The sequence below is a fragment of the Cupressus sempervirens genome, chromosome 8 (genome assembly GCF_028749045.1).
Source record: "Cupressus sempervirens isolate cs-2001-9-10 chromosome 8, ASM2874904v1, whole genome shotgun sequence".
Classification (NCBI taxonomy): domain Eukaryota; kingdom Viridiplantae; phylum Streptophyta; class Pinopsida; order Cupressales; family Cupressaceae; genus Cupressus; species Cupressus sempervirens.
In genome coordinates, this window is record NC_143125.1 from 376581215 (window position 1) to 376725393 (window position 144179).

At 35.0% G+C, this 144179-nt stretch overlaps 1 protein-coding gene across 5 annotated transcripts; it reads right to left on the reverse strand.

Moving 5' to 3' along the window:
* Positions 1–43252: 43252 nt before the first annotated feature.
* LOC149542880 (S-adenosyl-L-methionine-dependent methyltransferases superfamily protein) lies at positions 43253–111795 on the reverse strand. 5 transcript variants are annotated; one of them, XR_016355547.1, is made up of 10 exons: positions 111468–111795; positions 110769–110882; positions 110573–110641; positions 110312–110331; positions 110153–110205; positions 109971–110001; positions 109789–109870; positions 108529–108604; positions 108224–108377; positions 107713–108014 (listed from the first exon to the last, which is right to left on the reverse strand). XR_016355547.1 is itself a non-coding variant. In XM_089797794.1 (9 exons), exons 1-9 carry the CDS (start codon positions 111670–111672, stop codon positions 43459–43461), a joined length of 726 nt encoding a protein of 241 aa, XP_089653920.1. In that variant the 5' UTR covers positions 111673–111795; the 3' UTR covers positions 43253–43458. The 5 variants fall into 5 exon arrangements, 3 of the variants coding, with proteins under 3 accessions (XP_089653920.1, XP_089653919.1, XP_089653921.1); XM_089797794.1 differs by lacking the exons at positions 107713–108014; positions 108224–108377; positions 108529–108604 and adding exons at positions 43253–43560; positions 45214–45263; XR_016355546.1 differs by having other exon boundaries at positions 107713–108377.
* Between the last annotated feature and the right edge of the window lie 32384 nt (positions 111796–144179).

Here is a 144179-nt window from a genome sequence, read left to right on the forward strand (position 1 = left end):
AGTTGGTTTATTGTGGAACACAAGATCAGCTGGTAGATGTGATGACAAAGCCCCTCACATTGGATGCATTTCAAAGGTCTTGAAGTCAGTTGGGAGTTTTCCAAGTTCATGATTTAAACTAGTTGCAATTGGGAACTAGTTTAAGGGAGGGAATGAAGAGAAAGTTTAGGTTTCTGTTAGGAGTTCTATTTAGGTATCTGATAGGTAAAAACTTTGGACATGGGTGCAAACTTTTGTGACAACAAGTACCTTAAGCATTCTTTCTTAGCATTTTCCTCATGATCCTAATCCCACAAGTACTCACACTAAGCAAAGACAAGAACTATGCCTACCAAGTTTTTGTGTCCTTGATAGCCTTGAGTTTATAGTGGGTCAGAATAGTTGGGATCACTTGTCCCCACTTGGGTCATTCCTCTTGATTGCTCAAGAGCAGGCCCTCTAAAAGATTCTAGACTATGACAGATTGGATCCACTCTTGACGGTCAAGATTTATGATTCATGACAAGGGTGAAGAGCATACTCTCCTACCCCAATTGCTTCCCCCAAACATGCCAAACAAGTTTAATTAACCCTCTTTATTTTGAAATTTAAAGGCGAGTTAAGATTTCTGATTTACCACAAGGGTGAAGAGCATATTTTCCTACCACCAAGAGACAATAGTCACAAGTCTTATGTGCCTATGAAAGATAAATAATTAGTAATATTTGTGCACACAAAATAAAGGAAATACAAGCACTTGTTTGGTTTTTATGCTTTTAGGCAGCCCTGTAAACAATTGTTAGTAGCCTTTTTACTTTTGAAGCTTTTAAATGCATTCTTTTAAGGCAATTTTTCAAGCATTTAGGGAAATCCTACAAGCACAAATGTTAGTCCAACAAAGGTCCTAAAAATAAGGTAAAACCTACAACAGACCTTTGTCATATACTAATGAATCTTAAAAACCCAAAAAGTAGACTGCTAAAGACCAAAAACTTATTAAAGAATCCAAACAGCAATAAGTTTCAAGTTTAGGGATAGTTTTCTGTTAATAGGATATTGTATGATACTTTTTAGTATACAGGTATGATACTTATTCTCTGTATGATACTTCTCATTATACCTGAGCAATAGATTCTAGTACATTAGTATGATAGAACTTTGTATGGGTGTGCGATACTTTTACTGGAAAAGTATCACGCAAAAGTATTGAGAACTATCATAAGATACTGAGATGTATGATACTAAGATGTATGATACTAAAAAAGTATTGCACGATAATCATGACTGCAAAAAAAAAGATAGAATCAGCAAGTGAAAAATGCAAGAAAAAGTTCACATTAGGAGGCAAAACCATAATGTTCTACCCCACAGTGTGTTGGAATTACAATAGGAAAGGTAAACTTTTGAGGGGGGGCTAAATCAGTAATTTAAACTTTGACCTATAAAACATTCACCACACATCCATCTCATACATTTAATAAGTAAACTGAAATACCATGTAAAGCATGTACATTTAAATCGTGTAAATAAGTAAGCATTCACACATATATGACACTAGATATGATTACCCAAAAACCCTCCAATGAGAAGGTAAAATTGGGGTGGGGATGACACCCATAAATCTTCATTATTACAGTAATAAAGTGTATCCAATGAAGGTTACAATGTTTGATCATGAAACATGATCTACCCTATGAAAGGTCTACCCTATTAAAAGCTTACAAAGACTATTAAGTTTTACCCTGTTAAAGAATTTCAACACCTCGTTAGAAGTGTGCCTTGTTAAAGGACTTTAACTCACAATTACGTAAGCACTTGTTAAAGGACTTCAATATAGCCTATTAGGACTACTCTATTAAGAGTGTTGGTGTAAACAAGTATTTACTATTTACACTTACTTAATTTTAATTAGGCTAATGCATATTTTTTATTATTTATTTATTAGCCACCTAGGAGTATGCGTACTCTTGTGAATTTTTATGTTGACAATATAGGAGTTTGCACCTCTTTTATGCACATGGTGACTACAACACAGGAGTTAGCACACTAATTAAGCACATGGTATCTACAACCTTATCATTCTTGTCCACTTATTTAGAATGATGGATAAGGCATGTGCTTAGTTGTTATGATGCTTATCTTATCTCTTGGTTCTTTCTAGAGACATTCTAGGTGCTTCTTGAGAGGCCTTTATATACAAGCACTCCTAGTGTGTACATACATCATATATTGAATAGAGCAATGTATTAGGACATACTCTAATTAATTGATCATATCCATTTTTGGTCTATAGTTGTGCTTGTGTTTGAGTTCTTAGTTCCTGGGTGAATTTTTCTCTAAGGCAAATTCTTACATGGTATCAGAGCTTGGAGATTTTCTCATCACATAGTCATTCGAGACCATTGTTGCTTCAACACCTTAGCCTAAATCTGGAGTACTGCAAAAATTAGAAGCATCTAGAGCTAGATCTAACCTCACCATTGTGTCTAGAACATTGATTCAGTGAAGATCAACTATAAACTCAACTACTTTGGCCCAAAGTCAACCGTGAGGCAAAAAAATTTTGTAAATTGGAACCTGGAGGCCCTGTTTTGCAATTTGGGTATGGTCATTTGAAGATCTATTTGATTTATTTTTTTAGATCTACATTTTTTATTTCTCTACAATTATTTTTGTTAGTATTTCTAGAAAAAAAAAATTGCCCTCCGGGCAGCTAGAAGAGAAATTTTTTTTGCAAAACAAGGCTGTTAAATCCCAGCCCTATGCAGAGAATATTACCCATTCTCTAGAATATTCCATCCTTTACAATTTTTGTGGGCAACTTCCATTTTTGTTTGGCACCATACCATAAATCTAGCCAGCCTTTATTCACACTAGCAGTCACTTCAACCAAGTCTTGGCGGTTTGCCTTTGGTTAAGTTTGGGCAACCTTTTTTCATTTAAACAGCGCCAATGGCACACCCACTACCAATGTGGGATTAAAAAGTTGGACCCTCGCCCACATTTGAACATTCTGGCCCATGTTTCAACATTATCCAGTGTTTGAAACAATTTGGCGCTCAGCAAACACCAGTCTCCGATCTCGTTTTCTATCACGCAGTTCCATTTCTGGCAAGTAGTCGCAGGCATGTTTTTCGGTCATGAAGTTGCCTTTTCTAACACCCCACACATTTTTTGGCATGCGCATTAGAAAAAGTGCCATCAGCATGGTTTTATCGATGTTGTTTATATATTTCCAGCCAATTGTATTACCCTAATGACCAAACAATATACTAGCACATGACTACAGTTTCTTTGATAATCACCCTTTGTAGGTTCTGACAGCACAGAGGCATATACCAGTGCATTTTTAAACTTCTTGGTTTGCTACTACTATGACACGCAGTACACTAATACACCACCATGTGGCAAGATCACTGCCATGCAGGCCACGAAGATGCCAGCTCAGTTGGCTAGACCTCCCAAATGGCTACACATGGCAACCTAGCACCGTTGTGACAATGTCAGAACCTATATACAATCATTAACACACAAGTCGCCATACACCACATCATCATCTATATGTCAACATGTTAGATTTTGCACTACCACGTCACCCAAACAGGTGTTTTTCAATGATGTCATCCAAGCACGAGGTTAAATTTGACAACTGTTTGACCATCAAAACTAGTCATTTTACAATTGCTACTATGATTATTTGACCATCAAATTTAAGCATGCAATTTTCCTTCTAGAGCCCTCTCCAGATTGCTTTTAGATTTGGTAGCCTAAATTTGCGAGCCCATAATTTGGACATCCACACTCTGATTCAAGTGCAATTTTTTTGAAATTAGGTAAAATTTCTTGAACTTTCCAATGGTGGTGTTATTTTTTAGTTTTGGTGCAAGGATTTTTTAGAAATTGCATTTTTTGGTGACTATACCTAAATAATCCTGCATTTTGCAACTTGAAAAGCTCCATACGAGCTCATCTGGACTCAAATACAAGTTCTATTTTTTTTGAAAGTGCGTATTTTTTCATCTACTTTCAAAATTTGCAGTCATATTCTAGCGTTGTGTGGACAGAAATCTCACTTTTAGAACTAGGGTCTTTTTTGCATTGTATTGCTTTCTTTTCTTTTCAGAATTGTTGTATCTTTGAGCTATAGTGCTGAGTTCTAGATTTAGGCCTCAAAAGGTAGTTGCAATAGGCAAAATAAAAAAGTCCACTTTGTTCATTTTGGCAAGTGGCCCATTGTACATGCACTCCTTATAAAGTGCTAAAGCATCTTTTTTGGGGGGGTTCTTTGATTCTTTGGAGGTTACATTGATTGGTCCATCATGGAAGAGTTAAATTTGATTTATTTGACCCCAAACAACTATCAGGAATGGAGTCAACTTGTTATCAAATTTCTCAGTCAGCACAATGCACTACCATATGCGAGAGACATTCAATATGATATTGACCAGATCGACATCATTTGGCATACTCTCTTTCTATTTATGGATGATGACATTCTAGAAACAATATCTAACATTAAGTCATCTAATCCATATGATAATTGGATGTATCTTTGGGAGACATATGGAGATCCAAACATCCCTCCATTCCCAAAACATTGCATACCTCTAGTTGCAGCTGACTCCTCTTTAGATGAGATCACACCTCTAGCTCTTGTTGCTCCTACTAATCATGTTCCAGCCATAGATGCTTCGAATTTAGTGTAGCAGGACCCTTTATGTCTTCCTACTCTACCTTCATGCGATGACTTCCTTTTTGCCCTTGCAGGCCTATTCATGGAGTCTCACATTGAAGATGTGGGAGACATTATTGATGATATTCATCTTCTCTTTGAGGAAAATAATTCATTCATTGCCACAATGATAAATTCATGTAATTCAGCACAGCAGGGTACACATGGTCTTTCAGCCTCAGGTGATGACTTCTCACCAGACATTTCAGCTCTATTCTTGGAGTCACACAAAGTGGATTTGGAAGACTTCTTTGATGATCTACCGCTCCTCTTTGCTGAGGATGATCCTTCTACAGTTGTTGTGAGGGCCCACTCTGAACCTCATGTCCATTATCTACATGATCAGTCTTTCTGAGCTGATGTGATTGTGGATACTTATGTACAGCATCTACAGGAGGTCTCTTTGTCATTTGAGAAGACTGTTGATTTTTTGAATCAAGTTCTACATCACTCCTTGTTTGATCTACACTTCTTCTCAACAGTTTTGGAGGAAGTCACCATTGATATAGACACAGGGACACTTGAATAGGTATTAGAGACACCATTCATCATAGAGATTCCTTCTCCATACAGGGGATGCCTCTCCTCTATACCCTTGCATTTTTTTCTTCCAAAAGGGAGGAACATCATTCAGAGGTCATGGATCAGCTTCTTCATCGAAGCATTTCTCACTAATCGGCACACTACTTTTGGGGGGGGGACTACCTCGTCTCCTTCTTCTCCTTTTCTGGGAAAGACTTTTTCCTCTTAGGGGGTTTTGTCCTTCTCCATTTTTCTTTTGTATATACTAGATGTATGTCATAATGAGGGGGTCTTGATTACTCCATCCATCCATGCATCCCTATTTCATCTATCTTTTTGGGGGAGGGTTTTTCCCATGAGGTTTTCCCTCTTTCTCCACTTTATGAGAGATTTGCATCTTCATTATGTACATGGGTACCTAACATGGCCTAGTAGTCAGGACCCATTTTGCATTTCATCCTAGTTTCGTAAGCTTAAGGGCATTCTACTAAGTTGCACTTAAGAAGGGTGTTGGTGTAAATAAGTATTTACTATTTACACATACTTAAGTTTACTTAGGTTGATGCATATTTTTATTATTTATTTATTAGCCACCTAGGAGTATGTGTACTCTTGTGAGTTGTCATGTTGACAACACAGGAGTCTGCACCACTTTTATGCACATGGTGTCTACAACACAGGAGTTAGCACACTAATTAAGCACATGCTGTCTACAACCTTGTCATTCTTATCCACTCATCTAGAATGATGGATAAGGCACGTGCTTAGTTGTTATAATGCTTATCTTATCTCCTGGTTCTTTCTAGAGACATTCTAGGTGCTTCCTAAGAGGCATTTATATACAGGCATTCCTAGTTTGTACATGCATCATATACTAAATAGAGCAATGTATTAGGACATACCCTGATTAATTGATCATATACATTTTTGGTCTACAATTGTGCTTCTGTTTGAGTTCTTAGTTCCTAGGTTAATTTTTCCCTAAGGCAAATTTTTACAAAGAGATTTAACTAATTCACCTATTAGAATGACTCAGCATTGATCCTACAATTAGTACTTTGTTGCTTGATGACAGATCACCTCTAAACTGATGTATTCTTGATCCTTCTTGATCAGATGTCTCTCTGTTGTATGATATTCCCTTCCTCTATTCTCCTTTAATTGATTCTACAATGCAATTTCACTTCACAATACCTTAGCCACCATGAATGCTCTATCTTTGCATGCAAAAATTCTCTCTTCACTTCTTCCACATACATATAAAGTTTAGGGTTTGTTCTCCTTTAAAAGACTTAGGTGACTTAGGGTTAGGTATGAATCAATGGCTATGATTCATCCATTTTTCTGCTCAAACCTTCCTTTTTTTGATTGGATGCATGTAATTCATAGGGATTCCAACTTAAGATACATTCTTATCTCTAAAATATCATAATTCAATCTTTAAGTCGACTCAAAAATGGTTTAATAGTATTTTGTGCCATTACAAATAACTATGACAAAATTGTCTTAATTGGCATTTGAAGTCTTTAATGCTCGGCATATACTATTTTCTATACTGTGGCTCAGCATCTAAATGACTCAACATCCACTACTTACTTTGTTCCTAAATCACTTCGCATATACTATTTGCTTAGCACTTGAGTGACTTGGCACTCACTATGGACTCGACATGCTCTATCTTATACATATTGTGTTGGGCATGTACTACTTGTTCGACATGAACTAAGTAAATGACTTAAGTGTATAGACAATCATTTGTAAAAACCAATCTAGGATCAACAATTTCCCCCTTTGACATGAGTATCAAAAACACTTGGTCATGCATTAATATCCTTATACTTACAAGCATAACATATCTTTTATTTGGCTTATGTACAAAACTTCAAAGTTTCAAAATATTGTAACAACTTAACCTCAAAATTTGATAACTCCCCTTAAGTTGATAGATCTTATTCTGTACTCAAAATTATGTACTCCTGCTACATAAATGTGTCTCAATTGATACTCTTTGACTTGCTTGTAATTCTTTGCTTAGCTCTGCTTTCATTCTCCCCATTTTTCTCTATCTCCACCTTTTTGACATTGATGTCAGTGGGTTATACATTGATAGTGTGTTTGTCCAAGAAAGATTTATGGACCTCAAGAATAATCTTAAGAGTTGCATCCAGATTTTCACAAGCTACATCCAAAGACTTAATTTGGATAGAAAGCTCGATAGCAAGGTGAACTAGGCCATCTAGTATTGAAAGATTGGGGTCTTTCTTCCTAAGAGTTTTTGCATAACCTAATTCCTTGTGCAAAATCTCCATGTTTGGGGTCAATGTGGTTTGGATGTTGATTAGTTTGGCCCTTATGTTGGCTTCTTCTGTAGATAATGCTACTAATTGACTCTCGGTTTGCTATAAAGCTCTAAAATGCTTCTCACCTTGAGCTAGATTCATAGGCATTTTTGCACCTAATGAATTAACTCGAATTTCCAAGCTCAAAAAGTGGCTCCTTGTTTCTTGTGTGAAGACTATTGGGTTGTAGAGTTTGGTGTAGAGTGAGAAAATGTTCTCAAGTACCTTCTTAACACTCTCTAACTTAGTTGCCAATGCAACTTTTGTAAGTGCTATGTCACCTGATATTTTCTCATTCACTTTACTTTGAAATTTCTTTTTAGATCATTCCAATAATTTTGAATGTGTATCAAGGTGTTCATCACTTACCTTTTCCACTATATTTATCAATTATTTAATAATTGGCTTGGTTTCATCTAGAGTAGACAAGCTGAATTCATCTAGAAAGATGTCTTTAATATCAAGCAGTGTTTGCTTCTACCTATGCTCCCTTTTGAGTAGTTCCTGATGCTTCTTTCTAGCCAAGACTTCTTGTAGTATTCCCATCTACTCTATTGTCATTGTGGCATAATCATATTTTTGTAAAATAATTTCTTCATCAAGGCTTACATTTCCTATTGTATTACCTCTTCTGCCTTTGATGAGCTTGGACTCAGCACTGAGAATTGCAAGGGTGTTGCATCTATGCTCGGCTTTTGAAGAGTGTGACTGGAAGCAATGGTAGATTATAATAAAGTTACTAAGGCTTTAATTTCTACTTGCTCCCTCACCTTGGGTGTTAACTCATTCTCTTTAGGCTTTTCCTTCTCTACCACAATGCCTTGAATTGCACCTTGAACTTGTGTTGGAGGTGTAGATAAGTCTATTTGACCTATTTGACTCTGTGTATCAGTAGTGGCTTAGGTTTCTACTGTATCTTTTCCAATTGTATCAACATTTTTTGGTGTATCTTTTGGTACTTTATCTAAAGGTTGTACATGAGTGACTTGAGGGGTGATGGTAGGTGGTTCTTTTGTTTTCACCTCTTCCCTTGTAGTGTTAGTCATTGATTTTTGGATTTCATCTACACTTACTAATACAAGATTATCACATAGTTTAGCCTGTAGTGTAAGTTGATCAAGTATCTTTTTCAAATCTTCCTCTATTAAGGTTGATGTTTTGAGAAATGAGATTAGAAACATCCTTCATTTTGATGGTTCCAATGTTTACAATTGGTACTTATTGAGGATTGGCATTAGGAAATTGTGTTTCTTGTACACTCTATTCTTCTTGCTGCTCTACCTCAGTTGTTACCTATTTATCTACATTCATTTTTGTACCTCCCTTAACTGTGTTTTCATTGTTTTCATCTTCTTCATCATCTTTAACCTTAATAGGCTACTATTCTCCTTCTTTTACTATAGCTAGCCCATATGTAATTTTCCACATTTGTGTTGTCTTCTTTAGATCTTCAATATTATTCTACAATATGTTGAAGGCTCTATATTTGGAATTAAATCTAATAGCATATTTCTTTACTACTTTAGAAATTTGTGTCTTGCTAAATTCAAGCATAACTTAAGCAAGTGATGTCTCCCTAATCTATCTTTTTAGGTTCAAACAATAATGCCATTTCTTCTCCACTCTTCCATATAAACTTTTAGGCATAGAGTTTGCAAGCTCTAGAGGGGCTTTCTTGAAATTTTTCATCATGGCATATATTGCCTCCTCCACTTGATTCTTTTCAACTTTTCCACAATTATCAAAATCAATGTGAGAAAATCCTATTAAATCTACACTATTCTTAACATTTTCACATAGGTTTTTGAAATCTTAGGATGGGTTGTGACTCACCACTTTGAATTGGCTATTATCATCAAATTTTGTTCTTTCCTCATCAAATTTAGCTTGAGCAATGTACTTTCTCCTTGGTCTTTTCAATGTTCCTCCTTCCTACTCTATAGATTTGGCTTTTTCCTTAGCCTTTTGTGTTGCAACACGTACACTAGCCCTTGTGGTAGGAGCAATAGGTTTGGGTTGGCTTGGTTTAACAGTCTTCTTGGATCTTTTCATTGGTTAATTCTTAGCCTTTCTCTTCTTCTTATCACTAGGGGTAGTTGCTTCCTTGACTTCTTTGACACCTTCTATAATTTTTGTCTCTTCCTCTTGATGATCTTCTCCCATTCCTTGTGTTAATGCATGTGGTGCTTGGATTTGACTATCTTCTTCCTCTTCATCCTCTTCCTACTCAGTGTCTTCACCAAATTTAGCTTTCAGTTTCTTTACCAACTTCTCCTTCTTCTTTATGATAGAGGCAATCTTTAATTCCATGGTAATCTTAGATTTAGCCATCTCATAATACCAAACGCTTTGACATCTTTGTCTATATCTTCTACAAGTAATGTAGTTATTGCTATAGAGGCCTCATCTACATTAATTTCATATCCTAATGGCCTTAGCCATCTTACTCTTGGAGTTTTTGCTTGAACAAATGTAAAATCAACATCAACAAAAAAACAAATATCATCATAATTTTTTTTCACTTATGATATTGGAATCCTCAATCTATTTTTGATAGATTGCTTAAAGTCCTCAAAGTAACTAGCCACTATTGACTCAAAACTCTAACCTAGTTATTCAATGAACTCTTCTATTTGTACTGCCACAGACCTATTTGACTTCCATGCCATAGTGTCAAATGTAGGAAATATGTTCTGAACATTGAAGAAGACACATATCAAGATAGATCTAAATTTTCACTAAGCACTCTTTGTTCTCCTCATTACTCCTAGGTTTTCAATCAATTGTTGTAGTTGTAGCTCGGTGAGATCATATGTGTGATCCTTCTTCACTATCTTGTAACCCATATCCACTACAATACAAGGCATGTTGTTCAATCTACTTGATTGGTAAAACTTGTGTGCAATTATCCTTACTACAAATTCTATCAATGGATTTGTGATGGTTTAAATTGTCATTCCCCTCTTATTCTACATAGCTCTTTTATTCTTTTCAATAACCTCTTTTGATTTGTTCCTCAAAGTCTTAGGCCAATCTAGGGTTGGATACCCTATTACCCTATGGATTATTATTTTGGTGATTTTGATAGGCTCATTGTCTAACCAAAGTGAACTATCATGAATCCTGCTCAATACAATCTTGAACCATTTGGTTTTGAAAATATTCAGGAAATATAGGGCATGAGTTAACCCTTTCTTCTCTACAATTTTAAGTTCTTCCCTTAATACATCATTTTCACATAGTCTATCATATGCTTGTCTGATCTCCATGTCTTCAATACTCCCAATTTTATAGTTGTAACATTTTCTAACATCTTTAACGATTAAAACTTTTGGTGGTATCATGGATAATGCACCACAAGGATCTTGTTTATATGCAATGTCTGGTATGGCTTAGAAAATCGGTTGTTTGACCTCATTGCTAAACAATTGAACATTCAAAACCTCTTTGCCCTCTACAACCTTTCAACTAGATGTCATTTTGTGAAACTAGGGTTTATTAGAATAGAAATAGCATAGCTTGGCACATGATAAATACCTTGCAAACTCTATTGAAATGGTGTTGAATCATTGTTCAAATCTTCTGTAATTGCGTTAGATGAATTTCCAGATCACCTCTTGCTCTTATTTCTCTTTCTTGATTTTGACATGATGTAAAATGAGTTGAAATTGATCAAATAACCCTTTGAAGTACTACAATTAATGTTGAGTGCTTACATAGCTATAAGCTCAGCATTAACCAATTTTAGGCTAACTCGGCATCCATTAGCATTTTCATTCATTTGGAAATCATTGTGAGGTTGTTATCAACTAGTCAGTCTGTTAGCTTGGCATCCTCTAGCATTTCACTCGGCACTTATAGGAAACTTTTCATGTTTGGTGGTAACATGAAAATCTTTAAGATTTCCTTTGATTCCTAATAACATTTTGCATCTTTGTTCATGCTTAGGTAAACATTTCAGTACTAAATCCTTTGGAACTAATGTATGATATAACTTTTGAATATTAGTCTCACATACCTCTTGATTGCTTAGTTTGATGAGGTGTCATCACCTAACCCATTGGGTGAAGTGATCCCTTCTCCACTTCATGTGTTGCAATCCTCTTTTTTCTTCCATGTCTTGTTCATTTCATTTGTAACATTTTCAATAGTTGCCTTGCATTTTCCTTTTTCTTTATTGAACTCGCAACTTAGTGCCTTTGACCTTGTTGGACAATATCGACTAATGTGACCAATCTTCAAATAGCTAAAACATGTGGTTTGACTCAACCACCTTTTGTAGTCACTTGTAAAGTGTGTCCTAATGTAATTCTCAGAAATATTTCCATACTCTTGACAATAATGATAGCTATATCTTGTATTAGAATCCTAGTTATAAGAGTTTCCATTGTTCTTGGCCTTTTCTTGCCTATTTGATGACCACGTGGGTTTGGATCTGTAGACAAAAGCTTTATGTCCATACTTCTAATAGTTATAACAAAATCCTTTAAATATTTTAGTGTGCATGGTCTTAGTTCTGCATTCATGTGTTTGATGACTTTGTTTGTTGCACTTATGATAGTGAATCATGCTCTTATGCTTGACATTTTGATTTACAGTCTTGCTTCTGAACACCTTAGTAGTATGTCCTTTCTTATCACAATTATGATAAGTAGGTTTGGAATTCTTACCTTTGTTTCTCCTTTCTTCAACACTTTTGGATGACTCTCATTCTTCAGTACTTGTGCATCCCAGTCTAGATGTATCATTATTGGATCTAAGGGATCTCAATAATTGTTCAAAGTATTTGATGGCTTCACTTGGTTTATTGAAACTTTTAGCAAATTCCTTTTCCTTTTTTAGGTCATTATGCAATTGCTCATTCTGCAACTTCAATGTTGTTATCTCAATGTCCTTGACATTTAGCTCATAGTTGGCATTTGTCATTTGACTCAAAGTATCTAATTGCATGTTAGAAATCTTAGTTAGCTCTAATGTTTTCTCTTCTAGTCTATTAGTGAAAACTCTTTTGTTATCTTCAATCATGGTTTTGTCTTATATAGCTTTCTTCTTTTGTTCAGTCATCTCACATAGTAGTATGGCTTGTGATTCTTGCTCTAACTTGAGATTTTTTATGTCTTCAACTTGGGCTATTTTCTTTTCCATTAGATTTGCAATTGTTGCATCAAATTCATTGGAGTCTCCATTAGAAAATAGATTAGTAGTTTCTATTTTTCTATATTATGTGTCATTCTCCTCAATAGCAATTTCCTTCCTTCTCTTCAAAGATTTCTTTAAATCTTCTCTTGCTTCATTCAATTGATGTAGAATGAGTTGTATTTCAATTCCCTGATTCTCAATAATCTTGTCCAACTTGTAGACTTCCATTTCAAAGATCTTTCCTCAAAGCTATAAAGCTTCTTTTTCAGATAACTAGACTCTGATACCAATTGTTGGAATAACAATAGGAAGGGTAAATCTCTTGGGGGGAGGGGGTGAATTAGTAGTTTAAACTTTGACCCATAAAACATTCACCACACATCCATCTCATACATTTAATAAGTAAATTGAAATACCATTTAAAGCATGTATATCTAAATTATGTAAATAAGTAAGCATTCACACATATATGGCACCAAATATGATTACCCAAAAACCCTCCAATAAGAAGGTAAAATTAGGGTAGGGATGACACCCACAAATCTTCACTACTGCAGTAATAAAATGTATCCAATGAAGGTTACAATGTTTGATCATGAAACATGATCTACTCTGTAAAAGGCCTACCCTTTTAAAAGCTTACAAAGATTGTTAGGTCTTACCCTATTAAAGGATTTCAACACCTTGTTAGAAGTGTGCCTTGTTAAAGGAATTTAACACACAATTAAGTAAGCACCCTATTAAAGGATTTCAATATAGCCTGTTAGGACTACTTGATTAAGATATTTAATTGATTCACTTGTTAAAATGACTCAGCATTGATCCTCTAGTTAGCACTTCATTGCTTGATGACAAATCAACTCTAAACTGATGTATTCTTGATCCTTCATGATCAAATGTCTCTCTGTTTTATGTTATTCCCTTCCTTTGTTCTCCTTTAACTAATTCTGCAATGCAATTTCACCTCACAATACCTTAGCCACCATGAATTCTCTATTTGCACATGCAAAACTTCTCTCTTCACTCCTTCCACATGCATATAAAGTTTAGGGTTTTTCCTTCTTAAAAAGACTTAGGTGACTTAGGGTTAGGTATGAATCAACGGTTGTGATTCATCCATTTTTTCGCTTAAACCTTCTTCTTTTTTATTCAATGCATGTAATTCATAGGGATTCCAACTTAAGATTCGTCCTTATCTCCAAAGTATCATAATTCAATCTTTAAGTTAGCTCAAAAATGGTTTACATAGTAGTTTGTTCCATTACAAATAACTATGACAAAACTGTCTTACTCAACATCTAAAGTCTCTGATTCGGCATATACTATTTTCTGTACTATGACTCAACATTTGAATGACTCGGCATCCACTGCTTACTAAGCTTCTGAATCACTCAGCATACATTGTGTGCTCGGCACTTGAGTGACTCATCACTCACTATGGACTTGGCATGCTCTATCTTATACATGTTGTGCTCAACATGTACTACTTGTACACTCATTTGTCAAAACCAATCTGGGATCAACACGGTGAGTGTCAAAAATGTACACTAAGAAACTGCACTCCTCTAAACCCTTCTATCCAAGATATCCCATGAATTGGAACACTCAAATGTTGGATTAGTGCTCCCTATCCATGGAGTGCAAGGGGCATAAAACAAGTATGAAATAAGCTCTCAAATGAGCCTTAGAGATGCAGCCCTTCTTAGTAAACCATGCAATGGGAGGTTCCTTAGACAAGAACAAGAATGTAAGTGTCCAAACCAAAGGATTTCTCAAGCATGTAATGCAAGAAATTATCTAAGCTAGAATGAAATGCACAATACAACTATGCTAACAATATGATAGTGTTACCAAACCATACTAATTAACTAGGTGATCTAAGCTATTGTAAAAGAAAGATAAACTACTTGCAAATGAATCCACGCTAATTTGAGAATGGTGATCAGACAATTTAGACAAAAATTAGGTATTTCTCAAAAAAAATCTCAAGAAAACCTGTTAAGAAACCTACAGCATAACAATACTCAAAAATAGGATCCTTTGAGAAGGAGAGAGCTCTCTCTTTTAAAGGTAGATGGACGATTGAGATCAACATCAAGAAGTGGATAATCAAGGGTGGGGGTTGACTTTTGGCATTATCCATGTGTAAGAGAAAGTAAACCATTGAAAAGGAGTTGACCTTTCATGCGAGACAAAAGCCTTTTCTTTTTATTTGTAAATAGAAAAAGGACTTTATGTGTGCACATTGAGTGGGTTAGAAGAATGGGGTATTTTATTTATTTATAAGGGGGCCATGTTTTTTAATCAAATGTGGAATTAGGATAATATAGTCAAACTATAGGTTTAAATTACATTAATTAATTTTTAGCAATTTGGCCTAGGTAAATGATTAAATAATTTTGCCAAAATGCTTAGAAGGGGGCTAATAGTCTAGATGACCATTCTTAGGTGATTACAGTATCCATCTGAAAGGTATTGTCATCTTTCTATTCTATTATTACTAAATGTGGAAACATGTGTAACACATGTATCCAATCTTCGAGTGATTTTATCTTTCCATTCTCATCAACAATTGAAGGAATACATGAATTCTCAACAACAGAGATTGCATTTTTCTTCTCTCTAAGTTTCTATTTTTCTTGATTCATATCAACTAGATTTTTTGCTATCATGTCAAGGAAATAAATAGTATTCCCAATTTGAACAGGTGCATCATGGTCCCTTTTAGTAACTTCAAACAACTTATTTAATTTAAACCTTGATGGACCCTATTTTTTGTCTAGTTCTAATAATATTTACATTCCTTTCATGAAGAAATTGACAATTCTTGAAATATTATTGTATCCCTCAATAACTTCTTTACATTTTCTAGAATAACATTTTCTCTATACACAAGCACTTCTTTTCATGTATTGAAAATACAATCATGATGATCAATCAATCTTGTGCTAGGACTTTCCTCTTCAGCAATAACAAGAGCTTTCTGATAACCTACTACACTAGAAACCTCACTGGAACCCTTTTAACTGAATTCCTTTCCAATCTTCAAATCTTTACATGTATTCTATTAATAATAGAATTCATATCAATTTATCTTTGTTCTAAATCCTTGATCATTACTTTCATATGCCTATTCTAGTTAAACATTGATTCATGAGTGAATTTGGCAGCAGTAAGTTCTAGATTTGTATTTTCCACAGTTTGGATTAGGGTCATTCCTTCATCACCTTGTGAAATATCAATAAGCTTTAGATTGTTTCCTTTGAATGTTATCTAGGTGGCCAATGTCTTTGTTCTTGGATCATAACCTATTCCTTCCACCTTATCTAGTGACTCAAATTTTGACACCAAGGTAGAATCCTCTTGCTTCCTTATCTAGTCAATTAAGAACAACTTCTTGAGAGTCAAACCTGGCAAAATTAGGATATCACTTTTCTTAACTATCTCTCTAGCTTCATCCTCTATTTAAGTGATATTATCTAGATCCAATTCACCCATCATGTGTTGTATAATTGCAAAATGTTGTGACTCATCCACTCCTTCAACTCTCTTGACCTTTTTCTCCTCAAAATCCTTCATTTTGTACTTAATAAAGAAATCTTTGAATTCTTGTGATTAGATTAAATTTTCCTATTCAATAAAACATAAATAAATGGCTTCTCTCTCATCTTCAATATCTATTGTTGTATCATGTTCTATTGTTTGAGCATGATATCCATGTTTTTCTTCTACATTTTTGAGAGAAAGCCCTAAGAACCCAAGCCCTTTATCATCCTTCAAACTCTCAAGAACTTGAGAAATCTCTACATATGCTTCATCATCATAATAATCATATAAAACTAATGATTTAGAGGCTCTTTCCTCCTATTGTGGTAAGCAGGTCAAAGTGCTAGAGCTCGGCTCAATTGTATGCACTTTTCTCCTTTTAGCTTGATGTGGACCTGATGTTTCCTTAATAGTTGTAGCCTTTTCTTGACTCACATAGTCTTGGTATAATTCATCAAATTTTTGAATGCATTTTTCTATTCTCATCACTTCTAAGTCCATATTTGAGTAAAATTGGTGTAGACCCTTAACATTTTTTCCTCAATTTTGGACAAGACATGTCATTTCTTTAGTCTCAGATAAACTTGGGTCACATCACCATAATTTATGATAGTAGCATCTTCTAGGTCTAGTTGATGGGTGTATCTAGCCTTAATACTTCTGATGTTCCCTTCAAGGTCATATTCCATACTCTTTTCACTCTCCAACCAGTAATAATTATTAATATACTCCTGCACCTCCAAAATCATGTTATACCCAATAATAAAATCATCAAATAAAATAAAATGTGGAATCATATTACCCCTTCTTTCTTGGTTGGGCTACATCCTTTTCTACCCACATCATCTACCAAATGAATTCCAAAAAACCTAATCTCTCTAGAACAAATAATGGGAATTTGTGAGGAGGTTGCCTACATCCATATATTCTCAGTAATGTATACTTGGGTTTCACAATCCAATCTCCCAAATTGAAAAGAAAACCTTTACCAGGCTAATAATCTTTAGGCCTCAGCATATTCTTTATTGCTTGAGGAATCCTCATTATGGGTCCAATCATCCTAATTATCCATTACACAAATACATCTATGAAATTAGTAAATTCCCCATCTCTAGCATGAGTGTCCCAAAGTGGGCACCACCTTTGAATGGGTATAGAACTATCATCATTCTCATTAGTTACTAACTTCATAGAATTTATGAATTGGTCAATATTCTGGTACAATATCAAGTCACACAACAATGAAGAATTTTTGAATGACCTTGAAGTTTTCCATTTGACTAATTGATTGGGCAAACTTTTTTCAATCTCACTGGAAAAGACAAATTTTAGGTAGGTACATGGATTATGAATCTTCATCATCATGTACATGTAGTCCAAGATAATTTTTTTTTTTTTCATTTTCTCTCAAAATTTAAAGCCATGCATAGAAGGTATTCCTTAAAAAGTTCATAAATAAATCAACTGAATGAGTGCCCTTATTTTCTAGATACATGAATTTTTTGTTATGACCCCTACACATGAAATGAGTAATTTCTCTATATTTTCCAAACTTTATGATTTTTTGATATTCATTCTTGAAATGTTCTCTTTCAATCTTGGTGAGGACTTGGGTGCTCAATCCAAAACATTGTTTAATACATGACTTGGTAATTACTAACAAGGGCATGCCATCCAATTTTCTCACTATTCTAGTGGTAGGTTCATAATGTTTTTCTAGTACCTTTATAAGCTCAACAGATATAAGAATATTAGGAACAACTATGTTTCCTAGGTCAAGTCTCCAATGATTGTTTCTAAGTTCCTTCTTGATTCAATTTGCATAAAATTACTAGAACAAGGATATACCATGAAGAGCAATTTTGCATCCCTACATTCTTTGAATTCATCTTGAAATATAGACATTTGACCACCTAAAGATGACCCAAGAAAAATCTCTAATAGTATTTTCTAAATCAATTTTTCCACTTGTTCATCTTTTTGTTCCTTGCTAACATCTTTCTTTATAGGAATTTTGATAAAATTGTAGCTAGACAAGAGGAAATTATAACTCACTATTTTGAAAGCTAATTACTTGCCGAAGTGAACTCTAAATTCATCGTCTTCTTTGCTCCACCTTTTTTGGTTTGTGAAAAATAACTCATTCTTGATGATTTATTAGCTTCAAGACATTTCTCATTTAATGCTCATAACTTTTCATGCATTTTAGACGTCATGATTTCCTCCATATATCACATCACTGAGTACTCGACCTTTTGTTTCAAGTGTGGTCATTAATATTTTGATCTTTCAATATCTTTTAATATCAATTTCACCCTTATAGAATCAGCTTTCAAATTCTCCTTCAAAATTGAAGAATTTTGGAACTTCAAACTCATAATTTAAATGTCCACGTGAAATCAAAAAATTGCATCATCCTTCTCTTCAAGGGAATTTGTTCTTCTGAAATGGAGAAATTGGAAAGTGATCCTAAACTAGAAATCAAAATCCTGAAATTTGAGGTTGGTGCTTTCTTTCATCCCATTTTTGGCGAGATTAAGGAAATTTCACGTTTATGAACAAAATTTCAAATAATTCCATCAATGGCTCTTTTTGGGGACACATGGCTTATCTTTAGACATGATGAGGTCCTAGTTATCTCATGGATGAGAAGACCATAATCTATCTTCCCCTGTCAAACACTATAAAATGTTTCTACAAAAGCACACATTTTTGGGATCAAATATTTGCTCGCTTTATATATCTCATTAGTATAATATGGTCTTTTAATCAATCCTTGTTCATACAAGACTGGTCTATCAAGCAAGCCTTACACCTTTTGAGAGTTTTCAAAATGGTAAGATCTCCATTTGATAGTATATTTTTTATGCATATATCCTCCTTATCACAGATAACCCTTAAAAAAGAAATGTACTCCAACTATTGTTTACATAAAACTGTATCACTTTAATTATCATGATGAAGCCCCTTATTATCACCATCTATTCTTATCTTCAAAGGGGGAGATCATCTTCTTTATATACAACATGGCATGATTTCTATCTTATAATCCATTATTTCATTCAAGAAAAAATATTGTGGCTGATTTTAATCTTTAACTTCTTCAGTAGATGAAGTATCATCGTAACATGGGCTTTATTTTAATAGAAAATCATCACCATTCATAGCCTCATTAAAAATTATTTATTCCAATCCAGGAAAATCATTCTATAAAGGGATTTTTTTTCTTCTACCATGTTACTTTGATATTGATTGTCTAATAATCTACAAATCTCATCTTCAGTAAGTACATGATCTTCATGTTATTCTAGATTTTGTATATTTGTACTAGAAGCTTGGAATGCATGAAGAAAACATTCTTCTAATTGGGACCATGATGAAACACTTCCTAATGTTAGTGATTTGTACTTATTTTGTGTATCTCCCTTAAGAGATTTTGCAAAAACCACCATTACATTATCCTCTTCACAAATATGGTTATCAGTTACATAATCATAGAATGCATCCAAGTGATCAAATATTGATCCTTCCTACACCCCATAAAATCTTGGTATATTTTTTTATCAAAGTTAAACATAATTTTTTTGGTTTGTATACAAATATCCTCAGGTTTAATGACCTGAGGTCATCTAGTATTAATGATTTTCTTTGAGGTAAAAACATAGTCTACATTATAGAGTCACCACTTTTCTTTAAAATAAAAGAAATAATTATTTATTTCATTCTTTCTTAGAAAAATCACACTTTGATAAAAATGTTCCAATTGTTCTCTACTTCTGATCTATGGAATTGAAAGCTTATGGGTAACTACACATTATAAATTGTGAGCAACTCTCCCCAACGAAGTCACCAATCTATTGGTGCACAAAATTGTTGGTTGTCTTCCTATGAGCTTGCATAATTGATGTTGGGAAAATCAACACAACTTTGGTCAACAAAGAAGGTTGAATCTTTTCTTGTTCAACTTCCACACTTCAAGCTCTACAACACCTAGGTGGTTGTACCTATGCTAGAGGTGGCTAATAGTTGTAAGTGCAGACTTAATGATACTCTTGAGTTGGAAAATGTTCTCAAGGAAAAATTTGGGTGCTTTGAAAGACTTTAAAGAAAAAGAAAGTATTATGAAGGAATTTGTGCAATACCGATGGATTGAACCTGACTAGCCTACAGCCATACATATACACTTACAAGAAAAATACAATGACCAGTCCTTAGTCTTTTTGGGAAAATAGAGACAATTCTTACATAATCTTACTATTTGAACCCTTAGAGACAGTGTGCACCCTATCAACCACCAGATAAAAGAAGAGATAAATGCAATCCCACACCTAGATGAATTTAACCCCAACTTTAGGAGACCATGATAGAACAAGTTCATGCGCTATTTCCATTCATTGTCATAGTAGTGTTAATCTAAGACAATGATGAAGAACATGAGACATTTAAGACACCATAAGCCAAAAGAGATTTAAAGGAATTATCATTATTTCTATTTCTTTATAAGGAAATACAGAAGAAAATTTTATATTAAAGAGCCATCCAATAAATACATAGAGATAAAAATATTAGTTTATACTAAAAAATTACAAAGAGTTCTCTCCAATATTTTTCTTCTTCTTTTTTGAAGTTTCAAAATTCTACTCTAATAAATATAGGTCTTGGTACGTTTTCCTTACAAAATGAAAAGGTTTGAACAAGCTTCAAACCTCTACATATCAATAACTAATCACTTAATCATTGAAAAAACAAAACCAAAAAATGTATAACCATTATCAAGCTTCTTCGGCCTCTTCTTCTACAACAACAGTCACATCCTCGACCTCCTCAGACACCTTCATATACACTTCAATCCATTTGACTATCTGGCCATGAGTGGGCCATGTGAAATTAGAAACCATAGGGGTGAAATACCATAGATCACTCCACCTCTTTCCTCAGGCTATTTTGACCATGTTGATAAATTTGACAAACTTATTCTCCATGGCAATCAACTTGTTAAGTAATTTACGAAATGTATCCATCTAAAAGCTCTTGTCATCTTTGTATCGTGTTATTACTGACTGTGGAAACATGTGTAATTCGTGTATCCAATCTTTAAGTGATATAATATTTCCGTTCTCATCAACAATTGAAGGAATACATGAATTCTCAGTAATAGAGATTGCCTTTTGCTTCTCTCTGAGTTTCTATTTTTCTTGATTCATATAAACTAGATTTTTTTCTATCATGTCAAGCAAATCAATAGTATTCCTAATTTGAACATGTGCATCAGGGTCCATTTTAGTAACTTCAAACAACTTATTTCATTCAAACTTTAATGGACCCCATTTTCTGTCCAGATCTAATAACCTTTTTATTCCTTTCACAAAGAAATCTGGCATGCTTGAAATATTATTGTATCCCTCAATAACTTCTATACATTTTTCTAGAATAACGTTCACTTTGTACAAAAGCACTTCTTTCAGTGTATTGAAAATGTAATCATGATGATCAATCAATCATATGCTAAGACTTTCCTCTTCAGTAATAACAGGAGCTTTCCAATAAACCATTGCACTGGAACACTTTTCACTTAATTCCTTTTCTAATCTTCAAATATTTACATGTATTCTATTAATAATAAGATTCATATTCATTTCTCTTTGTTGCAACTCCTTTATCATTTCTTTCATATGCCTAATTTGAGCCTAGTTGAACATTGACTCATGAGTGAGTCTGCCAGCAATAAGTTTTGATCTTTATTTTCCACAATCTAGATTAGGGTCATTCCTTCTTCACCTTTTGAAATTTCAATCAGCTTTTCTTTGTTTCCTTTGAATGTTACCCAGGTGGCCAATGTCTTTGTTCTTGGATCATAACCCATTCCTTCCACCTTATCCAGTGACTCGAATTCTAGCACCAAGGTATAATCCTTTTGCTTCCTTATCAAGTCAATTAAGAACAACTCCTTGAGAGTGAAACCTAGTAGAATCAGGATATCACTTTTCTTAACTATCTCTCTAGCTTCATCCTCTATGCAAGTGATATTATCCATATCCAATTCACTCATCATATATTGTATAATTGTAACATGTTGTGACTCATCCACTCCTTGAAGTCTCTTGACCTTTATCTCCTAAAAATCCTCCATTTTGTACTTAATAAAGAAATCCTTGAATTCATGTGATTGGATTAAATTTTCATGTTCAATAAAACATAAAGAAATGGCTTCTCTCTCATCTCCAATATCTATTATTGTATCATTCTCTATTGTTACTTGAGAGAAGACCTTGAGAGCCCAGGCCCTTTATCATCCTTCATACTCTCAAGAACTTGAGATATCTCTGCATATTATTCATCATCATAATCATCATATGAAACTAATGATATAGTGGCTCCCTCCTCCTATTGTGGTAAGGATGTTGAAGTGCTAGAGCTAGGCTCAATTGTATCCACTTTTCTCCTTTTATCTTGATGGGGAACAAATGTTTCCTTAATATTTGTAGCCTTTTCTTACTTTACATACCCTTGGTATAATTCATCAAAGTTTTGAATGCATTTTTCTATTCTCATCACTACTAAGTCAATATTTGAGTAAAATCGAGGTAGGCCCTTAACCATTTTTCCTCAATTTTAGACAAGACATGTCATTTCTTTAATCTCTGATAAACTTGGGTCAAATCATCACAATTTATGATAGCACCATCATCTAAGTTTAGTTGATGGGTGTATTTGGCCTTAATACTTTTGATGTCCCCTTCAGGGTCATTTTCCCTACTCTTTTCACTCTCCAACCAATAACTATTATTAATATACTCGTACACCTCCAAAATCATGTTATACCCAATTATAAAACCATCAAAATGAATAAAATTACCCTTCCTTCTTGGTTAGGCTATATTATTTTCTACCCATGTCATCTACCAAATGAATTCCAAGAAAACTAATCTCTCTGGAACAAATAATGTCAATTTGTGAGGAGGTTACCTACATCCATATATTCTGCGCAATTTATACTTGGGTTTCATAGTCCAATCTCCCAAATTGAAAAGAAAACCTTCCATTAGGCTAACAATATTTAGGCCTCAATATATTCTTTATTGCTTGAGGAATCCTCATTATGGGTTCTCCAATCATCATGATTATCCATTGCACAAATGCATCTCTAAAAATAGTAAAGTCCCCATCTCTAGTATGAGTGTCCCAAATTGGGCACGACCTTTGAACGTGCATAGGACTACCATCATCGTCAGTAGTTACTAACTTCATAGAATTTATGAACTAATCAATATTCTGGTACAGTATCAAGTGGCACAACAGTGAATAATTTTTGAATGACCTTGAAGTTTTCCATTTGACTAATTTATTGTGCCAACTTTTCTCAATCTCATTGGCAAAGTCAAATTCCAGGTAGGTATGTTGATAATGAATTTTCATACACATGTACATGTAGTCCAAGGAAATCTTTTGTTTTTCATCTTCTCTGAATAGTTGAAGCCATGCATAGAAGGTATTCCTTAAAAAGCTCATAAATGAATCATTTGAATTAGGGCCCATATTGTCTACATACATCAATTAATTGTTATGACCCCTACACATAAAATGATCAATTTCCCTATATTTCCCAAACTTCATGATTTTGTGATATTCATTCTTGAAATGTTTTATGTCAATCTTGGTGAGGGCTTGGGTGCTCAATCCAAAACATTGTTCAATACATGGCTTGATAATTACTATCGAGGGCATGCCATCTAGTTTTCTCACTATTTTGGTGGTAGGTTCATAATGTTTTGCTAGTACATCTATAAGCTCAACATCCACAAAAACACTACGAACAACTATTTTTCCTAGGTCAAGTCTCCAAGGACTATTTTTGGGTTCCTTCTCGATTCTATTTGCATAAAAAATACCAAAACAAAGATCTACCATGCAAAGGAAATTTTGCATCCCTAGACTCTTTGAATTCATCTTGAAATATAGACATTTGACCACCTAAAGATGATTCAAGAAAAACCTTTAATAGCATTTTTTGAATCAATTTTTCCACTTGTTCCTGTTTCTATTCTTTACAAACATATTTCTTTACTGGCATTTTGACAAAATTGTAGCTAGATAAGAGGAAATTATAACTTATTGTTTTAAAGTTAACTACACATCAAAGTGAACTATAAAGTCATCGTCTTCTTTGTTCCACCTTTTTTGGTTTGTGCATAATAACTCATTCTTGATTATCTATTAGCTTCAAGACATTCCTCATTTAATGCTTATAACTTTTCGTACATTTCAGAATTCATGCTTTGCTCCATATGACCATCACCAAGTACTCGACCTTTTGTTTCAAGTGTGGTCATTAATATTTTGATCTTTCAATATCTTTTAATATCAATTTCGCCCTTACGGAATCAGCTTTCAAATTCTCCTTCAAAATTACAAAATTTTAAAACTTTAGACTCAGTTTAAATGTCCACACAAAATTAAGTCATCCTTCTCTTGAAGGGAGTTTGTTCTTTCGAAATTGCAAAATCGAAGTGTGATTTTGAACTGAAAATCAAAATTGGGAAATTGGAGGTTGGTGCTTTCTTTCATCACGATTTGGCAAGATTAAGGAAATTTCATGTTTATGAACAAAATTTCAAATATGGTCCATCACATCCCACACCATTCCTAGGTTCTATACCATACTAGAGTACTCAAACATTATAGTGGGGTCTCATAGCTCGATAAACCTAAACCCAAGAGTGAAACACGTACCCTTCTTGCCTTAGGGATCAGCCCTACCATCTTACCTACCTAGTCCTTCTTCCATTCATTTGAGTCTAATTTATCTTTTATTGTTTGTCTTAAACATAATCAATAATTAATAAATCAACAAATAATTATATTGGTTTAATGCGGCTTATGTTTGTTACATAATTTTATTATGTCTTTGCCTCAAATTAATATTTATATTTCCCTTTTATATTATTTTTCTCACTAATTTATTAATTATATTAAATGAGACTTACATTTCTTACCTTGACCTGTCGATGGTACCTTTATTCTCTGTATCAAGTTGAGAATGAGTGCCCTTCATTATTCACCCATTGTCCTTGGTTTAATCATGTGCGAGTTGTATTGCATAAGATAGAAAAATATATGTACACTATAGTGTCCCCTCCACAATCCTTTAGGGGTTGGGACCGATTTCTTTAAGTTCAATTGAAAGACTTCTTCTATTGAGTCTTATACTCAAAAGAATTTGGATGACAACAATGTTCAATGCTATGCAAATATCAACTTCCTTGCTATGCAAATATCAACTTCCTTGCTTATATTGCAATGATAATAAAATGATGGAAATGATCTTTTCAATAATGTCAATATTCTTTCCACAATGGCATACACTTTCCTTCGCATATTTGTCTATATAATTCTTTTCAAGACCTATCATAATGTGCCTGATCCTTTTCTTCTATATTTGTAGTTCTTTTTCTTTGTGTGTAATCTTCTCTTCTATCACTAAATTGATTTATTTTATACCTAAGATAAAAATTTCTTCTATATATGCAATATATTTTTCTTTACATCTAGCTCAATTTCTTCATGAACCTTCTTGTACCAAAATGATATAACTTGTTGTCTTACACAAAATACTCCTCGCGTGAATATTTTAGATTTATATCAATCAACAAATTTCTTCATTACAATTTAGGTTTTTACTTCCCTCTTGAATTACTACTTATTTCCCTTATTTATTCAGTATATTATGGCATATATGTTATGTGTCAACTCCATTTGTTGTATTTTCATCTTATATATTCGTGTTGCCTTATTCTTTGTATGGTTAGCTTATTCTATAACTTATTTTTATCCTCTATCTCCAATTATTGATAGAAACTTCTATTAAAAAAATTCCCTCTTTATTGTTTTCTTAAGCAAGGGTCCCATGGGAGGAGCTTGGGCTCTATTTTTGTGGAGCAAGTGGCTCCATTATAATTTTTTAAGGGGGGCTGAAGGTTTATTTGGAACCTTTTCCTATAAGATAGAGCTCTAACTTTTAGTCCTCTTAATTTAAGTGGGTGAAAATTGGGTGGGGTTGGAAATAGCCCTACCAACTTAGGAAGAATTTTGTCATTTGTCAACCACTTATTCTTAATTTTCCCAATATGAAATAATTCCAACAAACAAATATGAAGAAATATAATTTTAATTTTTAAAATTCATGAGACATCTAGCTTCCTTGAACTTAGGAGCTAATTTTTATAGTGGATTCACATATAAATCTGTGGGACCGCTTCCCTTTTTAAATATTCCTAAACAATCTCAACAATGCCCGCTCTATTTTTAAAGAAGTGGGTGCCCATAGGAGCCAAGCTTTACTCACTCCTCAAACTACCATTTTATCTCCCTTAATAGCTATTTTATTTATTTGTTTATTATATCACTTTATAAATTGGGTGATCATCTTATCGGCTCCCTTTAACCTCCTCCCTGTTGTTGGTTTTTTTTTTTTTTTTTTTTTGCCCCTCTATCTGCATAGCTCCCTATTCCATCTTCCTTTATTCCCCAATACTCCTCTTTTTGTCTATTTTTCTATTGTTTTCATCCTTACAAGCTTTGTCACCTTACCCTCTTATCATGCTTCCCCCGAATACCTTTATTGTTGCCTTTTGACTTCTTGCAAGTTTGACTATGATTTTATACCCTTGATTGTGATTTGACTAACTTCTCTTTATTGTTGCAATGATGGTATTCAATATTTGAACAATATATTAAGTACATCTATACTATATACATGTTCTAAAGTATTGATATGTAGTTGTGAAAGGATAGAATGTGAAAAATAAAATAGCAAATAAACAAACGAATAGACAAGACAAAAATACAACACAAGATTTATCCTAGTTCACCACAAATGTGGCTACGTTCAAACTGAGCAAAGTGTTGTATTATTATATAAAAAGATAAATATAAATGATGCAAGAGTGGCATATACAAAGGCTCCAGTTACATTACATATTGAAGAGTCCTATAAAACCAAGAGACAAATAATTAGAGGGAAAAATATATAATGGTTGCTGGCCCTCACACAATAACAATCTTCCACCTAATGGACAACCAATGCTGCAACTAATCACCCAATACCCTGCTTAATGGTAGCTTTACCTTTTCTTCACAAGCTAGAGAGAAGTCTTCGCACATTTGAACTTCTCTTTAGCTATAATCTTTTTGAAAATATCTGCCAAATTGATCTTTGTGTAATCTTACAACTTTCAGCTTGCCTTCTTCAATTGCATGACGAACACAGTGAGCATGCATGTCAATGTGCTTAGAGCGACATTGTGATGAATGATTATGAGCCATAAAAATGGTGTTGTGACTATCACAAAATAAAGTATAATTGTTTTGTTGAAACTTCAAATCACCAAGCAATTGCTGAAGTCAAATCATTTCCCTTGCACCTTTGGAAAGAGTCAAATACTCGGCCTTAGCTAAAGAAAGAGCAATAGAATGTTGCGACCTCGAAGCCCAACTAATAGCAGCTCCAACAAGCATGAAGGTATTACAAGTAGTAGACCTTCGTTTATCCAAATCTTTGGAAAGATCAAAATCAATGAAGCCTTGCAGTTGAACTTTATTACTGCCAAAACATAACACATAATCTAAAGTGCCTTTTAGATCTCTTATTATCTATTTAACAGCTTCCCAATGAGCCTTTCTAGCATTGCTTATGAACCTTCTCACAACTCCCACTGCATGCGCAATGTCGGGCCGAGTAGAAACCATGGCATACATAATGCTACCAACTACATATTTATAAGGAATTTTATCCATGAATTCATTCTCTTCTTGTGTTTTTTGGCAAAATTCAGAGCTTCAACAGAAATGGCCAGCAAGAAGAAGAGGAGTAACTTTTGCATCAACTATGCCAAACCTTTCAATAACTTTATCAATATATTGTTTTTGAGAAAGCATGATTTCCCTCTCTTTTCTATCTCTTGTGATTGTCATGCCAAGAATCTTTTTAGCTGCCCCTAAGTCTTCCATATCAAACTTTCATGCCAATTTCTCATTTAATTCATGAACTATTATTTTACTTGTGCCAGCTACTAACATGTCGTCAACATAAAGGAGAATGACGAATTCACCATTAGGAAGTTTGTTGAAGTAGACACATAGATCTAATTTGCATCTTGTGAACTTTTGTCCAGGCATGAAGCGATCGAATTTCAAGTACCATTGTCTTGGGGCTTGCTTGAGGCCATACAAGCTCTTATTTAATTTGTAATAAAGATACTCTTGTCCCTTCTTGATGAATCCTTGAGGTTGCTCCATATACAATTCCTCTTCTACATCACCATGTAGGAATGCGGTCTTGAATCAAGCTGCTTCAATTCAAGATCCCAAGTTGTTGCTAATTCCAAAACTGTTTGAATAGTTTTCATTTTAACAACCGGTGAGAAGATCTCATTGAAGTCAATCCCTTTTTCTTAATCAAACCCCTTTACCACTAACTTGGCCTTGAATCATTTTCTACCTTCCTCTTCTTTCAATTGGTATACCCACTTTTTTTTTCAAGTGGTCTTCGATAAGGTGGAAGAGTAACCAAATCCCAAGTTTAATTCTTGATCAAAGAATCTAACCCCTCATGCATTGCAACTTCTCATTTATCATTGTTTGAATCCTTGAGAGCAACTTTATATGTTGTCAGTTTTGAAAATTTTGTAACCAATAATGAAGGCCCTACCTCTTATGCAAAAAGAAGCTCATAATCAGAATATTTTGTAGGCATTTGTCTCTCTCTGGTAGATCTTCTTAATTGAGGCTCCACATTTGTTGTTTCAATATTAGCAAAATCATTGTTTTGTTTACCTCTACGGGAGTTTTCTTCCTATACTACCTCGTGGGAGCTTCCTTTCCAAGTTGGAGTGTTGTTACACACATTTCCATGTGTGAAGTCTGTCTTGGAACACAAACCAATTTCATTGGCTTCTTGAGCCTCATTGCAGCTCCTTGTTGAGTTCCTTGCATAGTTTGAATTTGAGGATTCTATTTCCTTCTCACATGTATGAGGGCCAGCATGGTTATTGTACAAATCTTGTAACGCCCTACCAGGGAACCCAAAAGAAATTAACCTAAAGTTTCACTAAGTTTGTCAAACATTTTTTTTTGATATAATAACTAACAACAGATATAAATATAACGGAAGTAATAACATACACATAAGCACATACCATAAAATAGATATTCTTAAGAAACGAAGAGCAGTACTTCCAACATGAGGGTTTCAAAATTTAAATCACAGACAATTTCAATAATAGAAACTGATTTTATCAAACAAGGGTTTCAAATTCTAAACTCATATACAAATAATCTCAAAACGAAGAACTAATAAAATTAGATACAAGGGTTTCAAATTCAATTGAATTTTGAAAAACGGGTTCATAAACACAGAGAAGACAGAGAAATCAAGAATGAGCAACTACTGCACAAACCCACAAGATCCTACCTAGATCTGATGCTAAACAATCAAATGCACAAAACTCCCAAGCAATTTCCTTCCTTTCGAAAACCTCTTTCTAGAAAATTGCTCCTCCAAATTCCCCGATCCCTGCAAAATGAGCTCTAGATTTATGATAAAGAGTTCTCCCCTAATTTTGGGGCTCTGATTATGCAAACATGTGAGAGAACTTGCTAATCAATTTATTTTCATATTTTATTATATTTTACATTTTCATGCACATGTTTTGCAATTAATTAAAATATATTTATTAAATAATTTTCTTTCTCTCTTTAATTAATTTATTATATTTTAATTTCATGCATAAGTTGTATGCAATTTAATTAAAATAAATTTTATTAAATTATTGTTTTCTCTCTCTTATTAATTACGAGACATTTTAATATAATATTTATTAATTTAATTAATAATTTTATTTAGAGTTTATTATTAAAATAAAACTCTTAAATAAATTATTATTAAATTAAATAACTATAAAACATCAAAATTAGAACTTTAATAAAAATCTTTAAATTTAATTCTTTTATTTAATTAATTTTTTAATTATATAAATATAATTAAATATTGAATTTTCTTTATAAATTTTCTATTAAATTAAATCAATAAATATCTTTTAATTTGATTTAATTAAAATAGAAAATCATCACAGACCCACAAGATAAAATACGAAAATATATCATAAAGAACATAATACCAAAATAAACTCTAGGGTCAAAATCATGAGTTCACGTCACTTAACAAATTTGAAAAGGTGAAATTAACTTAGATACTTGTCCTATTTTCTAGGACAATTGGCTTAGGTTAGGATTTGGACTCAAGAGTTATCTCCCCACTTATACTAGTGAAATATTGTGATAAGGTACTCTCATCCTAGCAATTCAACGAAGTCGATACCTAGTACCTACAATTTGCATAAAATCCACACATGTACAAACGCATATATTTTAAACTAAACAAGGAATGGCAGGGAGTGGTGCATCGTGTAGATCTCGACTAGCAAGTGACTACAACTCCCTTACTCAACCACATCGGAAACATCATACATAAAGTAAAACAGACAGGTACACCATATACATGCAAGTATGGGGTAAGTAACCATAGAAACTGCATATAAATCATTTATATAACTAACATCATGAAATAAAGTCATTAGATGAACATATATATCATCATCGAAATAATCCTAAAATAACTAAAATAACTTAGTAACTCATCACATATATAAATTGAGTATGTAATACATTTGATCTAATCCCGTAACCAAGTACTGATAATCATAAACATAATAAGAAAACTAGCCTAAACGAATCCTGCAATAGAACAGAAAAGTCAAGTAGTGGTAGGCATTACATCCACTCCCCCTAGACTTCGGCTTACTCCTAGAAGCCTACAAGAAAGATAAAACTAAACTAGGGGTAGGCATAACATCCACTCCCCCTAGACTTAGGCTTACTCATGTAAGCCTACTACAATGACTAGGGTAAGTCAAAGTCAAAGAGTACTATTTACAATGTCAAACAAAAGATTCATTTAAGTAACTAATACAAATAAGTTAACTATGTATACACTCTCAGTCACTTAGAGCAATATGAATCTGGTTTAATAATAAACCGAAAACCATATTGATCCAACATTCATCTTTTTAACAATTATTGAAATAGGTCCCCTAAAACACTCCAAACAAAAGATCAACATCTCTAAATCCATCAAAAAACATAAAAGTTATAATGTTTAGACATAAATCGAAAGTCAAGAACAACAAAAATGCTCACAAAATCAATCAAAGGCATGCCACCTTAAAGCACAATCATAAGAAAACATGTCTAAAATCCAACTCAAGAGTTATACAAGTTTTTCCTTTTTCTATGTTTCAAGTATCAAGTCTAAAGTTTCAAGTTTCAAGTGTTCAAGTTTGAAATTTTTAGGTGTTCAAGTTGCAAAAGATATTTAACGTTGTTTAAGTTTTGTTTTAGTTTAACTAGTTCAAGTGTTCAAGTTTGAAATAGATACATATAACAGTTCAAGTTTTGTTTTAGTTCAACTAGTTAACAACTAGTGGCGTTCTGATATACTTAGAGCTCCCAATGTAGAAACTCGAGCTCTGATACCAGATGTAATGCCCCACCAAGGAACCCAAAAGAAATTAACCTAAAGTTTCACTAAGTTTGTCAAACAATTTTTTTTTTAAAGATAATAACTAACAACAGATATAAATATAGCGGAAGCAATAACATACACATAAGCACATACTATAAAACAGATATTCTCAAGAAACGAAGAGCGGTACTTCCAACACGAGGGTTTCAAAATTTAAATCATAGACAACTTCAATAACAGAAACCAATTTTATCAAACAAGGGATTCAAATTCTACTAATAAAATTACATACAAGGACCTTTCAAATTCAATTGAATTCTAAAAACTAGGTTCATAAACACAGAGAAGACAAGGAAATCAAGAATGAGTAACTATTGCACAAACCCACAAGATCCTACCTAGATCTGAAGCTAAACAATTGACTGCACAAAACTTGCAAGCAATTTCCTTCCTTTCGAAAGCCTCTTTCCGAAAAATTGCTCCTCCAAATTTCCTGGTCCCTGCAAAATGAGCTCTAGATCTCTAATAAAAAGTTCTCCCCTAATTTTGGGGATCTCATTATGCAATCATGCAAGGGAACTCACTGATCAAATTTTTTTCATATTTTGTCATCTTTTACATTTTCATGCACACTTTTTGCAATTAATTAAAATATCTTTTCTAAATAATTTTATTTCTCTCTTTAATTAATTTAATATATTTTAATTTCATGCATAAGCTTTATGCAATTTAATTAAAATAAACTTTATTAAAAATTTTGCTTTCTCTCTTATTAATTACAAGACATTTTAATATAATATTTATTAATTTAACTTATAATGTTATTTAGAATTTAATGTTAAAATAAAACTCCTGAATAAATTATTATTAAATTAAATAAATATAAAACATCAAAATTAAAACTTCAATAAAATCTTTAAATTTAATTCTTTTATTTAATTAATTTCTCAATTAATTAAATATAATTAAATATTAAATTTTCTTTATAAAATTTTCATTAAATTAATTCATTAAATATCTTTTAATTTGATTTAATTAAAATAGAAAATCATCACGGACTCACAAGACAAAATACGAAAGCCCATCATAAAGAACATAATACCAAAACAAACTCTAGGGTCAAAATCACAAATTCATGTCACTTAACAAATTCAGAAAGGTGAAACTAGCTCAGATACGTGTCCTATTTTCAAGACAATTGGCTTAGGTTAGGATTTGAACTCAAGAGTTATCTCCCCACTTATACCATTGAAATACTGTGATAGGGTACGCTCATCTAGCAATTCAGGGAAGTCGATACTCGGTACTTGCAATCTGCATAAAATCCACGCATGTCCAAATGCATATATTCTAAACTAAACAAGTCATGGCAGGAAGTGGTACATCAAGTAAATCCCGACTAGCAGGTGACTATGACTGCCTTCCTCAACCACATCAGAAACGTCATACATAAACTAAAATAGACAGGTACACCACATGCAAGTATGGGGTAACCGTAGAAACTACATATAAATCATTCCTCTAACTAACATCATGAAATAACTGAAATTCATTAAATAAACATTTATATCATCATCAAAATAATCCTAAAATAACTTAGTAACTCATCACATATATAAACTGAGTATGAAATACATTTGATCTAATCTAGTAGCTAGGTACTGATAATCATAAAATATAATAAGAAAACTAGCCTAAAAGATATGGCAATAGAACAGAAAAGTCAAGTAGGGGTAAGCATTACAAATCTACAGTGGTGCCTATGTATCTAACATCAGACAACAAGGTATTGTGTGTTGCCAACAGAGAGTTCCTTCATATTCAGACACCAAGGTATTGTGTGTTGCCAATAGAGAGTTCCTTTCACCAAGGTCATTGTCGTTCTGCATAGTGTTGGTTGATTGAGGGCCCACACTTTTCATTAACTTATTCCCATGGCTACCAACAATGGCATGTAAAGTCTAATCATGCCCTTCAGATTATATGGAATCACCGTGACTAATTCCCCTATTATCGAGCTTTCATGCTCCATCATTGCCTTGGCCATGGTATTCTAAGGACCTATGGGAGCTATCAAATCCACTGTCTGCAGGATGTGTGAGGTAAAGATCTCATGCGTGTGTTCTGCCAATAATATGGCATAAATTTTCATTGTTAAGCTCTCATTGACAACCTTGTTCAGTGGTTTCAAGGCTCGATTGAATACTGTCATCATGCCTTGACTTTTGGCAAGCATAGGAAACGACGGTTTGGACATTAGCATCGTTGGTGAGATGCTCTTCAAGAGTTGTTTAAGACGAATTACACACTCCATCGAAATTGCCATGTGTTGGTTAGGTCTAGTCTATACAGAACCCATCATGGATGTCATAGGACTCATATGTAATGTCATAGTCTGCAAAGGTAGTGATATCATGTGCTCCATCAATGGCAAATGTCGAGTCTTCCTCGTCAAATAATGATTCTCTATGAGGCTCACGATGTATGTTGTTTCCATTTCGGGTTGTGGAGGTAAAAGAGGAAGATGACATAAAGGGAATTGGGGCTAGAACAAAGGTGGGTGAGGAGGGAATAGTTTGAGAATTTGCAGCAATATTGCCTTGGGAGAGGGAGGGAAAACTATCATCAAACAGAGGGACATATTCTTTGATAGTAGTCTCTTCTTATGTTTGCAAAGCTGGAAATGTTTTCTCATTGAAAACAATGTCTCCACTTCGAATAACCTCCTCCTCCACTAGATCCCAAATTTTGAACCCAAATTGGTCCTCTCCATAACCAATGAAAATTCCCTTTTGTGATTTAAAATCTAGCTCAGTTATCTTTTCTTTGGGCACATATACATAAATTTCACACCCAAAGACCCGAAAATGTGAGTATGAAACTCTTCTTGTCATTCCTCTTCCAGAATTCTGAAATTCAATCATGATGAAGGACTACAATTTATTAAATATATTGTTGTATTACATGCTTCAGACCAAAACTCTTTTCCCAAACTAGCATTTGAAAGCATAGACCGAGCTTTCTCAAGTATAGTTTTGTTAAGCCTTTTCGCTGCCCCATTTTCTTGAGGGTTATAGGGAACAACTTTCACCCTTCAAATACTATTATTTGCACAATAGTTATCAAACTCCAGTGAATCAAATTCACCTCCATTATCCATTTTCAAACATTTAATCTTGTGACCTCTTTGGTTTTCAACAAGTGCTTTGAAAACTTTGAATTTAGAAAACACTTCAAATTTGCTAGCCATTATTAATATCCAAACTTTCTTAGTACAATCATTAAGGAAAGTAACAAAATATTGTGTATCTCCTAAAGAACTTACCTCGATAGGACCAAAGACATCCAAGTGCACAAGTTCCAATGCTTTTGCCTTCATGCCATACCCATCTTTCAAGAAGCTGCCCCACTTTTGCTTGTCATAAAGACAATGTTCACAAAAATCCAAGTTTCTTGATTGGATGCCCAGTAGTTAATCCCTTTTGAGCATTACCTCAAGTCATTTCTTGCTCATGTGACCTAATCTTTGATGCCAAAGTGCCACATCATTGCCCACTACAGTCATAGAAGCACCTACTTCGGTAAGTCTTTCAAAGAGATATAAACTACCAACTTTCTTGTCCTTGGAAATAATCATGGATCCTTTAGTCACTTTCCAAGAATCCAAATGAAAAATGGATGATATCCTTGTGCAAAAAGTCGACTAACAGAAATCAAATTTTGCCTCAACTTTGGAACATGGCGAGCATCCTTTAGCAACCATTGGCCTTCTCCTTCTAGTTGTAGCCTAATGTCACCTTTACCAATTATCTCACAAGACTTATTGTCTCCAAGAAATACTTCTCCAAATTGCACTTCATGATAGTTTTTTAAACAATCTGTACAAGAAGTGGCATGAAAAAAGGCTCAAGAATCTATCACCCAAGAATCTAATTTGGTGTCACTTGTTGAAAGAACTAAAATAATTTCATCCTTCTGATAGGTTATATTTGTTTCAATATTTCTCACCTTCTCTTGTGCCTTCTTGTAAGCCAAGCAATTTCTCTTTGAGTGGCCAAGCTTACCACAAAACCAACAATCCTCATTCCTACCTCCTGACTTTGATCTATTGGGTGATTTAGATTTCCTTCGATTGTAAGTGTTACTTCTTTGATGGCTTCTTCCCCTTGTCTAGGTGTTGACCATGGTAAGAACATCACCAAATGAGGAGTCTTTGGCACTTCTTCACTAAGTAAAGTGGTCACAACTTCATCATAGACCGACTTGCTCTTTCCAGAATTTGAAGTGCTAACTAATGTAACTACAGCATCCTAGCTATCAGGTAAGGAACACAATAAGATGATAGCTTTAGATACATCATCTTGAGTCATACCAAACAAGGTCACTTGACATAATAAAGTGTTCAAATCATTTATATGATTTGGCATCACAATGCCTTCATTTTCACTTTGTGGAGGTTCTTCATAATAAAGATTTTATTTGTAGTCGATGACCTCTAATACATGCTTTCAAGTTTATCCCAAACTTCCTTTGTTCTCCTTTCGTTCAATACATTGAACAAGACGTTTTGAGATAGTGAAAGAAAAATTGATGCATTCGCCTTCTCATCAATCTTTTTCCAATCTTCATTCATCATTGCAGTCGGTTTCTTGGTTTTCCTTCAATTGCAAATTGACAAGTCTTGTTTAACTAGCAAAGAATGCATCTATACTTTCCATAGGCTAAAGTTCTTCCTTGCGAATTTATGTACTTTCGCATCCTCCATCTTCCTGGAAATTCAACACCGACTTCCAATTTGCACAACCTATGCTCTGATACCAATTGAAAGGATAGAATGCGAAAAAGAAACAATAGGTGAACAAATGAATAGACAAGAGAAATACAAAATGATATTTATCTGGGTTCACCATAAATGTGGCTATGTCTAGACTAAGCAAAGTATTGTATTATTATGTAAAAAATAGATTAAAATGATGTAGAGAAATACAAAACGATATTTATCTGGGTTCACCACAAATGTGGCTATGTCTAGACTAAGCAAAGTATTGTATATTATATATATATATATATATATATATAAAGGCTCCAATAACATTACATATTGAAAAGAGTCTTGTAAAACCAAGAGACACATAAGTGGAGGGAAAAATATATTATGATTGTTGGCCTTCACACAATAAGAGGTTGGATCCTTTATAATATTAATGTTGCTACTCATTAATATTGAATCATCCATTAAATTTTCAATGTTTTTTTTCTTATTATATTGTTGAATTCTCACACTTTTCCTTCTATCTTTAATATGTCGATGACTCATTCCTCTATCGTTGCATCTCTATCTAAAGTCGATATCGTACAAGACTCCCAATAGTGTTGATTCAAAAAGAAATTGTTATCTCTATCAATCCTGTCTCAAATACTCTTCTTGAATTTGCACTTAATATTTGTTATAATCTATATGGAGCTAAATTCCCATGATAATTGAAAGCTTATTATATCTTAAGGTTTATGCAACTTGTATTGATCCACTGAATTCCCCATAATAGCATTTAATGTTGATAATCCTTATTTTCTCCCAAATTTTGTCTTTTGAAGGGGGGTGAATTCTCTGAATTGAAGATGTTTTTCCCATTGATATTTACCACTAACTATATCAAATAGTCTACAAATTGGAACTCATTCAATTTCTATTTTCTTGAGATTAGCAAGAATATGACTCTGATACCACTGTAATGTCCCTAATGCTCTTAAAGTCATATAGCACTCTTAGCCTAAAAGAATGGAAAAAGTAATAGGAATGCTCTACTATGAACCAAGTTTTTATTTAGAAACTCGATAAACAAATATGTGATGAGAAGCCAAAAGCCTAGAAATAGAAGAAACACAAGACCCTAAAAATAGAAGTAAACCCATTTGTAGGTGGTTGACATTAAGGATTAAGACTATTCAATTAAACTCTTGTAAACATGGAAACTACTTGCTATGTTGCATCTTCTTAATTATTTGTGTTTTGTGATTTCCTCCATTGATATGAGGAGACCCTTAGGTGTACCCATTGTTTTCGTGGCTTGACCGATCAAACTTACGTGCATATAACAAAATGGAATTGCTAGAAGGGAATCTCTTCATACCTAAGATCGAGCATTATACATGCCCAACTCCCATATGTGCCCTGCCTATAATAAGTCATCTCATAATCGCAATAGAGTTTTTCTCTCCCATTATATGCTTGTGAGGTAATGAAATCATTTGAAAAATATTTTAATATTTCTTCTCCTCCGCAAGTCCTTCCCTTACAACCCCAAGTTGTAAAATGAAGCCATGTTGATGACCATTGAATGTAATACAAAACATAAGTTATGTTTTAAATGTTTCTCTAGTGGTTAGGTTTTCAATAAATATGGCTTCTTCATTTCCTTGTTTTGTTGAAATATTTCCAAAGTTTCAAAATAAAATATAAACCTCCATGCAACCACAATGTTGGGGATCTTAGTCAAAAATTATATTACACCTCACTTTGGTACAAATGATTGAAAAGTGTGAATGCATAAATGGGTGTTGCCTTTTTCTTGTGAAGCCTTATTTCACTTTCTTCTATGTATTGGCGCATACTTTTGGATTGGAAAGGCTACAAATATTGGAATATTTGGTATGATTTTATCTTTATTTATAGGTGGCTTCCTTATAACTGTTCATGTGCCTTGCTTGTGCTTCTACCTTTGTATTCACATAGGGACATAGTTTTTTATTAAGAAAAACAAGTTTTAAAGGGTGCTTGAAACCCTTTACAAATCAAACAATTTTCAATGAAGCCCAAACAAAAAATGCAACATTCCTAAGGTGAAATAAGTCACCCGCCAAAAACAAGGTGACCAAGGCAGCCTCACAGATAACACAGTGCACTACTGCCACTTAAACAAGTTTTGAATGGGATCCTAAAACCGCATGGTTGCAAAAAAAGACATTTAGTCCTAAACCATGTCAATCTACAAAGAAACAACAGGCCAAAAGGGCCAGGAGAACCAAACAAAAAGGGACAGCCTCAAAAAGAACAAGCAAGCCACAAGTTAAGAAAACTGAGCCTCAAAATTTACATTTTGGTCTCGTCTTTTGAGAACGTAAAGACATATCAAATAATGGATTGGAGGGCTTGACCTTTTTCCTTTTTACTGTTGTCCATCCATCCTCCACCTTCCCAGCATCCTTCTACCACACAAAGTCATCCACACCACAAACAGCCCTTAAAACCCTTGTAATAGGAGAAGAAATACCACCACCACATGAAATCTAGACCACAACAGTAGGAGGGACAACAGCTTCATCCTGAGACAAAGCCGCAAGAGGGGCAACAATCGAATGAACAATTGCAACATCCAAAGGAGGGACATTTGTGTTGGTCACCGTCATAAGGGTAACATTTAAATCATTAGAAACAACAACAGAATCTACCACTAAAGAATCTTGAGAAGTATCAACCAACCCATCCCCACCAAAGGGAGCTTTTTGAACCATGCAGTGATCATCTGAAACCCCCATCCACCAAGAAGGTGACTTCTTCGATCTAACATTTTCAAAAGAGCAACGTGGAGCGAGGTGGCCGATCTTCTAGCATTTCTTGCATCTGAAAGGAATACCCTCATAATCAAGAAGCTGAATAAGAGCCATTAAGAGAGGCCAACTTAATCATTTCTGGGAGCCCCTTGGAGACGTCTATCTCCACAAGAGTGCAAGCTTATGTCATCTGAAACACATTAGAAGACGCGGAGTCGACCAACAAAAAATCCTTGAAGGCCTCCCCTATAGCCTCCAAGACAGAATCCAAATCCACATACCAAAGTTTGGCCATCAAGGGGAACCTCTCCTCCCAAGAAAAGCCACGACGCAGGATGACATTTCTATCTTTAGTAATAACAAATTTCTTAATGAAAAAGCCCCTTGCTATAGGCACAAATAGTTGTAACCTCCTCCTGCCCTTTTCTATTGGCCTCATCTTCTTCACTTGTTACAAACATCTTTCAACTTAGCTATTTGTAGTATGAATCCGCTTCAGTTGCTTATCCACTTTATCTCAAGTTACAGTAGCAACAGTCATTTTATGGGCAACTTAAATTTCAATTTTCAGTGAAACGGTAACCCATTTGGGCATTATTGTTAACACCTACCTATGATTTGATTTAGCATGGTATATTCCAATATTAGAATTCGTCCATATTCCAATATTAAAATCCGTCCAATATCTTATTGACCATTTAGATTCTAGAGTTAGTTCCTCTCTCTTGCTATTAGTGATATTCAAATTTTTGAAATTGAAATCCAATCGTGTGGATGGATTCTAAATATTGCCACTTTTACATTGCAGCGTTGATACTAACAAACATTGAGCTTCTTGTAATGTTACATCTGCTGAAAGTGTCTTTGTTTGGAATTGGACTAAATAATTACGTTACTGAATTTTGTTCTTATTTCGTTACAGTGACAAACAATCTAACAAATAAAAACTATGATACAATATTTGTAATAGTGCTAGATACTGGTCTTTAAATCTGTTATTAAACCAAATGTTATCTCCATTTTGAAATTGTCTTCCTTACTTTGATTTCGTCAAATTTTTCGAATGCAAGGTCAGGGTAAGGTTGAAGAGGATTAAGAAAATAGGGGAATATATAAAAACCTTCTAGATCCTGACCAGAAGCTCCAACAGGTGTGACCCTGAAGGAATTTTTAAAAATGTTTTTCCACTATTAAATTTATTTAATTTAGCCTTCAAGTCATTGTTAAATTTGCAAATGGAATCAAAAATTGTATTTCGTCCCTATTTAATTTGTAAATGTAAGGGTGGTCGAATCGAAAAATGTTCTAACAATATTAAATGTATTTAGTTCAACCTTCTGATTGTTGTTAATTTAGTAATTGTAAGGCTGATAGAATAGAAAAATGTCTTCTGATTTAGAACTTTTTCCTTTCAGAAGAGTTACACATTGAAGTAGCAAAAGCATTAACCTATAATCTCTGAAATCTTTTCAATATTGCACTTTAACACAAACACCCATCAAGAGTTAGAACTTAACTACAAATCGTTCAAGTACACCAGATGCCTTAATTTTAAAGAAACAAAAATGTGAGTAGCCAGTTCCTTTTTAGTGGAAAGAGGAAACGTGGATTACAGGCAGCAAGGGCCATGGGCATAATTGTTAATGTCGTGTCTTACATATTGGTTGATTGTGCCAAAAAAGCTAAAGTTAGATTTAGCTAGGATTCAATACAGAATGTATGTTATTTGTGTGGGCCCTCACTTAAACAGCTAATTATAATGTACTATCAAATTTGGTTGTGCTGATACAAACAAAGCGAAGTAACCAAATAAACATATTTGCAGGGAGAAACTTTACTGCTTCTGCATCTTTCATTGTTTAAAAAAACAATCAGAGCTGTTTTACCCATATAAATCTTTTGCAAGTAGATCAAATTACTCTCAAATATCATTTATTAATATATAATATATCAATAAACACCAAGAGATACACCCTTAAAGGCAATAACAGCACATCTTCCCCTGTAATATTGCGTCAAAATTACCTTGTTACTCCAAGCTTAGCCAGCTCTACTCTGACCGCCATAAATGAGGCATCTTGCAATCGGCCTCTTCAATGGTTTATAATGTTTTCTACAGAAACCTCATAAACTTCGTTCTCCATAGGTTGATTTGTGAAGTAGTATTTGAACACTGCATATGCTATTAAAATCATAATACACTCAGACTGGCGCTTTATATTGAATGGTTTTCCTGGTTTCCATTCAAAGGTTGGATATTTCAGACATAATGAGCAGACTTGTTGAGGATTCATAAGCAAATTCAGTTCAGATTTTATGAGCAGATAATTTTCAGACTTAGAGTAAACTTGAGAACAGTTCTGTTCCAGACCCTTTTTAGCAGAACTTTTTAAGAGTATAAGATTATTGCAGGCCTTCAGGTTGAATCCATGCAGACCTTTGAGCACAGCTTCTTGAACATATTATGCAGATTTAAGAAGCAATTTTTAGCAAAATGGTAAAGGATATCAGATCTGATTAAAGAATGTAATCAATCATTGATCATTTTATTCATTTTGAGGTTGGTGCCTAATTGTAAAACAGATTGGTGTATCTTGCCAAGTTGGTGATCAATTGTGGGGATCGGAGTTTCTGGCAGGTTGGTGCCTATGAAATCATCTAAATAGGATTGGTGTCTCTCGTGAATTGGAGCTTAAAATGTTTTCAATACATAAGCCAAATTTTGTTGTGGTTTTCTTCTGCATGGGTTACCATAAAATTGTGTGTTTTGCGTTCTTGCTATATTTTAATTGGAGTAATGCTATGACATCTAATCAAGTTTTGAAAAGTAAAAGCATAATAGTGTGCTCTTCATTTTCCCTAGCACGATCATTACATCTTTGGCACATGCTGAGGCTGACACTTTCTTAAAAATGCCAAACATGCACAAAAAGTAAGAATATATGCGAAAGAGGAAGCATTCAGACAATCAAAATCAGCACTGCACATTTCGAACATGCGCAATGCTAGAAATAGGAAGCAGTCAGAATCCAGTTAACAATGTCAACACTACCCAAAAGAAAACCCATAAATTTTGACACCTCACCCAACGTTAGATAATACCATAAGGCTTTGACAGTATACCAAGTTGTAACTTCTAAAGGTTCTGCTTTGAAAACCATTATACAATGTCTCTCTCCAAACCACAACACTTGTCTTAAGCCTCTAAAAGAAAGAGCCCTTGCTGAGTAGCATTTTGTTAAAGTTGACACAGATGAATTTACAGACTGAAGCCATTAATTAATGCTAGAACATCATATGATAACCATATTTGATCCTCTCCATGAAAAGTGGCATAAAAAGATACAATGTAATTTCCTTTAGGATAACCTTCACTGAGCTTAGCTTTATACTCATTTGTGTCTAATGTGGCCAAATTAGATGATACATTGGCTGATGGCAAGTCAATTCAAATGTAGACCTTCCAGAAGAGTTCTCAATCTCTTGTCTGACATTATTGCTGCCAGACACATTATACATGAGTGAATTTACCTACCTACTGGAACCACCTTAACTAAAGTTCTTTCCTGGGCCCACAAAAACCAAAGAATCAATATAATTTATTCAGGGTAGAAACAGAATGTCATGATATTCTGTACCATAAATCCAGGAAAAAACTATATTGTGTTTGTAATCATAGGAATAAATCAAAATCATTCAAGCGATTATTAAATCTTCAGTATGTAAGACATATTTATGCATTCATGGAACTCCACAATATAAAGAGAGCCCCTAGAGAAAAGAAAGATAAAGAGACAATACATAAACAGCATACTAGTAGTTTCAATCAGAATGAGATCCCCTGTGCCACCCGTAAGACAGATAACCTTGTTAAGAGTGGTTCAGTGTTTTTATGAAATAAAACATTTTTGTACAACTATGTTGTTAAGATTAGCTGAAGGTGACAACCCAAACATAGTTCAATAAGTACATGTACAACTTTATCATAAAGAATTACCTTTCATTATATTAGTTGAAGATCCCATCTTTGGATTGTTTTTTACAAATATAAATATAATGAGAATCGGGATCTTCTAGTACAAAGTTTGATGGAAGCATACCATCCTCAGTGAGAGGAACAGGTTCCATATGTGACTCTGATGAACTTCCCTTCGGTGTATCAAATCCTGGTCTAGCTGCAGCAACAAAAGCTATTTTAGAGACAGAAAGAAAATAGTTTCACATAGGAATTTAATATATTATTTGTCTAAAAAGTAATCCAATTCATCTATGGCATGCATCCATTGTCTACACAAGTATTCACTCAAGTTGGTTGTTACATCCCAATTTTTGACCTAATTTAAAATATAGCCATTGAGGTTCACATGAAGTTAGTTGGCAATTTAATTTGTTATAATTTTGTGAAATGGTAAGATGGTTAGTCGTTATAATTTCAAATGAAGATAACATGCTAGTTGATCATTTATCACGAATTCATGAAAATGAGATGATAGTTACCGTTATGATTGATTATGATTAAATAATTTATTATGATAATATAATTTAACTGTGGAGAATTACCTTGCAAGAAACACGTCGAGGGGTGGAAGCATTGTCAAAAAAAGAATTAGGCTATGGAGCATCACCATCACTGGGCAGATGGGTTGAGAACCTAGCCACTTGAAACAAGATACATCTGTGGGACCCACATGAGCTATTTAAATAAAATTGAGAAACATAAAATAATTGAGTTAAAATATAAAACATGCCTCTAAGGATTTAAAATGATCTTTCACCTTATTATTATAATAGATATATCTATATACATACATATAGATATAAAAATGAGATGGCACCATTCTATTATAATAATCTAATAAAGTGATGTCACCCCATTAATATTTACATGTACATATATATATATAAAATTATAATAATAACATTTGAATTATTATAATATTCGAATTATAATCTTCCAACTCGATTCTTTCAATTTTAATATCCTTGGTTTTAACCGATTAACACTTGGCATGATAAATCGATTTAATTCTTGAAAATTCGAATTGACAATAATCTTTCCAACTTTATCTTCCAACCTTGTATTTATTTTTCCCTCTTTTTGTTTTAATCGAATTAAACACTTGGGAATTTGAATGGCTTATAATCTTTGGAAAACGGAGGGAGCCAAGAAGTCACGACCATTCTTCTTATTTATGCTGTGTGTAGTAGGCAGATAATATATATATTCACACCCGACTTCCTGTCTGCTGCGACATATATATCTTCCAATATCTTTTCTTCCGCTCTTACATAGACCCATTTTCTTATCTATTCTTGTGATGATTTCCTGCAATATATTTTGCTTTAAGCTTTGATCAAGCAGCCCTTTTCATATACTCTGTCGTACAAGTAATTTTGCTGTGGAGATGTCATCAAGCAATTGGAGAGAAACTGATTTCAAATCAATTTGCAAAGTTCTTAGATAAGCTTTAAATTCTTATCAGATGAGTTATCATTGCAGATTTTGTTTTTCAATGTTTTATTTTCAATTTCTCCTATTGCCGGCTAGGCATAGAAATTCAATATTAAGACTGAGATTATCACATGTAGCTTTGCTAATGGCCTCCTGTGAATTTCTCAGAGTTTTCTTTATTTTTCTTTTTTCTTTTTTCTTTTTTATATAATATCATTGTATCTTGAACCACCATTAAGAAGTCGAGTAGTAACTCTAGGAGTCTTATAATGTTGTATGAACCATCACAAAAATTATGGATATCAATAGCAATAATTACGTAGTCTTAATCCATGACAAAAATATAAAGAGTAGGTTGCTCAGAATCCCCAAACACCTGGGATTCACCGGTTGATAGCCATGAAATGGTGAAGAGGTGGAATGAATCTGCAAGAACACAGAAGAGAAATCAGATATGGTTAAATTAATTAATTAAATAATAAAATCTGCAAGCTTTAAAAATATCTTTTTCAAATCACATATTGTGATACGCTATAACATGTATGTTATTCATGTATTTGTTGGGAATCATTGAATACAGCCGATTGCTCTGAGATCCGAACACCTATGATTCACCGGCTGTATAGCCATGGAAAGGGTGAAGAGGTGAGTTGAAGTCTACAATGACTTAGAAAATAAAAGTTAGATTTGATACATTAAATCTAGAATAATATCATGCATGATCCTGTTAATTGTATCCTCCTATTGTCAAGTCGAATGGTGTGTTTAAATACCAGGATGCTCAGTAGATGAGAGATGTTCCAAGTCCAATTCCGAGTAGGGAGGGCATTTATCGTTAGAGATTGTGTGGGGAATAAGTTAAGGTCCGAGGTTGGGTGGTTAAGCTCCTGACAATGTTTCACCTCTTCCAAAGTTGTCGGACGTACAACAGACAAAGATAAGTTATACATTCAATTGGTTACCAAAAACAAGTATTTTACTTTTATGATGTATATGCAAGACTAAGGTAAGGTTAATTCAGTTTTATCATTATTACAGTTACTTTACACTTAGTTATTGCCTAAGTTAAGAAATCAGAAGGAAAGGAATGATACAGTGGTATCTGAAGCCCTAATTGAATCAGTGGTATCTGGAGCCCTAAACGATACAGTGGTATCTAAAGCCGTAATTGAATTTCGTAGTATCCGAAGCCCTAATTGATATAGTTGTATCTGATGCCCTAAATGATCCAGTGGTAATTGAAGCCCTAAGTGATACAATGGTATCTGAAGCCCTAAATAATCCAATGGTAATCGATGCCCTAATTGATATGGTGGTTGGCGATGCCTTAATTTTATATAGTGGTATTTAATAATAATCGTCATTTGATTTTGATATAGCGGTATTAAATGGTAGTCGTTATATGATTTTGTTATAGTGGTATTTGTGGATTACTTTGGGTGATTGCAGAAGCCATCTTACAATGATTTATCGGTTCAAATTTCACAGTATGTGGATTTTAATTTCTATGATAAATTTAGTAATGGTGTTTTAAGTTCTTAGTTAAGAAATTTTGTCTAACTGATTTTAACAGTAAGTCTCATTCACATGAACATGACTGATATAATTGTCTTCCCATGAAATTGAAGTAATAACTATACTTCTATGAGTATGTTAGTTGTTAATTAAGAACCAGGATAACTGATTGTTACACTAGTAATGACCATAGAGAGTTAAATGGGATAAAATGAATTTAAATCAGCATAATGTCAATGTAAAATGATTGCTGAAATGTTATTAACTTAAAAGCGACATCAAGAGGGAGCACTGAAAAAGAAATTACCTCTAACCAAAGCCATAACCATTGTCAGCAAGTTAATACAACAATCACCCTTCTAAATTTTCTTAAGTGGGTATAAAATTTAAAAATAAAGATGAGAAGATTATTGAAGTTCCAACTGCTTCTAAACAAGCCACATGATCAAAATATCCTGAAATCAACTAACACACAAGCTCCTTCCGTTGCACAAGAAAATTGGAGAGGCAAATTCTATTAAGAGAACCCTTTAAATTGCAAAATATACTTCCAAAAAGTAGGTAAGCCAGTTATCTAGCTACATAAGTAAAACTAGCTAAGGTGTCTAAGAGACTCTTAAATTATACTCAGTTTAATCAACCAATCAATCTGATCTAACTACTAACTACTAATAACTCCAAACACTTCAGTTACAAATAATATAAATTAAAATAATGCTTACCTTTAGCCTAAATAATAAGCCAAGCAAAACTTGAAAAAAGGTTTATGAGTACTGGACCATTTTTCCCACTTAAGCTAAGCTTAGAGAAGTTGATGAAGAATTACGAAGATTCCCCTCAACTTTGATAGGCACCCATATGCAACATGGTGATGTTAATTAATGCTGAATAAGATTAATGTCCTTCAATAAGCCATTCCAGGTTGGGGTATAACATGGGCAGCCAGCCATGGTAACTGCTAGGTCAAAAGGAAAAAGTGTTCATGCATCACTCTCAAACTACAGGGTTTCAAGAATAACAAAAGGATCAGGCCATTGAAGCAATACCCAATGGCACATTTTTCTGAACATTACCCAACGCTTAACTGGTTTGATGTCTCAAACAGTTCAAGGATGATGCTGAAGAAATCCAACATAGCTAAGCTGCCAAACAATTTAACTTGTATTTGATAGATGGTGCTGGCACCATACCAGAAGTGTAACATACGAATTTGCATAACCAATTTTAATCTCCTATAAATCTAATTTTATAAGTAACTGATTCCATTTCACATGACAATGATTTCTACCAACTGATTATTACTGAAAGAAACTCTTCCCCAATTTAACTGTCTTTCATGTTCAGCTGATTTCACGGGAAACAAAAAGAATTTATTTATGTATTGCTAACAACTTAACTATTTCTATCTCATAACATATTCAACTGAAAATAAAGTAACGACTAATTATATAAACTGAAATGCTTATTCAACATAAAAGTAAATGTTTTCTCCATCTAGAAATTAAAATATCTATCTATTTTTCTAAGGGTTAAAAGTAAAAGAAACATACAATATTACAAATGAATCTCTTTAACTTGTTGTCCAAGCCTCGACATTGGTGAGAGGAGAAGCATTGACATAGGCTTAACCTCCCAAACGTGGACCATTACTTATCCCCACTCATCCTAAATTAATAGAATGGCCCTCCCTACCTCAGGATCGGGCTTGGGATGTTCATAAGTCCAGCCATCTAAGTAATTTGGTGATTTGACTGTCCCAACAATTATTCTCCAAAATAACTCAAGCGTCTGGACAAACAACAAAGATCACATGTTCGGCACATCTGCCCATTTCTACCCTGGCCAAGGATTTCAAGTTGGGTTCACAAACCCGATATCCACCACTCGACTTGACAAAATATTTCATAACTGGAGCATGCATGAGCTGTTATAGTTTTTATCTATTATTTATTTAATCCGATTCCATTTCTTGCTTGTGCAAACTCTCTACACCTCCTCACCTTTTTAGGCTACCATGCCAGTGATTCCTAGGTGCTCACAAGTTTATATCCACTATATTTGCTTTACACCTCTTCACCTGTAAAGGCATTATTGCCAGTGAATTCCTCGATGTTGGATTTCATGATATTATTTTCATCTCTGAAAGGTATAATTAAATGTTTTAAATTCTGAGCAGAATTTGTTGTTCATGGTTATCATGGCATTCCATCTCTCATACACATGATTGATACACTTTCATATATAAAGAACATCTGTGATATAAAGACAAGTTCTAAGAACTATAAATCTAATACTGTCAACCCTGATTCAGTCTGTAATTAAATTGGCTATAGTATTTTGGGTTTTATACAACAAGATTCCCGACTGATAAAGCATTATGAAAGGAATATACAATCATGGCTAACTACATCTGTACTCGATTCTCATGATAAACCTGACTCACAACAAACATAGCAATATGGAAGGAAATAATAAAAATCATGGTTTGCGGTATCTTACGTGACACCTCTATCTGCTTCTAAAACTTTGCGGCAAGAAGAATAGACTCCGCTCCTTGCTTGAAACCCGTGGATATAGAGACGTGAAGGTGATATGGAAATATGGAAGGACAGTTAATGAGGTTGGAAATTATTCTATGAATAATCGTAGAGTTGTGAGCCACTGATAACAGAGAGGAAAAATGGATTGTGTCTGATATGATCATGAGACTATATTTAAAAGAAAGAACTTGGCTCTTCAACTACCATCAGTTACAAGAAGCCATTTTAATGCTATTCAAATCGAATGAAGAGAAGGAGGAAAAAGAAAAGAAGCTAAAGAGTTTTTATTATTATTTCATTATTATTATGCATCCTTATGTACGTTCATGTGCATGTATTGATAAAGTGGCATCATTAGATTATAACTTATAATTTATTGGTGTCACCTTATTTTTATATACATATGTTCCTATTTGGGAGTGTATAATAATAATTAAATAATAAATTCATTGATAATTCTTCAAAGGTACGAATTATGTTTAATTTTTATTATTTATTTTATTGTTCCTTTAATAGCTCATGCAGTTCCACAATGCAACATGTTGTCAAATCCTAGTATCCTTACCAGGGTAGTCCTAGGTCAAACCTATCGATTCTGATGACTGGACCATTCGACCATCCCCTTCCGATGATCCTGTTTAGCAATGCTTCCCCTCTCTTCAATCTTCTTCCTGCATTCACTCAGACAAACATTCTCACCAAGACATTAATTCAAGATATATTAATTGTTAATTCAAAATCATTGCTCATCATCTAGTGACTGTTAGAGATTTTATTAACGTCTATAATAACTAACTCATTTCACATAATCATGAAAATAACTCATTATCAATTGATACAATGTATATAATTTAACTAACTCACTTCACATGATTTGGAAAGATATAAATTGATATAACATCTATAATTAACACACTTCACATGATCAAGAAAGAAATAAATTGATGCAACGTCTCTAATTAACTAATTCACTTCACATGAAAATAATTCGTTAAACCAACAGTTATGATCAATTTAAAATTTTAGGGCAAAAATTTGGGATGTAACATACCCACCCCCTTAGATTTTTCATCATCCTCGATTAAAATAATTGCAAACTTAAGTAGTACTTAATCAGTTATACGGAAAGAAAAGAAACATTCAGTTTTCAATTTCAGAGAAAAGATAGGGATATCTTTGAAAAATATCATGATAATCCTCCCAGGTGGCATTATCTTCAGCATACTGGTCCCACTGGACCTTGCATTGCATTACTTCCCGATTTCGTAAGCGTAACTTATGTACCTCGAGTATTTTGAGTGCTCTTACCTCTAACACCCTTGGTTCTCACACCTACAGTAATTTCCAATCAATCATATGTTCATGGTGGGTAATATACGTTTTAAGATATGACACATGGAAGACGTCATGCATCCTGGCAAGGGCTAGCGGTAAAACAATCCTGTAAGCCACTGGGTTCACCACCTCCAGAACTTCAAGGTCCTACATACCTCGAGGCTAACCTAGCATTCTTGCCAAACTTGATAGTACTTTTCTGAGGCTTAACCCTTAATAACACCTTGTCCCCTACTGAGAATTCTCTAGGTGTTCTTTTGGCATCAACATAACTCTTCTGTCTGTCTTTTGCTTCCTTTAATCTCTGACGAATCTAGATTACTTGTTCCTCCATCTCTTGAAGCATTTCAGGCCCGACAACAATTCTATCTTCCAACCGATTCCAACTCATTGGAGTTCTGCACTTACGACCATACAAAGCCTCAAAGGGATCCATTCTAATGGTGGACTGATAGGAGTTATTATATGCAAATTCTACCAGGGATAAGTATGTTTCCCATTGGTGCTGTCGGTCCATACAGTATACTCTTAGGAGATCTTCTAATACTTGATTTACCCGTTCTGTCTAACCATCTGCCTCAGGATGATAAGCTGAACTAATATTCAACTTGGTGCCCAGAGCCCTAAACAATGTTTGCCAGAATCTAGAAGTTATCCTAGCAACTCTATCTGAAATAATTTTCTCTAGAATTTCATGAAACCTAAAAATCTCTTTTATGAACTTATGGGCAAACTCGGGTGCTCCATCAAATAAATTCCCTGGTATGAAATGAGCAACCTTAGTAATCTGTCAACCACGACCAAAATAGTGTTGTGTCGATTCTAAGTCATAGGTAACTCTTATACAAAATCCATGGATATCACCTGCCATTTCCACTCGGGTACTTCATTTGGGTGTAACAAGCCTGTTGGGTATTGATGTTTTGCCTTTACCCTCTAGCATTCCAAAGACCCTGCTACAAACTCGATTATCTCCCTTTTCATCCCTTTCCAAAAATATACAAGTTTTATATCAAATAACATTTTCGTTACTCTCGGATGTCCTGAATATGGGGCTGAGTGAAATTCACCTAAAATTTGTCTTCGGAGTTTAGAGTCATTGGGCACATAGATTCTGTGGTGGTATCTTAATAATCCATCGTCCTCCAAGCTAAATTCTAAATACTTAGGATCTTGCGGGTCTCTAATAAGAGCCAAGCTGATTTGTGTATAAAACTCATCATGCTCCAGGTGTCATAAAATTTGGTCCCTCAACCTGATGTTTACAATAGTTATCGTTAAGATGTGTCTTCTCCGGCTTAGGGCATCTGCCACCTTGTTTTCTTTACCTTTAATGTAACTTATGTCGAACTCATAATCTGCTAAGAATTCCAGCCACCGCCTTTCTCTAGCATTAAGATTCGGTTGGGTGAAAATATACTTCAAAATATGGTGATCAAATCTAAGCTCAAAAAATTTTCCAATTAAGTAATGTCTCCACATTTGCAAGGCATGCACTATTGCTGCTAATTCAAGATCATGGGGTGCAAATTCTATTCATAATTTTTCAGTTTCCTAGACTCATAAGCAATGACTTGTTCATCCTGCATTAACACACGCCCTAATCCTGCTCCGGATGCATCTGTTATAACTACAAACTGTTTTTGTGGATCAGGTACCCTCAGAATAGGTGCAGTAGCCAATTTTTCTTTCAAAAACTCAAAGGCTGATTGACACTTCTCTATCCAAATAAATTTCTTTCCCTTTCTTTGAAGTGAAGTAATCGGATAGACTATCCTTGAAAAATTTCTAACAAACTTTCTATAGAACCCAACTAACTCCATAAAGCTCCTAACTTCGGATACATTTCTAGGTATGGGTCATTCCTTAATCACTTTTATCTTAGATGGATCTACTGCTATACCCTAAGCAGATATAACGTGCCCTAGATACTGAATTTCCTTTTGGTAAAAAGCACACTTAATAGTTTTCCATATAACTTGTGTTCTCTTAGTCTTTGCAGAACTATTTCTAAGTGCCTCTGATGTTCTTCTTCGTTCTTAGAGTATATTAAAATGTCATCTATAAAGACCAAAACAAACTAATCTAAACAATCCTGAAATATATTGTTCATTAAATTCATGAAAGTTGTTGGGGCATTAGTTAACCCGAAAGGTAACACTGTAAACTCATAATGTCCATACCTGGTTCTGAATGCGGTTTCATGTATATCCTCATCTTTTTTTCGAAGCTGATGGTATCTTGACCTTAAATCAATTTTTGAAAATACTATTGCACCCTTCATTTGATCAAAAAGATCATCTATCCTTGGCAATGGGTACCGGTTTTTTATGGTGACTTTATTAAGCATCCTGTAATCTATACATAATCTCATGGATCCATCCTTCTTCCTTACAAACAGCACTGGGGCTTCCCATGGTGTGACACTAGGCCAAATCATCTCCTTATCTAGCATATCCTGAAGTTGAATCTGTAACTCCATTAACTCTGTAGTGGTCATCCTATATGGGGCTTGGGATATGGGTTCTGCTCCTAATATCAAGTCTATGGTAAAATCAAATGGTCGGGAAGGGGGTAGTCTAGGGAGTTCCTCAGGAAACACATCTTGATAATTCTTCAAATAAGGGTATTTTTCTTCGAAGGACTCTTTTAACTTTTATCTGATTTCCCCATCTTCATAAATGTAGCCACCCCCATATGCGGTTGTTTTAGGTTCCCTTGTATCCTCAATCCTAATTGCGAAAATCTCACAGCTTTTCCTCCCATACCTCTTAAGTTGCATTGTAGAACTCTGTTTTGATATAATTTCATGTTTAATCCTTGAAATGCATGTTGGTATGCCTTGATCATCCACACAGTTTACTGTTTTGGCAAGACAATCTACTTTGGTCTTATGTTCACTAAGCCAATTAATTCCTATGATAATGTCGTATGACCCCAGGGATGCTACATATAAGTTCAATTCCGTTGAGAAATTTGGAAAGTCAACCCGAGCTTCAAATAGGCATTGCTCTACCTTAGCCCTTGATTAGTTTGCATACTCAATTGTCCATGGTTTTGCCATAAAACTAGATCTTTTCGGGAACCTACTTAACAGCCTAGGTGATATAAAACATTCAAATGCTCCAGTATCAATTAATATGGACACAAAGTTCCCATAAATCTTACCTGGATTTTCAATGGGGCCTATTTGTTTCTCTACTTGTCTATTATCCAGGGTTGCGTAAATCCTTTGTTGAAAGGCTTGTTGCTGCTGTGGCAAAGGTGGTCGCTGTGGTTGGCTGATGTTGGGTTTAATGGGACACAGTTTCATAAACTGATCCCCTCCACAGTTAAAACAGCCTCCTGGTGATCCCTTCTCATTATTCCTGTTGTTCTTATTTGTATAATAATTGCTTTTGGCATCTCTTGCTCCATTGCTCTTTAACTCGGGTTTGTTGCCTTTGTAGTCCTTAAATTGCTTTTTCTGAGGCCCAAAATCAGTACCTTCTGAATTCCAAGTTGTCTTCCTTTTGTTGTCTCAGATAGAGTCGTCCTTTCTGATCTTGTGTTCTTGTCAAACAGTCTTTTCTAGGGCCTCTTCCATGGTTCGGGGAGCGAGAACATCAACAGCTCCTCCTGTCCTATTGTTCAATCCCATGATGAATTTCCTCACCTTCAAATTAGTGTCTTGCTGATAAGGTGGTACGTATTTAAACAATCAGGTGAACCTCTCCCAGTACTTATGTACGGACATGTCTCCTTGCCTTAAGTTTTGGAAGTCTAAAAGTTTCTGGTCATAGAAGACTTGAGGCGGCCAATGTTTCCGAAATATGTTCACAAATTTCTCCCAAGTGATTTTAGTAGTCCTAATGTTTTGTTCGGCCTTGGTATTTCCCCACTAGGTTGTAGCTTCTCCAATGAAATGATATATTCCCCAAACTGTCTTTGAGGTCTCAAAGAAATTCCTAATCTCAAAATATTGTTCCATCTCAGTTAACCATGCTTCTGCTTCCTCCCCGGACTTAGAACCGGAAAACTTAGGTGGTTTTATTTTCTTTATGTCTGCTGATAAATCAGCCACTATCTCTTTCTTCTTTTGCTTCTCTGATTGCTTGGGAGAGGGAGTTTTGTTACGTTCAGAGGCTTCTGTCTCTGCTCTAAGAGGTGGTGAGGTTTGGACTTCCTCATAGTTCTGCCCTATCTGGGCTGCCATTTCACACATCCTTTTTTCCATAGTTTCTAACTTTAATTGTGTTTCTTGCAAGATTTGGAGTAGCAATTCATTGGAAGATTGAGGGTTCTCGCGTATTATATCTTAGTTTTCAATGTTCTCGCTGCTATTCATTTTTATGTTTAGGATTCTCACCTGTTAATTTGCAATTGTGTCAATTATGTGGATAGAAGAGATCTTTTACAATAAAGAAAAAGTCTTACAATCACATGATTTCAAATAACTTAATTTATTTCATTGCTTCACTAAGCAACCTTATTTACAAAATTTCCTTTATTGAGGAGGTTTACATCAACATAACATTTAATCTTGCTTTGCAGCACTTCATTTTGGTTCAAATTGGTACATATCTTGCACCATCCAAGATCTATGAAACTATAAAAGAGGGTTGCTCTGCTGAGCATTCCAGCTTTGTATCAGCTTGTTTCTATATGCCGCCTTTCTAGCAGAAGTCCACCTAACTCTTTCCTTCTTCATCCGCTGAATTTCCTGATTCAGGGTTTCATTATCTCAGGCTACAGAACAACAAGTGTAGTCATATTTAGTCATGTTTCTAATGAGATAAGGAAAGATGAGGTGCCAAGTTTTCTTGCGGGGGGTTTTACGTACTTGCATCTTGTAGTCAATCCAGAATTCTTCAAGTTTCAGGAAGGTAGGGTGTCCTAGGTTCAGTGTTGAACCCAACGCTCTGATACCATATGTAACATATGAATTTTTATAACCAATTTTAATCTCCTATTAATCTAATTTTATAAGTAACTAATTCCATTTCACATGACAATGATTTCTACCAACTGATTATAACCAAAAGAAAGTCTTCCCAATTTAACTGTCTTTCATGTTCAGCTGATTTCACGGGAAACAAAAAGAACTTTATTTATGTATTGCTAACAACTTAACTATTTCTATCTCATAAAATATTCAATTGAAAATAAAGTAATGACTAATTATATAAACTGAAATGCTTATTCAACATAAAAGTAAATGTTTTCTCCATCTAGAAATTAAAATATCTATATTTTTCTAAGGGTTAAAAGTAAAAGAAACATACAGTATTACAAATGAATCTATTTAACTTCTTGTCCAAACCTCAGCATTGGTGAGAGGAGAAGCATTGACATAGGCTTAACCTCCCAACCAAGGACCATTACTTATCCCCACTCATCCTAAATTAATAAAAGAACCCTCCCTACCTCGAGATCGAGCTTGGGATGTTCATAAGTCCAGCCATCTGAGTAATCTGGTGATTTGAGTGTCCCAACAATTATTTTCCAAAATAACTGAAGCGTTTGGACAAACAACAAAGATCACATGTTCGGCACATCTGCCCATTTCTACCCTGGCCAAGGATTTCAAGTTGAGTTCGCAAACCCGATCTCCACCACTCGACTTGACAAAATATTTCATAACTGGAGCATGCATGAGCTATTATAGTTTTTATCTATTATTTATTTAATCCGATTCCATTTCTTGCTTGTGCAAACTCTCTACACCTCCTCACCTTTTCAGGCTACCATGCCGGTGATTCCTAGGTGCTCGCAAGTTTATATCCACTATATTTGCTTTACACCTCTTCACCTGTAAAGGCATTATTGCCGGTGAATTCCTCGGTGTTGGATTTCATGATATTATTTTCATCTCTGAAAGGTATAATTGAATGTTTTAAATTCTAAGCAGAATTAGTTGTTCATGGTTATCATGGCATTCCATCTCTCATACACATGATTGATACACTTTAATATACAAAGAACATCTATGATATAAAGACAAGTTCTAAGAACTAGAAATCTAATACTGTCAACCCCAATTCAGTCTGTAATTAAATTGGCTACAGTATTTTGGGTTTTCTACAAACAAGATACCCAACTGATATAGCATTATGAAAGGAATATACAATCATGGTTAACTGTATTTGTACTCGATTCTCATGATAAACCCAACTCACAACAGACATAGCAATATGGAAGGAAATAATTAAAAAATCATGGTCTGTGGTATCTTACATGGCACCTTTGTTTGCTTCTAAAACTCCACGGCAAGAAGAATAGACTCCACTCCTTGCTTGAAACCCGTGGATATAGAGATGTGAAGGTGATATGGAAATATGGAAGGACATTTAATGAGGTCGGAAATTATTCTATGAATAATCGTAGAGAGTTGTGAGCCACCAATAACAAAGAGGAAAAATGGACTGTGTCCGATATGATCATGAGACTATATTTAAAAGAAAGAGCTTGGCTCTTCGGCTACCATCAGTTACAAGAAGCCATTCGAATGCTATTCAAACCAAATGAAGAGGAGGAAAAAGAAAAGAAGCTAAAGAGTTTTTAGTATTATTTTATTATTATTATGCATCCTTATGTATGTTCATGTGCATGTATTGATAAAGTGCAATCATTAGATTATAACTTATAATTTATTGGTGTCACCTTATTTTTATATACATATGTTTGTATTTGAGAATGTATAATAATGATTAAATAATAAATTCATTGGTAATCCTTTAAAGGTATGAATTATGTTTAATTTATATTATTTATTTTATTGTTCTTTTAATAGCTCATGCAGTTCCACAATGCAACATGTTGTCAAATCCTAGTATCCTTACTAGGGTAGTCCTAGGTCAAACCTGTCGATTCTAATGACTAGACCATTCGACCATCCCCTTCCGATGATCCCATTTAGCAATGCTTCCCCTCTCTTCAGTCTTCTTCTTGCATTCACTCAAACAAACATTCTCGCCAAGACATTAATTCAAGATATATTAATTGTTAATTCAAAACCATTGCAGACCATCCAGTGACCGTTAGAGATTTCATAAACGTCTATAATAACTAACTCATTTCACATGATCATGAAAATAGCTCATTATCAGTTGATACAACGTATATAATTTAACTAACTCACTTCACATGATTTGAAAAGAAATAAATTGATATAACATCTATAATTAACTCAGTTCACATGATCAAGAAAGAAATAAATTGATGCAACATCTATAATTAACTCACTTCACGTGAAAATATTTCGTTAAACCAATGGTTATGATCAATTTAAAATTTTAGGGCAAAAATTTGGGATGTAACAAGAAGGATACGAAATACACCTATGAGACTACAAAAGCATTTCCCATCTCTAATTTTATCATGTTGAAGTTTCAACTACTTCTGAACAAGTTACATGATAAAATGTCCTTGAACCAACACATTAAAAAACATGTCACATTGCTCTCAAATAGCTAAGCAAGTTATATTAACAAAACTATAGAATCTTGTAAATAATCTAGAATAATAGATAGTCAAACCAAACAATCTAGTCTAGCAACTGATCAAAAACATGAGATTGAATTAAAAATCTCTCAACCCCCAAGTAGTTAAGTATTCCTAAATATAAAATAGAACAATGCTTAGATAGTGTTATTAACAATCTTTAGAAAATCCTACTCAAGGCTATGCATGTACCCAAGTGAAACACAAAATGGTAAAGTTGTATTAACTATTAATTACCAAACACCAACAAAGAGAAGGAACTAGACAACAACATCGTTGGACAAACAAAAGCATAAAACAAAATACTTTGATATGCAAGAGAAAACAAAATGGAGCTTCTAAGGCAAGGGGTTATTTTGACTAGACAATCAATATTAGAGATAAACGCATCTGATATCAACTTGTAAAGAGACAAATTTGGCATCCATTTTGAAAACAATCAATCTTAGCCAATAAACTACTAGAAGACATTTTTGAGATGCCTCAATACTTTGATAGGGTATTTAAATTAGGGGGCAACTTAGGCCAAACCTGAGCAATATCAAGATAATAGAAGATTCATGTAAAGAAACACACTTGACAGCCATTTTAGAAGCAACCAATCAACTAGTAGAAACATATTTTGAGATAACGAGACTCTGCAGGTTCTAGATAGGGAGAACTAATACTTTTAGCTTTCATTTTTTGTTTCGTCCTTATCTAGAGTTACTGGTTTTTATTTCCTGGCCGCGGGCCTATCTTTTGGTTTTGGCTTTTTATAAGCAAATGCATACTAGCTGGACTTTACTTTTTATTTATATTACTGTTATTATGTAAAACATTTGGGTTTCAAGATCCCTGTAAAACCTATTTTACTTAATCAAAAACATATTTTGAGATTACACTAATGTTCAAAAAATGTGCCAATACTACAAGAAACTCTATCCCACATTTGTCTCATGTTTGCAGCACCCACAATATTATCCTTATCAACTAATAAAAAATCTCAACAATTTTTTTTCTTTAATGCTTAGATATGGTTCTTCCATAACTAGTTACTGCGGGGATAACTTTAGTGGCGAATATTCACCAAATGGTGAATTTCACTCATCGAGGACCTTGAATTTGGCAAAAAAATTTGCACTTTTGAGGTGGTCATGTCGCACACACTTTACAAAAATTGGGTCCCAAGCTTCAGCCAATCACCAATAACGATACATAATAACTTTTATTTTGGAGATGACTTCACCAATGTAATCTAATCTTTCCACACGATAAGTTAAATATTTCGGCATGTCTTAATAGATGGTCACATTCGCAATCTATGGTAAAAAATTAAGTCAAGTTATATGTAAATTACATAGACTTGACGAGTCTCTATTCCGGAGACTTTCCAAGCAACTTTTTATCCTTCTAATCTTTGGCCTGAAATAGATTACACTATGGACAAATGTCATTATTCTAGAAACTTCCTCTAAAACTTGTTGTTCTTTAACATTTTAGCCCGAAATAGGATGTATATCGTTGATTTAGGATCATCTAACGGTCATTAAAAAGGCTTATTATATCTTGGATGATATAAATTTATGGTTTCTAGGTATCTTTACTTTTGGGCACGGTTTTCTAAAATAATTAAAGATTTGCCAGGATTTTACAAAATTTTCATACGACAGAAAAATATTGCCAATAAAATTAATTTTTTTCCTATTTTAAAAGAAAAATCGCCAATACAAATTTATTTTTTACCCCTAAAATAATGTTGGATTCGCCAAGATTTTATACATTTTTCCAAAGGGGGGTTTCTTAAAGTCATCCCTGTTGCTGGACTACTCCTACACTTCAATCAATGCTATTCATTTGGCATAGTTGATGGTATGAGGCATAGTTACAAGAATCGCCAAGACTATGTGAGTCCCACAGTGAGGGGTCTAGCTAGGTTCTAGGGCCTCAAGACTTGAGTACCCAAAGAGTCTAAAAGACTTACTAGACCTAGAGAGTCTTACAAGGTAGCCTTGACTCCAGCAAGCTAAATTTAAAATAAAAAATGGCACTAAAAAACATTAAGCCTTGCATTCATTTTGTTTTCGAACATAAATACAAACTAGTTTTTGAGCAAAACACTGTGTTACTCGAGCGTATGCACTCTAAGTAAAACCCTACAACACCAAATGCCCGTACATCACAACCCCGCACTCCGCCACTGCTACCGAAGTGACGCCACATCGCGGTCACACCATTCAACGCACCTGGTAGGTGCATGGGTGCGCATGGGGTGCTTCCAGGGGATGCGTGGGGTGCGTCTTGTGCCCATGTTGAAAAGTCAAAAAAAAATTAAGTTCTTTAATATTATCTTACCCATGAGGAGTCTAGCGGATTCTAGTGATGAGGACTTCGGTTTAGGGGATGATTAGAGAGCTCCCACCCTTACATTCTCATTATTGACATTTTGTAGATTGTACTCACTTTGATATAGCCATGATACACTTTCATTTCATTGTTTCATGCTACTTTGCTCATTGTAATCATTACCATCTTGATCTTTATGATATATCACATTTATAATTTGAACAATGAAATTTGAATCTTTCATCTTTGTCATTTGATAATCAATGGTTGACTTACATGGTACTATGTATGATTTATATTTTCTATTTATCATTATCATTATGTTTAAAACTTTAATGTTATTAATGTTACAACTTACTATGAGTATGTTACTAAGTTCAATGGTCATTGGTTATGAAGTTTCAAGTTTCAAGTTTGAACTTATGGTTTGTGAATCGGATTTCAATTTTTTATATTCATTGTTTAACTATATTTGGTATGTTATATTGAAGTATCATTTCATAATTAGCATTTCAAGCCATATATGTATACTATGCAACCTCACCCCCAACCCCCCTATGCACCCCCGTCATCCCCCTATGTCCCCAGATTGAGGCCCTTTTTTCCCACACCTGAATCTTGTCCCGATGTCCCCCCCGCACCGCCGCACCCCTGTCGCTCCCAAATTGAGGCTCTTTTTTTCCCGCCTCAAAACTTGTCCCAATGTCCCCCTGCACCAGTGTAACATTGGCAAAAATTGTCATTGAAGAGAGAATTCAACCAACATATTGGTTGATGACAAAAAGTGATTGAAGATCATTTGGTAGGTTTATAGCAATCTTGATATACCCAGAGGAACCTAAGGAGGATATAGAAGAGCCCATCATTGACTTGGATCTGCCTTTCATCATTTTGAAGCAAATTTGAACAGGTATGTTCATATTTTGATTTATTTTTAATTATTATCTTCCACTTCCTCTTGTATTCATATAAAATAATCAGAACCTAGCTGCTTTTTGTATTCTTCGATTTTTTGCTGTTAACTCTAATTGTTTTTTATTAATATAATTACTATATTTAAATCTTAATTACTATTCTTTTTTTTTTAAGCAGCTAACCCTAATTTTGCTTCTTCTTTTTTTATTAGAATATGTAAATGTTAATTACTTTCCTTTTATATCTTATAGATGGTTCAAATTTCCAAACACAATGTCTGGCCCAATTAGAAGTGATCCCTGTTGGAAACATGACAATCCTATGACAAATATAGGGAAGATGATATGTATCCACAGCAAAGTAAAAATGGTCGGAGCAGGTATCGATCAGTTGAAGATCACCTTGCATGCATACACTGCTATGATGCTAAACCATGCCCAACAGCACTTCTTGAAGTTATATGTTAAGTGCATAGAGACTTTTGAGCAGTAAAAAACAATTAAAAAGAGGGAAAGAGAAGAAATGGCAACCATTGGTGGAGAGAGTTCTTCAATTCCTCCACTTCCTAAATCTATGATGTAGTGTCTACCCTTGAATTTTTTTTAAGTTTGACCCAAAGAGGATAAGTTTTTACTTGACAACACAAACAGTGATAATATTGCTGGTATTGAGATTGATTGGAAGTTTTTTTTTTCATTCAAAGCGCTTTTACAATGTTATTGGCATATTATAATAGTCAAACTGGATACATCATTAGTATTACATGTTGCCGACCTGTAGGAAGCTTCACTGTTGACATTCAACACCAGCATTGATGCATGGCTTCCTCTCACAGAAATAAAGTCCTCTGCAAGTGATGAGACTAAGATACACCTCCAAGTTGCCCAGAACAGTTTATCAGACTTGAACAACCTTGAACAGGCACCTTTAAAAGCAGAATGTTCAACCAAATCCACTTCTGTAGCTAAGCATACGAAAAAATTGGGCCGATTGGCTAAAATATTGCACTCACTCTTCTTGTTCCCATACTTTGCTAATAAATCATCAAACTGGCAGCAATAAACCTATATGCCACCTTGGGAAATGACAGTAAACTCAAAAAGCAACCTAAAACTGATTTCTCATCCAAATCGACCCTCAATGAGCCAAGGCAGACAGCTGGGCAGGGCAGTTTGCCCTATAAATTTCAAATCTTCATCAATGCTAAGTGCTTTGACCAGAGGATTTGTTTTTCAAAGTGTAATGTTGTTAATTGCAACCCGTGCAATTTTATGTTGCATAGGCCTTCTGCTTTAGCTAAATCGAAGACAACATTCAAACTCCACTTCCCTAAACTTCCTTGCCATCCATTGTGTCTTCTTTCCCAACCCTTAGATCTGGATTGCACCTGGACGCATGTGCACTGCCGAGATGTCCATGCACCAAGCTAGCATCCCACAAATATCCACAAATGAGTTGGTTGGTGGAGCGTATTTTGGCAATGTAACACCCCTCTGTGCTTGCATCAACATCAATACAGCTGTGAGTCCCCTATACCTTCCAATCTTGGCCTCATTTCATCTCTCTCACTTACAAAAGCTTCCTTGCACTCCCTACCCCATTTTTCACAAAAACTCAACCAACATTATCGCATATTAAAGCTCTGTCCACTTGGGAGATGCTGCCACATCTCTTTACTCCACCGTTTTTGCTTATATCTCTTTTATCATTTTATCACAATCACATTCTTCAGCTGTTTGTGGAGGTCGAAGCACCAAAACAGGTGTTTGATCATGGAAAACCTCTAAACGCAACTGTACCAACAGGGTGCTCTTATATCCGTATGTATCAGAAAAAGAGGTTGTTGCTCGGAATGAAAGCTTCATATCATGAATTCTCTGTAGTTTTTCTCTGTTTCTCCTTAGCATTTTTTTTATTTCCTTTCTGTCCCACACTTTACTTTTCAGCGTCTTTTGTAGTATTTATTCTTCAGGCCATTATACTTGTACCTGGAACTTTTTGGTAGGGTTCCTAGTCAAGCACTTTGTCTATACAATATGTTTGTGCACCACGTTGTCGTCCTAGATCTGCAGACGCATCCTAGTCAATGAGCTTACAGAGTTGTTTGGAAGATCCTCGTAGCTTGTGTTTTGGTGTTCTGTGAACTAAACATTTTTATCTGCTCGTATACTTCAGTTGCACACACTTTCCCCTTATAGGCTTATAGTGAACAAACTCAGAGGGCACAATACTTGAAAGGTTTACAGAGTGAGAGTTGGATTTCAAGCCCTTGAGAGGTCTGACCACCCTCCATAGTGGTTCAATTTTCCTCCAAAAAAGATGCCCACAATGTTTTGGAAGAAACCTAATGTCCAACACCCAAAATGTGAGATTCGGCCTGCTAAGGAAAGGTCAACCAACCTCAAAAACACACCAAACAACCAGATTAGAACAAGATGATTTCTGCTTTCTCTTAGAACACCATAAAGATTTTCATTTTGCCCTGAAAATTGAATTCAGAATCCAAAACAAATCACAACATTTGAAACATCAATATAGACTGTATATGAATATATTAGCAATCACCCAGGGAGGATCTTTCACCACTCCAAATGATATTCTTCATGAGGATTTTCATTTTGAGGAAGTTCCGAAAAACCCCTGTAATGTATCCTTAAATATTCACGCATAATGCCAATATGCTCAAAAATCCCTTTTTATTTCTCACTGATTCCAACACCGTATTATAAAGTCTAATATTTGATAAAATTCATATTTCCCTTTGTCCTATACATGGGCACTTACTCCAAGCTAGAAGTCACAAAGATAAATATTTAAATGCTTTAGTAAAATTTTATATAAAATATTATAAATTAAGCATTTAATTGATATCAACGATAAACACCAACGAAGCAATGGATAGCAAAATTTATTGTGCCAAGGACTATCTGATGGTGATGAAAAATAACTGGAATTGAAACAATGACTTACTATAAATAGCAATTGCCTCCAAGAAGCATGGAGCACAAACCGAGTGACAAAAAATGCTTCTGAAAGTGTCTCCGTGACTCCCCTAACTACTTGCATTAGCCTATGGAAGCTCAAAGGATAGATTAACACTGTTGGAGATATGGCTTTGGGAGATCTTTCTCCTAATTAAAGGCAGGTGGGCCTTCATGTTATAGCGTTGGGAGATAGTTTGTCTCATTGTGTATATATGATTATTCTTCTCTCAAGATCAATGCAAATGGCTAGGATTTTTGTGCTTGTTTGTTTCTAATGCCATATGGTCACTAGTTTAATTGAAGAGTCTTGTTATCAACCCAGCTGCCACCAGCCAAAAAGTCATTGCATTCGTATATACAAGATGATGGTTATTCTTTTCAGAGCTCATACGATACTTACTGGTATACAGCATTTGCAATCTGATATCAAGGGAAGAATTGGATGTTTCATTTAGTTGTGTTCTGGAGGTACTCTGTATTAGTTTGATTGTGTTTCTGATTCTATTTGAAAGTAAATTTGTGTTATTTATTAAGTAATATAAGAGATTATTTGCTGGGTTTTTCTCCTTCAGGTAGGAGGGTTTTCCCAGGGTAAACATTGTGTTCATTGTCTTGTGTTTTCTTTTCTGGCAACTTACATTTCCGATCCTAAAACTAACAAACACACACCAACTGAGAAGGCTTAGAGAATGGATATTACATATGAATAGTGGTAGTAGTAGTGGCAGTGTAAGTATTAAACCTACAATTTGAGGATCTTCATCTAATTTAGATTCATATATTTTTCCATGCACTACTCCAGGTTCCCAACAATCACTTAGACCATGGATTGGAACAAGGAGAACAATGAGGAGAACAAGGCCAAGAATGAGGCTGAAATAAGTGTGACTAGAGGCTTCTAATTCTATTGTGCCATTAAATTTCATGCATCCAGGTAATTATTATTTTTGTTTTAAAACACAGTAATTTTGCATTTTTTGGGTATGTAACATTAAAGATTTTAAATTCTCAATTTAATATGCAATTTTCTTTATTTTATAAATTTAGCTCTCCTTATTAAAAATAATATGATAGATGCCTTGTTGTTCATGGAGTAGGGTTCAAAGCCCCTAATGGTAAGGAGATAAAGGACTTTCTTTTAAATCAAAAAGTAGTAGATGTGAAAGTCAGAATTGATGAGCAATATGACATAAGGAATAAGGGTTGCATCATCTTGACAAGCTGTTGAATTTGTAGAAGGAATAGAACATTTTTTAACTATCTTGTTTCTTCCTTACATAATTGTACTTTGTAAAATCCGTTGATTTACTAATTTAGATTTTTAGTTTCCAAATTATTGAACTCTAATTTGTTTTCTTTCAGGTGGCATAATGTTCTTTAAGACAAATTTGTGCTTTAGGAAACACAAAAATGTTGAGTTCCTTTGTAAGGTTATGGAGGCAGACTTGATTGAGGTAGGTGTTGACAATGTAGTAAAACTATGTTATAAATAAACTTTTCATGGATAAGCACACCTCCTTATTTTGGACTGCTTGCACTACTCATTGCCTTGACCTCGTATTGGAGGATCTGGACGAACCTCCATGTATCAAAACATATATAGAGCATGCAAAATATATTCAATCATTCTTGGGTCATTAACATAATGATGAAATTTACAAATAAGAGAGTTGGCTTGTCCTAGAATAACACACTTTGCAACCAATTGTATCACATTATAATCCTTGCTTCAATGGAAGAAAGCTTTGAGGTGCATCTTTATTAGTGAGGCATGGTTTATATCATCATATGCAAAACCAATGAAGGGGTTGGTGTGGTTGATAGGATCATGAATGAGCATAGGTTTTGGCAACCAGCTAAGGAGATTGTAGTGGTTTTTTTAATTCATATTTTTATTTCATTTGTTTTTTCTTCACATTTAAGTTTATGCTTCACAATGCTTGCAATTAATGGGACCTTAGTCATTCTCCTACAAGTTTATGATGGAGAAAAAACTTGCAATGGGCTCCATATATGTGGAAAAATACATGGTGGAAGAAGGCCATTAGATCTACTTATTTAGGTATTGAAGATTAGTACCATCTCATGACCATTATTATGGTATTGAGGATTAGTACTTATTTTGGCTTATGCAAGACCATTGATTAATGATGGAATCTTCAACGTCACAAACCTCTGCATGCACTTGCCTATTTCCTCAATCTAATTTTGCTTAAGGTCAATGAGGTCCTAAGTGGGCTCTACATAGTCCTAGAGAAAATGACACCTAATTCTTTGGTCGGAATAGGGATAATCACCGACATAGAGATTTTTGGATTTGCAGAAGAAGACCTCTTTGCATGAAACATACGCAACGCAACTCAAACAACATTGCAACCAAGTAAAAAAGTTATTTAAGAGATGATTTAAATTTAAAAATCAAAACCTTACTCAAAGCTACACAATAGGACTGATTTCTTTTTCTTCTCATTTCCAATGGATGGTGGGAAACAGTTGGTGCTAAGGTGTCAAATCTTTAGAGGATTGCAGTTTTTGCCCTGAGTGAACCATGTAGTGCAGGACATCAATGAAATTCAAGTATCATAAACTCCAAGAAGTGCAATAGGTTGTTAGTGAAAAGGTTAAATGATCTTGTGTATGTTTATTATGACATTTGCCTCCATCACAAACAAATCTTGGGTGTAGACTTATATCAAGCTGATGACAGTAAAAACCTGTATTATTTTTAGCCTCCAATTATCCTTTACCCTTATCTTTATTGACTTCCTGTCTCTATTCATTAAGGAAATAGGAATATTTATAAAACATTGAAGGAAATTAAAACAGCTAGATATTCAAATTCACCAAACATTGATAGATCTGTCATCATAATCACAATTAGTGGCCAAAAGTAAGTTGAAGTACATTGTCTATGTGGGTGAAAGAGAACCAGGGGAATGTAGGATTAACCAAATGTTGAGTCATCAGGTTAAATATTACTTGGTGTTTGTTAATTTGTTTTGGAAATAATGGCATGTGGCCTTGAAACTAGATTTAAGCAATTGGAGCAAGGATTAGGATGCTCTACAACTAGGTGGTCGGCCATCCCATTCAAGTGTATGAGCACCCAGGTAATTAATGTTGCGCAAGGTTGGTAGGCGAAATGAATTCGCAGTCTCCAAGAGTAAATATACACAAAACCGCCATAGGAAATGCTACCCACTCTGAGAACATTGTGGTTATTCCTGAGGCAGCGAAGAAAACCTTCACACGGGTGCTGAGAAACCTTCCCATTGTCCCCAATGGAGCAAAGTTTGAGCAGCAAAGGTAAGGAAATAGCAATGGCGGACGAGGAGAGCGAGTTTCAGGTAAGGACCCATCTTCCTCTACTGTATCCTTATTCCTAACTCAAATGCAAACAGTCATGGATAGAGAAATTAGAAAACTTTGAGACATTGTCGTTTTCTTGGCTGCCCAAAACTCTGATAAAATTCCATCGAGGGCTTTTCTCAATGACTGGTTGCATAAAAATTGAGAAAAGAAATTAGGGTTCCACTTTTCCTATCTCAAGATGATCCAAAGAGGTCTCTTTCTTATCTTCTTTGAAAATCCTAAGGCTCAGAACCACATAGTCGAGAGGCAATAATGGAAGATAGAGTTTTCTACCTTTAGAGCCCTCCTTGGTCACCAGATGCTATTTTGAAGGAAATCCTTGCCCTTTCCTCGCCTAGATGGTTATCTATTGGTAATTTACCCCCCTTCCTTTAGAATATTATCCCGCAAGCACTGGAGCCTCTTGGCAAAGTTATCAAAATTAATAGATCCTCTATTCTCCTCCCGTACACTGATGCCAGAATTCTTATCGTCATTGATCGAGGCAAAGATTTCCCTAATGAGGTCGTGTTTGCCATTAATGGCACACACTACTCATGTCTTGTCACCCTTCTCGGTGGTCTCAATGCATGTTTCATTTGTAGGAAGAAAGGACATCTGAGAAAAGATTGCCCTATCGTTAAGAAGCATCACCAATCCAAGGTTATTTTCCCTCGCCTCCCAAATGGTCTTGCTCAACGCAAAGTAGTTAAAGGGAGTAACCCGGATTCCAAGATGTCGACCTTGAAAGTTAATCCCACTCCTATCTCTGGGGATCTATGTGCTGAATTGGATTCATTGTGTGCATCTTTCAAAGACCCGAGGGACAAACCTGTGCAGCATGGAGGCAACCAACAGTTGGATATTCAGGTTCCTAAATCAGATTCCTTGTTACATCCCAATTTTTGACCTAATTTAAAATGTTCATATAGCTGTTGAGGTTCACATGAAGTTAGTTGACGGTTAAATTTGTTATAATCCTGCGAAATGGTAAGATGGTTAGTCATTATAATTTCATGTGGAGATAACAAGCTAGTTGTTTATTTATCACGAATTCATGGAATTGAAAAGGCTACTCCATTATGATTATTTATGATTAAATAACTTGTTATGGTAATATGATTTAACTGCAGAGAATTTCCTTGTAGGAAGCACGTCGAAGGGGCAAAAGCATTGTCAGAAAAGAATTGGGCACAGGAGCATCACCATCACTGGGCAAATGGATATGAATCGTGAATCACCATGGTTGAGGACCTAGCAACTTGAACATCAGGATACAATCGATGGAACCGCATGAGCTATTAAATAAATAATTTAAAACATAAAATAATTTAATTAAAATATAATACGTACCTTAAAGGTTTTGATTAATCTTTCTCAATATGATTTTAATATATACATATGTACGTACATATAGATATAAATATAAAGTGACACCATAATATTATTTTCTTTATAATATAATGATGCCACCTCGCAAATATATCTACGTGTACGTAGATAAATATAAACCATAATAATTTCGATTTTAAACCTTCAAATCTTCTTCCATCCTTTTATTCTTTTTCTTGTTTGAAACCGATTTAACACTTGGCACATTTATTTGGCATCCAAGAGCCAATACATTTCCTTTATGTTACGGCTTCTTGGAAGCCAAGGAGTCACGTCACTCTTCTTATATTTTGAAGTTTAAGGAGACGAAAAGCAACACTCTATTCTTATTTCCTACAACATCCGACTACCTTGTTCATGTATACGATTTTTGTGATTATTTTTGCCTTCTTCCACTTTGTCGATTACCTCATTCTTAGTGCCGATATCCCTACTGTTACCAGTCCATACCATTACATTAATCTTTCCCACGATTTCTTGCCCACTAAGTTATTCTATCGAAGATTGTGAGCACTCTTATGCTAAGACTGCGATAGATATTTTGCAAGCAAAGGAGAGGCAAGTAGCTGAGCATCCAACAATGCAACAATTAGGAATCAATCCAAGTTATGTGGAATACCCAAAATCCAATATTCAAATATGGTTTTTCTTGACCAATGGTGCAATAACATCGAATTACATAGCAGTAAGCTACAGTATTTATCATGATTATGTCTTGTTTGATATTATAGGATTGATCCTCTTTAAATTCGAATTGTTCATGGCAAGTAAAAGCCAAGTAACCATGATATGAATCCATGAATCATTATGTCATTGGAATTAACACAATATTTTCTACAAATCTTTAAGAATATCTTTTTCAAATCACAGAGTGTGATAAGCTCGAATATATATAATATTCATGAATTAGTTGAGAATCAACAAACAGAGCCGATTGCTCTGAGATCCGAGCACCTACGATTCATCGATCGTTTAGCCATGAAAAAGGTGAAGAGGTGAGATGGAGTCTGCAATGACATAGAAATAAAAGTTAGATATGATACATTAAATTTGGAATAATATCATTTAATAACTCATGCATGATTATGTTTATTGTATTCTCCTGCTGTCAAGTTGAGAGGTGTGATTAGATATCAGGATGCTCAGTGGATGACAAGGTGTTCCATGTCTATTCCGGATAGGGAGGGCCTTTCTCGTTAGAGATAGTGGGGGCTAAGTTATGGTCCGAGGTTGGGTGGTTAAGCCCCTAACAATGTTTCCCCTCTCCACAAAATGTCGAACGTACACCAGATAAAGATAAGTTATGCATTCAAACGTTTGTCGAAAACAGGTATTTTTTACTTTTATGATGTATATTCAAGTAGAAGGTATGTTTAATTGAGTTGTATCATCGTTACAGTTATTTCTTTAAAAGAAAGCAATTCTTATCGTCAATATAATTGACAACCAGTTAGATCGATTGATCTTCTAACTGAACATGGAATATATTTAATTGCGAGAGATAGATTTATCTAATGGATTGTTATTTCAGTCTTTCATTTATAATGATTATGAGCATATCTTCTAATCTTATGTTATTGCCACAGTTAAGCAATCAGAAGAAAAGGAATGATACAATGGTATTGACGCCCCAAATGATACAGCAATATCTAATGCCCTAAATGATCCAATGGTAATTGATGCCCTAAATGATACACTGGTATCTGAAGCCCTAAATGATACTGTGGTATCTGAAGCCCTAAATGATTCAATGGTAATAGATGCCCTAATTGATACAATGGTATGTGATGCCCTAAATGATATAGTGGTATTTGATGGTAATCGTTATTTGATTTTGATATAGTGGTATTTGATGGTAATCGTCATTTGATTTTGATATAGTGGTATTTGATGGTAATCATCAATTGATCCTAAGTGATATTTGTGGACTAATCTAGGTGATTGCAGAAGCATCCCTACATTGATTTTTCAGATCGAATTCCATGGTATGTAGATTTTAATTTCCATAGTAAATTCATTGATGGTATTTTCAGATGTTAGTTATGAGTTTTCTATTTAAGTAATTGTAATTGTTAATCTCATTCACATGAACATAACTGATTTAACTATCTTCCTATGAAAATGAAGTTATAACTATATTTCTTTGAATATGTTGTTAATTAAGACCCGGAAAATCTGGTTGTTACATTCTGTAACTCTAGGGTTGGATGTTGTTGATAGGCCTAGACACTGGACTATGAATGCCCAACAAATTATTCTTGAGAAGATCAAGACATAAATTCAGGAATTGTGACTGCCCCCTGTCCTGCCTCTGCATGACGAAATTGATGCTATTTTGGGAAGAGGCCCCATTGCTGGTCCATTAGATTCCAAACATGTAGGGAGTGATTTGGAGTTGGTAAATAAATCCCCTCAGATTGGCCATTCATGTGCTGATAATGGTGTACTCAATGAAGGGTGGAAGGGTTGTATATGCTCCTATGAGGCGGAGGATAAACTTAATAACTTTGAAGTAGTTGTCATCCCCACTTCATCCCCGTTCAGGGTTGATAATGCTAGGAGGGTTGCTTCTGTTATCACATTCCCTGAATGTGATAATGAAAGTTGTAGAGAAAAGATGGAAGCTAGGGAGGTGGTGTCTACCTCACCGAAAAAGGAGGGGTGATGGAAGTTGATCCTTCCTTTACTTTTAAAGCCAAGAAGTCCAATAGGATGCCTAGGAAAGGATCAGTGGATAATATTGAGTTAGCTAGCAAAGGAGACAATGAAAAGACAGAGATTGAGGTTCCATGTTCCAGGAAAAGAGGTAGACCCCGTGGTTCCACAGCTGCCTCCAAACCATCTAAGGTTCAGAATTCTAAGTTGCCTAGGTTCTTCACAAGTGTGGAGGTCATGTCAAGCCCTAGACCCAAATCTTTGCCATCATAAGTCTGAAAGTTATATCGTGGAATGTTAGAGGGATGGAATCTCCTGATAGGAAGTAAGTTATTAAGAGACTTCTTCGAAGTCACACTGATGTTGACTTCCTCCTACTACAAGAAGTCAAAGCAACTAGTTTTCAAATAGATGTTGCTCTCAAATGCATTTGGAAAGATGGACAGGCATACCACACCAATCATGAGAAAGGTAGAGGTGGTTCTATTATTCTTGTTAGCCCTAGATGGAGTTAAAACATTGTAAACTAGGGTATTTCACCCTGTAGTAGGGTTGTGTGAGTTACGTTGAAATTCCAAGATAAGGAGTTTGGAATCTATTCCACCTATGCACCAAATGACCATTGTAGTAGGGCAAATTTGTGGAATTGGATGTGCGAGATCCAAAACATACCTTCGATTGTTGCTGGAGATTTTAATATGATTGAAAGCTAGGGGGACAAGTCGGGAGGTAAAAGGTTTGAGTGGAAAGGTGAGAAGTTTTTTTGGGATAGGTTCGTCAACAAATGGAAGCTTTTCGATCCACTAGCTGGTAACAGGCACAAGCATATGGGTCTCTGGTTTACATGGTCAAACTTTCAGAAAGGCAATAAGAGGATATATAGTAGATTGGACAGGCTCTATACCAATAAAGACTTATTTTCCTTTAAAAGGAGTGATGAAGAAGATCCAATCCAGGTTTTTCCCTTTACCCTTTCAGATCATCATCCCATAGTGGCCTCTATCATCCTTCTAGGTCAATCAGGAAGTACTAGTACCAAGGTCTTTGGCTTTGCATTAAACAACTCCCTACTTAGCGATGAAGGGATCAACTCGGCAACAATTCTGGTAAGATGGTATAATCACAAGATGGTGAAACACCCTAATGTCATCAGCACATGGAATGTTCTAGTTGAAAGTTGGAAAAAAATGTTTCAGGTGGTGAGAAGGAAGAAAGCTAAAGATTCAAGGAAATTAGAGACTAAGTTGCATAATACACTTGTTGAGGCTCAAGAATCAATTGGTTAGAGCATGGAGACAAAGGTTCAAAATTCTTCTTTCAGATCTTAAAACATAAAGAGGCCAGAGATAGAATTGAGGTGATAACTAAGGAAAGTAATACATTTTCTTAACAGAAGGATATCTTAGAAGCCTTTTCTAAATTCTATACTAAGTTGTTCACTTCGGAGGAGCATGGGAGTTGTATGGAGGAAGTTAGGGGAAAGATTAGCAAATTTATCCCTAGGAAAGTTAATCAAGAGAACTTCAACAAGCTTAACCTTCCTATCTCTAAAGAAGATGTGATTAGTTCAGTCAGTCAGATAAGCAACAATAAAGCCCTGGGACCTGATGACATCCCAGTGGAGTTTTATAAGAAGCATATTGATTGGAATTGGCAGGACCTCCTTGATGTATATGAGAATGTTGTTGAGGAAGGATCTTTGGGAGCAAGTATTAATAAGGGACTCATTAAACTCATTCCTAAGGAGATAAAGCTTTGATTTAATTACTGGAGGCCTATTACCCTACTTAATGTATCTTACAAGATCCCAGCTAAGTTTTTAGCTTTGAGACTCAAGAATGTCCTTCTGTTACATCCCAATTTTTGACCTCGCTTGAAATATAGACGTTGAAGTTCACATGAAGTCTGTTGGCAGTTTAATTTGATATAATCTGGCGTAATGGTAAGATAGTCGTTATGATTTCAGGTGAAAATGACATGTTAATTGATCGTTAATTGCGAATTCATGGAATTAAGATGAAAGGTTAATTGTTATAATTATTTATGATTAAATAATTTAATTACTGAGAAATTCTTTGCAGGGAGCTTGTCGAAGGGGTGGAAGCATTGTCAGAAAAGAATTAGGCAGGGCATCACCATCACTGGCAGACGAATAAAGGATCTAGCGATTATGGATAGGATACACCCGTGGAATTGCATGAGTTATTTAAATAAATAATTTAAATAAAATAAATAAGCTAAAATATAACACGTATCTTAAAGGGTTTTAAATTATCTTTTGTCGTAGTATTTTTAATAATTGTTTATAAATATTCATTTAAATATAACCATGATTTGACACCATTATCATCTAATAATTTAAAAGTTGTATTTTATAGTAATGTACGGATTATAATGATTGTATTATTATAATCTTTGAAATTTAATTTTCTAATTCCATTCTCTTCTTTATTATTCTTGTTTTAAGAGATTATTGTTGGCATGTTTCATAGAATTTATGTTTTTAATTCATTTAAATTTTTGGGGAATTCGAATGAACCTTGTATCTTCTTTTCTTTCTTTTCCTTAGCCAAATTGATTTTGAATAATCTTGTAACCACTGGGTAGCCGTAAGGTCGGCACGATATTATTTATGTAAACCTTTGATCATTCTTGGCATCATCTTTTTCCGGCACCCTGCATCTATATCGGCAATCACTTCTTTGGCTTCTCGAGATTATATATGATAACGTTTTGTAGATGTTAAAGGTCGGCCCTGCTTGCAATCCGTCTGGAAAAGCCAAATCAATCTCATTCCCCTTGCCTTCGACATCCATTTCTTTGGTCATGGTTGGGTTGTTAACCCCTGAGCATCAATTTTTATGTTGTGTTATCAAGCCATCAGCACCTGTTCTGATTTTCCTTGAGACATCATCACATATCTTGGATACCAGGCGTGAATCCCAGAGCAATATAGGCAACTTATCCAAGCATCAGCCTTCCAGATTTCAGTGACAAAGAAGTCACGTAAGGTTCAAAATAAGTTATTTCTTTAATATGATTGTTGAGTCTGCGTGGGATCTAAACCACAACAAATAAATAAGTAATTTGTTTCTGTCATATTTTTGTGTATCATTTCCCTCATGTTTTAGAGAACCAGATCTGTGCAAATGAATTCCTTAAACAACCTTACTGTTGATAGTAATGTAATAGTTAAAGCTGTTTGCCATCTTTTCCATAATGCAGTATAATCTTGCAAGATAAGTCGAATTCCAATTTGAGTTTGTTTCAATACATATTAGAATTTGCAATAACGCTGTAAACCTTCTTGAATAGCTTTTCTTCCATGATCAAAATTGAATTAGTGTTTATAACTGAGATAAGTTAATTAGAGAACCAAGGAATTCACCAAGCGGAGATGCCAGTATGTGGTGAAGAAATTGTAAAATGTCTTTGTGATCTTGTAATCTGATTATACCTGGGAATCATCGGCTTGGAGGCTTGAATAGGGTGAGGAGGTGAAGAGGTGGATATCAGTATTCATATAGTGATACATAAAAACATTTCTATAGCTTAAGTATGATTCATTCAGTAAGAATGTTGTCAATTTTGAGATCTTTAAAGAATATAGTCACAGAATGTGAAATAATGATGCTATGTAATTTGTAATCTTCTTGAATAAATGTTAGAACCATCTGTTCTGAGAATTCCGGATACCTAGAACTCACCCGGCTATGTAGTTGAGAAGATGGGTGACAAGGTATGAGAAAGGAATCATCATTGATATGAACTAGAATCAGTTATAACATTTGATTTTTTTTTTTAACATGAATTAATTAATAGCTCATGCATATCCCTAATATGGTGATCTCCTACTGCCAAGTTGTATGGCATGCTTATATCTCGAAGCCCAGTGGATGGTAAGATATTCCCTGTGAATTCCGAGTAGGGAGGGCCTTTCTCATTAGAGATCATGTGGGGATATGTTGTGGTCCAAGGTTGGGTGGTTAAGCCCCTGACAATGTTTCACCCCTCTCAAGATGTTGAATGTGCGTCAAACAGAGATGAGCCATGAAATCAATCATTTATTGGAAACAGGTATTATCATTTTTTATTATGAGAAGGTAAGAATAAATTGAAGTAATTCATTGTTATCATCATTTTACTTCATATAAATATAAGTAATTATCTAATCTTGAGAAATTGTCACAGATAAGCAATCGGAAGGAAAAGAAATCCAAAGCCCTAATTGATTGTGTGATAACTGGAACCTTAATTGATATGGTGGTATTGGAAGCCTTAACTGAATCTGTGGTATCAAAAACTCTAGTTGAATCCGTGGTTGCGAAAGCCCTAAATTGAATCCGTCGTCGCGGAAACCCTAGTTAAAATCCGTTGTTGCGGAAGCCCTAAATTGAATCCATGGTTGCAGGAGCCCTAAGTGGTAAGCAGTACCAGAAGCCCTAAATAAACCGATGGTAATTGATGCCCTAATTGGTAAGATGATATGTGATGCCCTAATTTAAGTTATGTTGGTATTTAGTGGTATTCATCAAATGATTTTTGAGATAGCGGTCGATTTGAGAAATTGTTATAGTGTATTGGTGGACTAACTCGGGTGGTTGCAGAAGCAAACTTAGATAATTTTCAATCTCAGTTTTTCCGAGGTATGTGATTTCAACTTCTAAAGTTATTTCATTTAATGGTATTTCAAGTAATTAGATAAGAAATTTTGTTTAACTGATTTTAACAGTAAATCTTCTTCACATGAACATGAATGATGTATCTGCCTTCCTATGAAATTGAAGTTATAATTGAATTCTATGCTTATGTTAGATGTTAATTTAGACCCGAGAAAACTGGTTGTTACACCTTCCTAGGATCATCTGTCATACTCAAACTGGCTTTGTGAAAGGCAGATATATCCTGGAAAATCACATTACCTGCTGGGAAGCCATGGATTGGGCCAAGCAATCAGGACAACAAGCAGCAATGTTTTTAATTGATTATGAGAAAGCATATGACAAAATTGAATGGAAATCCATTGGAACCATGTTGGAAGCTCTGGGTTTCCCAGAATTTTTGGTTAAGATGGTGTTTGTTCTCCTAAAGGATGCCAATGTTGCGGTGGAGGTGAATGGAGTGAGATCTGAGGAGTTCTCCTTGTCAAGATCCATCAAACAAGGTTGCCCACTAGCTCCTTCTCTTCTTATCATAGTTGTGGATTGTCTTCACTATATTCTTAAAGACAACTCGTTGTCTCCTGCGATAAGAGGTATATCCCTCCCCAATCATACAGAAATTTCTAATGTCCAGTTTGTTGATGACATGGCCATGCCTGTTGAACTATCAAAGGATAATGTGGACAAGCTCATAACCAAGCTTGATGCATTTTGTATAGCCTCTGGGAGTAAGATTTCAATTTCCAAGTCTATCATGTTAGGATGGGAAGAACATCCGCTTAGTTGGTATGATAAGTTTGGATTCTCTTGGGGGGGCCCTAACCACATAGTGAGATACCTTGGCATCCCTTTCTCGGTCTCTCCTAATCAGAATAACATGTGTAGTTGGGTTAGGAACAAGATTGGGGAGAAACTTGGGAGGTGGAACAAGAATTACCTGTCACTTGCTGGTAGAATACAAGTTTGTCAAAAAGTATTATCGGCATATACAGTCTATTATTCTTCACCATGGCTATTCAACCAAGCCCATATCAATCATGTGCAGAAGATCATTAGGGACTTCTTGTGGTCAGATGGGAAGGGGAACAAGAAGAGGCATGTAATTAGTTGGGAATGGTGTACTAAGAGAAAAGACAACAGTGGTTTGGGGCTGAAAGACTTAAGCCTGCAAGGAATTGCTTTAGCAGTGAAGTGGGTGGCCAGAGGAACGGTTGGGGATGAGCCATGGAAAGTTCTCATTAGAAACAACATTGCTAGAGGAGTACCTACTCAAGGTAAGTCCTGGAAAAACCTTCAGTTGGTGGACCTTATGGTAGGTAAGTGGAAAGTTAAAGTGGAAGGTTCTTTAGTATTTAAAGCAATTTGGAAAGGATGGGAGCAAGTTAGGAAGTGGGTCAACGGAGGCAAGATGACAGTTAGGGACTCTAAAGTTTGTGGAGAAAGATCATCATGGTGCAACCTAGAGAAGAATGGCAAACCTCTTGCACTTCTACAAGGATGTTCTGCCAGAACCTGGTATAGACTAGGCATTTCCAAATTGAGAGATCTGACTAATAATGATGGCTTGATCCCCTGGGACATCCTTGCCTCTTGTTTCAGACTTCCCCCTACCCACAAAAGGACTTATAGATTGCTTGTACATATCTGGAAGTTGCATAACCTTCCCTATCTTTGTGATTAGAACTCTAACAGGCTACCTGATCTCCAATGGCATGATGGTTCTCCTGTGGGCCTTACTAAGTCCAAGTCTATATATGGTCTACTCTCTGACTCTGATTCTATATTTGCCCACCTGAACTCTACTTGCAGAATGAAAGGAGACTGTTCTTTCTGGACTAAATGCTTCCAAGACCTCTGGCATAAACCTATTGAACCTAAAATCCAATGCTTTGTTTGGCAAGCCCTTCTTCATAGACTCCCTATTACTAGATATGATGGCACCCCTTTTCCTTGTTCAATTTGTCAAACTCCTGAATCTGTCCCTCGTATCTTTTCTGAAAGTTACTTTGCCAAGGGGATTTGGAGCTGTTTTGGGATTTCCATTGGGCATCATATTTCCCTCTTTCATATCCTTTCTGGCTCTGTACCCGATATTCCTAGACAGTTCAAACTTCTTTGGGCCATTTTCTCTTCCTTGATGATTTGGCATTTGTGGATTATTAGAAATGAGGATATATTCAAAGGTAGACATAGGGTGCTTACTGAGTCTCACTTGAGACTCAAAATGAATCATGTTTTCTCGCAGGTTTCTTTATGTATTATGGCAAAGCCCCAGCTGTTTCAAAAAGTAATTCAAGAGTGCAAGGACTTACTAAGCAAGGAAGGAGTAGCATTCGAGATTCAGTGCGAGGAAAAGCAGGACAAGGAAAAAGACTGTACCTTAAGAGAGATGCTGAAACAGAATATGAGAAAGAAGAGGATAGACAACCCTGCTGGTCCCAGCCACATTCCTACAAACATATCCATTACTCCTCCTGGAGCAGGCCAGATCAGCATCACCAATCCTGTTGCTGCTGTCCCTGGGAGAACAAATATGGGCAGAACCTCAGTGGGGGAGGTCATCAACAGACTGATCCCTGATAATGTTGCGGACAATATGGTTATGGTGGTCAAGGATAGTGCAGAGATAAGAGCAGGAAGGAGGCCAATTATTTCCATCAGTGCCACCCCCAAGCCTTCAGATGCTCCCCTAGCTGCTTTCCTTAAAAACCCTTACAATGTTATTATTGAAGATGGTTTTTGTTTTAGGTGGGCTGATGGGTATCTTGCCTGGACAGCCTGGATGGCTGAATAACGATGGGTTTACTTGATTCGTAGATGGTCATTTATTTTTTGATGACCTGATGTATTAATCAATGATCTGAACAAGCCCAGATCTGCTGATACTGCTCGTAGTACTCCACTTTGCTCGCTGTTGTTTTGCTCGAACTGATACACTGCTTTATGCTTAATAGAAAAAAAAACTAGTTTTAAGCAATTCTACTTGAATATGATAGGCTATGGGAGTTTTGAGCTTATGTTGCTTAAGTATAAATATATGAACATACAAAGACATGCTGTGTGTTATGTTGCTGGTTATATTTTGATAAGAGAAAACAACTGAGACCTTTCCAAAAATTATGAAGCTATCTTGTATGTGTATGTGAAGCAGTTGAAGTAGATTACAACAAATGCCATCACCTAGAAATGAACTTCATATTAGCCTTGTGGTAGGTATGATTTAAATTGTCTTTGAATCATCTCCTCAAGCAATGTGATTGATAGTAGTGTGATCAACAATTAGAAACATTTTCCTCAGTTGAATCTGTGCTCATAGCTTCAATTAATTGTTACAATAGGGGGAATTGAATTCATGCAGTTGTTTAATTAATGTTTGCCATTGAAATATAATTTCAGTAATCGGGCAGTTATTTCTACCAGTTTGTGATAGTTCCTGTCACCAATTCTGCCGCAAAGAGACATTAAAATAGAAATCAGAAAATTTAATTAGTTTCTTGTCTTAAGGGTGCGTAATTAGTTGCATTGCATTTTTACTTAGGAACAAACAAGGAATATAACACAAGACTTTTTGAAAGATCGATTAGGCCAATCCAATAAAATCATAATGTTAATTATTCCTTAACTTTGGTCCACAGTTTTGTCCCAACACAATCTACAGGAAGTTGATCCACACCTTGATTAAATGATTGAGGTTGACAATCTCATCTTCATCAATGAGGATCTTGCATGGATTGATATTGTGTATCAAGAAGTAGAAGCAATGACCATAGCAGAGAAGGATAGAGCACAAGCAAATAAAGCATGACAAGACCCCTTTACGGTGGTGTAATAGAGAAATTGACAAATATCGTAGTCGTATCATCATCCAAGACCTATATTAGACGCATGTATAGGATTTATTGTGATGTTGGGATGAGTGATGCAGGCTCCTCCAAGCCCTAGACTTATATTTTCACTTTACATATTTGTTTAGATGCCATGGATTCCATTATGACAAATTTTATAATATCATATATGTGACAATGTTGTTTTCTTTAGGTAAAAATTTTAACTTGTTTTTATATTCATGTGATCCTATATTCTTCTATATATGGTGAAAGTAGCTTCTACTTGATTAGTTTAGTGTATGCTTAAAGTTTATTCTATGAAGCGTGCATGAAACAATCTTCGAATCCTTAAAATCTCTATGTTTAATGGTTTTCTCAATTTGTTGAGTTTGCATATCAAGTCAAAGTCCGATTCAAAAATCAGCTTTCTAAGACTGAGGCTAGTCCAAGTCTTTGCAACACTAGTAATGTATTAACGACATGAACCTTCAAATACATAGATATTGTCTCTCAATCCATGTTGCCAGCCGAATAGTTATCATTCTACTCAATCCAACAATATTGAAATATCTCTAAAATAGGACTTTCACATAGCAAATGATCTTCCAATCTGTCTCAATGTTGCTATCAATTAATTAGACACACTAACAAATGGCTTAACTTCAATATTCCATCTCTATGCCAATAACTAATCATGTGCTTCCAAGCATTGTTTGTCAAGTAACAAAGTTTCCCACACTTTACAAGTTACATAAATGGTTTTCAGATACAAAAATGGTTCCACACATTGACAATGATCTTTAAAACTTCTAAAAATAGCTTGAATTCTAGTGTACCCACTTAACATGTGGATTACCTCCACCAATTGTCTTCGCATGCATTATTCTTGGGACATTAAATGTCAATTAAATAACTAAATTTTAAGTTTTCATATTATATCAAATTTAATGACAGCTTTATTAAAATGACTTTAATGGAGCTTAGTGAAAACTTTCAAATTAAGGGGGTAAAATAAAGTGACAAAGAAGGGGAATATCAAGAGACAGGAGAGGGAAAATGAAGAGCCATGGAGATGTGCTATTAAAAATCATTGAGATGCTCATTTTGAGTAGGGTTGGTTTAATTTTTTTCTCTTGAACAATTTGGGAGCTTCTACCTTTTGGTTTTGAAACTTGAGGAGAGAAACCCAATTCATTTTGTGCATGAATTTGCAATGAAGTTCCTCATTGTGCCAAATGAGTAAAGATTGAAATCTGGTTCAGAAAGGAAGGTATTACATCTATTTGCTATGCAAAGAGATCATATTTTGAATTTGTATTCCCTGGAGTGCAAATGTATGCGTAGATTTTTCTCTTATTAGTTATGGCTCTTATTTGATATGAAGAAAACTTCAATTCATAATAATCTTGAATAGAAGTTCATGGCTATTGTTATTTGCCCGAGTTTTCTGAAGGAAATATTTCATAAAAAGAAACATGCTATTGATTCATTGCCAAATAATTATGTGTGAAGATATCCTGGAGTGTCGTTTGTTATAAAGGTTTGCTTTTGATATATTGAGAGATACGGCTTTGGCTCCAATAATCCTGAAGATCATCGGCTATTTAATTTATTATGCCCTTGCAGCCGATATAAGAATATAATTCCCATTGGCTGTGTCCCTTTCCATTTGATAGCAGAACAATACAGAGGAAACACTTAGTATAGCTCTTGCAAATGAGATAGCTGAACAAACTAGCACATACTATTCTGAAACGATACTTGGAGAGTTGTCAAGTGTCTACCATTTTGGGGAATCGTGAGCAGCTGGAGCCAAGCAGTCATTCCTCTATGTATTTCATTTTTCTACATTGTGTAAGGGAATGGACCCATCAGGAATTCTGAATGATGTCCAAATTATAACATATTACCATGAGAAGTCTGAGTGAGCAATGAATGATTGTTGTGATGCCTTAGTGATTGAGCGCATACGTCTAGTGACATTCAAGGGTGAGTGAACGACTCTACTTCAGCAGCAAAGCACGGTAGCTAGGACTTAAGAATCGTCAACAAAAACAGAAACTGAAGAATGATTTGAGCATAGTTTTCAATAAACTGCCAGATGATATGTAGCAGTTGTTACTTTCCAACCCTTCGCATGCAGTTTTCTTCAGAATAATTTGGAATTAACCAAAACTGCCTGAACAACCTTCTGTTCAGATTCCCAAGGTTTCTGAGCCTGCCTCTTGTAACAAGTAAATGTGCAGTTGTGGAATACAAGGAACTATTAATTTGTAGCTTTATCCAAGTGAGCTGATTTTCAAATTTCAGATATACTATTAAAGTAGAATAGTGATGTTTAAGGTTTGCATTACTGGAAATCATGCTACAGATTATCACTATGTTCTATTTGGAATGAACTGTGTAAATGCTCTTAAAAACACAAGTCACTGATCTGAACATTATTTTGTCACCTCAAACCATTTCTGAGTATGAACTTCCTGGAATGAGAGGACATGGAGTATCGACAATGGATTACAACTGCTGCTGTTCTGAAATACGTTGCAGTGCTAATGACAGATAGCTTGTGATCTATGCAAATCAGGTTAGAAGCCTGTATTTTGACTAGCGTTCTTCTCCAGTTTGAAATATAAGAAGAGGTTGATATTATTGATTTATGTGTTCTGGAAACTTAATATGTTCAGATTATGTTCACTTCTCTTATTTGTATATTTGAACTGCTGACTTTACGAATGGAACAGACAAGTTGTAAACTCAATTCATTATTCACATCTGCAACCAAACTAATGGACAAAATGTCTTAGTAGTTGACCTAGTAAAACAGCTTGTAAAATTTGGGTCAGAACACAGGTGATTATTACATTACATGAAGGTGGTTACATCTCAGTGGCTATAACACATATACAGGTGTAAGAACACACCCTTGTTTGTGACCATTTATTTTTGTAATCATTTATGAAGGATTTTGACAAACAGTTCACACACATGCAGAACTTAACAAGTTCATGATTACAGTTTTAAATGTTTCCAGTTTGCATGGATGTGTCTTGCATACCAAAATATGAAATGGAATTTATCGATATTAACTCAGATACAAATAGACTATTCCAGAAGGATGCATCCCCTGCCCAATTTCTCCTGCTCCCATCCCGGGGATGGTAAGGGAACACGGGGATACAAAAATGCCAAAAAACGAAACATCCCAGAAATGGCATTTTGCACGAAACAGCGGACTGGGGACGCCATTAGGTACCGGGATGGCCCCTGAATGTCCCCAGTACCTAACAGCGTCCCCTTTTTTACAGACCAAAAAAGGTCCACCATTTTGCAAAAAGCCACTTCTTTTATTTTTTAATTGTTGGGTGGCCCCCACGTGGGTAGAAATAGCAATTAAAAATTATGGAACCATATTTCAACCATTCTTGGCAAGAAGAAAAAGAAAGAGCAGCAGCCAAGAAGTTTTCATTTTTGTGCACAGCCATATTTTTGGCATACATTATTTGCAAATACATTATTGATTTTGATTATTATAGACATGTGATTATCGAGTTGAATTTCTATGTTATTGTTTACTGTTTAGTATATTAGCTGGACTTCTCTTTATGTTATTTTGATTTCGTGCATGGACCTTGGAGCCCTAGGGCATTTTTGCTACATGTATGTCATATTTTTACAACGAAAGTATTCTAACTTTGTTAATTCGCTATGTATTGAGCTCCTAAAATGTACATGGTGAATGGTTTATTAGTGTTATGATATGCATATTTCAATTCTCTCTCTATATATATATGTGTTCCCCTATTTTTTAAATAGCCGTCCCCTGTTGTCCCTAAAAATTGGCTCTCAACCGTACTTGTACCAAAACACATCCCCCATCCCTCAAACGTACCTGTCCCAAAAACTCTGTGGAGCATAGCTGAAATAGTACATAGATCCTAGAATGCATTAAACATGTTTTCACCATTAAACGAGATTAAATGGTACAATAAAGTGCAAACTTCAATTCTAGCATATCATCCCCTTTCAAATCAGCACAACTCCCACGCCAGAACCATGGTGATGAAGAATATGACCTAAATCTGCTAAGATAAGCACTAGGAAACAGAACAAGGCATAAGTCCAGGCCTGCTGCAAATTACCTTAGATGCCTCACAGGTAGCTAATTATTCAATCCAAGGTAACTCGACCTGCCTCTAAAAGTTTCTGCCCAACATAAGCACCTTTGACATCCCAACAAACCACTCCAGCAGCATTGCGGCCCAATGCTCCGCTAGTAAGGTATGGTACTACCATAAAGGCATTCCAATACCTAAGTCCACACAAGGATATTAGAAATTACTTAAGGGCACACCAGATCTGTTAGACCGCACCGTGGATTCACCAGATAGTGGCACCCTATCTCCAATGTTACTCAAAGATGTGCCCTGACCCCTGGTCATCCCGGGCCTTATCCTTTGGTGCTGGATTTCATTTACCGAGAAAGGATATCTAGTCCTCTCATCTGTTGTTGTTCCCTTTCTTTGCTTTCTTGTTCCCTCTTTTCCAGACACCATTTGGTGCTCCTGCTGGGTCGTTTTTCTTTCCTGTTAAACTTCTAGTCCCTTGGACCCTTTTGCTGGTCTCTTGTTGGACATGAATATTATTATCTTATCTTATCTTATCTAAGGTTTACAATCACCCGACAATGTCCCTGCATACCAAGCAAGAAAAATATATATTGCCTTCGCTGAATTGACTGGTTGTAAGATAGGGTGACTGTCAAAACCTCCATATGCCAGTAATGTGAATGATTTAGGTATCCCAAACCTTGCATATAATTCCTTAAGTCCAACAATATCCAACATCTGCATTTCACCCTCCAGCAGAAAAAATAATAACCGTTCCACAAGAAAAATCAATTTGTTAACATGCAATATATTATTACATCCCACATACAACAACAATCCCACATCATCCGATACTCGGCATAGGACCTGAATGACCCAAACAGCAAAAAATAACTAGGAAAAAGAGACCAGAATGTTCCACCAAAACTGAATGATCACCTTAGTTCTGCAGATATGTCTCACGCCATCCTACAAAGAACTTGGAGGCTAAGGCCAAGTAATTTAATGCCTCTTGTTAGTAACATAATATTGCACAATAATAGCAATCACCCAAGAATCCAATGCTTCTAATATGATAAACTTATCTTTCTGCAAGACTCAATATAACCTAAGAATTCCCTTTGCACATATGTCTAGACAATACCAAATGATCTTACAAACCTCATTTATGAACTTTTTTTCGAATGTCTCAAAACATATATATATATATATATTCACTTTGTAAATCCTTATAACTCCAAAAAGTAATTTTTTTTAATTTAAACATCCCTATGTCACTTTATCAATGTCCAACATTTAAAACTATTCCTGTTCCAACAAGCTATTATACTAAGGTGCTTTTAAAATAATCTGATAAAATTAAGCAACCTCAATAAAATAATTATAATAAAACCATTAATAAACCCATGTTAAAAAAATTGTTGAAAAGCATTGGAACCAAATTCTGACTACAATGGAGTAATACCAAAAATAAATAATAAGAATCAAACTGGGTGAAGTGACTTACTATTAATACTCAGCATGAATCTTAGACAACACTACCAGAAGCAAGAAGTCACTTCAGCAAATGGCACAAGTATTCCTCAAGACTAACTGAGCTCGTTGACAATAACAAATAACCCCTCTAACAACACTGACACTCACGAAAAGATCCAAGAAAGCTAGATTGCAAGAGATCCCAAAAAGGAGGACATTGCAACCATCCCAACCCAAAGATTGTTCTCAAGCAATGCTTGCAGAACATTAGAATCACCATATTAATCTGAATTGCAACCAAATCTGATCACAGGGCCCCATGTCAATCTCAGAAATGACCCATGTTGATGTTGTGCCACTCTCATTATATAGGTGCCAAATTTGCACTCTCATCCCATATAACCCAAAATATGTCCATCCTCGAAACTCAAACTGAAATACTTGCAAGGGCTGAAATATATAACCTGAAATTTTTCCTATCAAAGCACCTTGGTAAGGTCCACATCTGTTGTCTTATTGCCTAATACGATCCCAGGCAACAGGAAAATTAATTTGCTCCCAAAATAGAACCCTCCTTATCCAAACCCGAAAATATAACCCTCCTTATCCATGCTTTCATTTTTTGATTTGTTGGCGCAATCCAATAGATCAAACTCCTCATGAATGCAATCAAGTTGTTAAATTATTTGTTTGATTTCCTTTGATCTTTCTCCATTTTCTTGTTCTCTAATTTGTTTGGCCTTGTAGTGTTGTTCTTCTACTTCAAGAAATGCCTCTTGGACTCTTTCAAAAGAAAGTTTCATGGAATTAAGCTCAAGAGTGAGCTCACCAACCTCTCCCTTGTCCTCCTAGACATACATACAACCTCATAAGGAATCTTGGGTTTCACATCTCTGTCATGGATCGTATGCAAGAAGACTGATTCCATTTCTTCCACTGTGCTCTCTATCATTTATAAATCAGCAGAGATGATAATTTGCTCACTCTGACCTCTTGGTGGAATTCTCAATAACATTTTCGACAAGGCTATTTGTGCCACCCACTTTAGAAGAAATTTGCACTTGTCAATAGTTATCAAAAATTGTTTCTTCCAATCACAATCATGCAAGGTTAGGAAATGGTTGTTATGATGCATATGAAAATCACAACTCTCTTCATACCTTTGAATATTCTCCCCATGGCTACCCCAAGCCTCATGTGCTTCTCCTTTACTAATTTGATGAGAATGCTCAACATTATGTTTTGGATCCAAATCAGCGAAGTCAGTAGGCATTCGATCAAAATTAACTCTGCAACAAATTTTCTGCATGGTGTTCAAAACCAAACCTCTCAAATTCAGCTCCCTCAAGGTCATCCTTCTTTACAAAGATAGGAAATGCAACAGAGTCTAGTACTTTATCATATTTAGATGTCAATTCAGCTGAATCCAAAGAAATCAAGTGTTGTTTGCTTTACAGAAGATATATGTTCATTGTGCTCTTCATGAGTGGTTGTCTCTCTAAATAAATCACTCTCCAAATCACCAATACTAAAGACATGATGAAAACTTGTCTCCATTGCTTTGTTTGGAGGTCAACAATGCCATGATTGCCATCATTTACATTCTACTCCACTGGAGTCATCAAGGAACCTGATACTCAAAGAAACCCCATTGGAATGGTCTGAACTTGCAAACCAGGCTGCTATTTTCACCCTCGTGCACAATCTCATCATTGGTGATTGCATGCATCTCTAAGAGGTCATCATAGAGCTCTGTCACACATTCTTTTGGTAATAAGGCATCTTCTCCATCCAAATGTTCCGCTATGAACCTATAATTCACTTATTCATCATTAACAAAGAGAGATTTCAGCTTCTGCAAGCAATCCTCTGCTTCCTTTGGAATACTAGTATATCCCTTAGCTGATATAAATTTTCAAGTCTACCTCCAACATTTAAGAGCTTATTGGTCCAGTTTTCTTCACACTTAGGTACCATGGCCACAATAATGAAGCCAAATCTCTAATGAATACTCAAGCCACTGAAAAATAAAAGGACAATGCAAATGAGCTGGCATGAGAGATTAGCTCTGGCACCACTACAGGAATATGTTTGCTATCATCTTTTTGGCAATCTTTTTATTGGTTACCGACTAGGAAAAATAGTTGGAAACATGAAACATTAGGGAAACCACAAAAAAATCCTAAATTTTAATCTACCAATGAAGTTAACAAGCAAATTATGAATATGAAAGCAAACCAAAGCCCCTACTTATTCTTCCTCAAATTAGCTCTCTGATTATTTGTGTGCCCAGTTGCATATCAAGAGCATTATGGTGATATGAGAAGGAAAATTTGAAGATTCCTCGTTAGGCAAAAAATGATGAATGAATTCACAATTTATAGATGATTTGGAACTGATTTGACAGCTAAGATTGAATCAAATTTTAGGTCATCAAAGGAGGAGACCGAATACCACTCAAGTTTTCCTTTTGGAAGTGGATGAAAGATTAATGAAAATAATTATTGGAAAGTACTTATTTTCAACAAAACTACCCTTTGAAAGTGGAGAAAAATATGAGAAAAGTGAAATTTTAATTTGGTAAGTGCAAGTTGAGGAAAGGCGGAAGAGTAAAGTGGTGAGAGAAATTAGCAAGTGGCAATGAGTAAAAAGGTAAGTTAAGTGGGATTAATGAATAGATAAAATTTATTAATTAACCTCACATATCAGGTGATATAATCAAATAAACTAAAATTTATTTAAATTAGGGAAATGATGGACTAATTAATAAAAAATTAAAATATTTATTAGCCTTTAGAAGAAAAATTAGTAGGTGAAGATAAAATAATTGAAATAATTATTTAAACAGAAAGGATGAATAAAGGTATTCAGATGATGAAAACAAGATTAAATAATTAAAATAATTATTTAATCAACAAGGTAAAATGATTGATTTAGAACAATTTGATGATAGAAAATGATTAGCATAGAAGACATAATTAATCATCAGAAGAATCAGAAGAATAACAAAGACCATTTAGTCGATTGAAAAGTTAGTGAAAAGCATCGTCATAGGCCTTGGACAATTTTCAGTGTATACACTGGTTTATCTAAGAACACATTTTATCAGATGGTTTGCACACATGTGGAATGTAACAAGTTTATGATTGTGGATTTATGTATCTTGAGTTTCCATGAATAAGTCTTGCATGTCGGATTATGAATGACCTTTATTCATACTATTACCAATTCAGACACAAACAGTATAAAGAATGCACTAAGCATGTTTTCAAGATTAAGCACTTACAGTTCTGATGATACAATGAGGTATGAAATGAAAAGCATTTATATTTCAGCTCTGAAATAAATCACAGTAATTTAAATATCAAGAAATGACCTTCAATTGATAGGATCTGATGTGTTAAGCTTCAGTCACTCAGTTTGTAGCTACAATTCTAGCATATCACCCCTCTTCAAAATCTGCACAATTCCCACACCATAACCATCATAATGGATGATATCACCTAAATCTGCTCAGGTGGGCACTCACAAACAGAACAATACATAAGTCCATGCCTGCTGCAAATCCCCTTAGACTCCTCACAAGAGGTTGATTATTGAAACCAAGGTGACTCAACCCGCCTCTAAAGAATTCTCCACAACATAACTAGCTTCAACATTCCAACAAAACGCTTTAGATGGTTGATTATTAGGTACCCAACCCAAAAAGACACTTTAATACTCACATCTACACAAAGATACCAGAACTAACTTGAAGATATCAATCACCCAACAATGTCGTTGAATTCCAAAAAAAGAATAATGTATCTATTGCCTTTTCTGAATCAAAAGGTTACAAGCTAAGTTGCCAATTCGGATTCAGGGATGGGTTCGACTACAAGAATTTGATTCCTTGATTCATGATTTTTTTCCCATTATGATTTGTATGGATTTGTGCGTGTATATATATAAATACATATGTGCATTATATATATGGATTCATGTGCACATATTCCAACTTTGGCCTACGGGTCCCTGGGGATCCGCACAGATTTGCGCCGGATTCTCCCTACTCCACAAAGATTCGTGACGGATTCGTACAATGTCTAGTTTTGACCCCGTAGGTTTGTCCGGATTCGTGGATCGCAAATCTGAACAAATCCATAGGGCCAAATCTGGACACTATGCAACTCTAATATGTACCGGTTCACAAATCCAGCTCCAGTCTGCAGGCCAAAAGCACGAATCCTGTAACGTGGGTTACAAGAGATGGTGACTATTGAAACCTTCATACATAAGTAATAGGTACTTTAAAGTTTTAAATGCAATTTCTAGTCGATAAATAGGCAATAACTATAAGTACTTTATTTATTTGTGGTTGTCCGCTACATTTTGGCGTCAAAACAAAAGGTCAAACCTCATTTTGTGAGTTGTATTTTGCTGTCCAAACCAAAAAAATCCTTCCAAAGTATTGCAAGTTTTTGGAGTGATTTCAAGAGGATTTTGAACTAAAATCGGGATTCTCAGGTAAGTTTTCAGATTTATTCTTCTATTTTGTTAAACCATTTTATCTCCTCTTTGTTGCATCTACATTTATAAAAACTCTATAATGGCATTTCCTAAGAAATCTGAATTGTTTTAAAAGTGTAATGGACAAGATTTAAGACAAATTTTTCACATTTTTTTCAGATTTCTCCATTGTTCTCTCAAGAATCTCATCTTTTACTAGAAAATTTCAAACCCTAACATGTTTGCCTTTTTTTCTTTTACAAGTTTCAACTATGTTTAAAATCATTTTAACTACTTTAGTTTGTTTGCTAAATTTTTTATTAAAATATTAATCTGTGGTTTCAACTTGTATGTGTAGGTTGAAATTTGATTGAAATGGCAAATAGAGATTTTTCCACAGCTGAGTCACCTTCAAGGTATGTCCCATTTGGATATGTAGGCATGCGTCCTAAAGGGGCTAGAGATATTGTTTGGAAGTATGCCTTTCAAGGACCTGGCATTTATTCTATAATTTGCATGAAGTGCGAAGAAATTTAGTGGAGGCCTACACCTCTTGAAATACCACCTTGCAAGCATCACGAAGCATGATACGAGGGTTCACAACAAAACCACAGAGAAAATAAAAAGATAAATAAATGCTTGCCCGCCGCCCAAGAAGATAAATAAATGCTTGCCCGCTGCCCAAGAAGAGAAAAAAATGGGAAGGGAAAGGGAAAACTAACTATGAGGGCAGTTGTAGCTGAATTTCAAGTTGTCACAAAGAAGGAACACAAGAGGGCATCATGCGCTCTCTTCATGGCCCATATATCCAAAAATCTAGCATCCCCTCGGCCACTACTTCTGCTAGTTCTAGTAGAACCCCACCATCGGTGCTGCAATTGCCTTCTATGGATACATTTTTTTGTGCACAGAAACACACCTAAAGCACAACCTATTGGTTCCCAAAACCGCAAATTGGAAATCCAAGAGCCTACCACTTCTCCGATAGGACTTCTCAATCAATTCTAGCCAATGAACAGGAATACTTCTCGATTCGGCTGCACTTTAGGCTCCGCTACACCCAAGTAGGTAAACCTTTACCTCAAACACTGACTGTCTGGTCCAAGGCTTTTTCTAGAGTGAACTTAAACTTTTGAGTTCTTCAGTTGTCCAAGTCCTTGAACTCAATCAAAATGAAAACTGGATGTTGAGTGTTTGAATTGTATAAGGTTTTAATAATGGATCTAATGCTTATAGAAGGAATATACAGATTTTCTGACTTCAATAATAGAAAGACCAGTGCCTCTGCTCATCTGGGCAATAGAGTCAACTTCAGTGAATTTTCATGTACAACTTTATAATGGTTTACACACTTATAACTGCCAACAATTTAATAATCAAAATGTGATAGATCAAATATATACACAATCTTAAATTAGTCCAGATTGAACTTTAACTCCTCTGGTAAGGAGACAAACTGGACACAAATGCGAAAACAATTAAATATTTCACACTATCTGTGATGATTGAATTTAAACACTAGATGACCATGTCCACTTATCCAACATTTAAATTGTATACAGATTCCAAAAAATAATTACAAAGGACAATTCGCCTGTAGTTTAAATCTCCACGCCTTTAATTATAAACAAAGAACATTTTATTTTATTATAAAAATAAAATAATAGAATTTTTATTACAAAATCATAATGAGCCCCTTATTCCTCCATACAATAATGAAATATAAAATACTTTCTCCTAAGAGAATATGGATGTGAATGTTTTTTGAATATGTTTTTTACAAATGAATGTCTTCTTGTTTGTATCTTAAAAATATAGAGACATGACTTTTCAAAGTGAATAGTCACATTATTAAAAATAAATAATTACACCATTTCAGCAGTAAAGCTCTTTTTATTTTACTTGGCTTGATATGATCATTTCCCTCAAATATTTTCCCGATATAAACATGTGCTTTTGGCCGCCAAGAAGTGAATGGGGAGGTTGGGTGAGAATGGTGAATAGAGCCTTCAGATTAATGTCTGCGATTCACTCCATACTTTCTGGCTTTGCTTATCTCTGGAATTTTAAATATAGTTACGCTTTGTGTGTTGCGTCCATTGCTGCTATATTTTTGCTGAGGATTGCCTAACAATTTCCGATACCTGGAACAATATTGTGTACCTTTGCCTTCATTTCATTAACACATTAATTGAGTTTTGTACCTGATCTCTATCAGTGGTGATGCCGTTGCATGGTGAATATTGTTCAGAAATCTCCAACACGCAGACCCTTTATCCTTTGAATTACACTGTGTCATCATTTTTATGCTTGAGAGCCATGTATCATGCATTCTGAACCACATATGGACCTTCCAAATGCGTCGCTATATCGCATCCTCTATATGTTTGTTAGCTGCTGTAGAAATCATTATCAATGTTTGGACGAATGTTCGTGACTTTCATATCATTCGTTGACTTGCATGTTTGTATTGTATTCAGATTTTGACTACTCCCAATGGCACTGCTGACATGGACTCATCGTGATTCAATGATAATGATTTTTGCCCAATCTTCACATCTTCGTGATATGCATATTCCTGAGTTTGCTACTGGTCAATTTATGCTCCAGTTCATTATTTCCTGTACAATCATATATGCTTCACAATGTTTTCGTACATTTCTGTATGTATATGATTAATACTCGTCAATATCATACTTGTTCTCTCTAGATCACCACATAGCCTTCTGCCAATAACAGTTTGCATATTTATAGTAGCTGATATAATTATGTGACCATCACTTCCATCTCTTTATAGCCACTCATCCCTATTACTCATATAGCCGGTTCAATAGATGTATTCATATTAATATGTTTCTTGGAGAAGATGTTTTCTTTTTTAAGAATTTCACATCTTTATTGTAATCTTTTCAATGCATTCTTTAGTGGATCAATCTCTCCCTCGAACTCAACTTTGACATTGATAACAATATTTCAACATACGGACTAGTCTGCAGTCTCTTAGAAGCTTGACTCCATTTTCATCCAAAAAGAAATAAAAAGCTTCATAAGATTTGAACTGTTCAAACAACTTGATGCATAAATGTAAATCCTTCCGTTCTGAAATATTCATTTGCATCTTGGATAGTGATTTAGAACATTTCCATGATATGTTTGATATCAGATACTTTTGTAAAGTGCTGAAATGCATACATATATGAACCATTTTCTTTTCTACATTCTCTTGATCATGACTCTCAGTGCTTTGTAGCATATTGTTTGAACATAAGTAGTGCGTAAGATCTGAAAACTAGCCCTGCCATGGTGTTGGGACTCCATATTTGCCAAAATTTAGAGTTCCATCACAACCATCGCTGGAGGGAACTAGGTGGAATAGAGATGTGCATCGGCAAGTAGACATTGATTGTGTTGATTACTAGTACTTCAACATCCCTTTCAATGCTGCAGAAAATTCAAATTGGCTGAATATGGTTACAGCAGCGACTATGGCAGGAAAAGTATACAAGGTGTTTTCTCATGCAGACTTGAGTCGGAGGTTAGTATGATTGTTTTAGGTTATAAATGTTTTTATTTTTAGTTTTGAATATTAATAGCTTATGTCAAGTTTTGATTTTTAGGTCGTAGACAGAATTTATATTCTTTTTATTTATTTATAGTAACTACTTATATTTGTCGAATGTAAGTTATTTTTTAGAATGTAACACTAACACTTTGGTACATCAAGATGCTAGGACAAGTTTTTGGGACAGTCGATGAAGGGCCTGTTATTTTTTACAATGTAACACTAACACTTTGGTACATCAAGATGCTAGGACAAGTTTTTGGGAGAGTCAATGAAGGGCCTCAAATTAGTGATGGCAAGGAGACGACCAACAAGGATGAAAGTGTTGTATACTATACATATAGAACTTAAAATGCTAGTTATGAAATGATTTTTCAATATAACATACCAAATGGAAATACTTGAACACAGCAAAATTGCAACACGAACTAGAACTATTGAACATTCAACATAGTAACATAGCACATACCCAATAGTAACATTCAAAAATCAAAATTCATATAGAAATCAAGTACCCGTCCTGACGGCAGCGTAGTTGGAGAATGGCGAAGGTGGGGGTACTTTGGCACTCCAAGAGCACAATGCAAGGACGTCCCAAGGACGAGTACTTTGAGGATTTTTTTTATTTTTACTTATTTTGGGGGGGGAAAGGGGTGTGATTTTTTAAGTTTCATTATTTCTCTAATCAAAATTTGTGTACTTGCCATTAAGTTTACTCTGTACTTGTAGGTTGCTCACAAATGCAATTTCTAAGGCAAGAGAAGTGGTCGAAGAGCAAAAAGTACAATGGAAACAATGTGGTTGCACCATTCTTCCCTATGAATGTACGGATGGGAAAATTGAATCGTCATTCATTTTTTGGTTCTAGCAAGGATATCTGATTTTGGAATCCATGGATGCCTCCAACAAGGTGAAGTATGTTGAAACTTTGGCTCTAATGTTAGAGCAAGTTGTGATGGAGGTAGGAATCAATAATGTGGCGCAAATCATAAATGATAATGCAGCAACATATGTGGCATCAAATAAGATCTTCCAAGACAAATATAGTATATTGTTTTGGACACCTTGTGCAACACATGTCCTTGACCTTCTTCTAAAGGACATAAGAAAACTAGATTGGGTGAGACCAGGTGTAGGATGCAAGAAAGATCACAAAATACATCTACTATAATCCTTGGGTTCTTTGCTTGATGAGAGAATGCACCTCAGGGAAGGAATTGATAAGAGTAAGAGTCACAAGGTTTGCAATGATTTTCTTAAAATTGCAGAGTATTCTTACTTCTTGACATTTTCGAAGGAAATGGTTGTGAGTCAAGCATGGCTAGACTCAAGTAATTTAAAGAAGCCTAATGGAGAAAGTGTTGCATCCATTATCTTCAACAACCAATTTCGACAATGAGTTGCAGAGATTGTGAAGGTAACTTGAAAACTTAAATTTTCAAATTATTTTATTCAAATCTTTCATTATTTATTTGTAACTTTAATGATTATTTTTTTATGTATTTTTCAATTGTAAGTGTTGGAGCCCTTGATAGGAGGTGGAATAATCAGCTCCACCAACCCATTCATGCAGTTGAGTACATTCTCAACCTTCATTTTCACTTCTTGCCATTCTACTTGGATCCCAATCGGGAGGCCATGGAAGGCCTCATTAAATGCATACAGAGGATAATATTCGAGGTTGAGGTGAGAGGACTCCTTTGTTTAGAATTGGATATGTACAAGAATGCAGGAGGCAAGCTAGTCTCCTCGCACATGGACAATAGAGGAAGAAATCCTCAAACCCCAGATATAATATCTGGAATTTTGGAGTCTTTCACATACATGACAAGTAGATTAAATTAAAATATGTTTTCACCTTGCTTTCTAACTCTTAAATAATTTATTTTGCAGATGCTTAGTGGCAAAATTGGGGTGGAAATGTCCCAAATCTACAAATACTTGCCCTCCAAATCTTATGCCAACCTTGCAGTTCATCCAGTTGTGAGTGCAATTGGAGCTTGTTTGAGGCCATCAACGCAAAGAAGAGGAACAAGTTGGCATAGGAATGCCTCAATGACCTTGTCTTTAAGTAATATAATCTTCGGATGTGCACAAAGAAGGTAAAGGAAACACCACTTCATCCACTTGATTTGAATGACATAGATCCTTACTACAATTGAACATTACAGCAGCAACCTCCATTGTTTACAGAAGATGAGATATACAATTTGGAGAGGCAGCTTATGAAGGAAGTTGAGTTCACAATGGGATTGGATGACATTAATGAGGATGAGATGGCTAAGCATGATGAAGAGAAGTCATTGCCAGTGCTAGCACCATCTACATCTAGGATGGAGGTGGAGTTATAGCCTATTGTGCAAAGGGAGGAGGCATAGCCACAATGAACTCCTAGGACCAGACTCCCTACCCCACCAATAGTTTTTACTAGAGTTGTTGGGAAGGGGAAGAGGAAGATGTAGACTATTCTGATGGTGCACTTGTATTTACTTAGTTTTACAAACACACTTTGCTATTTTAATTTTGTGTAAAACTATCAGGCTACCAGCTATCGCCATTCCACAAGAGGATGCCATTTGTACCCAATTTGCATTTAAACAGTAAATACATCTAGACCGGGCTTGCTTATTTTGTTTACTCATTTCCTGACTCATTAAATGTATCTCCTCATTGCATTTTGCCAAAAACTAACATTTCTATTTCAATCAAAGCTATTTTTTAAATGTCAAGTTTTTTGCCAAGATGTTGCCAACTAGCCACCAATTTATTGTCAAATTTTTTGGCCCTCTGAAATAAGTTACTAAGTACAAGTTTTTCAACTATGCTCCTAGATGCTAATTCAAACCGTAGCATATCCCTTGTTGGTTCATTGTGTGCCCTAATTGGTTCTTTGAAACCCTTGGTTTTCTACTACAACCATCCTTTTAAAAAATCTATGTTGAGATTCAAATCCACCAACAACAAATCTTGGCTCCTATTGTAGCTTACCCTAGCTACTAGAAACCAAATCTCATATCGTAAATACAAACAATACTTCTTAAATAAAATCCATTGATGTTTTACTTTCAATATTACCCCTAAATTTGTCATTCCCTAACATCTCAATTTTGCAATTTATTATTATTATTTAGCTAAATAAAAAACTCACTTTAAACACTAAAGTAAAATACAAAATAGACTGACTAAAACCACTCAAAGTTTTCACTGCACATGCATATTGAAGCTATGCAAAAGCTCATATCCAGCGTAAGAGTTGTCGTAATAATCATTAGGATTTTTCTTTTGTGTAACAATGTTTGACCAGAAGTTATTAAAGTATTTGCACACTTTCTTTCTTTTTTTCACAAATTTATAAAAGAATGCAATTGTTCAATTTTTTTCTTACAAAATGAAAATTAATATTCTACTTTGGGGTGAGAGCAATTCACAATTTTTATTCATTATGACTTTATATAATAATAAAAACATACTCAATTGAAAATACACTCAATTGCTAACCATTCCAACAGCCACCCACTTCTTCCCTTTCACTCTCATATGTTATGCTCTTCCTAAATTTGATCCTCATAAGCAATGTGCAAAACATTATCACCTCCCCACTATTACAAACTTGTGCCATGATTGGTCACATCTTTTAGACAAACAAATACTCCTAAAATAATGGTTATCAACAAACTTGTTGCAACATGATTGCAACCTTCTCTATGGTCATCATAGAGTGCACACACTAGGTCCGTTCCTAAATAAATATCACTTGACCTGCTACAATTTGATTCTATCCTATCCTATCCCCACAGCTGCAATTAAACTCGTCCTCTTTTCATTTCTTGCCCCTTATGACCACAATCTTGGATAAAATGGCATTGGTGCAGGCTTGCAGCTATTAGTAGCAACCAACATTTAAATAGTGGGCTCCAACAATAGCAACATGGGTAACAGTGAGACAACCAATCACTATAATTCCTTGAGCTTAACTAGTTAAAAAGATTATTATATGTGAAATAGGTATGTCTCATGAATTTCTCAAACCTGAAACAATGCAACCTTCAATCTAAAACACAAATGAACATCCTGAAAATTCAGATCTTTAATTACAATTGTATAATTGCTAATTTTTTGCAAAATGAAGAACTCTTAATAAAGCCACTCAATAAAAAATTCTTCTCCAAAACCAATTTTCACTTTAAAATTTTAATCCAAGGAATTAGCTGGAACCAAATATTCAAACTTAACACCTAAAGATAAATTTTGGCAAAAGATATCAATTTCTCATATACCATTCCCTTCTAAACAGCCTCTTCAAATATTCAAGAAATTATATTTTCGTTGTCCAATAAAGTGAGTTTTAATTTTCAATTAACCCAAATATAAGTCAAATAAAGTGAGTTTTAATTTTCAATTAACCCAAATATAAGTCACTTAATATCAACATTATAAAAATTAACTAATTAATTGATAATAGATGCTAGGGGTAGGTGACATTACAATCTTCCCCTCCAAAAATTTCCTATTCTCAAGCAATTGCAAATTTGGGTGTTGAAATTCTTGTTTTTCTTCCCAAGTGACATCTTCTAGAGGCAACTCCTTCCATCACACCAATAACTCCTTAGTTCTACTCTTCAATCTTCTCCCCCTAACATACAAATTAACCATAAGTACTAATATCAATTTCCCTATTCATCCAATGGTGGAAGCTCCAATAGGTGTAATACACTACCCAAGTCCCTTTCTAAGGCATTAATTAAGGACAACATTATGGGTCTTGCTATGTTCTCTAGCTCCATATCCTAGGTAACATCAATTCTGATGCAGGAGCATCCAGTGGTGTAAGGGGAATCTTGTATCACCCAAAAATATGCTTAGTGTTAGTTTTTGTTTAATGTTTGTCTTTTAGGATACCCATTTGGGCCAAATAGACATTCCAACTCTGATAGTTCTGCTATTGGTTTTCTAGGTTAGTGTTTTTGAGCACCTCAAGATATGTGTCAGTGCAAAAAATAGGTTATTTTGTAATTGAGTCATAATTATGATGAGTTAGAGGGTGTAAGTTGGAGGAATAATTGTACTTGTAATTTAAAGCATTCCAGAAAAAGAATCAGGTCAAAAGGCTTTACGGTTTGAAAGTTATTGCAATTTTAAGTTGTTTGGAGACCCCCTAAGAATGCTTCAAAGTCAGATTTAAGGTACTCAATGGCCTCGTAAGGGCCCGAAAAATGGGGTATGAGCGAAGCTTGGCTACAGAACGCTTGGAGATCTTTTTGAAAATGTAAACAGTTCATCAATCAGAGTCCTGAATCAAAAGTTATGATTCCCAAAAGTTAGACTACCATTATGGATTCTTCTAATTTTGCACCGACTTCTAATATATCTTCTAGAACCTTCTGCTTTGGTGGTGGATGCCAAATGGCATATTCTAAAATGTATTCCTAACCCTAAACCTAAATCAAGGTACTTAAGGTCATTTCTTGCATTGTAAAGGCAACTTTTGTGGAGTTTGGGAGAAGGTACTATGAGAAGGGTTTTTCTCCAAATTCTAATAACATTGTAAGCCCATAGGGCATGTAGTGAGTCTATTTTTGTTGTATTTAATGTAATAGCATATCATTTCTAATAATAAAATTCTCTTTTTCCTGTTGTGTTCATTTTGTCTTGGGTTGTGCCCTCATCAAGTGGTATCAGAGTGGGAGTCCCTAAGTGTGTAGACAGAGCGCCAACTGTGAGGTAGTTTATACCGGAACTGTGATGTTGTGGGTTTTGAGATAGTGAGAAGATGCCTCCACAAAGAGAGCGTGGTGGAAGGGTCGGAGGTGTTCCCCTTGAGGTTAGAGCCCTCCTGAGACAAGTTCAAGCATTGCAAGAGGAGATCCGTAGAGGGATGAATCTTGTCGTAAGGGATGAAAGTGAGGAGGAAAACGAAGAAGGAAATGTTGTGCAAGAAGGGGAAGAAGGAGATGCCCTTATTAGGAAGGGGTATGCAAAAGCAAACAAGGAGAAGATTGGTTGTTACCTTAATGGGTTAAGACCTAGCATTTAGGAGGAGCTAAGTCTGGTTAGAATGACCAGCATTGAAGAGGCATACCAGTTTGCCTTGCAAGTTAAGGAGAAGCTAAACGAAAAGTTTGATGGAAGGCAAAGAGGGTGTGGTCAAGGAGGAAGGGGTGTTGGTAGGACTTTTGGAGGCCAAAATGAGGACTAGAAGAAAAATGAAGATGTGGGTACTAGCCAAAACTAGAGGAGTGAAGGTTTCAACCACTCCAATGATCAAAACTTTGGAGACCAATGAGGAAGAGGTAGAGGACATGGACAAGGTTCAGGAAGAGGAGGCTTCTATGGTACATGTTTTCAATGCAACAAAGATGGCCATCGTGCCTATGAGTGCCCAAGGAAGGACAGATAGGAGAGTTGATGGTCAAGCAAGGGTTGCTCACGTGGATGATGATGCTAAGTCATCACATTCATAGGATGCAAAAAGAGGAGAGGGTCCAGTTAATTAAAGGGCCTTGTTGAGCGGTGAGACTAAACCTAGCCAAAGGAGGAGTTTGTTTTGTACCAAGTGCAAGTGTGAGGGTAAATGTTGTGATGTGATTAGTGATGGTGGGAGCACTGACAACTTGGTGTCAGAGGAGATGGTCTCAAAGCTAAAGCTCAAGAGGGAGAAACACCCCCACCCATACCGGATTACCTGGGTGCAAGATGATCATAAGGTCCTGGTTAGTGAACAATGCTTGGTAAAGTTCAAGATTGGGAATTACCATGACGAGGTTCTCTGTGACATCATCCCGATGGATGTATGTCATTTGTTGTTGGGAAGGTCGTGGTAGTATGATAGGTGTGCTATACATGATGGTCGTGCAAACACCTATTCTCTGACGAAGGATGGAGTTTGTCACAAGTTGAAGCCCTTGATAAAAGAGGATGAAAAGGTATGTAGGAGTGCTAGGGTATGTCTTGTTGATGGAAGAAAATTTCTGGATGGCATGAATCATCATCATATGTGTTATGCTTTAATTCCTAGAAAGGATAAGGAAGGTTGTAGTGAAGTTCCAGTTGAAGTCTCGGGTCTATTGAGTGAGTATGGAGATATTATATCTGATAATGTCCCAAAAGAGTTGTCACCAATAAGGCAAATCAGTCATCAAATAAATTTAGTCCCTAGAGCTAGTTTGCCTAACAAGGCGATGACTCCTACTAAGATTGAGAAGTTGAACAGACAAGTTCAGGAGCTGTTGAGGAAAGGTCTGATTCGAGACAGCTTGAGTCCATGTGCAGTACCTGCAATACTGGCACCAAAGAAGGATGGAGAGTGGAGGATGTGTACAGACTCTCGGGCAATAAACAAGATAAACCATCAAGTACCGATTTCCTTTGCCAAGGATGGATGATCTTATGGACTACTTGAGTGGAGCCAGTACTTCACAAAGATAGACCTCAAGAGTGGCGTACCGATTTCCTTTGCCAAGGATGGATGATCTTATGGACTACTTGAGTGGAGCTAGTACTTCACAAAGATAGACCTCAAGAGTGGCTATCACCAAATATAGATAAGAGAGGGAGATGAGTGGAAGACTGCATTCAAGACCAAGGAGGGTCTATATGAGTGGTTAGTCATGCCCTTTGAGCTGACCAATGCATCGAGCACCTTCATGCGGCTTATGAATGAAGTTCTAAAGAAATTTTTAGGAAAATTTGTTATTGTCTATTTGGATGATATTTTGATTTTTAGTAAGTCTCTAAATGAACATTTGTTGCACATTCGTAGTGTCCTTGAGAGGTTGAGGGAAGAGAAATTGTTGATTAATTTGAAGTGTAGCTTTGTCAAAAAGGAGTTAGTCTATTTGGGGTTTGTTGTATCAGTAAGGTCTCAAAATGGACCAAGCAAAGGTGAAGGTCATCCTGGAATGGCCTACTCCAAGGTCTGCCACCACGGTGAGGTCATTCCATGGTTTGGCTAGTTTTTACAAGAAGTTCATTAGGAATTTCAGTAATATATGTGCACCCCTAACTGAAACAATGAGAGGGGATAGAAAAGAGTTCAAGTGGACTGCAAGAGCTGCAAGGAGTTTTGAGTTGCTGAAGAAGGTGACAGAACAACCTGTGTTGGCACTTCTTGATTTTAACAAAGTGTTCCAGGTGGATTGTAATGCTAGTGGTAGTGCTATTGGGGCTATGTTGAGCAAAGAAGGTAAGCCTATTACCTATTTTAGTGAAAATTTGAATAATGCAAAGAAGAAGTATTTTGTTTATGATCAGGAATTCTATGCAATAGTTCAGGGCTTAAAGAAATGGAGGCATTATTTGTTGCCAAAAGAATTTGTCTTGTATACTGATCATCAGGCATTGTAGTACCTAAATAGCCAATGTAAATTGAATCAAAGACATTTGAAATGGGTGGAGTTTTTGCCGAGCTATACATTTGTATTGAAACATAGAAGTGGAAGATCTAATAGGATTGCAGATACATTACGTAGGAGACAATTATTGCTGACAGAAATGCAAGTTGAAGTGGTTGGGTTTGATGAACTCAAGAATCTGTACTGTGTGGATCCTGACTTTGCAGAGGCTTGGAAGGCTTGTAAAGAACTTGTTACTCTAGACAGGACCAAGTGGTTGGATTACATGATGCAAGATGGTATGTTGTTCAAAGGCAATCAACTGTGTATTCCAAGGAGTTCCATGAGGGAGAACTTAATCAAGGAGAAACATAGTGGAGGGATGGCAAGATACTTTGGTCGAGATAAAACCATTTTCATTGTTAGTGAACATTATTTTTGGCCTCAATTATCACAGGGTGTAAAGAAGTTTGTGCATGAGTTGTCGAGTATCTCAGACAGCTAAAGGAGTCAATCAAAATACTGGACTCTATCAGTCATTGCCTATTCCATCAAAGCCCTGGGAGGACATAAGTATGGATTTTGTTCTTGGGTTGCCAAGGACACAAAAGGGTAACGACTCTGTATTTGTGGTGGTTGCTAGGTTCTCCAAGATGGCGCATTTCATTCCATGCCACAAGACTCATGATGCAGTACATATTGTAGATTTGTTTTCACAGAGGTGGTGAGGCTACATGGTCTCCCAGAAATTATTGTTTTTGATAAAGATAATAAATTTGTTGGGTATTTCCGAAGGACTTTGTGGAAGAAGTTGAAGACAGAATTGAAGTTCAATTCTGCACATCCTCCGTAGACTGATGGACAAACAAAATTGGTGAATAGAAGTCTCGAAAATTTGTTGAGGTGTTTGGTAGGAGATAAGCCCGAGGGATGGATTTGATTCTACCACAAGCAAAATTTGCTTACAATAATTTTGTGAATAAGAGTATTGGTAGATCACCATTCCAAATTGTGTATGGGAGTAGTCCAAGGACTACACCAGAATTGAGGAAGATGGAGCAAGGAGAGAGGAGTAGTGCTGAGGCAGAAGGCTTTGTTGAACATGTCAAGAACCTACATGAGGAGGTACGTACACATATTACCAAGATGAACCTACAGCATAAGAAGGTTAGAGCAGATCAAAAGAGGAGACATAAAGAGTTCCAAGTTGGGGATCTGGTTCTGGTGTACTTGAGGAAGGAAGGATTTCCAGTGGGCACCTACAAGAAGCTAAAGATGAAGAAATTTGGTCCCTGCAAGATTTTGAAGAAAAATGATTCAGGAAATGCATATAAAGTGGAGTTCCCAGATGGGATCCATATTTTCCATGTTTTCAATATTGCAGACTTAACAGAATATCATGAAGATGGTACAATGGAGGAGTTGATACTGGATCCATGTCCCATTCCTACTTCTAAGAAGGCGGTGATTGAAGAAATTATGGATAGTTGTGTACGTCGAAGCACCAGAAACATGCAGTATGAGGATTACCTAGTGAAGTGGAAGGGACGACCATTGGAAGATTCAACCTGGTTATCAAAGACAAAGGTTGCCCATTTGAGTTTTCCTCTACCAACTATAAAGTGACAAGGTCACTTTTCAATTTACTTGGGTGTCTGATGCAGGAGCATCCAGTGGTGTAAGGGCAATCCTGTATTACCCAAAAATATGCTTAGTGTTAGTTTCTGTTTAATGTGTTTGTATTTCTGGATACCTATTTGGGCCAAATAGAGATTTCAACTCTCATGATTCCACTATTAGTTTTATGAGTTAGTGTTTTTTAGCACCTCGAGATATGTGCCATTGCAGAAAATATGTTATTTTGTAATTGAGCCATAATTATGATGAGTTAGAGGGTGTAAGTTCGAAGAATGATTGTACTTGTAATTTAAAGCATTCTAGAAAAAAGAATCAGGTTAAAAGGCTTTATTTTGAATGTTATTGCAGTTTTAAGTTGCTTGGAGACCCCCTAAGAACACTTCAAAGTCAGATTTGAAGCACTAAATGGCCTCATACAGGCCTGAAAAATGAAGGACGAGCAAAGCTCTCCATAGGGCTATAGAGTGCTTGGAGAGCTTTTCAAAAATGTAAACGGTTTTTCAATTGGAGTCTCAGATCAAAAGTTATACTTCCCGAAAGTTGGACTACCATTTCTGGATTCTTCTAATTTTGCTTAGACTTTTGACGCGTCGTCTAGAACCTTTTGCTTTAGCGGTGGATGCCAAATGGCATATTCTAAAATGTATTCCTAACCCTAAACCTAATTCGGGTTACTTAAGGTCATTTCTTGCATTGTAAAGGCAGTTTTTGTGGAGTTTGGGAGAAGGTACTGTGGGAAGGGTTTTTCTCCAGAATCTGATAACATTTTACGCCCATAGGGCATGTAGTGAGTATATTTTCGCTGTACTGAATGTAATAGCATATCATTTCTGATAATAAGATTCTCCTTTTCCTGTTGTGTTCATTTTGTCTTGGGTTGTGCCCTCATCAAATTCTCACAACCCTGTATCATCTACATAATGAAATCTTCAGCTTTCCTACAACACTCTTTGTCAAAGATGACTACCTCTAAGGCTGCAATCACATGTAAACCAAGTCACCAATCTCAAAAAATCTCTCCTTTATACAACTATCTAGATAGATATTTTGTCACAAATTGAGAAGCCTATTGTCTTAACAACTAACAATATTCCTAGGTACACCATGTAATATTAACATCTTCATTAGGAACAACCCTACAAATTAAGACAACTTGTACTCAAGAGACATGGCAATAAGTGGAAATACTACATCAATCTATCAAACACCTCAAATATATAATCTTTGTCTTACACTTGAGGAAGATTGGTGCAAGGGCACCCATACACTTCATGGAATCCAAGTAATGCATTAAGATAGGGCAGATGCATCAAATTGTAATAATGACCCAACATGTAAGGCCACTGTCCTGATTGGCAGTTTATAAGCCAACTGTTTCAGTCTGATCAGTAAGGTCAATATGAGTTTAGGAGGGTATAATAGCCTGTTTGGGGGAGTGGGGTTGGATCAATTTGGGTCAATTTGGATGTCTTAGGACCATGTCATCGCCATTTTGCAGCTAGGCAATTAGGCAAGTTGCCAAACAGCGAAATTTGGCCATTTTGCAAAGGGGACATTAGGCAAGTTGCGAAACAGCACAACTTCGCATTTTTTTATGTAAAATGCACAACCTACGGCTAGGAATTTAAAAAAGTAAGTTGAGGGAAGTTGGAAATTGTTTTAGGGGATTAATTTAAGGTTCCATGAACAGTTGGGAAAGTTGTTGAAGGATTCTGTGAAATTGAAAGCAATAAAACTGATCATTTTCCTGGCAGTTTTGGTGTTGCATCTTTGTGTTTGACCTCACTTTGATTCATTCTTGCAAAAGTTCATCATGGACATGAGGAATGAGTTACAGTGTTTTGGTTTTGTTTTGAGGATGTGAAGTGCAATATTTTGCAAGTTAGAGGCGTTTTTCTGAAAACAGTCAAGAAACCCTCCATAACCCAGGGTTTGACTGATTTAATATGATTTAGGGCACTTTCCACCATAGGAAAATTACGGCCCTTGGTGGAAAGTGAGGCCTAATGATGTACCATAGGATTTGTGAGGTTATAGGCCAAGAGGATAAGGAAATAAGGAGGAATTTGAAGCCCTAGCTAGGCATCTGAATGTGACTGGCTAACGAAATTGAACAAACAGTGATAACGGTAAGGGAAATTGGTGTATTGGTCACAACCTGAGGGTGGATTCAGTGATTTGGCATAGGGGTAGAAGTGTTCCAAGTATTGGATTGGTAGGGAGAATTCAAGAAAGCATAGTTGCTTTGGAAAGGGGACCTAATTAGCCCTATTAGATCTTCCCAAATAAGTGCAGTTTTGGAGGATAGAATATAACTTGAAGAGCTAATTCTTTGAAAAGTTATGAAGGTTCCAAAAGGATATCTGAAACTGGGATTTGTTTGTCAGAGTGTTTGGAAGAATTCAAAATTGTGGGGGAAAAATCGGTCAGGCAGACCTAATTGGGTATTAGGCCTAATTGAGCCTGTTATACCTGTTTGCATATATAGACGATTGAATGGTTTGGAAACTGTTGGAACAAGACCTCTAAGCCCCAAAAATACAAATGTGTGTCCATCACATGCCTGGGAAGATTGGGGTGAATTTAAGCTACTTGTAGGGAGGATGGCCATTAAGGGAATAAGTGGAAACCTTAATGACAAAATGGAAATACATGTTTGACAGTTGGATATCTGTTAAGGTGGCTTAGGAGTATCTTGGGATTGCAAGGGGCTGTAGGGACTGGGAGTAGGAAGGATCCTACAAAGGGAGTAAGTTTGTCAAAACCTTAAGTCATTACCAGGAAAGAGATTTGGTCAGGTTGTCCCTATAGTAACCTCTGCATCAAAGACCAGCAATAAAATCTATAGATACAATCCTATTTTTGCTCTACAATTGGTAGGAGCTGCAATAATCCTATTGAGAAAGTATGCTGACTTGTCTTTCTAACAAGTTAAACACTTCCTAACATAATGTTAAATGCTACAAGACATCAACCTTAAGTCCATTGCGAGTGAATCTTTCTCTTATTTGTTTGTATGTTATTAAATAACCAGAGTGTCCTACTAAGAGTATGTCATCGATGGCTCTCAATATTTCTCCATCTTAAGTTCTGGGACAAAGTAAATTTTACTTTTGTAGAAAGCAAGATCATCCATCACCTTGTACCTATCACCCTGCACCTTTCATTCTTTGACGTCACAAACATAAGTATTCTTGAAACAACCTACGAAGAGATAGCCTTCCAATCTGCTTAAAGTTTTGACATGGAACACAAAGTAGGTTTATCGGACAAGGCATTAGCAACTACATTCCTCTTCCCCCTTTTATATTGCCTACAATTCGCTAACCCACTTTTGTGGTCTTTCATTTAGATCATATTGCTTTAGAAAGAATTTGAAGTTGTTTTCATTTGTTCTTGCCACAAACTTAACTCCTGCAGGTATTGTCAGGATTTAGCCAAGGCACGCATAATGGTTAACATTTCCTTGTCATTATGGAAAAGTTTTTTTCTACTTCCTTGTACTTCCTACTCTTGAATGCAATCAAATGTTCATTTTGCATAAGGACAACTCCAACACCCTCAGTTGAAGGATCACACTCCAACCAAAAAGACTGATAAAAGTCTGGCAGTGCTAAAACTGGACAAGGGCTCATGGCCTCCTTCAGTTTGTCAAAATACCTACAGAATTATCCCAGTGAATGAACCCCTCATGGTTAGATCTGTTAAAGGTGCTACTAGACATGAGAATCCCTTAAGAAACCTCATGCAATAATTGCATAAGCCAAAGAATCCTCTCAAATGGGACAAATTTTCATGTGGAGGCCAAACCATGACTGCTTGAAACTTACTAATGTCAAGCTTTACCTCTTTTGCACTAATCACGTGCACCAAGTCTAGAATCCCTATAATCCCAGACTCAGACATTTTAGCATATAGTGGTTGTGCCTTCACAAGCCCCAGGACCTCATCAATATGTTTCAAGTGGTCTTTCTTACAGTAAATTAGAATATCGTCAAAGAAGACAAGTACAACTTATGTTGAATATATGATTCATGAATGCCTGAAAAGTAGCATGTGCATTGATCAACCCAAATGGAATGACCATGAACTCATAGTAGTCAAAATGCCATTTCTATTGTGTTTTGTACATGTCCTCTTCTCTGAAGTCAATTTTCAAGATAAACTACTTCTTGTAACTCTGAAACACTCATCAACGTGAACATTCAGATTAGTAGTACACTGCTGTCATAAAGTCTTGATAAAAATAATCCATGTCTATTCAACAGCTGTTACAAAGTTCTAAATGCACAATCATTCCACAAGCTAGCAATTCATACTATTAACACAATATGATACACTCGTGTGAAAATAACTTACAATGGTGACAAGATATTGGTCCGAACGTTATCAAAAAATAATGTTTTAGATCTGAAACTTCCTCGTACCAGATTAACAGCAATTGGGAAATCTTCTCACGCAGAGTCTAGAATCGAAACCCATATAGAAATTCTCCCAGGTATACCAATCACCTCCTTACACACCCATCTCCACTATGCACCCTCCAAATCACACCCAGCACTTCAAAAATAAGCATAACAGGAAACGTTGCAGGTCTGTTATAAATGAATGATACATCGTAGGTGTGTTAAAAATGAATGATATGTTGCTCCTTTGAACTTGCATGTACCACTCCCCAGACGAACAATAAGCAAACCCAGCACTAAAAAAAGAAACTCCAATGCACACCCAGAATTTTGGAAGCATAAGAATTGAACTGATAATGATTATCAAACAGGAAAACGTCTGAAACACACTGTTGTACCAGGTAGTAGTGGCTTGCTCTCACTCAAACAGCCTCCAATCTCATGTAGGAAACCCCCAAAAGCTCCCAGCAACAATACACTTACTAACACCCTCCAGAAGCTCAGAAAAGGACAGCTAGAAGTCCATTATGCTCTTCCCATTCATACACAGCACTGGCAAACAGGGGCAGCCAGCAATCAAATTCAATGAACACAGCCAAATACCATAATCCATGTGTACAAATGTGAAATTTAGAACCTTGCACTAGGCACCACCACCCAACATGAAAAGAAATCCCAAAATCAGAAACCGAGGTTCTCACACCTTGTTCAGAAAACCCCTGCAATATGGTACAGCTTCTTCTGGAACATTTGAACCAGCAACAAATAACATCAAGTCCCTGCACAAGACAGTCTCCAAGCTAATAGGAAACATTTGGCATGATTTCCTGTGAGATTAAGCCCTAACACAGCCTTCCAAACACTAAAAGGATGGTATAGCCTGCTCCTGGGAAAAGTAGTGTGGCTGGCAAGTAAAAATTTCTGAACCCCTTAAAAATTTCAACACAGAACTCAAAATAAACATCAAAATAAATGCTTATGGAACAGCACGGCATAAAATGGGGACTATAAGAACACCCACTTCATTCTTTTTTCTTTTTAATTTTTTGCAATAAGAGCCAACTAACAAGCTTGCAATAATGAAAAGTCACTGCTGTTGCAAAAATTGGGATAAGGAGAAGATAACTTCATTTCAGTGCTGTTTGTAAATCATTTGAAAACAAACCCCAAAAAGGCACCAATTGATTAAATAAGTACTACATATGATTCACACATTCAAGTACATCATCACTAACTAGCAACACTGAACGTAGCGAAGGCTAGTAGTCTGTATCAGAGGGTTCTACAACCAGAGAGTCCCTATTGTAGTTCTGAACAATGATAAAATGCCACCAAAATTCCACTCTATCACCCTAGAAATGCCTCCCAATGTCTCCCAATGTTTCAATAATAACCCAGCACTAAATGTCAACCATGGGAACATGATCGATGGGTTGTTTAACAGGTGTGAGCATTATCTGGGAGGATAAATGGCTGCTGCAGTCCCAGACAACAAAAACAACACTCAATAATGGTTACCTACACGTATGGTCACACCTCCAAGATATAAGTTTGCACAAACAATACCCAACAGCACGAAGAAACCTCCAAAAACTCAGAAAGAGTCTTGGAGGGAATGCTAAGAGAAGATAAGTCATATAGAGCAAGGTAGCACTTGAAATCAGCAAGGGCTATTCTCCACATGATCACAAATCCGAAACAACAGAAATCATGTCCTGGCAACCCTAATTGGCCACATGGGATCTTGACACCCTCCACTGTGATGAAATACCACTTCAAAGACCTGTTCTCAGCTACCGATCTCACATGCCAGCTGCAAGGTTCATGTACAGCCTGAACAAGGATTTTGGCCCCTTCAAATAAATTCAATAGTGCAGGATGTCTCCCACAATCAATCCTAACTTGGTCGCCCAGGTATAATCTAAGGCTAGTAGTATAATCATGCTCAGAAAGAGAAGCTTACGTATAACATATAAAGTTATAGTCCAATTGTAGCACGGCACGTTCAAGTGAGGCATTCTCACACGAGGATCGCCATATGTAATCTGTAGCAAATTGGACAACACATGGAGCAAAGCTTGTAAAAAGATTTGATGTTGAAAATTTGAAATAGAGAAATATAGCTTTCACAAAACTATATCATACCAGCATATATACTCCTCCAGGCTTAAGTACTCTGCCAAAGAGAAACATACATACTCCAAACAGTTAGCACTCAGCCATGTTTTTATTAAAAAATATACAGTGAATTTATCATTAAATGTGAAAGTAATACAATAGGAATCTAGGCATGCTTTCCTAAAAACATTTGCATTCATGTCATATACCTGCTCACTTCTTCCAGCATCCTAGCAGCACTGATTGGTGCATTGGCTCCACACTGTGACAAATATTGCACATGTGCATGTAAGGTGGACTGCAAAATTTAGAAGGAACCCACAAATACACTTGAGCTTTTAAGCTAGGGTGCAGAACCTTTAACTTACCATAAGAGAATCCAGGGTGCCTACAAAAGCGCCAAACCACCCACACAATTGGGCAAAAGATGGGAAAGGCCCAAAGATATCAGTTGAGTTCAACTCATTTAAACTGATGCTTAATTGAATTTTCTATCATTTTTAATGCAGAGAAGAAAATTGCCTAAATATGAAGATCATTTCCCTCTGCCAAACACAAGAATGAATGTGCTAAATAACTCTTTATCTAATAATATGTAAGATGCGCCTTGTACAAAGCACAATGCTTACCTTTGTCTATTACAGAATTGAAGTAATCATTAGAAAAGCAGTTCAGATCACGGACATCCATTTGAGCATCTAAGATAATGTTAGGGATATTCACATGCAATACTTGAAAAAGCCAAACAATAATTTATCCAAACTACAACTAAATGATCCTAACGAAAATAATAATAACACGAATGAATTTATAACAGAAAGATACATTTGAGTTGAGGAACTTTCTCGTATTTCTTTTGCATCATGTGTATGGCAACTGCAGAGATATCAATGTTGATAATTTCCTCATATCCATCTTTCACCATCTCTTCTGACATAACTGAACAAACAGAGATCTCATTTGAATAACAGAGAATTTGAACGGGATTGACTAGTAACCACCTAATGTGCAATGCTTAAAACAGCTATACACAAACTATACGCCCTTTCCTCTAAAACAAGCATATTAATTGTCAAAGCCCGGTGTATAAGTAGAACCAAAAGAAAAGGGGGCATTAACATGAATTCTTGGTTGCTCCATTTACTAACACCCTCGATACTTTTGATCAGCCATAGTAAGACACCAAAAGAATGAAAATTCAAGATCACAGGAGCTAATCACAGAATGATATCAAATCAGAACCTACATTTCTACTTGTCGCATCATGCCAGTATCCACCAATGCTCTGTATACTAATATCTCTATACGAGAAGCCACTATTGACACCCATGTTTGTGCTCTCACAATATTAAAATCGTGAAAAAATGCATCGAGTACATTCGAACTTCACTCCCAAAAAAAAATTTCTACTTGACAAAGAACCCAAACTCAGGGCTTGGTAAAGAGCCCCAATTTTAAGGATTTCGAAGCTATTAAGTTGGTGTAGGCAACAAGTGTCTTTTTTTATATCTAAGACTGACATACCTGCATTCCCGCAGCCAACCATGAGAATGCGGGAGCAAGGAGGAATATAGGAACGAACAAAGGGTCTGAGATGGGCGTAGCGCTGATACCAGTCGAAGGCTCCTCCTTCTTCCAGGTATCGACTGTCCCAATACGCAGCATCTCCGTAGTTGTATGTGTTGCATAGGAGTGCGTCGCGCATAATGTAGTTGCTCTTTCCACTCATTTTCTATGCCCACATGCGAAGAAGCCCACGAGCACACACTAGAAATACTGTTGACATAAACGATCGAGTTTGAACTCCAGAATGCTCTACAAATGCCCACCTACAAGACAGACAGATTTTGGTGGGAGGGGTCAGATCTAAACTATACTATTTATTCTAATCACTTACTAGAAATGAGAGTACTCATTTAATTTTATTTTTTAATTAATTGATAGATTTTATATTAATTAAATTAAAAAATTAAATGAAAAGTCTTATTTTTAAAATAGATACAAATAGTCCATTGTAAAACACAGTAGACACTTTTAAAAACTTAAAAGACTCGATTAAAGAAATCAAAATTTATTTATTTTTTTCAATCTTTGAAAACGATCACAGTATACATCTAATTTGATCCAACAAAATTTATTAAATTAATAAAACTGAATATATTTTATATTGTTTATACTTTAATGATTACTATTTTTAGTTGTCTTGATATTAATTTTAGCAATTATCTTTTAATAATATTGTTTTAACTATTTTACAATTTATAGATTAAACTAGCACTTGGTCATAGGAGGTGCAAGGGATAGTTGATAGGCACCTTTAGATGTGATGAATTTTATAATTGTTAACTTATTAAAAGTTTGGATCTCTTTGAAAATCTTTTAATGATTGAACTAATTAATATTAATTTTAAAATATATAAATATCTATCATGTGTGATCAATATGTAGTCATTGATTCATTGGTCAAAGTCTTTGTTGGATTATTTTTCATCTTTGAATAGAATTGATGTTGTTATTTTATGGTGTGCAACTTTGAAGAAAATGTTATTATATAATTAGAATGTGATTTTTTTGCAATTATAATGTTTAGCAAAATTTTGAAAAGTATTATTTGGGTTTGTGATATTTATTTTGTTTTGATTAAGTAAAATGGGAAAGGTCTCAAACTCGTACAACCAACAAACCACCAAAATCATAGAAATAACATCAATCTTGAAAGATGGGTAGAAAGGAATTCACAAGAGGTGAATTCAAATGACTTTTAAATGCCACAACCAGTAGGACACGGGGTCTAACAACTAAGATATTACATTTTTGAATAAGAAAGAGGTTTAGGCGGGAACCCCAAACCAGACACCAAAGAAAACCCCTTGCCTCAGGGAAAGGAGGGGCAAGGAAGAGGAACAATGAGGCAAATCAATAGAAGAAATAAAAACTTCATCTACACCAAAAGGCCACTGGAAACCTCCAAAATTGAATGGATAAGATAGAGATCAACAACAAGGAATCCTAAAGAATCCAACAATTTGAAAGAGAAGGAAGTCACTCCGAATGTGTGTGTGTGTGTGTGTGTGTGTGTGTGTGTGTGTGTGTGTGTGTGTGTGTGTGTGTGTGTGTGTGTGTGTGTGTGTGTGTGTGTGTGTGTGTGTGTGTGTGTGTGTGAGAGAGAGAGAGAGAGAGAGAGAGAACATATGTATAAGGAGGTGCATCCATAGACACATGAATCTTCTTACCATTAGCAATCCACCTCCAAAGGATGTACCTCCACCTTAAAACGAAACCAGAAAGAAGAGAACAATGGAGAGAAGAACCCAATCGCCACAAAGAAACTAGGTGAGATCTCACCTCAAGAGAGAAAGGCTCTCCCTTAATAGGAGCCTAGCAGGAAGAAAACGAGCCAAGGAAAACCTTCAAAAAGAAAAAGGAAGAGAAGGGGGAAACAAGTTCTATATCAAAAACCCACCTCTAAAAAATAAAGGCACCAAGGAGAAGGGAGAAGATCAGAGCCTCCTCAAACCCACCAAATTGAGCAAGGAAGACATAAAACAACACATGAGTAGAGGAGAAGGAAAAGAACTAGCAAGACAATGAAAGCTTTACCACAAGGAAATCACCACACAAGTCCTCCATAGTCTTCAGTTGGAAAACCCAAAAGCACCTAGAGGCCAAATAACATCTGAGAGAAAAGGACAAACCCTCACACACAAAAAATGAGGAACTCAAGAAACCCAATATCCATATCTGAACCCAAGAATTCTCACCAACAGAGGACTCATAGAAAGGGGAAAGACCCACAAACCTAGAAAGAGGCAAGGCAGAAAAGAACCACAACCCAGAAAAAAACTTTAGCTTACTAGAAACACCTATAGAAGTGCTCCCAAAGCCAAGCCAAATCTACTGAACAAGGGCATGAACTACACCCAAAAATGTCACCCACAAAGCAAAGGGGAAGAGATCAAAAGCCCCCAACCAACATCAATAGGGATCCCCTATACTAAAGAAATAAACCAAATTGTGGCTCCAGAATAGAGAGATGGGCCAAAATCCCATACAGCCACACTACCAGCAAAAAATAGGGCCCCAAACTAGCAAGCCATCTGGATCACCATCATTATCCTCAACCATTGATTCCTTGCTGCTAGAAATTCTAACAAAGTCATTCGCGCCCGTCGTTATTAAATGAAGGTATCCTTATTCATTATGTAATGTTGGGTGTCAATGCATTGTTTCAAATATTTGAAGTGATATTTATTTTGTTGACATGTCCAATTATTAAACATTAATTTAATATCAATGCATTTGTCATTCTAATTGGAATGCAATTTTGAAATTATAATATTTGGAGATGATATTGTATACAATCATCAAACATAAATCCAAATATATTTACTATTAGTTACTAGATTATTCAATAACCTTAAGTCTTAAAGTAATTGTTTGTATATATTTTAATTAAATACACTAATATATGTCATTATGCAATAAGAAGTTGGTTTAAAATATAGTTTTTATATTAATCTTTTATGGATGACATTACTTGTGAACAATTTTTTTAATAAAATTTACTTTAATTTTTTATAAAGTTTTTAGATTTATAATATCTAAAAAATTATTATAAAACTTGTATTATTTAAATGATATATTTCTATTTTTTTTTTAATATATACAACTAGTTCATTGTAAAATACATTAGACACTTTCAAAAACTTAAAAGACCAGTTTAAATAAATCAAAAGACTTTTTATGAATCTTTGGAAACAATCACAATATACATTTAATTTGATCCAACAAAATTTATTAGCATTACTAGATTTCCACAATCCATTTGTCATATGAAAATTTGCTTGTGGATTCGATTATGTGTGTGGTTTTTAGCATCATCATTTTAGATCATACTCTACAATCCATCATTCTTACATTCTCTCATTGTGATGATGGGGCCTAGAGTGTGATCTGAAATGTTTTTTATTAAGTAAAAACGGGTTTTAAAGGACCTGAAACCTTTTACATAGTACCAAGAAAATAAAAGCTGAGAAACCCAGAAGAACTGTGCATCAACACCAAAAGTAGAATAAGCTAAAACAAGTAACTAAAAACAATGAGTTGGAAAAGACAACAAAAAGAAAGCAAAAAGATAACACAAAACCAACTACAGGGTCTTTACTACATTTGTTGCCTAGTCTGCAAGGATATTCATGTTTTTTGCAGAGGCCTTTAGATCATCCATTTCTTTGGCTTCAATACCCTTTGTCTTTTTCGAGTTGGCCCTGGTGCACTTGCTAGGTCCTTGGTCATCTTTCACTTCCTTGGAACCTTGACCTTTCTCTTGTTCAAATTTATTCAAGAGAGTGTTAGTGCTATCTGCCACAGTCTTCAAAATAGAACAATTCTGATTTGCTAGTTTCTTAACCGTCTTCTCCATATTAACCAATCTGTTGTCTAGATCATCCAACTTTTTATGGAATCTTTAATCAATTGATCTATAGATAGGTTCTTGGCTTCAAGGGATGGAACACATTTCATAAGATTCTTAACCTCTTCGGCATTACCAATCACCTCAAAAAATTTATCAATATGTTGTTCCAGAGTTCTCTCCCCTCTAATAGTTTTGCTGGGCTGATCAAATTCTCTTAAAATGTCATGCATATGTTGTTGCAAACTACTAATGTCCTTCTTCATAAGCCTCAGATTGTCAAAGATCCCTTTCAAAAAACCTTGGTCATAATTGACCTTTTTATGAGTAAGGTCATCATCATCCTTGTCTACATTATCTCTTTCATAATTAGTCTCCTCAAGCCCTTTTGCATCCACCTTCCCTTGATGAAGTGCATTTTTCCCTTTTCGCTCCATCCTCTTAAGTAGAGTTTCATCATCAAAAGTTATGCTTGGAATTGTGCCATATTATTCCCCTTGTTTTTAGAGACCTTACCAGTAATACCACTTTTCTCATTCCCCTCTTCCAGCTCCTCTTTAGTATTTGTATCCAATTCAAAATCAATATCCTTAATCTTCCTTTTCTTCTGAAACAAGCTTCCAAGCTCAATCTTTTCCCTCTTCTTAGCCTCAATCTTCGCAACCTCATCCTCCATGTCTTCATCAAAGCCCTCATCCTATTTACTCCCCTCTGTCTCACATTCTATAGTTTCTTACAATAACGGGGTCTATCTACTTTTTTTTATTTAAGGAGGTTCATAACTGTTGGTGTAAATACGTATTTACTATTTACACTTACTTAAGTTTACTTAGGTTAATGCATTATTTTAATATTTTATTTTGTGAGACACTTAGGAGTTTGCGCACCTTTTTGAATTATCATGTTGAGAACATAGAAGTACAGAACTCTATTTCAACACATGGTATCTACAACACTGGAGTCTGCATCATTCACTGAGTTGTTATGTAGACATCATAGTTATTCACACTGCCTTTTTAGCACATGTTGTCCACAACACTGATTTGCATGTTACACCCTTGTAGGCTTATCCTCTCATCGACACACTTACTTCCGTGCTTAATGGAGGATAACTCATATCTGGTGGACATGTGCCTAGTTGTATGACTTATCATGTAGCTAATTCTGAGGCATTCTAGATGTATCTCAGAGGCCTTTATATACATGTACTCCTAGTGTACTCTCAACGCATATTGAATGAATATATCATCATTCTGATCATACTCTCTCTTTCTGGTCTACAGTTGTGCTTTTGTTTAAATTCTTAGTTCCTGGGTGAATTTTGCCCTAAGGCAGATTCTTACAATAACCAACACCATTAAACCCTTGTGACAAGCATGGTCACCCTTAGGATCATTCTAAATAGCTAATATTGTATTACCCAATGATTGCCTAAGGTAGAAGGGAAGATTAAGCCTAACCCTATGCTTTAAATGGTACACAAATAACTTAGTAAAGTGGTCATCCAAAGTTAAGTATTCAATAACAACGAACATGACAAACCTCTAGGGGTGAGATATAGAACTAGGGCTAAAATAAAAATTACCAATTTTAACCAATCTATTCCATTCCTTTGTCATTTTTGCAAATTCCTCCACAACCTGATCTAAAAGCTTCATGTCTCTATAGAAGTTGATCCCCTTTATGTCAAGGCACGTAGCTCCCACAATGATGTCCTCAGTAACCTCCATTCTCTGATTACCCACCAAAATGCTCCCATCCTTCTAGGTTTTAATGAATTGATGAGTAATAGAAGGGTTGTTGCCTTTAAGCTTCCCCATAAAACCCATAAACTTCCCATGTTCTAGAATTTCCAAAATCTCCTTCTTCTTTTTCCAGTCCTTACAGCTAGCTAGTTCGACCCTCTTTCTTCTTCCTCCCATCTTCTTCAATCTGTTGCAGATTCTCACCATCTCAGGGTATACATTCAGAAAGAAAAGCCCACGATATCAAAGCAAAGGAAATTGATAAATAAATATGGCCCCAATCTATGTGGCAATGAATGAAAAGTCTCTGCTAATCAAATCATAATCCGCAACACCCCAAATCTGCCCAAGTAATAATTAATACTTATTGCCTTATTCATCATTAATAAAAATTTTTTGCCTACTTCTCACCTTATCATACTGAATCAAGGATAATCCCTCGAAAGGGATATTATCATCTTGATTCCAAATTAGCTTCTCGTCACTTTTGCAAGCCGCATTCATAGCCCAATCAGCAACATGGTTCATTTTTTATAGTTATGAGTGAATACACAAGTCTTAAATGAATTAATTAAACAAATGGCCTTACAAATAAGATTGTCCAAGAAGGATTGTTAACTTTATTGAGACAATTAATAATATTGAGGGAGTCTTCCTCTAGCCAAATCTTGTCCAAATTGATACTCTTGGCATAACTAAGACCATAAAGAGCAGCATTGGCTTCTACCACATGATTTGTTTGTTCCCCAATAGGGATGACCATCACACCCAAACTATCCCCATTCATGTTTCTGATGATAACACCACAACCCATCATCCCTGGTTTGCCCTTCAAGACCCCATCAAAATTAATCTTACACCAGCCCTGAGGAGGGCAATCCCACTGGTGCAGGAGCACATAAAGTACAAGAACATGAGAAAGCTAAGATTCCTTATTTGAGATATTTAAATCCATTTGAGTCATTTATGTTTTATTTGAGTCAAGATTTAAAGGCTATGAAGCCATTTTGCCATGAATTGTAAAAGTTGTCAATTTGCCCTAGTTGTCCTAATAAGGTCATGAATTGGTCAAGAGGTCAAAATATGTTTGTAAACCCAAGGAAGGATAAAAAATAGTGTAAATAGTGATTAATATTCCATCATGACATATTTTTAAGGTTGGAACAAAGTTGTGAGGTCAAAATTTCTAAAATGTAAAAGTTGCTTAAATGTTACAACTTTAAAACTTTGCAAAGAGTGCAAAAAGGGTTAAAGAATGTAACAAGTTGGTTCAAAAGTTGGTTGGGAAGTTATCGACTATCAAAAGTACTATAAAATATTTTTAATGGTCATTCTAAATCAATATAAGGAGAATAAGGAGAAGAAAGAATCATTTTGAGAATTTTGGTGTCTTCAACTATTGCTATTTTGATTGGTTTTTTTGGATTTGTGTTGGTTCCAAGCCTTGTACAGCCATGTACAGCCTGGAAACCCTATATAATTTATATATTTGGATAGTGGTATGATTTATATTTCTTCTCTCTTTGGTTTGGAGTAATTTCATTTAGTTTTGAGGAGGTTATGATCATTTTGGTGAAAATTACTATTTTCAGATTTGAGAATTCTTGCAAACAGTCATGTTGCAGCATTTGGTATGAAAAAATATGGACGGTTCAAGAAGTCTAAATGTATTGATTGGAAATATATGTGAATTACCTTCCTTTTCAATTTTTTTGAGACATGTTTATGAAGATTTGTGAAAGTTATGAATATTTGACTGAAATTTGTTTTTTAAATGTCTTCAGTGGTGTTTCGGGCAAAGATTTGTGCTTGTACAATGATTTATGTATTAGATTAACTAATGGCTTATATATTTGGAAACTAGACTCACAAATGGATAATTTGGAATTGGTTTGGGGTTATTTGGATTCATTTTGAGAAAGTTATTTGATGCCCTAGGAAGGGTTACCAGTTTTATTTCTGATTTATGAAAGAGAAAATGGGTCTAAGTACAAAAAATATAAATTGCAATGGATTTATTCTTTTTGGATCATCTTTGGATATGTTTAATTATTCCTAATTTTTAACAATTACTCCAAATGGTTTGGAAAGAAACATTAAGAATTAAAAGTTATGAACAATGGAATCAAATATAGAAATCAGGATATGAGAATGGAGAAAAAGTTGATATTTTTGTGTTGGAAAATGCTTTGTTTTACCTTATAAGATGCCTCTAATTATGGAGTTTATTTAATGGATTTTGAAGAGATCATCATGTATCCCACTAATTGGTTGATTTTTAAGATGCTTTGCATCACTCACCCAACCAAATTACTAAGGTTATCCCCATTTTGAGAAACACTTAACCCTTCCAAATTCCATTTCTGAATCACTTTTTCTTCCCAGTTACTCTGAGTTTGATGCCCTTTCCCAACAATCCTAATATTATCAATCACCAAATACTTAATCTTATAGAACAACTAGATAGAGTTAGTCTCCTTACCCCTAAACACCCTATCATTTCTTTCCTTCCACACTCCCCAGCAAAGAAAAGGGAGGATGAAATCCCAAAGCTTCATAATCAATGTATTACAAGTGGGAGACTTACATCCTTTAAATAACTCTTGAATAATAAAGGGGGAGACCCAAACCAAATCTAGCAAACCACATATCCTTTCCCATAACTTTCTAGTATAAGAACAATAAATAGTCAGATGATTAACCGACTCTTCTACTTCCTTGTAAAGATAGAACCTGTTAACAAAATTCATACCTTTCTTCATCAAGTTATCAATGGTTAGAATTTTATCTTGAAAAATGGTCCAAAAAAATTTAACTTTAGGGGTCATTCCGTTATACCAAGCTTTAGCCCCACAAGGTGCCTGATATTCCTCAAAACCATTAGTATACAAAGAAGAAATAAAGAATAACCCATTGGAATTATATTTCCATATTAAAGCATCCTCCTCTTGAATTAAAAGAGATAACATTCAGGATTTTTTTGAGATCATTAAGATTGATATCCATTCTATTGAGGTTAACCCATTTTCCCTCTTCCTAATAATCAGTAACAAAGATTCCAAATAGGTTCTTGCATTGATTGATAAAACCATCCCACCTTTGATCAAAACTGAGGGTATGATTAAGAATCCAAATATCATCCCAAAAATGAATAGTCCTACCATTTCCAGCCTTCCATCTAACTCCTTTATTTATAATCTACTTATTTTTCTGAACATGTTTCCAGATTTTAAAACCCCCTTGGGAAACCTCATTACTAAGAAAGAGGTTAAACCCAAGATTCTCCCTATTATATTTATCATTCTAAATGTCTCTCCATTCTCCCTCCTCTTGATGTCATCGCCAATTAAGCTTAGCAAGAAGAGAATCATTCATATTTATTACCCTTTTAAGACCAAGACCTCCTTTGTTGATAGGCATGCAAACTTTATCCCAAGCAATTAAAGCCATTCTTTTCTTCTTTTCCATACCCATCCATAAGAATTATTTCCGAATTTTCCCAATTGTTAAAGCAAACCTCCTGAGAATCTTTAAAACACTCAAAGCATACAAAGGAAAATTTTGTAACGTGGGTTTAAGAACAATTACCTTACCAGCCTGGCTAAGGAGGGATCCTTTTCGACTAGCTAATTTTGAGTGGATTTTGTTGATCAAGGAACTCCAACAAGTCTCAAGAAGGTTGAGACAGAGAGGTAACCCAAGATATGAGCTCGAAAGTGTACCAATCTCACAACCAATGATTCTTTTAATTTTATTTTGTCTATTTTCTTTAACATTGATAAAATAAATCACACTCTTATTCCAATTTATTATCTGACCAGAAGCCTGCCCGTAATCCTCAAGAGCTTTCTTAATGCGTCTCACATTTCTCATAGAAGCTTCTCCCATAACAATCGAGTCATCCACAAATTGTTGATGAAAGCTAGTAAGATACTTAGAGGAAGGTTTGAGCCCAACAAATTCCCACAAAGTAACCATTTTTTCCACATATATACCTAAACATTCAGCCATAAGAATGAAAAGGATAGGAGAGAGTGGATCTCCTTGCCTTAACCCATGAGAGGCCTAGAAGAAAGGAGTTGGAGAACCATTAACTAGCATAGAGAAGGTGGCAGAGGAAACCAACAAAAGAAACATCTCCAAAAATATCTTATTAAACCCAAAACCTTCCAATCCACATTTTTAAAACTTCTAGTCCACCCTATCATAAGCTTTTGATAAATCAAGCTTAAGAAGGAACCCCTCTTTCTTAGATTTAGTAAGGGAATGGATATTTTCATGCACTGTAATTATATAATCCAAAATTTGCCTACCAGGAACAAACCCATTATGTTGTCTAGAAATCAAATTAGGAAGAATAGATAAAATTCTAAGAGTAAGAACTTTAGAAATAACCTTGTAAAAAGAATTACAAAGACTAATTGGTTTGAAATGATCCAAACAATCAGCCCTAGGGTTTTTGGGAATCAAAGCTAGAAAGGTACCATTCAATTCCTCCAGGAGTTTCCTAGACCAAAAGAACTCTTTCACACCATTAAAGATATCCTCTTGAATGAGGTGCCAATACTTATGAAAAAAAGAGGAAAGTGAATCCATCTAGTTCAGGAGCTTTGTCTCCTTGAAAGGAAAAAATTGCCCTTGTAATTTTTTCATTGTTGGGGATAGCAGTAAGTTTTTTATTTTGTTCATCAGATATGCAATTTGAGATACAATCCAAAAACACCTTTTGCTTGTCCTTATCTAGATTGGGATCATCTCCAGTAAGTTACTAAAAAATTCCATGGCTTCCCTTTTAATTGCTTCATCATCATCAGTAGGAACCCCATTAACATTAAGCCTAGAAATCTTGTTTACCATTCTATGCTTCAAAGTAGTCATATGAAAATATTTAGTATTTTGATCCCCCTCACTCAAAAAAACTTTTCTAGACTATTGTCTCCAATACATCTCTTCCTTAGTAATTATATCACGCATTTAAATCATTTTCAAATCTATCTCCTTCCTAGACACATTCTCATAGCCCTCAACCTAGATGTTATCTTGAATCTCTTTTAACTCCTCCAAAACCCTCCTTTTGCTATTAGACATGTTCCCAAAGGTCTCCTTATTCCATCTTTTGATATATATTTTTAACATTTCTCAAGTTTATAGCGACTTTAAACATGGTTATTCCCTCCACATGAGTGTCCCACCATTCTTTAATAAGGTCTTCTAATCTATGATGGAGAGTCCACATCTTCTCAAATTTGAAGGGATAGTTCCTCTTACTAGTAATAGGATCAACCAAGAGAAAAATGGGGTAGTGATCTAAGCACACTCTCACTTGCGTAGAGATGGGACATTTATACTTCAAAAACCAATCATTACTAATAACGGCTCTATCCAACCTTACTTGGATCAGGTCCTTCACTAATCTTTTGTTAGTCCAAGTATAATCCACCCCATGTAGGTCCATGTCATGCAAAAGATGACTATCAATAAACTCCATCAACTCCAATGTGCTATCCAAATTAGTCTAGTTGCCTCCCTTCTTCTCATTCTCTTTTAGAGGTGTATTGAAATCCCCCATTATAATCCAATTTTCATCAACAAAATTCTTCCTTTGATTAGAAAAAGAATCCCAAAGCACTTTCCCACCACATTTAGAGTTGGGGGCATAAATGTTAGTTAAAACACAAAAGGTGCCATCCTTTGCATTAGAAAATCCGATATTCATCATATTCCTGAGATGTTGATGTTAAAAGCACACACACAATCAAATCCAGAAGCAAATTTTCATATAAAATTTATTAAATTAATAAAATTGAATATATTTTCAATTACCTTGATATTAAATTTAGCAATTGTATGTTTATAATATTATTGTAGTTTACAATTTATAAATTAAATTAGTTATAGAAAAATGTTTGGACTAATTACTATAATATTTTTCTTTTTGTCATATTTTTATTATAGTTTATATGTATATATATATATATATATATATATATATATATATATATATATATATATATATATATATATATATATATATATATATATATATATATATATATATATATATATATATATATATATATATATATATATATATATATATATATATATATATCTCTTTAAATTTTAAATTGTCAAGTTTATTTTTTAGTATTTATTGATCAAAATAATTCATCCTTGTTACTTATGACAATGTGTAGAAAATATTAATGATACAAGTCAAAAAATATTTCACCTTTATAAAATATAATGTGCAACAAAAATTTTAAATTATATTTCATGAACATTATATTTTTATAATAAAAATTTCTAAATTTAAATCAAATTACATTTTATTGATACTTTGAAAAAAATCAAAGAAACAAATGTCATTATCTAATATATTTTATTTATTTAAACAACAATATGTATGTTAATTGTATACATTATTTGTCATGTTTACTAAATGGTGATTATCTACTTATTATTATATTTATAAAAACAAAAACAAAAACAAAAAATATTGTATTAGAAGATTTTATATTTATATTTTTAAGTTAATAGACTTTGTGTGGGAGTTTTACTTCTCGAAATGACTTTTTTCGATATTTGTCACTTCTCTTCTCATATAATTTTTCTTTTCAGCAAATGAAAATTGCAAATTACCCTGCTTTTTCATTGAAATTCTTTTTTGGAATTAGTTATTTTTTTTAATGATATTATATGTCTTTATTTGAGTTAGAAGCTTTCATTTTTGCAAGTTTTGCAATCAAATGGGGAGCGAGAAACATGTTTTCTAACAATGAGTTAGGATTTCAAATTAAAGGTATCATTTCTTAGTTTTATAGTGCCTTGTTTGCTTCTACAAATGGATACTATGTGTGAATCTATAGTTTATGTTTATTTAGGGGCTAGATTAATTAGGTATTCTCATCTCTTTCCCAAAAATTTGAGATTATGTTAGGATTTATTTTGTTGTCATGTTTTCTCTATTGCTTCTATTTCATGAGTAAAATCAAATTGTGTTATCTTCCTACTTTTTTTTCCTTTCGTTCATTGTTCTTTAAAGCTTGCAAAAAGGTCTTTGAATTGTTTGCATAGATTAGAAACTCTATTTTGTTCAATTTATGGTTGTACGAGATATTATTTATCACTATGACTATTTTTTATCAACTGTTATTCTCTATCTTTTCTTCATCTTACATAAAATATAACATTTCAGTTTCTTTAAAATCAAAAAGCTTATTGGCTCATTGTTGCACATATGAAAACATGCAACTTCTAGTTAATAATAATTATAAAAAATAGTACAATCTAGATGTTGTACAGAAGTTATTTGAGATGTTAGGTTATTTGTCAGTTTAAAACAAAGTGGAAAAGATAATAGAATATTAACATGCAATGATGATTAAATATTAATAAACTAGTAATCACACCTTAGAGTGCAAAGGGTATGTCAAAGAGTTATATAAGGTAAATTAGGAAGAAATTTTAGTAAATATTTATACAATTAATAAGGTCATTTAGAAAACTATCTAGCCAATTATATTTAGCCAAGATAGTTTTGAATACATAAATGATAGGTAGAAAATAAAATTAGAAATTTGTTAAATTAGGAAGATAATCATGTAATCTTAACCATAATCCTAGTCTTAAACAAGGTCATAGCCCAAACTATAAACTCAATCATAACTCTAAATATAACATAAACCTAAACCATTATCCTCACCCTATTAAAAACCCCAACTTTAACCATAAAACTAACCATATTCTTAATCATAAACTTTGATCCACTAATAAACTCTGATCGGAACCTTAATGATTGCAATAATGATGATGTAAACCTTAATCCTAACCATGAATATAAGTATAATCGTAATCCTAAATTATAGAACACAACCCTATCCCTAACTATAAAATCTAAACCTAATCAAAATCCTAATTCTAACCATGATACTAAGCATTATGTGAACCCTAACCAATATATATTATTTATTATTTAATAATTTAAATAAATATTTAGATAAAGTTGATATTATTCTTCTTCAAGAAACCAAAGTAGCTAAAGTAGACATGAACACATTTAGGAAGTCTTTAGGTTGGCAAGAAGTAAGGGACTCCCTTACAAAGGAGCCTTGGGTTGTCTTGCTATATTATGGGACCCAAGGAATGTTTCTATTTCTTCCCTAAAATTTCATTAGTATTCAATCTATGGATTAGTTAAAGGCATTAGATCTAAGGTCCACTATAATATCTTTACTATATATTATCCAATCAACAATCAGGAAAAAGTCAAGGTGTGGAAGCAACTTGAAGAAAGGATCAATATGGTAGGAGAGGGGATTTCTATTTTGGGATGAGATTTTAATGTGATAATTCATCCCTTAGAAAAGAGGGGAGGTAGTAGACACCTCTCCTTTTCTTTTATAGATTTTTCTAATTGGGTTAACAGGATAATAAGCCATAATATTAATAATTCATAAGACTCAGTTGACACTAAATGACTTAGTCAACACTACGTTCATTCACTTCGTTAACACTGCAAGCTTCGTAGACACTACAAAACTTGGTTAGTACTATACTCTATCTTAGATGCTCGGTAGATTCTGTAAAGCTTAGCATGAACTAAAATATGTTTGACTAGCTCGGTAGCAACTGAAACACTTGAATTACACTACTGGCAGTATGATAAGATCGGTAGCAATGTAACCAATTGACTAAGTGCTAAGTCACTAATAGACAAATGATTTGACCATCAGGTCAACAATCTCCCCCTTTGGCATTAGTGACAAAAACACTTATTATACCAAAAATAAGAATACTCACAATACAAGTCAAAACTCTCCCTATCAATAATCTAGGTCTTCAACTTGGTTTTGATTGTTGTATGTTGCTGCTCGGTAACCTCTAACTCTATTTTTTTAATTTTTCAAAATTATCTTTGTAAAAATATTTTTTGTTTGGTATATACATCTTTCATACTATACATGTATTCCCCTTTTGTATATACAATTCTCCTTACATATGATACACATTTACATTCGCCCTTTTTGACACAAATGCCAAAAAAAAATTATAAGGTACTACCAAAATGTGACAAGAAATCATTGTGAACCTTCAAAATGATGGTCATAGTCTTGTCCCAATTCTCTTGCAAAACTTTTGAGTCATGTAAGGCTATCTACACTTTTGCTGAAAGTTTCATCATACAAGCAGCTATGGAGAAATTGTTATTATGTATCAATGTCTTTGCATGTGCAATATGTTTTTGCATTGCATCCATGTTGGGAAGGATCATGCCTTGAATTCTGCAAGTGTGACCCTTATCCTGGCTTCTTCCCTTAACAATTCAACCTAAAGATTTGATAAATACCTAATCTTTACAAAATGTGCAGAACTACATCTAATCCTAATGTTGTACTAGCAACCATCAATTTTTTGTGATTCTTGAATGTGAAGAGCACATAACAAACCAAACACCTAAATAACCTCTAGAAACTACATATCAAAATGAGAGTCTAGATATTGGCAATCAACACATAGCAAGATATATTTATAAAAATGGATTGGTAGTCAATGTTATTCAATCAACATATTGATGAACAGTAGTGAGAAATTTTAATAAAGCTCCCAAAAGGTACAAAAGACTTGAATGATGAGATTTGTGGCACTTTATTAGATAAAATGGTCATGCTTGTGGAAAAATAATTGAAGCCCATAATAGATTCATGGCCAAGACAAGGGTGTTCATCATTTTCCATGGGTGGAAAGATCTTAAAACTTGGTCATTAACCAATGTCATAGCTTCCCCTAAGGGGCAATGCTTTTAAGTGCATTAGATTGTGTGGAGCGGGTTAAGGATGGCCAATAAGAAGTGAGACCCATAACATTGTTCACGTCATGATGGATAACACAAAGAATTATAGAGTTGTTGGATTGTTGATTGAGAAAAGCTATAAATGCACCTTTTGAACATCTTATGCATCCCACTCTCTCAATTTTATGCTAAAAATATTGAATCAAATAGTTGTATGCAAAGGCTACAGAGATCCATGTTCATCTAAAAACTAAAACGATGTCATGAGGCATTTTTACATCATTTTCAAAATTTTAATTAGAACTATTGAAGGTAAGTGAAGTGTAATATAAAATTTTATAGTTAATTTTTCACTTTAGTTACTTGAAAACTAAATTTTTGAAAATAAATTACTCAAATCATAATTTGATTGTGTACTCTAATTCTTCTTTCAAAAAATAGTTTTAATTATTTAATTATTTTATTTTTGGATAGGTTGTTGAGGCCAATTATGTCTCTGACACAATTATAATGAGACGAGGATCTTTTAAGCATAGTCATTACCCAAACTTTGTCCACATGAAGGCAAAGCAACATTTTTCATTGCGTAAGTAACAAAAATTAAGCAAATGATCCTGGCTGACTCTTGGTATGATCATGTAGTATCTCCTTAGTTTCACCAAGCCCATTTTGGATATAATTCATTAAATTGACATGGACAAGACCTTATTCAAAGAGGTATACAATCACATTCACTCTATCATCAAGAAGATATAAACCATCATAAATGTAAAAAAGCAAGATAGGAAAAAAAAACTTTCTTCAAACAAGTTAACACAATTAATGAAGAAAGTTGGAACCCAATGATCACCTTGTTAGATCTTCTTACCTTTGCACTTAAGTCCAAAATACTTTAGTGTTCATATTCTTTCTATGGCAACAATGATTGCCCTGTATAAAGATTTTGAAGTTGTTTAAGATTACAAGATAGCATTTCCCAGACTTCCTTAATCCTAATTTGCAAAATACAGTCACGATTTGGATATTATGTCTAAAAAAAGATTAAATTATCCAATATGCTCGAATAGAACACCTATATGATGTCCTCCCAATACCAAATTCACTAGGTATTTCACAATCTCAAATGGGGGCACACAAAAGAACTTTGTTCTCTAGTAGAAAATGTTAATGCGCTGTCCTAGGCACCCATATTGGAGGAGAACTAGCAAAAAGGTAAAAGGGAACTTTGCAAGATTTAAAATGTCACTTTTTCCCTAAGTCCATGCCTAGGAAGGAGTGAGCCTGCGTTTGGGGAGAAGGGAGGAGTGTTTGGAGTTGGGATATGACACATGGCAGACTTATGATATTGCCTTTACAAAAAAGGTGTTATGTTATAAAACTATCAAAAACTTTATATTCACTACCTAGGCATACCAAGCAACTTTCAGATATTGGTATATATATATTTCATTCATGATGTTTTACGTAGTAAAAGATACACACACACACACACACACACACACATACACACACACACACATATGTATCTATGTATATATATTTCTTTTACTATGTAAAACATCATGAATGAAAAAAAAAAAAATTTAAAAATATATATATATATATATATATATATATATATATATCAATTATTATTTACCACATAGCTTTAAAATAATAATAATAATATAATAAACAAGTAAGTTTCTAAGATGTAAAGCATTTTTATATCTTAGTGTTCACCTTGTAAAATGGGTAAAGATTGTTATGAAGGTATCTCGGTAAATTAAGTAGTATTTTTATATTCATGTAATTTCTTGAGTTGGATACTTAGAATTGTCGGGATCTGTAAGAAGATAATGCAATTGTATCATTTTAACGCAATAGACTCATAAGCAAATTTAAAGTAATTACATCAATATATATTTATTGACTAGGGTTTTCCTGCAATATTAGAGATTAAATAATAGAGGTGTTCGATAATTTATATATATATATATATATATATATATATATATATATATATATATATATATAAGATTTTGTTTAATTGATTTTCCATATAAAATTTTGTATTGAACTCAATCTTATGCATGGATGATGTTAAATAAATTGGAGAGAAATTTTAGTGGATAGGGATTAGAATTAGATAATTTTTAAACACATATATTTGACTAACAATATAATACAAATATTGAATTGATTCGTGCAATCAATATGTATATGAGTATAGAAAACCTTACATAAATGATTCCTCCTATAACTCTAGCAAAATACATGTCTCAAAGGATGTATTGAAGGTCTCTTACCAACACTAATAATGATTAGTTATTAAATTTATAAAGTTTACTATATGTCACTTGATGTTGAATACATCTAGAGTATCCATCAATGATAATAATTAATATGGAGCATGGTGACTAGTGGAATTGTTTATAAAACATCTTATTGTTATAGTATGATATACAACACACCCTACATATATATTGTGTGCAAATATAGTTTGTGTATGACTTTTGTCACATAAATTGGATGTTGACAACATAATAACTATGTACATACACTTCAATTTATTTACCCAAGGGAATCAATGGTTGTTGTAAACTTGAGAAATAGGACATACTACAATATGGAATTTAATAGGTATGTAATACCTCAATTTCTAATGAAAAACAAGCGTTGATGAGTGACTTTGCACATAAGCCTTCCACCATCCTGAATGCATCTATCATCTGACCTCATTCAGAAATACTTATGTAAGCCTAACTCATTCTAGACATCTTGACCCAAATTATATTTATTGATAGCACCTAGGGCTTAGTTGGCTTATTAGGTGTAATAATTGTAATCACCTAAAAATGGTCATCTAGACTATTAGCCCCCTTTTCAACATTTTGGCTAAATTAATTTAATCACTTACCTAAGCCAAATTGCTAATAAAATTTATTTGATTATAACCTATAGTTTGACTATGCTATCCTAAGTTCATTATTTGATTAAAAGAACATGTCCCCTTTTAATTCAATAAAACACCCCATTCTTCTAACCCACTTAAAGTGCACACATAAAGTCCTTTTTTCTATTTTGCAATTAAAAGAAAAGGCTTTGTGACTTTTGTCTTATATGACAAGTCAACTTATATTCTATTGGTTGACTTGTGTGTGCACATGGATCACTCCTCTTTTTGAATTCCACCGTTGATCATCCACCATCTTCATCTTGATCTCTACCGTCCATAAATCTTTAAAAGGGAGAGAGCTTTCCCCCTCAATCAATCCTCATTTTGAATATTGTTATGCTACAGGTTTTCTAACAAGTTTCTTTGGAGCTTTGTGGAGAACTTCTATTTCTTGTCTACATTCTCTCATACCATAGCATTTTAGCTTAGATTCATGTTGCATGTTAGTTTAACTTCTATTTTGCAATAATATATCTCACATAGCTTAATATTTGGATTGTAACACTCTCATCCATGCTTAGAATAGCTCCATTTTGCATTCTCATCTTAGCTTAGTTTACATACTTGCATTTCATTCTTGAAGAACTCCTTGGGACATTTGCATTCTTGCATCTTGTCTTTGGAACCTCCCATTGCATGGTTTACTAGCAAGAAGAGTATCTCTAAGGCTTATCTGAGAGCCTTCTTATTCTTGAAATATACTTTCTTGCACTCTGTGGATAGGGAGCTCTAAGCCGGCATTCAAGCATTTCGAACTGATGGAATCATTTGGATAGAAGGGTTTAGAGTGGGACACTTTCGAGTGTACATTTTTGGCGCCCACTGTGGGGCTTGAATCAAGTTTTTAGCTCCATTTGCTTTTATTTTTCATCTCTAGTTTTTTACAGCAGCATATTGGATCTAATCAAATGCTTTTGTAGAATTATCACTTTGGTTTTAAGGCCAACCCATAAGTAAATTGGTTTGAAGGCCAAAAACTTAGTTGGTTTAAAGATTTGATCATATCTTTTAAACCGCTTGGATTTTGGTTTTGAAATTATTTTTATAGGTTGGTTATATGCTCAAAATGTTTTAGTCCGATTTGCAAAGCATTTTGATGTGATTTTCGAGAGTTATGAGTTTTTCTTTTTTTTTTCATAAAAAGTTGTTTCTAATCGCAAATCAGCGATTTTTTTTTAAAAACTTACATTTTTAGAAATGTTTTTCAATTATAATAGGGGTTCTTTCTTTGTGTTTTGAATTTTGAGGTCGTATTAAGGATAAAAAATTTGATTTGATAAATTTGGCCTGTTTTGACAAAATTGATCTCTAGAGCGCAAATGAAGAGATTTTTTAAAATTTCTTGCATTTTTGGAAAGCTCTTTGATTTTTAATAGGGGTCTCTTCTTTTCATTTTTATTTTTGGATACAAAATCATAGCAAACAAGTCCAATCTTGTTGACTAGGTCAAAATCAAAGAGTAAAAATGAGAGCATTTGTGATTAACTTGCACTTTCTTTGCATGCACTTGGTTGGAAGATAAATTGGATTTTTGAGGCAACTCACCACTTTTTATTTCATATTTTTATGTTATTTCACACTAACTTTTGGTGCTAACAAGTTGTGATTATAGGTTTCCATCTTTATGAAAAAAAATTGAAACATTGCATAAAAAGAACGCATGTCAAAGCTTCAAATACGCAAGGGCTACTAACATTGTTTGCAGGGCTGCCCAAAGCATAAAAACTCAAAATTTCTTGCTTTTTTTTTTCATGTGTGGCATTTACTAATTGTTCATTTTTCATAGGCACATAAAACTTGTGATTGGAGTCTTTTGGTAATAGGAGAGTATGCTCTTCACCCTTGTGGTGAATCAGAAATCTTGACTTGCCATTTGGTTTCAAAAGCAAGGGGTAATTAAATCTTCTTGGCATGTTTGGGAGAAAATGATTGGAATAGGAGAGTATGCTCTTCACCCTTGTGGTGAATCAGAAATCTTGACTTCTAAAAGTTGATCCACTTTGTGTAGTTAGAATCCTTTAGAGGGCCTGCTCTCGGACAACCTGAGAGGAACGACCCAAGTGGGGACAAGCCGATTACCTGGCTCTTCCAACCCACTATAAACTCAAGGCTACCAAGGACACAAAACTTTGGTAGACATAGTGTTTTTCTTCACCTAGTGTGATCGCTTATGGGATTTCGACCATAGGGAGATCACTAGGCAAGAATGTTTGAGGTACTCTTGTGATTGCGAGATCGGTTACTCATCGCAAGGTGAGGTGTCCCGTAATTGGGAGCAAGAGGAACACTATGAACAGAAGCCCGATCTAAAAATCCTAAGTTAGTAACTATCCTTTTTAGCCGCTCAACTTCTTGGTGCAAGGATCGATCCTAGTGGACTACCCGGATCACCCCAAGATTTTACACTCACCATATGTGTTCCCTTGGTTATGCTTATGGCATTTCCATGACAAAGCCAATATCTCTTGTGGGTAACCACTTGGTGTGAGGTGAAGGAGCATCAAGCGTGGGCCAAGTTGTTGAGTAATGAACCATGTCCTTTAGGTAGATATTGCTTGATGTGTTCTCGAATGTGCTAGACCTGTGAAAATCTTTGGAACATACACATGATGATAGTTATACGACTTTCTTTTAAGACCTCACATATGCTTGTATCATGCAAGGTTGATTTTTCCCTTGCTTGATTGTTTGAAGACTACTCCATGTGTCACTATCTTGCTTGGAAATAAATTGCTTTTGAAAATCAAACTTGCTATGCTATCAATTATTGCCAAACTTTGTCAACCAAGTCAAAATGTCAACTGCAAACATTTTCTTGTGTTGCTTGCTAAGGGGAGTCTCATCATTTGACTTTGATTTGTTCTATCTTTAGTTCTTAAACATGCTTAAAGTAGCTCTTTGGTCTTAGTGCTCTTGGTCTTTTTGTCTTCATGGTCTATGTCTGCTTGCTAGTTATCCTTTTGCTGAAATGGTTTCTTTGATTTCTTGACTACACTCTTGGGTTGGAGAGTTGTTCACTTGTCACCCTGCTTGCTCTATCTATTTGGCTATTTGGGCATCTTGCCTAGCTATTGACTTCAGTCATTCATGTTGTAAGTTTCTTGGACCTATTGTTTGACAAGTCACTTTAATCTCTATCTACTATCTTGGCAAGTGAACACTATACCTCCTATAATTTCAACATCAAGTTATCTTCTAGGCTCTTTCATGCTTGATTATCTATCTATCACTATGGAATTCAAATCTTGTGCTACAAAACCTCAATTGAATCTAGATGATCACTATATCCTCCATGTCACTAAAGAGTTTCAAGATCTATATGTGCAATACAAAGAACTAGAAGAGACAAATGATCTTTCTTACCTTCATCTCTCTAAGCGCATGACAGAAATGAAGTTTAAACTTGAGAAAAGGTTAGAGGAGAATATTGCATCACTACATGAATCTTCCTTAAAGTCTTTACATGCATGTGAGTCACCTTCTTTGAGGTCATCCTCTTCTTCTAGGTCTACATGCTCTACTTCAAGACATCAAATGTCTTAATCTTCTAGATCTAAAGATCTCTTTAGAGAACAAGCAAGTGATACCTCCTTTGAGCCTATGCTAAAATTTCATGATGGACCTATCTTTGACCAAGCTAATGATGAAGACATGGATGCATACCATTCACTTGAGAAACAACAAAAGGACTCTAGACATACTTCTAATAGAAATTTTGCTCCCTTGGAAGATTCTTATGATGACACTTTGCAAAAACTTCTTGGCAATAAGATCATCATGTTACCTAAGTCTAGCTCATATGGAAACCCATTCTTGGATATCTATTGTGCTTATCATCAACATAATGAGCATAGTACTTTGCATTGCATTGAGCTAAAACATAAAATCCAAGATCTTATTGATAATGGAATTATTGATACCTCTAATGATTCATGTGATGAGGATACTTTTCTTGAGCAAGATCATATTAATGAACCTATGTCTAGTGATGGTTTCCTTGATACCTCCACTTCTTCCAACACTTCAAAGCTTTCCAACATTCCTCCATCAAACAAAGAACCTAATGCTTTCCACATAGACTATGTGTATCCTCAAGGGCTACCTCTAAAAGAAACTCAAGCTAACCTTCACTTGGTTGCAAACCTTTTCCATGCTACTAATCCTAAACATCCTCAACCTTCATGCACTGCTATGCCTAATCCAAGCACTACTCCATTCACTATTCATTCTCCCTTGTCCTTAGAAGTGGCTCCATGTCAAGAGGACTCTGAAAAAGAAAAAGCTATAAATGTCAAGAAAGATCAAGATCAAGCACCTGTTCATCTCTTTCAAGATTTTTCCATTCCATATCCTATATCTTGTCCACCTCCTAAGTATGATGAAGATATCACTTCCACTATCTCCCTTGAGCTTACTGAAAATTATGAGAAAAGTTCTCTTCCTATGCTATCCAAAGCTACTTTTCAAGATCAAAGTGTCCCCTCGTGTTCTACTTCTCCATATCCACTTCAAAATTTTACTCAAGCTTCAAGTGCTCCTATTAAAAATGTTGCTCCTGTCAAAGCTACTCATGATTCTATTGATGGCTTTGACCACGTTGCTCACTCTAAAGATGTTGATGTCCCTTTTCACTATCCATTTGCATCTCCTAAGTCAATCCTTGGTCCTTATCCATCAAAGCTAAAGCCTTCAAACCTTCCATCTATATTGGGACCTTATGTTCCGTCATCTCCTACATTTTCCACTCCTAGCTCTCTCGTCATACCTCAAGATCAACAAAGACGCTCATCCTTGATGAATTATCACCCATCTATCCACCTAAACCAGTCATATCAACCTTATTCATCCACAAATCCCAAGTCCTTTGGAAGTGAGAATAAACATAAGAATCCATTGAAAAAGAAAGATCACTATGTCCCATCTAATCGACATGTGAATGCTAAGAAGGAGAATGCACAAAAAAGACCGCAAAGGTCCACTATTAAAAAAGCTAAATCAAAGAAAATATGGGTTCCTAAACCCATTATTGAAGAAATGTGTTTTGAAGTATCCAAAGGAAAATCTAAAGCTATATGGATTCCCAAGTCTCTTTTAAAAGACTTGAATATTGAAAATACTTCAAAGTTGACATTCACGCTTCCAAAGGCTTCCATTCCACATTCTTTCAAAAATCTTTCTAAAAATATTCCAAAGCCTTCCACTCCACTTTTTTCCAAATCTCTTCTACCACCTCATACATCTAAATCTCAAGCTATTTCATCCATGATTCCTCCATTGTTCCAATACCCTTCAAGGTGTGTGTCAATTTTGATCTTGTCCAGTATTTCAGCTACCCTCATGAAATCCTCTAAAGCTTACACTTACTTTCTATACATGAACTCTTATCCTCAATATATTCTTCCTACTACCATTTCTCTTTCATCACCCTATCAACATCTTTGAGCATACCTTTCTATGGTATTGGCTTATCATGACTTATCTTTTCTATAGGAGCACTATCTACATTCAAAAAGCTTGAGCTCTTTCTAAAAATTCAAGAAAAAAAAAACTAAAAAAAAAAAAAAAAAAAATGAAAATGTGCCTTGGTGAAAACTACTTCTTGTGGCACCTTGGTAGCAAAAGTAAAGAGAAATAAATTTATCCTATGGTGAAAACTACTTCTTGTGGCACCTTGGATAAGTATCATGATGAAAACCTGGCAAACATGCATCATGCGTAATTCTTCCATCATCCATCTATCCCCTCTTCTCTCTTTGATCTTGACAATGTTGAGCTATCTTTGCATATTGGCTATCTTATCCACGAGATTTTCTATTGTACTTTTCCATTCACTCATAGCCTCTATCTGGAGCTTTATTCTTATTGTTTTATCCCATTACTATCTTATCTAGTTGACCCCTGAGTCTTGATCATAATAAATGAAACATGGTTCTCATAGGTCTCTTGACATGTCTACTCTTTTGGACTACATGCTTCATGTTATCTCACTTATATGGCTTCACTGCTTATCCTACATGCTGTCTTGCTCACTTCTTCCATTGCTTATTCAAAACATGCTTTATATGACTATTTCACCTCTTTCCCTAGCTTGGGTACTCTTGAGGAGTCAATCCTTGAGGATCACTTTCACTTGCTTCACATTCCTTTCTTATGCATCTTTGCTTATCTATCGACTTGTTTCTCCATCATGTCCTATACCTTGCTAGACATTGGGAGAAAATGATGTGATCTTGCTTAAGAACTAGTGATCTCTAAATTATTCTAAAAAATCCAAAAAATCATATATGATGCTAAAAAAATCCTAAAAACTAGAAAATGTCCTGAAAAAAAGATCTTCTTAGTGAAAACCTAGCAATAGGCACTTTGATGTATCACCAAAAAAATCAAAAATACAAAAATACAAAAAAATTGAAAAAAGTCCTGAAAAAATCTGTCAAGTGGTGGAAATTTGGAAACAGGTGCTACTTGAGACCCGTGCACCTCTGTCTATCAATCTCAATCACCTATTTTGCTACACATTTCCTAGCTTGGAATTGTTTCTTGTCCTCATCTTGGGGGCACAACTACTTAGCCTATTGAGGTATTCTTGTGCATTAGGGTTTCTTGGACAACTCACAAAACGGTGTTTCTCAACACTTCTCCCACTTTGCATCAAGTGTTTTTCAACACTTTTCAGATAGTTTACCTACGGTCTCCGATGTCGCGATATTTCTCACTATCAGAATCAAGTCTTGAAGAAATGGCCAAGTGACCTACACACACGCACTTTAACACTTAAACGACTGAGCTATGTTGATCTTTATCTACTTTGTGTGTTGTCTATGATGATTTCTTTTCCATGTGTTCCCTCCCTAATAGTCTTTCGAGGATGTCGTTGACTAGAAGACTGGGGGCATGGGACATGTTTTCTTGATTTCTACTTGTGGGTATACTTTTTGTTTTTCTATAGTGTTGTAAGCATTTATGCTGGTCCTATTCAACACGTTGACTTACAAATGTATCATCCTTGACTGTTTCGCAAGACCATACTCGGGGTTTATCCTGGCACTTATGCCTTGATACAGGTGTAATCTTGCTAAATTAAACTTAGGGAATCTAATCACGTAGTTGTCTTGACTTACATGTCTCTGATGCTTAGATTGGATTTCCACATACCTATCTGATATCAATCATATTCATATCCTCATAGTTATACTAGTGATGGTTGTATGATTTCATGATGTCCCTAATAAATGCTCAATGATGAAATTAAGAGTCTAAATGTTATACACTTCTTGCTGGTAAACCACTTTGCATATTAGCTTGCATTTTACGTTCATTTTCTAGCTTAGTCTTGCATTCTTACATATGGGGAGAGCTCTCTCTTCATCTTTTCATAGACATATCGGCTAACTCCTTTCATATATTTCTTTACTTTCTTCTTGTTCATGTCCTTTACCTTCTTAATCTTTCACTTCATGTCTTTTCTATCTTATCATCACATTATATAAAGTTTTGACCTCTTAAATAATTTCAACGTCCTAGATTCATTTTCGGGATCGAAATCCAATTTCGAGTTCATCTTGATGGTCAAAATTGTCTTTTAAAATTTGACTTTCTTCTGAGCAATTAGCTGACCTTTTGAGGTCTAATCTTTGAATCATCACTGGGGCATCTTCATCATGTCTTCATCATTTCGATACTTCGTATCTACTTCAATTCACTATTTCATGTCTAAAATCACCTTTCTACTCGTTTCGACCTAATTTTTATGCTATATCCTTCAAGGTCAACTCTAGTCAAACTGGGGCATTTTATCAATTTTTTTATAGTCATTCTTGGGTTCTAATCATCTATCTGTCATCTTGGACATTGCTATATTCTAATTTTCTCATGTCTAGCCAGTTTTTGCATCCCCTTACCTCATTTCAATTTCGACCCCGAGGGGGCAGAAATACTCTATTGCTGATTGTTATAGCTATCTATTTCTTAGGAGCATTTGTTTGACCTTATCACTTGCTCTCGATCTATTCGCTTTGCTAGGTGTTAGAATTCTTTTCGGATCCTAACATCATCTTCCTAGTGTTCAGTACTACTGTTATCACGCTGTACATTTAGGACTTGCTATCTTTTTCTACATTTCGTTCTTCAAAATCGGATATCTATATCTATCACCGCCTACTTGGCTTTCTATTTTCTTTGGCATAATGTGTTCTCAGATCGATCACGCATTAGTCAAAGAAGGGCAAATGTAATCACCTAAAAATGGTCATCTAGTCTATTAGCCCCCTTTTGAACATTTTGGCTAAATTAATTTAATCACTTACCTAAGCCAAATTGCTAATAATCAATTTATTTGATTATAACCTATAGTTTGACTATGCTATCCTAAGTTCATTATTTGATTAAAAGAACATGTCCCCTTTTAATTGAATAAAACACCCCATTCTTCTAACCCACTTAAAGTGCACACATAAAGTCCTTTTTCTATTTTGCAATTAAAAGAAAAGGCTTTGTGACTTTTGTCTTATATGACAAGTCAACTTATATTCTATTGGTTGACTTGTGTGTGCACATGGATCACTCCTCTTTTTGAATTCCACCGTTGATCATCCACCATCTTCATCTTGATCTCTACCATCCATACATCTTTAAAAGGGAGAGAGCTTTCCCTCTCAATCAATCCTCATTTTGAATATTGTTATGCTACAGGTTTTCTAACAAGTTTCTTTGGAGCTTTGTGGAGAACTTCTATTTCTTGTCTACATTCTCTCATACCATAGCATTTTGGCTTAGATTCATGTTGCATGTTAGTTTAACTTCTATTTTGCAATAATCTATCTCACATAGCTTAATATTTGGATTGTAACACTCTCATCCATGCTTAGAATAGCTCCATTTTGCATTCTCATCTTAGCTTAGTTTACATACTTGCATTGCATTCTTGAGGAACTCCTTGGGACATTTGCATTCTTGCATCTTGTCTTTGGAACCTCCCATTGCATGGTTTACTAGCAAGAAGAGTATCTCTAAGGCTTATTTGAGAGCCTTCTTATTCTTGAAATATACTTTCTTGCACTCTGTGGATAGGGAGCTCTAAGTCGGCATCTAAGCATTCCGAACTCATGGAATCGTTTGGATAGAAGGGTTTAGAGTGGGAGACTTTCAAGTGTACAATAATGACATCAAACTCGACTAGGTGTATTGAACTACTATAATGCAACCACTCTATATTCAATGTAACATCAATTCAATTCATCATATCAATGTATTGTTCGTTATATTTATTTATTTACTAAAAGGAAAAAAAATGGTTGTGTTTGGCTTGGAAAATTATGGGCATGACATTTTGGTATCAGAGCATTTGGTTACAACACTAGAGCCTAACCCATTATGCTTAACTCACTAAAACTACAACTTGTGTGTAGGATGCCTATTGTTACTCGTAATGGTCAACGAAGGGCTAGAGGCCCTAGAGCTGCAAATATAGCACAAACTGAGGAAGAATAAGAGATTCAAACACCTCCACTAGAGCAGCCTCTGAATCTTAACCAAGACCTCCTTAATGCCATCCAAAACCTTATTGGGGTAATATGAAAAAGATTTCCATCCATAGCACTACAACTAGAACAACAAGATTACCAGGGCCCTGCGCCTAAACAAAGGTAGTCACAAGGATGCAAGCAAGATTGGAGGACATAAGTCCCTTATGCTCACCCAATTAGGGTTCAATAGTACTTTAGGGGTGGGTTCAGGGAATCCAGAAGGATTGGAGGTCAACGACAGCCTAGACCACAGGAAATTCAGATTCTGACTCGTGGGTCATGTTATACTTGTGGTGGTATGGATCATATAGCAAGAGAGTGCCCATAAGGCCTGACAACAAGTGACTAGCATAGGGTCATAGTGAGGAATTTGGGTAGGCCCCACAGAGTACTTGCAGTAATTGATAATAGCCCAATAGAGCACCAGACCACCACTGTTGAGGCCACAAGTGGAGATGGACCAATAGTTAGCATTGAAAACCATCCTCATTTGAGCCCAACAAAACCTCACACTACAGAATAGGGAATTAGACCAGGTTTAGTGGGACTTATTTGACAAGGTGACAGCTTCAAGGGAGTATGCAACACATAAGAGGGCACAATACCTACACCTTTTTAATGAACTCCAAGAGGAGGTTCATGCCTAGTAGGGGAGGATGTGAGGCCTGACTCAATCTGTCATATTATACATAACATATTTGCATTGTAACACTTCTAATTTGATGTTTTGGTATAATTTCAAGACTCTAGGGTTATGATATTTTCATATCTTTATTTTGATGATCTACATTTATGTCTTCACCTTAAGACCTATATGATATAATTAACGATATTGTTCATTTTCTACCCCTTTTCAATTGTTGAATTTTAGAAATGCCTCTAATATGAAATTGTAATGTTTAAGTGGGGGTATGTCACTTATATTTTGATATTCGAGATTTGGATATTTTGACATTATTCAAGACTTAGAAGGACAATGGCTTATTTTACCTATTGATTTTGACAATTACAGTAGTGTTCTGCATCTACAATATGTGTTATGAACCTGATATTGTGAATGGAATGGTCAAACACATATGGATGCAACTTTATGACATGATAAAATTAGATTATAATATGATGATTATGATGATCTATGATTTAATGAGATATGTAGATAAATGTTAATTTGATAATGATGATTTATGATTTAATGTGGCATGCGGATAAATGTTAATTCAATTATGATGGTTTATGACTTAATTGTGATATGCAGATATATGTTAATTTGATCATGATGATTTATGATTTAATGTGATATACAGACAGATGTTGATTTGATTTTGATGGTTTGTGACATGCAGACCCTAATATTTTAAGATTTTGAATCATTTATTCGAAATGATTAGGAAAGGAAATTTAATTGAATTATTTTAATAAGATTACGTAACATTTGAAATTACATGCATTTATGATATATATAACCTCCTTGGACTACTGATGCTCGAGTTTAATGTGCATGAAGTGGAACCATGGGAATTTTGGGGGGAAACAAGTTCCAAACCTTTGTGGACATAATTTAACCAAGGCAAATCTTTGGAAGATTCAGAAGCCTCATTGTGAAAGTATTTTTGTTTCATAATGTAAAATTGTTTGTATGAGGAAATGTTTAATCATAATTTAGATGCATTAAGGGCATGTCACAGTGAAGTGTAATGTATTTTAATGTGTCAGTTGACACTTGTATTGTCTATGTGTTGATGACATGTCACCTAGGGTGTTGGTCACAAGGTCACTTAATCTTAGTCCTTTCCTTTTCTTCCAATTAATGTTTAAGTACACCCAATTGGGAGAGAGTGTTAGGATGGGTCACCATCATGTTGATTTTCGAATTCAAACTTGTCAAGGTTTTTAGGAGGCCTAAATGGGATCCTAAAGTGTGATTTTATTTAAAATAAGCCACCCTAATGGTAATATAACATGTTAAGGGTCTAAATTCAACCATTTTAGTGATTAACTATCTTAGGGGACCCCTTAAACAATGCACTCTTGAACCAATTCGAAATTTGGAGTTTCCCCATGAGTGTACCCTCACCATCCCACTTGGTCAACCTTCTTATTTTCAAGAGGCAAAAATGTAAGAGCTTGATGTTCCTACTAAAAAAAGGTTGGTAGAGAGTCTTTTTAGAGGAGCGGTGACAAATTAGTGGTTGCTCATCCACTCTCTAAGTTTAGAGATAGTTAGGGTTGGAGAAGGACTAGGGGAGCTCTACAATAAATATCATTGCCTTAGCTTGGACCAAGGTTGGTGTTTGAAACCATATGCATTTTCTTTCTTTTGGTATTGCATAGTAAATCTGCAAACATGGAGCATTTTGTTATGGGATCTTGCATTGTATTGTGAATCTTTGGATGGTAAATTTTGGTATTATGTTGTGCCATTGTGAATATTTGTATTATGTTGTGGTGGTATGATTGAGCATTGTGTTTCATGAAATTTCTTGGTTTTTCTTTCTTGATCCCTTTGGTTTTGATTTGGATGTCAAGTGTTGTTATGGGTGTGAGGGCTTCACTCACCCTTTCGGGAGGGAAGAGAAGTCCAGGGTGAAGGTTTTAATTGGGCTTGAAATATAGTTGAGGACTTTAGAGTATTTCCTCCATTGTATGCCATATTCATTCATATCTTGCTTTGGGGGTGATAAGGAGAGAGGTGTTATAGAAAGGAGAATTGTGGAGTATGGGTATTCAAGAATGCTATGGTTATTGGTAGTTTGTTGGAGGATTTTTGTGAAAAGCATCGAAAGGGCATTAAAATTGTTGAATTGTGAAAGCCTTGAAAGGGCATGAAAAATAGTTATTGCAAATATGTGATGATATGGCAAACCTCCTTTTGTAAGCACACCTTCACCCTATGTTCAAGGTTCCATTGGTGAATCATTGTGAAATACCTTAAGAGGGAATTGTTAAGTGTTGTAATGTGATGTTGATATATTTGTAAGATTGGAATGAAACCCAGTTTGGATCTTGTTTCCCCTGCTCGATGGGTGGTTTCATAGAAGCCTAGGATGGGAGGTGAGCCTCCATGGTTCTAGTTTTGTGTCGTGTTGTAGGTATTGTGAAGATGGAATCCTTGGAGATGTTAGGGTTTATTCTTGGCAATGTTGGAAATTAAGTGTAAGTAGAAATACAAATCCTCTGTCATCTCCAAATGTGTTGTGATATCAAGGCTTCATTGTCATTTTATTGTGATGTAAAAGAGACTTGTTCGTCAATGTATGTTGGTGAATATTGTGCAAGGATAGATTGAGAAATTGAATATGGTTACTTGTGAGGAAATATTTATTGTAAGATATTGTTTTTATGTGGTTAGATATAATTTAGAGTATCATGCAAATGGGACACTTCCTCTTACAAATCATTTGGTGAAGGTATATCATATGGTTATGTTCCCTTTTGATAAATTTATAGATGATTACATTACAATTTTGTATGTTGTCAAATTTTGATGGTTCCTTTGTGTGTTACAAAATTTACAATTATTGTTACATGAAGATTGGAAGAATAGGACTCATAAAGTTTAAAAATTAAATATGTAAATAGACTTCCATGGAATCTACAAGATGTAATAATTAGTATGTTAAGATTTATGTTAAAACTAGAACCTAAAACGTCCTCTTTTAACAAGAAAAAAATGGAGTAGAAAACATAGTATGGGACTTCATAAAAAGAAAAGGCCTGAAAGTGCATAAAATACTCTCTGGATTTTGTATGGGATAGACAAATAAGTCTCCTCCCTAATACAGTCTAATATTGTAATATAGGGAATATTCTTGGATGCTTCCAAAAAGCTTCTTGTGGGTCAATTCCCCTAACCAAAGAAATATAATAAACTTGAGCTAAAACCAATATGCCACAGACTCATAGAAATTAGGTGACCCTTAGGTCATTATCTTTTTGAAAACAACACAAAAATATACATATATAAATATGTAATTTAGGCCTATGTCAATTTTAAGGATAAAAAAAAACTAAACACCTAGAATTAGAACTAGGAAGTACTAATAAGGAAACCCCCACAAAAATATAAAATTAATTTCAATTAAGTTAGAAAAAATTTATATACACTACCCCACCACTCCCAAGCGCTCACCTTCTTCCTTGGGAGCTTGGGTGCATATGACTAGGGAAGAGAACATCCTTACATGCTGTTAGATCCTAATCCCAATACCTTTACCTTGGCTCAAGGGAATGTGCTATGCTAGGCATCCATATCAGAGGAGAACCAACAAAAAGGTAAAAGGGAGCTTTGTAAGATTTAAAATGTCACTTTTTACCTGAGTCCATGCCTAGGAATGAGTGAGCTTGCATTTGGGGAGAAGGGAGGAGTGTTTGGAGTTGGGATATGACACATGGCAGACTTATGATATTGCCTTTACAAAAAAGGTGTTATGTTATAAAATTATCAAAAAACTTATATTCACTACCTAGGCATACCAAGAATGTTTAGAATGTTTGGACAAAATCCATGCAAAGATTGGGGATGGTCCCCACTAGGTAGCCTCGTATAGGTTAAGCTTAAGAGTATAAAAGGTGATAAGTATGTGTCTTGTCTAACATGGGCCATTACTTTCCTTAGGTGCCTAGTATGTAAGAAGTCCCTTTCACCATGCAATTTGACTTTCATCTATCCCCTCATGCCTAGAAAAAAGATCCCATGCGCTTGGGAAGTATGGAGAGTTAGGAGATGGTTGGGGATTACACCATGATAAGTTGCAACAATCAGGAGTTGACATAATTTTTTTATTGGTGCAGATTTTCAGTCTTGTTAAAGCAATAAGGAGCAG

Bases quoted from the DNA above. Each gene is read 5' to 3' on its own strand.
- LOC149542880 (XM_089797793.1), bottom strand. From the start codon at position 111,672: ATGAGTGGAAAGAGCAACTACATTATGCGCGACGCACTCCTATGCAAC. The intron at 109,871-109,970 runs GTATGATATAGT...AATTTGCTACAG, and splicing joins CTGGAGGAGTATATATGCTG to ATTACATATGGCGATCCTCG. The intron at 43,561-109,788 runs GTAAGCTTCTCT...TTGTTGCTGCAG, and splicing joins TATAACTTTATATGTTATAC to CTAGACCAGGATTTGATACA.